A 134124-nucleotide genomic window follows, 5' to 3' on the forward strand; every position below is an offset into this window, starting at 1 on the left:
AGCCAAGATCAGCATCAGGGTGAAGAACAGCAGACATACAATTGTTGTTGTTGGGTCACAAGTCAACCCAGACAACATGATGTTTTTTTTTTTTTTTATCCAGCCACTTTGGGACCCCGCTTGAAAAATGAGGGCCCTCCAAAATCACCAGTGGCCAAAAGAATCACTGAATTCAATACAAATAGAATAATTTCTTTTTTATCCAGTATCATACTATAACGTACTATGTCAAAAGTTTCCGATCATAAATTGCGCGAGGAGGGAGGGTCGTCCCTCCACTTGTGTTCACATCAATGGAGGAGGAGATGGGAGGAGTCACTTGTTGGGGGGTCATCTTTTGCTTGAAATGGAGTGAAATGATGAGCGGCCCACCCCTTCATCTGACGCTCTCCTTTTCATTGACTCGCTCTCCTGCATCACACTGGAGACCCCGTGGAGCGGATCTTTTTGCCTCTATAAAGACGAGCACCCGCTCAGCCTCGTCAGGAGTTGATGGCGACGATTTCAAGCGGACCGCCCCTGCACGTACGTCCCACGCTGTGGAGCACCGCGACCACCTTTCGCCAGCGTGGACTTTGTTTTTGAATGCGGCGGGATTGTCCCGGTGCGGTTCTCCCGGGAGTGCGCAGGAGCCGCGCGCGTAAAAGCCTCACTTTGGTCCACTTTGCAGCCTCGCGTGGGCGTTTGCGTTACACTTGCGTGGTGGAGAAGACGCGACGCGAGGACACATGGCTGCGCTCACCATACAAAGGACTGACAACTTTTTGCATACCTTTTTGCAGGTTTGTTGCCGACACGTGACTCTGCACTTTCATGTTTCAGCGTCGAAGACAGGAGGACTTGCGTCACTTCTTTTTATAGAATAGACAATTCTTCCTGTGAACAAAAATAAAAGTGCAGTCACGCTCCGATTAGCAGCTTTATATTTAATGGATTGTGTTTGACTAACTTCGGGATGAAGTTAATTTTAGTGATGATTTGATTTCCTTACACCGTTGTAAATTGTTGGATTGATAAATTCGATTTGATATTTTGGAGTTGATTTTAACATTGACAGGATTGGAGTGGTCGTGTTGAATCAAGCAAATATTTTGTAGTAGCAGTAAGATGATACATTGTGCACATTTCACAATTTAAAATCAATTAAAGTCAAATTACTTGTTAGGTGATGGTGTGTGTGTGTTGAATTTACTCAATTTCATTTTGGCAAGTGGTTGCATGAAATAAAATAATTTATATGTATTTGGATCCGGATGCTTTTATTTCATGCGACCACTTGGCAAAATAAAATTGCGTAAATTCAACAAACTATTTTTTTCACTGAACAACAAGATCGACTGATTTTAAATGATGAGAGGTGCTCAATGAGCTACTACAATAACTACAAATAACAGAATATTTGCTTTGCGCTGACTCATAAAATTCAATTTAATCAAAGCTCAGTTTAAGTGTGCTTTTGTATTCACGGCCATTTTGGTTTTGCCCCCAAAACAGGACCGCACGCCCAGCTCGTCTCCGGAGGGCCCTCCCGGCGCCCTGTCCTTCCTGGCCACCACCTGCAGCCAGGCCTGGCAGGTGGGCAGTAGCACAGGCTCGGAAGGCTCCCAGTTCCCCTACGAGGCCAGCGTCAGCTCCGCTTCCGGCATGTTCCAGCTGTGGAGCAACGACATGGCGCCCGGCACGGCCCTCGGCACGCACCAAATGACCTTCACCGTGCCCAAGGTGCAGTTTCCGGGACACGTGCAGTCCGGCCTGAGCCACCACCCGCACCACCACCACCACCATCATCATCATCATCCGCACCACGAGCTTCCTCTCACCCCTCCGGCCGAGCCCGCTTCAGCTTACTCGTTCGAACTCTCCCCCGTTAAAGTGCAGGCCAACGGCGCCTACTACCCGCAACACAGCGGCGTGGGACAGAACTTCCCCGGCTTCCTCCAGAACTCCTCGGCCAGGCATCACGGTGAAGAAGGCCAGCAATGGTGGAGCCTTCCCCAAAGCAACGCCCCGCCCTCCAACCACCCCTTCACTCTGGGCAGGCAGCTGGTGTTGGGCCACCAGCCGCAGATCGCCGCTCTCCTCCAGGGGACCTCCAAGGGCCTGCTCAGCTCCACGCGCCGCTGCAGGCGCTGCAAGTGCCCCAACTGCCAAGCCGGCGGCGGCGGTGGTGCCGGCTTGGAGTTTGGCAAGAAGAGACTGCACATCTGCCACATTCCCGAGTGCGGTAAAGTGTACAAGAAGACCTCGCACCTGAAGGCCCACCTGCGCTGGCACGCCGGCGAGAGGCCCTTCATCTGCAACTGGCTCTTCTGCGGTAAAAGCTTCACGCGCTCCGACGAGCTGCAGCGGCACCTGCGCACGCACACCGGCGAGAAACGTTTCGGCTGCCAGCAGTGCGGCAAGAGGTTCATGAGGAGCGACCACCTCTCCAAGCACGTCAAGACCCACCAGAGCAGGAAGAGCCGCTCCGGTCAGCCGACGCACGCCGCCGACCCTCTGCTGGCCAACATCAAGAGAGAGTAACGGCCGCCGTCCGGAAGCTCCCGATCCAAACTTTGCACACCGGCCGGGGCGAGTGGCGAGCTATCCGAACGTCTTGAGCAGGCCAGCAAAAAAAAAAAAAAAAAAAACGCTTCACAGGTTCTCAATTTTAGAAAGCGGTTCTCTTGTTAGATTTCAATGAGGAACATGACCTCGCCTTTGTGCAATTAAAGGTAAGCCATACGAGAAAGCTCGGGATGAATGATGAAGAATGATGAGATGCTGAATTGAAGAATGGAGAAAAATGTTTTGGGAGAGGAACAACTTGAAAAAAATCAATCATTGACATTTATGGCAACAAAGCAAGTTTTTTTTGGGGTTGCTCCAAAACAATTTCCCGAGTTGATTTGACTTCAATCTTAAAGTCGGGCAGCAATACGAGGAATGTTTAATTTTTTTGTTGAAAATACGGGAAAGCCAAACTTCAAATATTTCCTTCAATTGCCCAACGTTAATTTTTGAAATGTTGACTTTACCCAACTTTTGTTTTTTTCCCCTTCAGTACAAATATTTTAATTTGTTTGCCTCACCTTAATATTTTAAAACACTTTCCCAAAGTGTATGCGTAACATTCCAATGTGACTGTAATTATGTATAAATGCAAACTGTTACTTGGTTAATGGCCGCATGTGAAATTTAATAAACAATTGAAACGAGGCGCACTTCTTTAATGTTACTTTCTCGCCCCTTCACAAGTGCAAATGCGCATAAAAATGGGCTGATTTATTTTATTTATTTATCTAGCTCATTCCCTAAATGGGGACCCCTCCCCTGCAGAGCTCCCAAAAGCCCTAACATTTGATGTACATGCAAATGATGATTTGATCCCCTACGGAATAATAAAGCTGCCCCGTTGTGCCGCCGGCGTGAAGGAAGCCCAAGACGGTTGTTCAAAGCACTAAATTGTCATCCCGTGGTCGCTCGCTCGCGCCTTCTGCAAGCAAGTTCACAGTCGTGTGGCCTTTTAGAGTTTGATTGAAGATTGAGTCAACAGATGCCACAGAGGGAGGGAAGGAGGGCACTGGCTAGGAATTGCCTGTGAATGGGACCCCTGTTGCCGAGACCCCCTCGCTGGTGACAGAAACTCCCTTTGATTTTGCACCCTTGTGAAAGTTAATACCCCCCCCCCCCCCCCCTCGTGAACCGTAGCCGTATATCACAGTCGTGTTACGATAGGCTCAGCTTTACGGCTCCGAATGGGCCTTTATCTCGAGAGCGGCCAACCAGATGTCTGCTCATCCAGGGGTTCCCTCTCTTTGTTTGCACCACTGTTTGAAGCTTCTTCAAGGGGGGGGGGGGGGGGGGGGGCATTGCAGAAGTCCATGTAAGGTCGTTTCGATGGCAGAAGAACTTTTTTATGGCGTTTTGCACATCATCGAGGACACAAACATTGTTAAATGTAAAAATATGGCAAATACGGTCATGTAAAAGCGATACATCCAATTGCAGCAAGAAAAATTATGTTTAAAGAATGTGATAAAAAGTCAAACGATAGCAATGGCAGATTTACTTAGGGTTAGGGATTCAAAGTTGGGTTTCATAGTAGAGACAGGTTTCAAAGCAAGTCAGGTTTTCAAAGTAGGGTCAGAGTTTCAAACTTGGGTTGGGGTTTCAAACTAGGGTCAGGGTAGGGTTTCAAAGTAGGGTTTCAAAGTAAGGGTTTCAAACTTGGGTTAGGAGTTCAAAATAAAAGATGTAAAGAGAGACTTTTTTGAATGAAAAGAAATGACCGTGTATAGTTAGGATTATTCTTTGTAAAAAAATGACCAAGTTGGGCTTTTTTTTTTTGTAAAAAAAAAAAAGGGGACAATGCATCATAAGGCTTTTTAGTAAAAAGAATAACCATATATGCAGCATTTTAAATAAATAAATAAAAAAAGACCACGTACAGTATGGCTTTTTGTTAGGAAAAAATGACCACGTGTAGTAAGGATTTTTTGTAGAAAAAAATAGCATGGAAAGCTGCGTGACTAAAGAACAGTATTGGTTGTAAGGTGAAAATACGAATTGGATCCCCCATGCAATTCATGTGCCACCCTGACGCTTAAGTCAGCGTGAGCGATAGACACGGTACTGTGGCTATGATGAGGAAGCACTCTGTCGTCCTCTACTGGTCAAAAGGCATAAAGCTTCTTGACAGAAGGGAAGCAAATGAGTTTGTTTACATCAAAAGACCAGAATTGGAGAAAATGGAATTGAGGGTACAAGAGAGCAAATAACTGATTACAAGTTTTTATTTCTTGGACATCACAGTCATGTTTCTGTCCTCTGAAATAAAAAGTCACTTTTCAGCTTTGGAAGGAAGTTTAAAATAATATTATTAATAATAATAATAGCAATAAAAAAACAACAAAGAAAAACAATCAAATACAAGATAGACCAGAGAATTTTGCGGTGCGCAAACAAACCGACAGAAAGCCTCGCAGTGTCCGACGCTTGGCGCCCTCTAGAGGTCATCTTTTGTCCTGCAAAAGCGCAATCAAAGCACTTGGTGTCTGCGGAGTATACTTGCTCAAGATGCTCCGTGCTCACTGACCCTAGAATTTGGTGTCATGTTGACCATTGACGTGTTTCCTGCGCCTCAGCAGAACATCCGCCAGGTGGACCACAGCACTTATTAGCAGAGAGGACAGGAAGAGCACGTCCATGCACATCCGTTCTCATGCAGGGAGGGGGCGGGGGAAAAAAAAGTGTCCATACATTGGTGCGTACGAACTGAAAGGCACAATCCAGTCACCTCCCCAATTAGGAATGAACATTTGATAGTCAAAACCCTTCAAAGTCGAAAGCAGGAATTGTCACCAGACGCTGATTGTCCTTGCCCGGCCGGCGGCATCCTGCGGGAATCGTCTTCATGTGCACACAAAGTGGCTCATCACCTTTTTTTTGTTTTTCAAGAAAAGTCAATTACAGGTTCCTTCAAGATTGCCCAAGTAAGTTGTGACGCAAGACCTTCTGTCGCCTTCACGCCAGGCTAGAAGATGAGAGGGAAGCCATCCGAGTTCAAAGGTCATCTTCAGCCAGCTGGGCCAAGTTGCTCGGACGTCGTCCGGTCGAGGGACCCGAAAACGAAGCCTGGCTTCCGGAATCCGCCGCTTGGGCCCTGCGGAAGCCGTTGCCTGCTCTCTGCGGCAAAACATTTGACACATCCACGGAAAGCTTTTCAGTATTATTCGAGTTAGCACGAGCGTCGCGCATGAAAATGCAATCGCTTCTGTCGACGTGTGGAAGAAAGCGATGCGGTGTTTGCAGGCTCGGCGTGAAGTTCCTCCTATTCAGCCCAGGTCGGCGCGTTTGGGAAACAATTATCTGCTTTGGATAAGCATCGCTAAGCCACTTCCTGCTTCCTGTTTGTGAGGTAGCCGGCCGCTCCAGCTTGAGTCAGAGAAGAAAACGCCGGACAAACTCCCGACACCATAAGAGACAAACTTTGCATTCGAAGAAAAAAAAAAAAACCCTTTCCCTACTTTGTATGAGTATCATGATTAAAAATTGATATTGCTCAGGCTGCTGCGAAAAGTCTCTCAAGACTCACCAGCTGCTCCAAAATTCTGTTCCCGGAGTCCTGAAGTATGTTGTTTACGTGCTACTCTCCTTTTCGCTCTCTTGACGATTACGTGTCTTTCCATCACAAGTTCCACCATGTTTATGCACGAACCCACTTTCCCCTCCGTGGCTGGCTTCAGGTAACGACTTCATTATATGGCTCTGTGGTTAGAAAAGTGCTTCAAGAAAAACACTTGTCTACACTCGCTTGGACCGTCAGGGTCAAGGTTGGCTCTTTTGAGGTAAGAACGATGTCAGACGAGAGAGATCAACGAATAATGTTAAGAATACGAGGTCCTAACCGAATCCTTCAGTTAGTCCCCGTAATTAAAAGGCAAGATCGTTAGAAAGATAACAAACCTGTGTGCTTTGCGGGGATGGTGCGTGGAGCCCGTTGGAAACGGTGCCACAGCCGGGCGAGTCAGACAAGGTCAGCTGAACGTGCGACGGAGAAACCGAGTCGGGAGGGCACGACTGCAAAAGGCGACGGCGGCGTTCAAGACCTTTCAAGAATGCGACGGCGTTCGGCGCAGGTGAGATCACCTACATCTTGCCGTAAGAAGGTCTCAGCGGCGCCTCCGGCCGGACCTTGACTTGGCAGGTGAAGGGCGGGCAGCGATATGTTGTGGGAATGAAGGGAGGGTAGCTTGTGGCGGTCGATGGAAGCCGAGGAGTGCGGTCGCAGGGCGCCGTCCGTGGACACGGGGGGTCTCATGCAGCGCCCCAAACTATTGGACTTGCTTTCCCGCCGCTGGTACTCAATGGGTGACTGCAAGGCTGACAAAAAAGACCATTTGATGATAAATCCCGAGAAGATACGTCAATGGGGGCGGAGCTAACCGTTGAGGAAGTTGCGCTGCGTCTCCAAGATGCGCAGCACGTCGTCCAGCCAAGCCCGACACGTCTCCGGGGACGAGGCCAGCAACTGGAAGCGCACCACGCTGCCGTCGGGATTGCGCGACGTCAACACAAAACGGGCGTCGTCACCTTCAGCGGGAGGCTCCACCCCCAAGCAGCTCACCTGCAATGCAGTCCAGGTGAACTCTCCATCTTGTGGTCAATTCACTTCCGCTCTTACCTTGATGTTGCTCTTGAAGATGTAGCCGGGGAGCGAGAAGCCCTTCTTCCTGTCAATGGGCTCGCTGAAGATGACCAGCTGCTCAAAGAGGAAGACCCTTCTCTCCTTGGCTCGGGACAGGAAGCCGCTATCCTGCTCGGTGACGGTGAAGGTGTCCTGCTGGAGCAGCTTCCCCTGGGCTGTGATCTTGCCCTTGTACCCGCAGCGTAAGAGAAACACAACAACAAGAGGAAGTGGCGCTGCTAAACTTAGCGCAAGGAGCCTCTGTTGGCCCTTTGCCTTGCCGTCCAAATCCTCGGGACTTACCTCAAAGCCTTGGAGTCGGCCCACGTTCATCATGTCGTTGCAACGTTTGGGCACGAAGCACATGACTTCCACCGCTTTCTGTTTGAAAAGTGAGCTGATAAATCCAAACACAAGCTCCTAACCGGTTCCTTCAGAACACCCACCTCCAATTCGTCCGTGTCCATCCCGGCTTTGATGGAATACTTCAGGAAGTCCTACGCAAATAAACACAGCGTGGCACCAGAACATTCCAGAGATCTGGACCCGTTTTCGTGGGCGCTCTGGGCACTTTGGATGTGCAAGCTCAAAAATGCTCACCTTGAGCAGCAGCTGGTATTTCATGATCCTCTGGACTGGTTTGATGAGCAGATCATTGAGCTGCAGTCTGTGACCCAACTGCTGACGCAATTCCTTGACGCAAAACAAAGAAACAAATCAAATGTGGACACGACAGCGCCAACCTTCAACGTGACACGTAAACAAAGCAGCAAATTGATTGCAAAGCGTCTCGTGTTACAAAACATAAACAAAGCGATGGAGTAAGCTCCTCACCTCAAAGTAAGTTTCGATGTACTCTGAGACAATATGCTCCGACTTGGGTTTGTTCTGACAGTACACCACGTACATGTGCAGACGTCGCTCCTGCAGGCCAAACAAAATTGGGCGAGAATATGGCACATTAATTTTTCCCCGGGACATCTACCTATCTAGCTAGCGAGCGAGCTATCTCGCTAACTATATGTATGTGCCTCAGTACTCACGTGTTTAATGAAAAGCTGACCCAGTCGCTCTGGCTCGGCCACACACTTCTCCAGCTCTCCCAGGAAGTAGCTAGAGAGGAAGAAACACAAACATACACACATGCCTGTATGCCCTAGCCATTGTTCCTTTGTCCTCCCCTGGAAAGAAAATGAGGCCTTACTCTTTATGCCAGTCAAATATTTGATGAATGTTCCCAAAAACAATCTTGTCTTTTCCCTTCATGTCCTCCGGTATGCCTTTGGAGTTCATTGTGGCCATGTAGCCCTGCAAGACAACCACGGAGGTGCTAATGGAATTTGGACAAAAAAAGAATCCATGACTCGTAAAGCTGGCTTGCGCATCACATGACTTTTTTGCAATCTTTGCATGCCCCAAAGTATTTGAAGCGATCTCAGGCACCAGCTCATAATTCCTCACATCTGTTTCAAACTGGAGACGGCACCCAAATGCCAAAATGGCACTGAGGAGGATTTGAAGTTCTTTGAGCTTTACCTCCACTATGAGGCCCAGGTCTGCTACATAATGCTTCTCCGTCTCAATAAGCTCCTTCAGTACGTACCTGAGAGACAAGAGAGACAAATGGGCAAACCATAAACTAAACTAAAATCAGACTTAAGCGGTGATCCAAACTCTTGACGAGAAGACCTACAAGCTTTTTTCAAGGGCGCTCCTCCGTTCTTCTTCGGTGTCCGCGGCCGAAGACCACTGACTGCAGGTGTCGTCCATCAGGACGGAGCCGCTGTCGTCCGGAGCGACCGAGCTGGACTGGGTGTCCAGAGTGTCCTGAGGACGCACAAGACGTGTCAATCAAAGGCGGCTGGTGCGGACCGCCATTGTGGCAAACAACGGCGATAAAGCGCAGGCGGGGACGCCGTAATGACGCAGGTTGCCGAGGTAACCGGCGCACGACAAATTCGAACGAGAAGATGATCTGACGGAGATGGGCGAACCTGACAGATCAGTCAAAGAAATGGAAGGAAGAAGATGAGGCGATAAACATGAAAAGTTTGCGGTGCCGCTGACAGACGAAGCCGCCGAGGAACCTGATTGAGTTTGGCGCCCGCAGGACGAGCAAAACGACGACAGCAGGCGGAGAAGTGGCGGGCTGATTTATGAGCTCGTCAAGGTTGTTTTCCTGTTTACCATCCGACGTTTGGAGGAGCCCACAGGCATGGCCGCCGCTCTACCTTTTCATTTCTGATGCGGCACTCACAACAAGAGGGCGCCCCCAATCCTTGAGATGCCGTTTTCCTGGAATTCACAATTTACCGGGGCCACAAAAATGATCCTATTCCTTTATTTTTAGACACTGGCTTGTTTATGTTCCTTGGACGCTCCAAAGCGAAATCTAAATCTACGGCTGTCTGTCTTTGCTCAAATCCATGTCAAGCATCACAGGTCAGGTCAAGCGGAGCCTCCCAAATTGGAACACAAAACACACACACAAACACACACCGCTCCCGCAACCAGAAATATACACCTAATCGCCGAGAAATAAATACAGACAGAAATGTGGGTGTGAGAGTGAGTGAGTGAGTGAGTGAGTGAGTGAGTGAGTGAGTGAGTGAGTGAGTGAGTGAGTGAGTGAGTGAGACAGCGACAGAGTGAGACACCGAGAGAGTGAAAAAGAGAATAGAGAGAAAGAGAAAAAGAGTGTGAGTGAGTGAGTGAGTGAGTGAGTGAGTGAGTGAGTGAGTGAGTGAGTGAGTGAGTGAGTGAGTGAAAGAGAAAGAGGGAGAGAAGGAGTGAGAGAGAGAGAGGGAGGGACAGAGAGAGAGAGAGAGACAGCGAGACAGAGAGCGAGAGACAGAAAGGGAGAGAGAGAGAAAGACAGAGGGAGACAGAGCGAGTGCGAGAGAGGGAGAGGGAGAGAGAGAGAGAGAGAGAGAGAGGGAAAGCGAGAGAGGGAGGGAGGGTGAGAGAGAGAGAGAGAGAGAGAGAGAGAGAGAGGGAATGCGAGAGAGGGAGGGAGGGAGGGAGGGCGAGAGAGAGAGAGAGAGAGAGAGAAAGAGGGTTGGAGGAGGTAGGTGCACAGCAGGAGCGAGCGAGTCTCCTCGGAGACGGCGAGACCCCTGGCTGGTTTTGCCCCTCCAGGAGAGCTTGAGCCAAGCTGCTTCCCTGATCACATCCAGATGTGCCCGCAGAAAGACGAATGGCCGTCTCCCCCGGGTCCATGTTTTATTTTTCAGCCAGCCAGCCAGCCAGCCGGCCCGTAAATAAGGAAAGCTGCATCTTGGCGAGACAAACCTTGACAACATAACTGCTGAAATGTTCCCCTGGAGTTGCGTGACCACAAAATAAGTCCAACGCCGGCTGACGGCTGTTGCTTCGATGAGTTCTTTGTTCTCTCTGTGTTTTACGACCATTTATCAAGCGTGCCGTGCGGTCTCCATGAAGTCATTCCCAAATCTTTAGTTGGGCTTGGCGGTAGCACCCATCATTTGCTTTGGAAGAGCATCGCGTGTGTTTGGCCTGCTAGTTCTCCCCGTGTCCAAAAGTGGAGAACCGAGCGCGGTTTTTGTCGTGGGTAGCCAAAAGAGAGCGCCCGACAACTTCATGGGGGGGGGCTGTTTCGATAAGAGACAACAGTGTGTCCAAAAGCGTTCTCTCCTTCTGTTCTCTTTCTTTCAAGATGGCTGACCTCAGTTTTCTTATTTGGGCCTTTTCATGATAATCATTTTTGCTTCAGATCTTTTTTTCTTTCAACTGGCAGAGTACAGGCAGGCAGGCCGGATCCGAACTAAAAGCCAAACGGAGACGCCGGTATGTTTGATGGCGACATGAAAGCATTCTTACCAAGCATCCGGTGTCCTCAGCGACGGCATCTTTCAGCCATTTTCTACTCGATGCTATCCGAGACTTTTTGTAAAATGTGAGTCTGGCTTGAGACAGGTTGCTCCCCGTGGCTCGCCGCCACAGACAATCGAAGACTGCGCGACTGACTGACGGGTTCCTTGTAACGCAAATTCTAAGAATTATTTATTTGCTTGACTGGCAATTCCACTTATTGATCTTCTTGGAAAAAAAAAAATGGACGCAGAAAGCACTTCATTGTCAGCCTCGATCGGACCCATGTCAAGGGGAGGAGGAGGAAAACGGGGGGGAGATGTTTGGAAAAAGCGGGTCAAATGTTCTGTTTGTTAACAAAACAATTGTGAGTGAGAGAGAGAGAGCGAGAGAGGGAGAGAGAGAGCGAGAGACAGACAGAGACACAGACAGACAGACAGACAGACCTGCGTGTGAGGCAGAGACGTGCAGCCAATGAGCGAGTCGGTGATGTAGGCGGGGGACTGGAGTGTGGCCGGCGACAGATCCTCGGGGCTCGCCAGTCCGTCTTTCCACTCCTGCCGTACACCAAGACAGAAAAGTAGCTTCGTTAGTCATTTCAGGTGAACTGCAGCTTCATGTTTTATTAATACCAGCTAAAATGTTGGAGATTCATTTGAATCACAAAACGAATCATGTGACCTCAATTGACCTTTTGCTAAGCGCTGCAATCAGCATTGAAATATTTCACGCAGAGACAAGCTTTTTTTTTTTTTTTTTTGGCTATTAAGCCAAATACTGCATGATTAATGATGACATCATCACCAAAGCGTTTCGGAGCAAAGTTCAGTTCATAGCTAAGGACAAGTAAATGATCGCTCAGCATAAAGCTCACCAGTTCCGTCTGCGTGACGGGCAGGATGGCGAGAGGCTCGTCGGGCCTGAGGGAGCCGCCCGGATCCTGGCTCGGACTGCGGGACGGAAAAGGAGGAGGAAGAGGAGGAGTCTTTCCCTCCAGTTTGCGGATCTGACGCTCGCCTTTGGCCCCGACGCTCAGCTTGCGAACGGGGTTGCTCAGCCATTTCTTCAGCGTGCTCACCGAGCGCTTGGAGCCCGGCGAGCTGGGCGCCGAGCTGCTGGAAGCCAGCGGAGGCAGAGATGCCACAGAGGTGGAGATGCTCCCCTCGCTGCCTGCCGCCGTCGAATACGAGTCTGCGGGAAGAGCAAAAGAGGTCAAGCGCGGCCGGGCCTCCGAGACTCCAACCACGTCACGCCGGCTTACGCTGCATGTTCCATCAACGGTGGAGCAAAAACGGCATATGTGAGCGTTTGATGAGTGCCCGCTGAAGCAAAACGGAGGGCACCACCGCAGGTTGCTCCGACGTGGAAGTGAGCGAGAAATAAAAACAAAGAGTGGATATATAAAAATAGCCACACACACACACACACACACACACACACACACACTCCCCGAAGACACAGCTGTGTGAGCTTTGTTTACAGGAAGTGCACCATTTTCACTTGGTCACGTGATGAGATGAAAGGTAGAAGAATGTGGATGAAGATGATGTCAGACGTACGAAGGAAGCTGCACTTTTGAGTTCGTCCAAAAAGAACCAGGATGTTTGCTTAGGACTGTTTTTTTTGCTTTTGTTTCTTTTGTGTCCGTCGTTACCCCCAAACCCAAGCACAATGTGTTCAAATATGCGACGCATCCAGCTGACCTCAGGTTTGACCCTGGATCGCGATGGAGAAACACTCTCCCGGCTTTTAGGATTTCTAAAAGCCGACAAAACCTTTGGCCACTATCTCCTTTTGAAAGCACCAAATATTCTTTCCAGGAATGTTATCGGGGCTGCAGTTGCGTTGGTACGCGTCTCCCAAGAAAATTGCCTTGATAAAGTTGAGCGTGGAGACATCGCGCTCCCTCAACTCAAATTCCAAGTAGAGTGAAACTTGAATGCGGGCACTGTGGCTTCAATTTGATGTGAGCGTGGATGATTGTCCTCCGAATATCACCTTGCCTGATGTAAACACGACTTTAAAATCAGACATGCTTTACGCTTCCACAAGAGGGAGAGAATTTCCTCTCTCATCTGAGCAGCGTGTTTCCAGCAGAACAATCGCTGGAAGCGGACGTGAAAAGGAAGTCTGACTGGGAACTTTGCATGCTAGAAACTCTTGGAATTGGATAGTTGAGGCTCGCAGCATTTCTGAAAGTCCCACCAAGGCCGAGAGAGCGGCTGAAACTCTTCAGCCCGCTGAATCAAGTACCGTATTTCCTGGACTATAAATCGCCCCGGAGTATAAGTGGCACCAGCCATAAAATGCATAATAAAGAAGAAAAAGAGTATAAGTCGCATTTTGGGGGGAAATTTAATAGATAAAATCCAACACCAAGAACAGACATCTTGAAAGGAAATTTAGATTAGAAATAGAATAGGCAACAACAGGCTGAATGGTGCGCTATGCTAACATGACATAAACACAAACAAGGAACTGAGAAAAAGCCTGACGTAAGTATAAGTCGCACCCCCGGGCAAACTATGAAAAAAAAAGTCCGGAAAATACGGTACACATTGATATACACAACACGCCGGATTCATCACCTCCACATCTGTCACCATGGCAACTGTGGTTTCCCAGCTGACCCGATAAAGCTCAGGAAACCTTCAACTAGGTGCCGCGGAGAGAGCTGTGGAATCTTTTAGTCACAGCAACGGGAAAGCACAAAAGGAAAAAGACGTTCAAAGCAACACGCTCCCCCGACTGACGTCCTTGCTTATTTTACATTACGCACCCACACATTCGGGGGGTGTCATCTTCCCACTCTCCCTCAACCCTGCCGTGTGCTGATCGTGCCACACGCTATTCATTGGGATAATGGAGCCTCAAAGCAAAGCTTAGCTACAGCCATTTCCTTAATGCAGCTTAACTACGGCGCTAGCTTGTGACAGTTAGGAAACATCAAACTCCTCTCCTTCTTCTCATTTGGAGATGGAGACTGCTGCTTTGCTCACTCATCACCTTCATTGCAACCAAGATTCATGGAAAAATCCAAATGCAAAGTGCACGGTTGAGATTGGGGCCATTTGTTTTTGCTAACTTTGTCGTGTTTTCAGAAAGCTCAAGGAAAACAAGTTTTCACAAGCTCAATTAATGTGGCGGAAGCAAACCCGCTAATTGTAATCAACAAACCACTTGCCCAGTCACGTAACAGGGCGACCGCCGCCATATTCTCCAGAGGCTCGTAAACCTTTGACGTTTGGCACAAAAGAGGAGAGCGGGCAAACGTGGAACGTCAACAAGAAAAATGAGCGCACGGACAGACAGCCAACCTTTTCCTTTATTATTGATCATTTTCTCTGAGAGCTGCTGAGCGGACAAATCAGGCTAAAAGCACGGGCGCTAATGGAGCATCCTTGTTCGCAGCAACTCCACTTTCTCTGTCCTTTCAACGGCACCACACACACACACACACACAAGGCAAGCAGATGCTATCAATAACGCCCCCCCCCCCCCCACGTCGCAAGTGCGGGGCTGCACAACATCACACACACAAACAACATCCCCTTTCTCGCCCGACAACTTTATTGCGCTCATCCCTGGTGGGACGGCTCGATTGCATTTCAGCTACTCAAAGGAAATGGACACTCAGCACGCAGGATGTGCAGACTGAAAGGGAGACAGCCAGCCAGGCACTTAGTATCAGACGCAATTGCGATAGACTCCATAGTTTACCAGCTGGAGAAGACATTTTCCAAAGCTCCACCTCATTGTGGCTTTTGGGAAGTTGCAATCTTTTTTTGTGACATTTTTGCGTGACTATGCGCGTTGACATTTGATTCATGCAGACCTGTGATTCATACATAGCGGCCGGTACTTGTCTCTCCCACCCTTCCTCTTTCCTCCCGCATCATCTGACCCCCCCCCCCCCCCCGAATCCTTTTTCCTGCCACTGCGTATCAGTCTGCGCTGCACTATTGCCCCTTGGATGTCAGCACACAAGAACGAGGAGGTGCAAGCGTATTTCCAAATCGACCTAAAGGCATCATTTCTTACCTATAATCATCAAATTTCCCTTTGCAGATTTTAAAAGCACGTCCCGTCTGCGTAAAAGCAACAAGGAGGCAGACGAGGGAACGGAGATTTCCTGTCCTCCTACTGACCCACTTTTGGAATCAACACACCGCCACGCTTCCAGGAGCACACGCGCGCACGCACGCGCAGTTAAGTAACAGAGGAAGAAGCCAGTCCGTGTCAAGCATCAACGAAAACTCCAGAAGAAAAAGCCTTGCCCGAGTGCCATTAGGAAATTTGGGAGAGCCGCTAAACGGCTGGCCAAATTCTGGCCGACATTGCAATTTGTTCTTGTTTTGTTAGTCTGTCCTATTTAATGTCCAATACACACAGAACAGAATCATCTGCTGAACAAATACCAGAGAAGAACTGTGTCAGATACAACCAAAAAGTCCGCTTGCGTGTTAGCAAGCAAACACATCATCACGATGATTATGACGGAAGCTGTGGGATTGACGCGACGCACTGTGAAGTTCTTGGATCGGATATTCTTTTACACCAAGTTTGGGCTGTGTTCTTATGTTACAACTCATTCTCACGCCTGCACATGAAGGACTGGAAAATAACCCAAATCAAGAAAACGTAACCGATCTAAGCAGATCGTGAACCCGCAAGTTTGTTAGCAGACTGCTAACAGCTGATTTACCGGAGAACAGCTGATTGAGCTGTCAAAGAGAGCTACGACCAACGTGAGCAATATGGGGCCGAAAAAAAACCTAACCATGTCCACGGAGGAGGTCGAGGACATAAAAAGGTCACTTGACTTCCTTTCGGAAGAAGTTTCTGCTGTAAGGATGCAGCAGAAGAACATCTTGGCACTGGTGGAAGAGGTAAAGACGCTCCGTATGCTCAATGCTGAGAAGGACAAGCGGCTTGCCTACCTTGAAAGTCGGGTAGCGGACATCGAGCAATACACAAGACTAAATGACATTGTCATCACGGGAATAGCGATCAAACCTATATCTTATGCAAGGGCAGTGACGGCAAGTAACGATGGATGTGAGCAACATGCAAGCTCAGCCGAGCAACAGGTAGCTGAGTTTCTGCAAACTAAAGGAATAACTATGGACTCCAACCAGGTCGAAGCATGTCATCCACTGCCCAGAAGAAACAGCAACGACAAGCCTGCAGTCATTCTGAAATTTGTCAACAGGAAGCACAAAGTTGCACTTCTAAAACAGGGTAAGTTGCTCAAAGGTACAGACATCTACATAAATGAACATTTGACAAAGACCAATGCGGATATTGCAAAGAAAGCACGTCACTTGAGAAGAATGAAAAAAATACAGAGTACATGGACCAGAAATTGTAAGATATACATCAAGCTTAATGGATCACCAGAAGAGGCCAAGATACTGATGGTGAGGAGTATTGAGGAACTGGAAAAGCTCGAATAAGTATCCTCAACTGGAGTGGACTTGGAACTGAATGGAGGTAACAACACAAAACACAAACATAATGTTCAGGGACACTACTCAACCTACATCAAGCAACAATGGACAGGTAACACAGTGGATACAAGAACATGAACAACTCCAACTGACGTTTGATTACAGTGAAAGCAGCACTCTGGACATAGATCAGGACATCGACCCAGACAATAATTTCTTCTCCACCACAAACAACACATGTTATTATTACAGCAATGATCAGTACAATACGGACATCTTAACAAAAGATAAGCTATCTATTATCCATTTCAATAGCCGGAGTCTATATAAAAATTTTAGTAGCATTCGGGATTACTTAAACACATTCAAACAATCATTTAATATAATAACTATTTCTGAGACCTGGATTACGACTGAGAAGGGAATGCACTTTGAGATGGAAGGCTATGAATTCATATGCAACAACAGACAGAGCAAAGCGGGGGGTGGTGTTGCAATCTATGTTGATTTGAATATGAAATTCAAGATTGTAGAGGCTATGACACAGGTGGTGGACAATCTTCTTGAATGTCTCACGATACAGATTTGTGTTGAAAAGAAAAAAGACATTATTATAAGTTGTGTCTATAGAGCTCCTGGTTCTAGCATTGATACATTCACAGAATGGATAGAAAGTGTGATTATACAAAAAGGCAATAAAAATATTTTTATTTGCGGGGATTATAACATTGATCTATTAAACCCAAATAAGCAACAAAATATTGATGATTTTTTAAATTTAATGCATAGCCTGAGTCTCTTTCCTACAATCACTAGACCCACGAGAGTAACATCACAGAGTGCTACTCTGATAGATAACATATTCACCAATATAATAGAAAACAGGACAACAAGCGGGTTATTAATTACTGATATTACTGACCACCTTCCAGTGTTTACAGTATATGACAATAATTTCAAATCTGAAATTGGGGTGTATAAACAACAAAGAAGAATTAGGACAGATGAGACAATTGCTACTCTAAAACATGAATTAATGCAACAGAACTGGGATGCAATATATGAAGAAAAAGATGTAAATAATGCATACCATAAATTGATGACTATATTCACTTCATTATATAATAAGCATTGTCCAATCAAGGAATATAATAAAAAAACTAAATATAAGGACAGTCCGTGGTTGACGAAAGGCTTAAGAAATGCCTGTAAAAAGAAGAATTTACTCTATAGGAACTTCATAAAACAGAGAACAGAAGGCGCTGAAGATAAATATAAGAGATATAAGAATAAATTAACTAATATTATAAGATTAAGTAAGAAAGAATATTATAAGAATAAATTAGAGGATAACAAAAATAATATTAAGGGGATATGGACTCTCCTAAACCACATTATTAGAGAAGGTACCGAACAACATAAATTACCTAAATATTTTGTTATAAATGATACTGAAAATTATAATATGGAAGAAGTGGCAAACAGTTTTAATCAGTTCTTTGTAAATGTTGGGCCTCAAATAGCAAAAAACATACTGATTCCAGCGCCAGATGTTGGCAACACAGATAAATTAATAGAAAAGAATCCTCACTCAATGTTTTTGAAGGCAGTTGATGAAAATGAAATCATTAACATTGTGCAACAATGTAAAAATAAAACATCTACCGACTGCAATGGGATTGATATGATGTTAGTTAAGCAAATCATTGAGGGGATTTCAAAGCCACTTGTGTACATCTGTAACTTGTCATTTTTAACTGGTACATTCCCAAAGAAGATGAAAATTGCTAAGGTCATTCCTCTTTATAAAACTGGGAGCAAACACAACTTTACAAACTACAGACCTATCTCAATATTGCCACAACTTTCAAAAATATTGGAAAAGCTTTTTAATAGTAGAATGGATGGATTTTTGGAAAAACATAAATTATTTGCAGAGAACCAATATGGTTTTAGAGTAAACAGATCAACAGCACAGGCATTAATGGAATCAATCGAGGAAATCACAGATGCAATAGACAACAAACAACATGCAGTAGGAGTTTTCATTGACCTCAAAAAAGCTTTTGACACAATTAATCATAATATACTATTCAATAAATTAGAAAAATATGGGATAAGGGGATTAGTATTAGACTGGATAAAGGATTATCTGCGAGAACGGCAACAGTATGTAAAGTTGGGTAATCACTGTTCTGGATATCTGGAAATAGCTTGTGGTGTTCCACAAGGGTCAGTTTTAGGCCCTAAATTATTTATTTTGTATATAAATGACATGAGCAAAGTCTCTAAAGAACTAAAACTCGTCAACTTTGCAGATGACACAAATATTTTTTGTTCAGGTGATGACATCCAACAAGTGGAATCAATGCTGAATGAGGAAATGAAAAAAATAAAAATGTGGTTCGACTGGAACAAATTATCATTAAATGTAAGTAAGACCAAGTTTATGGTATTTGGCAAAGCGAATATAAAGATACGAATAGAAATAGATGGAAATGAAATTGAAAGGGTGCAGGAAAACAAATTTCTTGGGGTTATAATGGATGACAGGCTTAGTTGGAAGCCACACATCAAAAACATAAAGTCTAAAATTTCAAGAAGCATGGCTGTCATATACAAAGCAAAAGAATTACTGGATTATCATTCACTTCGTACACTTTATTGTTCTCTAGTCTTGCCCTATTTGCATTACTGTGCTGAGGTTTGGGGGAATACTTATAAAACTTCACTACAGCCACTTATCATTCAGCAGAAAAGAGCAATAAGGACTATTCATAAAGTCAACTACTTGGAACACACAAATCCACTTTTCATACAATCCAAACTATTGAAATTCACTGACATAGTATCTTATCAAACAGCAATCATCATGTATAGGGCAAAAGCAAAACAACTACCAGATAATATCCAAAACTTATTTAGGCATCGGGAGGGAGGTTATAAGTTAAGAGGGAATCACAACTTCAAAATCTTAAACATAAGAACAACCTTAAAAAGTTTCTGTATAACTATAACCGGGGTCAAACTATGGAACAATCTAAGTGAGGAACTCAAGCAAAGTCCAAATATCCACCAGTTTAAAAAAATGTATAAAAATATGTTGTTTAGCGGGTACAAAGGTTAAGAGTGCCAAAGGGCTACACACAAGTAAAAATGAAACAGAACAATAAGTGTGCAAGTTTGTCTACTTGTGTTATATTGTAGAATTACAGAATAGTATGTTGAATCATTGGTTTAATGGATGAAGTCAGAAAGGAGTAGGAATCTAAAAAGCTATGCTTCCTCCTACTCCTTTTCGAGCATTCTTTATTTTTTTTATTTACTTATGTATTATTATTATTAATTAATTAATTAATTTAATGTATTTACTTCTATTTGTTGGTTTATTTTTTGTTTGTTTTGTATGGATTTATGTGGCACTTTAGAGTGTTATTTGTTTTTGTTTTTTTGTTTTTCTTTTTTGTTTTGGATGTTCGAAATAAAGATATCAATCAATCAATCAATCAATTATCCAGGCACACGCCAAAGAGAGAGAGGGGGGGGAAATGACGCACACGTTGGCAAACAAGGCTGACATTAAGTCCAGCAGGGCTGAGAACACAAAGCAAAGTGGTGGTCAGGATACGAGCCAGGTGAGATCAGAGTCCGAGCGGTACCTACGATCTCCACTTGTGTTTTTGTATCACGCTAATTTGGTGAGGCCAAGGAGCGCACAAAAGGAGCAGCTCAAAGCTTTCCAGACAAATATTGTGTCATGATTCTCGACTTCATCGCCATGGCAACCAAAGTCAAAAGAAGAAAGTGAGAGAGAGACGCACAAAATATGAGACCATGGGAAGATGAGAAAACAAAAGACTCGCCGCTTTGTATGTGTCATCATTAGCATCGATTTTTTTTTTTTTTTGGTCAATGTTTCGACCGGAGCAGCTGCGATTGTTGTTATTTGGAAAACAATACGCTTTTGCTTCTGGCCATGAGGAGGACGTCAGACCAATACACAACATTTTTCCACTCACACAACAACACACTAAACAGGACCACAGGCAAATGTGACACACACACACATGCTTTTGGCCGCAGTCTAGAATTCATATCGTTACAGTGCGCTCGCTAAGGTTTTTGCACGCCAAGTAAAAAGAATTACAAGTGACTTTGAAAAGCCACCTAAAACTTGATTTCTACAAGCAAAAGATTTTCCAACAGGTGATGTTGTCAGGAATCGGAACGGACCAGGATTGATTGGAGAACTCAAAAGACAGACTACAAGAAGCTCGACTAGGAACGAGTATAACTGGACAAAAAGACAAGAACGCCAAGCCAGACGAGAGACAAAGCACATCAATGATCCAACAGGGAGTGACACGCAGACAGGACTTAAATACGAGACAGGTAACGAGAGGCAGGTGACTGTGTTTAGTACATGGATTGTGAGTTGACACAGGAAGGGAGGGGCGAGTACACAGACGGACAGAAACCATGACAACCTACATATAATAAATAACACAACCGGGGACGAGTCGTGACAGATGTGACCTGTTTAGTATACGGCAACGACGCAGCTCTCAGACTATTTGACAGTGGTAAAAAAAAAAAAAAAGAAAAATTCTACTCTTACAATCCTAACAGACATCAGTTGCAAAACAAATCTACTCTTACAATCCTAGCAAACATCAGTTGCAAAAAAAGTCTACTCTTACAATCCTAGCAAACATCATCAGTTGTAAATAATAATAATAATAATTCTACTCTGACAATCCATCTTCAGTTCTAAAAAAAATACAATTTTACCCAAGAAAAATGAACATCTTTGCAGTTTGGTCGGATAAAAACTGCATCTGCATCTATTTGTTTCTCTTAAAATGAAAATAAAAGTTGTTGGTGTAACATCTCCCGTGTTTGAGAACTGCTTACAACAACACGTACAAAAAAAGTGGATCACAAGGTTCAAAGGGGAAAAAGTATGGTTTGAAAAAGTGGCCTCAGAAGTGGCTGCTGTGGGAGAATTCTTGCTAAACAAGGTATGGAATGCACTCCTGTCTTCCATAATTTCTTCCCTCATTCGCCTCCTTCTCACATTTACCAATGGCGCTTTGAGGAAGCCAAAAAGAGCTTGCAAGTTGGAGGAAAGCTGTGCGAAAACCCATACGTCCGGAAAAATTGAGCAAAAAAAACGCCGAGCAGAAAAGAAGAGAAACGTTGCACATCATTCATAACCGGCAGGAAGGGGAGGGGGGAGGGGTTAGATTCCAAATCATGCAACACGGGTTGCCACAGGTCACCTCGTCCTTTTCCCCCCCCTCTGTCCTCCGCCTGCATGCGCGAGGCAAGGAAAAACAAAATCATAGGTACACGGCGGAAAGGCTGGGCGCAGGGTGGGCTCGGGGGCAAAGATTAAAAATATCTCGGCCGGCACACAAGGTCGGGGCGCAGCAGTGCAGCGGCAGCATACCTTCAATTCGGCTATTTTGGTTGTTTTTTCCATAATGTCTCTAGTCTGCCTTATAAGCTGATGTGAAAAACAGGTTCTCCAGCTGAGACATAAAAAAAAAAAAAAGCCACGCTGCAATTTTCCCCCACTTTTGCCAACAGGGCTGCTCTCCGTCACAACGCAAGCCATTTGTCACAGTGAAAAGACGTCGACAAAGTGGCTTCATTTGATTTCCAAGTGCTTGTCGGAAAATGCCCAAATAGACATGGTGCTCACAAAACAAAGAGGCCAAGAATTAAACTAATTGTTTGTTTTTTTAAATCTTAAAAAAAAAAAATCTTGAATTTCTTCTTAAACATAGGCCAACAATTAAAATAAAAAATAAATCTTAAAACTAAATCATAAAACAAAGAGGCCAAGAATTAAATTTAAAAAAAAGTAAAATCTTGATAAGAACCATCAATACTTTCCGTATTGTGTGTGTTTGTGTGTGTATCTTTATGACACGGCTCAGTCAGCACACAAGCTGCGCCTTCCACTGGCTCAATCATAAAGCAGAAGCAAAACAGCGAAGGAAAGCAAACGAGCAGCCATCAAGAAGCGACCGCTGGCCCACGTTGGGGTGGAATCGTCCATTCAAAGCAAGAATTCTGTTTTGGCAAGGCAATCACAACACTCTTGCATGACTTGCTCCATGACTCAGCATTTTCCTTTTACAAAATAACTGTGGATGCAGGAGATTTCTATGGGGCTTCCAACATGACCATGTATGCATAAGGAAAGCACGTTTTGTGTTGTCACTGGGAGTCTGTGCGGCTTTTTTTATGTGAATTCCTTCTCACGTTTCCTAGTCGGGACTCTCGAGCGCTTTAGGTCCGTCTCAAAAAGCGTCTCCTCACAGCCTTTGGCTGTCAGATCTTACAAGAAGCTTTTGAAAGTGTGTTTTCCGCTAGCGCTAATGACAGCTAGCTCTCGGTATAGCCGCTGATGTAAATGATGGTGTGCCAATTCTTCTGTCGTGGGGGAGGAGCAAGACTCCAAAGGTCCGACCAAACCTGGAAGGGGGGAGGATCACGAGAACTAAAATGCACAGCAATAACCTAAATATGTCCAGTGGAATGTATTTTGAAACAACGACTTTGTTGCGGCGTGCAGATCGGTGCTAATATCATCGCACAGCTGACTTGTAGCCATTTTCCGTAATTATGGCTCCCGCTGTTGGGCATCTTCCCAATCTTTCCAACCTCCGTGCCGTCGAGTTCAGATGAATAATCCCTCCTCACTGCCATTGGATCAAGTTCCGACATTCTATTTCCCTTCATGCCAAAATTGTCAGCCGTAAAACAAAAGTAACGCAGCCCGTTTTTGGATCCATATTAAATCCAATGTGCTTCCTGCTTTGTGGCACAAAAAGAAGAGGCGGCCTACAGAGAATAAGCCGATTGAGTTGCTTGTTCTCGTAAAAGACGGCCACCGCCAGCGTACTTGAAACAAGATCGTAAATGATCAGATTAAGTGTGCCACGCTGGGTTAGGAGAGGGGAGGCAACGCAATGACCCGTGGAGCGCCAAAGAGCATGCACATTGGGACATCATGGCCGACAGACACGTCATGACGGGATGACTCACGGCCGTCATTTCGTCCGCCTCAGTGGCTTTTGAATGAATGGGATGGATGGATGAAAGGATGGATAGATGGACGGACGGAAGGAAGGACGGAAGAAAGGGAGGGAGGGAGGGAGGCCTTCGTACAAGCCATTGATGAACAGCCAAGCACATGAAAGAAAATGAAGTCGTTTATAACGGAGCCCATGCTCAAGAAATCTCTTTAGAAAACTGGCTTTTCCAAATTTCAAAATCTCTCGCCCCTCTGTGATGACAGATGGTCTTCTCCGACGCTTGCGGGAACATCTAATCCTCATCGCAAACTTTATAGATTACCTAGAGTGGCACGACGAAAAGATTCCACGGGGAAAGAAAGTTCACGCCCTGCCGCTCTCTATTCCTCAAGCAATGCGAGCGACTCTACGTGGTAACGAGCGGGCACGGGCTTCACATGACCAGTTGAACCCAGAGCCTGCTGCACACTAGGAACGGAGCCAATTCCTACTCAGACTGTAAAACAACATGGAGTGCTTTCCGCTTCCAAATGTCAACTGGAACGCCGTGACTTCTCTTCAGTCTTCCTCTTGGGTCCAACGCACGCTTCCAGAACCTGATGGCAGCGTATTTGCCGTGGGTTGGGAACTCCAGGCCATGGAAAAGTAGAATATCTATTACATAAGAGATTAAACTCAAGGAATCTCTGGTATTTAGCCAAGAACGCCAGCCAATAATATTAAAGCCTTCTTTATGAAGACCCCCGCCCCCGAGACCCCCTATATGCGCGCAGCCTCAGCTTGCTATTTTTCCCTTTCCGAGCGCCCACCGCCCGTTCTTTTATTAACTTTGTGATGCCGTGTGGCAAACGGCGACACGGACATGGCTTCCAATGAGAGCGCCGAGTCGGCGCCACCCGCTGCTTTGAATGGAGCTTCCTACTGGACTACTGCTTCATGACAACATACGGCACAGTTGGCGTGAAGGGGGGCGGCATTCCCCCTTGCGTGTTTTGATGCAGCCACGTGCCGCGCATTCCCGACTAACGCGGCAAGAGGACGCTTTGCGACTCCACCTCACGTAAACACACACTCATCCATCCAGCTTGCTTTTCATGGAAGAATGTGTGATGCACGTCCTCCTTTCCTGTTCCATCTCTGCTTGCTTTACACGAGGAAGACGCACTCTGAGGTGTGTGTGTGTCACACCTGTTGCTTTAGTGGGAGGCTTTCACTTATTAAATCAGAAGATGGATGACGAGTAGAGAAGCTAATGCGGAGGAGGGAGAGGAGAGCAACTTCAAGCGACTGTGTGACTGTGTGTGCGTGTGTGACACTGACCTCTGACCCGGGCATAGCAGCAGCCACACTTAGTCAGGACTTTTCGGAACAAGTGTTGGCAGCCACAGCAGCCTCGGTGGTGGCGATGGCGACGGTGGCCCCCTTTCATGCTGTTGGACCATGAGCAGAGGTGGGCATGACCCGCCGCTCCCCCGCCCCCACCCCCTGCCGTTAAAAGTTCCGATCCCAGCGGAAAGCAAAATCAGGTCCGTTTGGCCTCCTCCTTTAGTTGACTTCACATCCACAGTCCACAAAAGAAGACGCAAAGAAATCCAGCGAGCGGGGGATGGCCAGCCATTTTGCGCTGAGCATATCGTCTTCAGTTTTTCTTGAATGTAGTGCGCTGGCTCGCTCGCCGCTTGTGTGAACTGCCTGCTTAAAAGACAGACTGCTTCAGCCAAGAGAGACAGAGGAGGGGAGGGGAGGGCTGAGGATGGAGGGTGGAGTCTGCAAGCTCTCCTCACTGGCTATTCCAGGAGAAGGTTCCCACTCCCCTCATTTCGGCTCTTCCTGAACGCCCCCCGCCAATAAAGCACAACTCGCCTTTCCATCTCAGCTGTTTTTTTTCCTCTCTTGCACCAGCAGATGAAAAGTTGATCCCCTCCCTCCCACCCGCCGCTCATATTGTGAACGGAGGAGAAGCCATGTTAGGTCGCAGGTGTCATGCGCTGCCGTTTGCTTCAAAGTGACATGCAAGAATGTTCTTGCCTTTCCCGGCGACGTCTGTGTTCGCTCAACACGCGCAGCTTTTCTTTTCTCTTTGTAATTCCGTGGAGCGAGCCGTGGGCTCTCCAATTTCACTATGTTGCTTTGCTTTGCTTTGTGTGCGTGTGCGTGTGTGTGTGCGTCCTGACAGTTCATCTCCAAGCTCAGTGACTGGCTAATGTGTTAGGAGAGACAAACAAATCCCAGATGTCGTCTCTGCACAGAGACGAAACAAGCGAGGCGCTTGGGGATCTGCTTTCAAGGTGCACAATGTGCTGAACAAGATTCCGTATGTGACGCTTTTGTCTTTGCTCCCATTTCTCGGGAGATGAACTCAAAAAGCAAAGACCTTTTCACCCTGTCCGGCAAGATGTGGCATCTCACTGCAAGATTCTTAAATAAATATAAATAAAATTTAAAAAATTAAATAAATAAAAAATAATTAAAAAATAAATAAATTAATTAATTAATTAATAAATTCCACAAAGTCAGCTCAGTACAAAGTGATGTCTGACGTCAATTCTCGTCAACGGTAGCCCAGTACAAAGCGATGTTTGACGTCTATTCTCGTCAATGGCGGTGAAGGAATTAATCCCAGAAACGTCTCAAAGGGCTTTTAACATGGCCACAGCTGACAATTATTCTCGAGCTCATCTCAGCATCACGCAGACAATTTGACAACTTCATCTGAAGCCACTCTGTTTGGAGTGTGCGCATCATGTGGCTAAGAAGCTTATGAAAGAAAAATCCTCGAGGTGTGCTTATGAAAGAAAAATCCTCGAGGTGTGCCGCGTTATGCCTCGCTGCGACACCTTCCGTCACTCTCAAAAGTTCTCGGACGTCGTTGCATAAGAACAGCGAGATGCCTCGTAAGACTTCAACTCGAAAAGTTGATTACACGCCACATGTGCTTCAAATAAAGCAATTCAAATGAGCATCAAGGCGTTCCCGCCGTCGCTTCAAAAGTCAACAACATTCATAAATGTGAGGTTGAAATAAACTGACAAAGTGTGATAGCACAAGACGCCCAGTAGGGGGCGTTAATAGCTGTTGCATAACGGACATCGATACCGTCCGCGTGGTGTCGGCTTACTTGGTAAAAGCTCGGCACGTTTGTCGAGGAGCTGATAGGAGATTAAATCGTATCGTTCATGTCGTAAAATGGCAAAGGCGATACATGCAAAAAACTGTGCAGGAATATGGAAAATCGTGCTCATGATCTAGGGGGGGCGTGCATTAACACCCTTTTGTCTCTCTGCTTTTATCTCGCCTTGACTCCCCCCACGCATGCCCCCCCCCACACACACACAAAAACAAAAGCCCAGCGCAGCACAGAGAATTGAGCTACCGAATGGCAAGCTTATTGACGGTGAGCTGTCTCGGCGAAGCGACGCATCCAAATTCAAAGTGGCTTCAAATCAACTTACGTAACATTTGTTTGGGCAGGAGACAGTCGATCCGCATGCAAGAGACAAATTCAGGAAGGAATATGATTTGAAGAGCCCAGACGGTGAACTCAGATTTTTCTAAGTACAAGTAGAGAAATTATTATTCTAAATTTGCTTATTTTGTGGGAGTGGCTAAGACGGGCCCCGATGTCACAGAGTTTCTGACACTTCTTTTGCATCGGTCGCTGACAAAAGTTCTTTTCATTTTCGAGCAGTCCTTCTGATATATTGGGTGGGGCCAACCCAAGGGGGAAGGGCAACGCAATACTGTGGCTTTTTTGACCTGTACAAAAAGATTGTGGAATTGCACATCCACGACAGTAGATGGCAGCGGTGCTCTCATTGTCAGCTCAGCAGTGACGCATTCAGTTCTTCACCCCCTACCCATCCACCACCACTGACATTAGCCTCTCCTCAGTCCATCAGCCAGCTGAAACCCTGCCAAAATATGCTCACTTCGATTTTTTTCCCCCTCTCCTATTCCCTTGCCTATTCTCCCTCTTCCTTCGTGGCAAAGCTGAGAGCCAATTAAGGAGAAGGGGTATCCTAGACATGTCGACACGAGGGGGAGCTTTTTGGCTGCCGTCCCATCTCGAAACGGGAGCCACCGTCAGGTTAGCATCTCTCTTGTCCTGCACGACGTTCGCTTTTTTCCCCAAAGACGGAGAGGGAAACGAGTTTGGGTGGGCTGCATCTCCATCTAGCAGAAGAAAAGTCCCACTCTGTAGGATGTGATGGGGCGCATCAAAGTCAAAATGAGTCAAAATGTTTTAACCTGAGGCCCTTTCACCGCAATGCCACTCAGCTTTAGCTTTAGCTTTAGCTTCAGGTCGATCTCTGCCCATGTAAGGTCACATGCCGAGTTCCTTCCCAGGGGGCCTCCAGGATCGGCACTCTCCCAACCTCCAGCAGAACTTGATCGAAATGATTTCATGCTGCTCACGTGACCTCACACTCATTGGAGAGTGTTGGAAGATCATGTTGGACGTACGTGACAGTGTTGAAAGCGGTCACGCTAAGTAAGACGAGGACAGCTCCTCTCAAGACGCTCCTTTTGCCTTCTTGTGATTTCAAGAGGTTGTCGTCAGGTTTCGTGCCAACACTGGTCAAGATTGCAAAAAGAGATTTCAATCAAAAATTTGGATAGTTGGGTTCTGTGCTGTGATTCCTCTCAAGGCACGTGAAGGCGTCTTGAAGACGGAACAGATGGCCCTTATGGCTCTCCGGAGCATGGCAGAGCCTTCTCCTCATCCCACCCCTTCCACACACACACACACATACACACACACACAACAACACGCTGACCTCGGCGTGACAAAGCATAGCGGCGTGCAATCACACGTCCACAGTGGCTTCATCCATGTTTGATGGCCTTCCAAGAAGCGAGCTCATTCACGTACGTGCCTCAACTACATCGAAATTTACGAGCAAGAGAAAATAGTAAAAAAATAAAGTTCGCTTTTTAATGTGGAAAAATAATTTTGACTTCATACAGCAGTGAAAAAAAAATCGCCACGTTTTTTGCTTCTCAGGAAGCGGCAGTAATGTTCGTCGTTCTTCACAGAGGATAAAGAATACGCCTGTGAGTGTTTTTATAGTTGATACTTGCGTCCAAATATTTGCCGCTTAAAAGGTTATACACTGCAACACAAATGCTAATTGTTACCTTTTTTAGGGTTATTCTCATTATGCGTTAGCATTAAGCTAGGGGAAGTTGAGGTGAAGTTACGTGGTTGCTTGAAATCCATCGACCGGGAGCTTGAAACCTCATTTTCGGAAAAATTGTTCACTATCTGACTAAAAGCTGCTGTTGTGTTCCTTGTCAAGTCAAAGTGAAAAAATATCGCCTCATCTGGGTCCTATTCTCACAACACAAGGAAAGTTGAGTTATAAATGACGGCACCACTACATTTAAGAACTATCTTTACAATTTCCACGATAACTAAGCTGTTGAATTAGAAGAAAGGCTTTTTTTTAAATCAATAAATATTACGAGAATCCAATTTTCTAGCTTTTTCTGACAGGCATCTCTGTGAGCTGCGTTGCAATCCGAATTTTATCGCTTTTAGCTTTTTGTCCAACTTCCCCCTACATTGTTGGAATATTCCATACATGGCAGTGGAAAAAGTCTAACGTGAACAAGTGTGAGGTAGTCCAAGTCTGCCTCTTGTTGTTGTGGTCTGGCCGTCTTCCTGCCTTGTCTTGCCCTCATTTTCCATGCAATTTCCTATCCGGAGGAAATTTGGCCTATATGCACAGGCGGAAGAAGCAAGTTCTCTTTTGGTCACCTTGATTCGACATAACTTCTTTGTGTTTGTTTTTGGGAAAGAAAAATTGGAGCAGTTTTTCAAGCAGGCCATTTGAGATAAGCATCGCGGACAGCTTCCTGTCGCCCTCGGCGGGCCACCTCTTTGCTACACCAAGCGTTGACTTCCAGAACAGTTGCTGGCCCACTCGTATGCTCCACAGGGTAACTCACACGCTATACACACACAGCACCCAATCCAAACTCTGATCCAGAACAAAGTTCCTTTTGTTCCACTGCACTCAAGGAACAAGGAATGGCACACACATGAAGTGCCTCAAGAAGTGCCACCAACGAACGGGCAACTTACACAATTGGCCGCAAACCGAGTTCCTTCTATTGCCATTGTGAAATTTCTCCCATCACGTCCGCAAGTCAGCAGGGTAACAAATTAGAATACGTTTTGCAGTTTCAATTTTATATTTGGTTTTTGGGTGGGGGGGCAACGCATTTCGGGTGGAAAATGCTTATTCAAAGTTTAACTCCATTTTTTTGTTTCCATAATGCATTTAAAATGAACGCGAATTGTATTTGGATGTTTTGGTGACTAACCTCCGTGTGTCCACTCGACTGCAATATTACTCACTTATCGGCACTACTTAGATTAGTCCCCCTTCTAATCCATATGGTATGCAATTAGTTGGACACTCACTGAGTGATCCTGCAATTGAAAAATACACCAGATATAGAAAAAAATAATTTAAAAAAATGATGAATACTCCAGATATTAAAAAAAATAATAAAAAAATTACAAATACAAAGCGTTTAGAAAATAATATAAATTAACAACTCTCTACTAAAAACTAATTAAAAAAAACTCAAAAAATAAAAAATCTAAAGGAAATAAAAACTAGCAATAAAAACAAAAAAGGTTATAAGCCTGTTTTGAAATGCGGCAAAATTAACATTGTGTGCTAATATTTTGGTGCTCGAGTGATTGAGTGCCTCATGGCGGGTGGGGGGGTTCGTTTTACAGCCTCCACATAAAGACGGAAAATCCAGCGAGCGGGAAGCTTTTGTTGCTGGTGACTGGTTAGGTGAGGGCCAGTGTTTGGACGAGCACGGCGGGCGGAGCTTTCCGGTCCTACCTGTTCCTTCTCGGCAGCGCTCCCAATCGGGCTCCCAGCGGCCTTGGACGGGCCCCCTCTCCTCTCGGCGTGATGGGAGGTCCGCCTCGCCGCCCTCCACCAGCTGCACACACACACACACACACACACACACACACACACACACACACACAGAGCGCCTTTGTCAGAGGCAGTCCTGCTCTCCTGGAGCAAGTCTGGCTAAGAGTGATTACGCTCTCACAACCACAAAAATCTAACAGTCACGCTTGTATTTTTCCATAAGGCTTTCCCGCTTTCCTCCATCAGCAACAATTGAGTGGAAGGGCAGAGGTTTCAGTCTGCCGACGCTACTCACTGTTATGGCGTGATGGTTCCTGGCACGGGAGCTTCATTCACAGGACTCAAACAAACATTGATCAACCGAAAAAGAAGAAGGGAAGACTACCAGACAGTCTGTGGAGTAATATAATGCCAGATGCTTTCTGCTAATGATGGTGATGTCATGTTCACGTGGCTCTTTATAGGCCCCCGAAGCATATTTGGATGTGTAGGTCACAGGTCACATCGAAAGAAATGCGTGTTATAGCTTCATGAAGCTTCATGAAGCATCATTACGTACAATGTGGCTCTCGAATGCCCGGCCCGAGGCGCCACAAAATGTGGATGTTGAAAAAAAAAAAAAGCCAGAAAGCTCTTTCTGAAGGCCTCTTTTAATGACCTTTGGAAAGCTGGACTCTCAACCGTAAAATAAAAAATTTGAAAAATGATGTGTTTTTACCTCTTCAATTATTTTCTTCTGATTGTTGCAGTTACATTAAATGATGCTGTTTTATAGATGATTTTTTTTACCAACTGCAGCATTTATGATCACCCACAAGCATCGTTGCAGCCGTGACAGCTTGTCAACTGCATATGCAAGAGCGACATTGCACTCCATGCACCTCATATTACCACGTGTCAATGAGTCAATCGCCTGATCACCTGACAAGCATGCCCCGACCGTCGATGAAAGATGTCAATCATGTGCTTGCAACTCACCCAAGCTTGATTGGGCAATGCCACCGAGGTCAGCATGTCAGCCATGGCTCCCAACATCTGGTCCGTGCGTCCTTGATTCTTGGGAAGCGCCTTCATTCTTGCCTCCGAAGAGTCTCGCTTGTTCTCTTGTTCCATCCCCAAGCGCAGCTTCTAATGAAAAGCTCCTGTGCAAACACGCATGGCAGATTGATGGGGGCCTCCTCGCTCCGTCTTCCTCTGCGTCCGCCGCAGCCTCTTCTGGAAGTGTCCAACCGGTTGGCCCAGACTCGTCCGTCGCTCTCTCTGGAATCCTCCCGGCTGGTTCTTCATTGGCTGCGCAAGATCACCGCCCCCAAACTATCCTCCCTTCATCTATCATTACTTTCCCCCTCTCCGTGTCTTCATGACACGGATCCCTCAGATTAGCTTCATTTAGGCTACGCTTCTTCTTGCCTTTCTGTGACAAATCCAGATCCACCTCTTCTCAGCCAGTGACACGGGGAGAGTGTGAAGTCTCAAGCAGCAGGGGCAACCCCAAATAAGGTATGAACGCAGAGCCCCTGAAGCCCATCTATTTCTGATACCATCAGCAATTGGACCAACATCTCCACTCAAGTCCTTGAAATGACCACAATGAGCAATTCACTATTTCCCAGTGTTGCAAAATGCATCCAAAATAAAATTGGATGAAGCCCATGTGTTATCTGTTTGAAAGTTCATGCCGTGTTTAATAGTCAATCGTCACAGTTATTCTTCCAACAATGAGAGTCCATGAAGATTGCTCAAGTCTCACTGCGGTTGCCAGGAAAGTCTTTTTTCCAAAGAAGGAAGGCTTTGCATCACACTTCCAATAAATACTGAGTCTTCTTCTTTTTTAGAGATCACAGTATCAGATCAAGTTGCTGGAGAATGCAGGCAGGCAGGCAGGCAGGCCTCAAATTGCGGCTGTCTTCCAATCATATGGATCTTTGAGCTTAGCGCAAACCTCGACTTCTATGACTTTGCCTCCATTGCCCTAAATGTCCAAAATTTGCTGTTAGTTCTCCATCCATCGGATTGATTCCCGGAGGATCCAGTAGCAGACTGAAAAAGTCGGAGCTAAGTGCTGGTAACAGTCCTGGACAAAGTGCCAAGAGTCTAATATTAGCCGTGTGTGTACACAATCGCTCACCAAACAGGCTAAACTTAGCACTGGCATGGCTTGCCAAGCCGCTTGCAGACGTCTTCTACTCTCACAGCGACCTCTGCTGGCTGGAAGCGCCATTTTTAACCCGCATGGATGACGACGACCGGTTGATAAATCAACCAGATTTATTGCCCAGCAGCCTTGGCCTTAATTTTCTTGATGTTGAAGCTTTCAGGCTGGACAAGTGACGGGTACTCTACTTCCGATTTTGGTCTGTGCTCGTGCAGTCCTGATTATGCTTTCAGAATTTACCAACTCTGTCCAGTCTTTTTTTTTTTTTTCACAAGTAGTTGAGTACAAAGTACAAGTATGTACTTGTGCCTCTTCTGATAGTACGCTATGTCGTCTGAACATGTTTGACCTACCACACCAGATATGACTCAAGTGCTGCATTTCCATCTTTGACCTAAGGGAGGCAGACCTGAGCGGAAGTCTGAGCGGAAGTCTTGCGCAACCTCAGCAGGTCGCCGGCCGGGTTCATGCGTCTTTTACACTTGTGAGTCAGGACGTGATGCTTTCAATCAACTTGCTCATGTGAGGGCTCTTGTCCTCATTCAGTCCACAGTTCCCAAATGGGAGGAACCACAAGTGGGAACATCTGCAACTCTCCAGTTGCTTTCTAATGACAATTCACTTCTTCACAACGTATGCTAAAGTGCTGGCGTCACCCCTGGACCAAACAAAAACCCGCAGCGGTTTTTGGCGCAAGAAATAAGACTTGAGGCGGCTTGAGCAAAAGAAAATGTCTTTTTAAAAGCTTCGAAAGTAACATCAACTAAGTTAAAGGCTAATTAAGTGATGCTTAAAGGGAAGATATGAATGGGTGCTTTGAGAGAAGGGTTCCAAATGTTCCGTGACCACGCTTGTAACTCAAATCAATGGACTTTACGTGTGCTGATCTCATGGACGGGCACCAGCGAGGGCATATGGTTAATATTTGTGGGCATGTGAATCCCTTTCTCCGATATCAAAATCAGTTTGCCTTGACTTGAGTTATTATTCCCGTTATTCTGTTTGTCCCAGCGAATGGATTTGCATACGGGAAACAGAACTCCCAAGACCACTGCGATTCAGTCGCAGAGCTGAGCTGGCCACTGAGAACTTCGCCCTGATCACACGACAGACGGGCCGAGGTGGCTGCCGATGGAGCAACAAGTGAGAAAAATGAGAGAGACAGAGAGAGGGGGGGGTACGTGACTATCTCGAGGGGAGCAAGGGTTGCCGCTGTCTCTTTGCTCGTCTTAATCCCTCAATTTTCTTTAATCGGGATGGGAGGGAGGGAGGGAGGGAGGGAGGAGGCGTGCTGCACGGTCTATGTTGGGACCTGCAAGAAGGACAGCAGCCCTTACAAGAGGTGGAGGGAGGGGGCAGACAAGAGCAGCGGACACTTTCGGGAACCTAAGCCAAACCATTTTCTTAGAAGAGAAGCAGCAAGATGCACGCAGCTGCCAACACAAAGGGAGAAGAAGAGGACTCTCTCTGGACGGATTCTTTTAGGGTGAGGATGATGGCTCACACCTATGCCATGGTTGCTTTGAAAATAATTTACAATTGTGCATCAGTCAAGAAGGCGCACGGGTCCCATTTAGAGGGAGTTCGAGCAGTGGCGAGATGAAGCGGAAGGTACGCTCGGCAGGAAGTGGAAACCACAGAATGAGTTGAATTGAAAGAAAAAAAAATGGCTAAAACTTTTGCTTGAGTGACAGAAAAAAAAATATGAACGGTCATCGATGAAAAGGAGTTTAAAGTTTGTCTATTACCCCGCTAGAATGGCTGTCTATCAGCAGGTAGAGCGCACTTGGGTCAAAACAGCCAAGTTTCCTGAGCGTTTGGATCCTCACGTCGATGAGCGTAATCTGGCTCTCTCGCTTTATATTTAAATCATGGTCTTGATACATTTTCAACATGTTGTGCAGCTTGTCATCTTCATTGTGTGCTCCTCCAGCGCACCTTGAAGGACAAGCTTGAAGGTTTTGAGTCCCCGTGAGAATCCCAAACATCACAGCCCAGGAGGAGACACGGCAGAGCCGCCACATGTCACTTGGCAGCGGCTGACTCACAATTCCCCACCAAATCTGTTGCACAAGTTGCAGAAGCTGTCTCTTGGGTCGCTCTGAAGGAGCCCGCCTTGTCGCGCTCAATTAAAAAGCCGGACAAGAACTTATTTTGGCCACCTGCACTTCCAGATGAGAAGACGAGACGCTCGGGCGTGATCCCGGCCGAAAGGACGGCGGTGGCTCATGGCCTCCACATGTGACCACCCCCATTCGGGTGCCGGCCCGCGGGAGGATTCTGACCCGGACGGTTCTGACACCGGGAGCGTCCTCTGTGACGACTCGCTGCTTCCTAACATCGAAAGGCGTGACAAGCCTCCTCAAACGCTGTACGAGGCCTGCGCAGCCAATGACGCCGTCTCCCTGCGAAGCATCCTGGAGAAAGGTGTGAGCAAGGACCAGGCCATGCACTTGGACATCAACGGCAGGGTGAGAACCGCTGCAGTTCCATCTGCTAGACTGAGCCACAATTCCAATCCCCCCAGCTATAGTAATGAAATAAATAAACAAAAACAAAAAAATAAATAGCCATAATAAATAAATAAATAAATCGATCGATAGACTTGTATGGCAAAGTAAAGAGACAAATGCTATTTTCCCAATATAGTCTGAATTCATATTTCCGAAATATCTGACTCCTGAAATTTACAATTAGATGAGTGCTTCTCAATTATTTTCTGTTACACCCCTCAGATGAATTTGTTAGGCTATGAAATGATCTTACAAGTCATGTTTTTGCTTTAGTGTTTCACTTGTGTCCATGTCAAAACACACTTGGATTTAAAAAAAAAATATATATATATATATATATACAGTGCACTACATAAACAATGGATGGTGAGAGAGTGAATGCATGTAGGGAGGGGGGGGGGGCAGCCTGTTCCTGTTTCTAGCTTGTCTGCATTCTTGCCCGTCAGAGCGGACTCATGGTGGCTGTGAGCAAAGGCTTTGTGGACGTCGTCAGCACGCTGCACGTCTGCCCTCTCATCGACGTCAACCACCAGGACAACGACGGCAATTCCGCCCTCATGATTGCCGCCCAGGCTGGTACGTTGCACCACACACACGAACATAGGTCGGGAATCGACCCTCTGTTCACTGCGAGCTTTTCTTGGCGCAGGCTTCACCACCATTCTGAACTTCATCCTCAACTACTACTCTGGTGTGGACACTGAGCTCAGAGATCCTCGTGGCTTTACCGCCCTCATGAAGGCGGGCCTGCAGGGCCGGGAGGACTGCGTGTCGACCCTGCTCATGCACGGTAACGTTAAAGTCCGCCATTTGTGCACATAAAATAAAAGCACACATTTCAAAATAAAAGCTCTGCATAGATGACGCTCACGGTGAGAGCCCGATGGGGCACCCAGGCCGTCCTTTGGTCTGTGTTAAAAGAAAGAGCCCTTGCCGAATGGATTGAGTTCCAAAAGTGGCCACATGGTGGCGGTATTTGACTGCGCATCCTTCCATCCGTTTTCTATATTGGTACTTATGAAACGGGTCACTCGTGTGCGGAAGCCAATGCCAGCTGACTTGGGCAAAAAAAATAACAGTTCACATCCTTGGACAATTTGAACTTTGGGAAGACGCGCCGTCCAGAGAAAGTTCCCGGAAGAGCAGGTCAAGTCCACACGGGAACTGGAACCACAGAACCGCCGCCACCGTGATTTATGACCCAACTCGAGACGAGTGAACCAGCAGCCAGCCGTTAACATTTGACTCTTCGGTCACGCGCAGGTGCCGATATGAATGCAAGAGACCACGTTCAAGCCGATGCGTTGAAGGACTGGGTCTTGAAGACGGGACGATTTGAGACATTGAGCAGAATACGCCGTCTGCAAGCTCGTCCTGTGGCCGAGCAGTTTTGTGAACGCTACGCACCCGAGTGGCCGCAACTCCGAGAGCTGGTGGCCAAGGCCACCGGCAGCAAAAGCACGGGCAGAAAACTGCGCCAGATCATCAAGAAGAACTTGACTTTCAGCATCCCGCATGACCCCCAAGACAACGGGGTCATGGACCACATGGTGCGTATGACCACCGGCATCCGGAGCCCCCTGGTGGCCACCGCTTGCCATCCGCTGTGTCCCAGCAGCCCCCCGCAAATTGGCAAGCGGGATTTTGCTCTTCCCGAGCTACTTGAAGAGCACAGCAGCGCGGAGCTGGAGGAACGCAACGTGTCTCACAGCAAGGGCCCCCTCGCCTCCGCCGCCTCGGTACGCCTGAGCTCCCGCTGCCAGGAGGCGGAGCGCGGGGAGAGCGCACCACCAGGGGCCGTGAGAGGCTTTATTCCCCGCAGCGTGGCGCGTAGGAACAGCATCTTCCCCACCGGCTGCACCCCCAAAATTGAAGTGACTAAATCTGGGGAGCCTACTCCTAAAACGGAGAAGAAGAAGAAGAATCAGCAGAATGGCTACCTGGAGCTTCCCGTGTGGAGGTACAAAGAGAAGAATAAAAAGGAGACGCAAAAGGAAATGGAGCAAGAGAGAATATCCGAGGGCTCCGAAAATATAGACAAAACATGACCCAAACTGGAAGTTTCCACAGAAACAGAGAAAATGTAAAAGCTGCCGGCCGGGAAAGTGTGAAATTTTTAGCAAGAATTATTGCTGAAGTGATGCACAAGATTTGTGTCCAAGGCAAAACAGATCAAAAGAATTCATACTTCAAAAACTGAAAATTAGAATGCCTTGTTAAGAATGGGGGGGACGCATAAAGCATATTATTGTCAAGCAATTTTTGGACTAGGCTTCCCTTCTTGACTCCATGACGTATACTCTGTGCTTGTGCGCGTGCGCGTTACCTGGATTTCCTTTTTTGCACTTCCCTTAGCAAACTTTGCGCATCATCTTGAAACTCTAACTCATGAGCTTGAATGAGCTGAAATGTCAGATTTTCCACCGAGAGACGGATAACACATTTTGATCTTTTTCCCTCCACTTAATGAAATAAAACAAATCGCCCCCACAGCGCGTGATTTGTCATCTTTGAAGCACATTCCTGCAATGTGCAATGCGGACTCAGTCCACAGGGGAGCTTTAGCAACAGGAAAACCGCTATGAGAACATTCCAGGCAGAGCAGAGTTGAGCTGAGCGGGACAATGAGGGGTGGGACAAAACTGTACTGTGGCAAAAAAAAAAAAAAAATGTTATCTTGCCTTTTGATCACGGTCAAAGACATCAGCAAAAGGCATGGAACAGAACTTGTTTTAGCAGCCCTCGCAGGGTCGCTGGAGAGCAGGCTTGCTCCGGGCTGCTCGTTTTGGGTTGTGTTTGTCATCGTAGATTTGAAACGAGATCCGAGATGAGATAATCTCACACACTGCAGCGACTGCGTCCTCGATTGACGGACCATTTGGAGAAAAAACAAACAAACAGCAGTTTTCGGGGGGTTACTTTGTCCACGAACGCCGAGCAAGGATGCAAGTTATCTTTGAGTTGAATATCTTCAAGTGAGCTTTTTTCGCGGAGCTCTTTTAAACGGGAGACAAGACACTTGAAGTGGACATGGAAGACGTGCGATGTTCACACGCGTCACGTTAAAAGGAGCTCCGATAACAGGTAATGGCGTCAAAACACGGCACGGATGAATTATGTATTTATTTTTTTTATCATTTTAGTCAGGCATAAAGTGTTCCTGGAACCGAAGCGTAAGTCACTTGTGTTTTCCGAGAATCAACAGGTGTCATCAAATGTAAGAGATTTCAAGACTGCACGCATAGATTTAAAAAAACATTTAAGAAAGAAAGATAATACATCATAGTAGTAAAAGTCATATCAGTGTTTGTAAATGAAACACAAACTTGATTCTAGTATAATGATTGTCCCAGTGTACTTTTTCCTAAAAGTACTTAAATAATGTAAAGTCGAGCAATGATCATTTTCCAATACATTTTCGTGGTTCTTATGGAAAGTTTTTTCAATCCCCAAATGTTTTTACCGTACATGAAGGCATCAATGTCTACTTCAGCATCAATAATTAACCAGTAAGTATCAAAGTAAGTATATGAAATATACACGGACACAACATTTGGTACACATGCACACTGGAGAGTAATTTAAATGTGTTTTGATGGACACATACGACATCGCATATCATTTAATGCAGTTGTAGCTATAGGGCACTGCATCAGAGATTGTGTAATTGCTTGTTTGTCTGCAAGTGAGTGACGAAGAGTTTAGGGTGCAGTTGGCCTGAGCCTCAGCTGATTGAGCTGTGTTGAAAATGAATCCAGCCCACATCAGACGAGCAAAATAAATTCGAGATGAGCGCCATTCTTTGCTCAATTCTATAACATTGGTACGTGCGAGTGCACGTCTGTCAAGCTTGGCTTTATCTGCCAGATGAAGACAACGCTGAGTCATTCCAGTTTGTCGGTGTCATTTGCAGAAAGTCCCATATGCTAACTTTTGGCTTGAACAACGTGAACTTTGACCTGTCAAAGCGCTTCCCACTCAATTCACATTCACCCACTGGTGACATTAGGAGCAACTGGGGACTTCGGGGTCTCGCTTCGACGTGGGGCCGGGGATCGAACCTTCGCCGCCTGCCTCGGGAGACGAGGCACATTGTGCACGTTTGCAATTGTGCGTATTATGCTGCAGATAGTCTTCGGGTGGCTTCGGGTTACATGACCAAGTGGGTTTTATTTAGTGCGGTGAGGCGGGCTGTGCCCCCCCCCCCCATCCACGCAGTCATTCAGATGGAATGAGAGATCTGCCTCCCCGAGTTGAAGTTGTCGATGGGAGGAAGAGATGACAATGGATCTTTTCCTCTTGGGTCACAGAGGAGGAGCTTTGGATACGACGGGAACAAACGGGAGAGGGCTTGGATAGGAAGCGCGCCGGAGTCCAATGTCAGAGCGGCCCGCGATGGAACACACGATTACGATAAAGCCATCGGCAGATAAATGAAAGCCGGCTGTGCCCCTGCACTGAGTGGGTGGAGTTGTGTTTCTGCTCGTCGCACGCCAGCACTGCAGGAAGTGCTCGTGTTTGGTCAGAAATGGCTTGTGGAACAAGAGTGGAGTGCACGAAACTAAAGCAGGCCATCTTTGATTTGAGTCATTGATGCACGACAGAAACAGAAATACTCAGCGGGAAATCAGATTTACTCATCACTTTGAAACTTGCGGTAAAAGTAGGCCCAAGGAAAGAGCAGGGCAAAATGAGCACCTCACACGCTAAGGTTGTGTGGTGCACTTTCAATGTTCTCCTTAGACTTTTGGACTTCCTCTCACATTCCAGAATGATGCTTCTTAGGTTGATTGAAGGCTCAAAAATTCAGCTTGGAAAGGGCACACATTTGTGTGATACTAATAATACATCGAACGGAAGATCTCAAAATGTCTCCAAAGGCTCTTCTAGCCACCAGCGTGCTTCCACATTGGCGGGCGGCGCTACTACTTGCGTGACTCGCGGCAGCGCGACCCTAAACAATGGGCAGCCGGAGTCTGGGCGACCAGCCGGGTGGGGCCACTCAATGGCAGGAAGCATCGCCGTCAATATTTACTCTGCAAGCAGTGCAGCCGAGGAGCGGACGGGCCGGGCCGGGTCGGGCCTGCCTGGGGCCTGGCTAGCGCAGCGCCACACGCAGTCTCAGCCCACTTAGACAAACACTCTGGAGTGCCCCCTCCGCCTCCCCCTCCCCTTCCAGAGTAATTAGAACACAGGCAGACAGGCTGGGCCCACTGAGCGTTGTTTTTGACTTCAGTGCTTCCTCTGTGGCTTTAGATTCCATAAAGAGAAATATCAGGACAATCACATGTTGTCTATCTTTGACCCCTTAGCTGTGTTTATTAACTCTGTGTCCGGTCCGCAGGATGGACGGCTCTCTTGGCTTCACATTGGTACTGGTCGGCCTGTTGCTGTTGACGTCTGCTCGCCACGCAGGTGAGTTGAAGGTCCCGGAAGTGAAATTCTAATATTGAAATGAAGCCTGTCATTTACACACGCGCTCGTCTGGTGACATGTCAAACAATTGCTCAGAAACTCCATGTTATTATTTTTGGGCGAATTGTGTTCCCCGATGGCTCGATGCAGAACTTCCATCCATCTGTCAGGCCGTTTTTTTACGTTTATCCTGCTCCCCGTTCATTGAGGGGAGAACACAGTGACGTCACAACGGGCGCACGCATGTCCTTGCAAGGGCAAAACAGCTAAAGTTGGAAAAAAAAAAAAAAGAATCTCCACTTTGCAGCCTGCCCTTGAGCTCATCTTGAGCGGCTCCTCTGCCTCCTGGTGGGCAAAATATGTACAGCCGGACATAGCACGCAAGTCTTGACGGAACTTGGTCACCGTTTGCAGATTCCGAGGATGACGGGAAGCTGCTATGCATGTGCGAGAACGCCAAAGGCACATGCGTGAACGACACCTGCAGGGGTGACGTCTGCTTCTACACGTGGGTGCAAGGCCATGAAGAGAAAGGTTGCTTCTCCAACCATGACTACAGGGAGCAGTGCTTCACCTCCTTTGAGCGCTTCCACGTCTACTGCTGCCGGGAGAGCCGCTGCAACGCCGCTGCGACGCCGCCTCCAAACATCAGTCAGTAGCGAGCATGCATTCCTCCGAGCGTCTTGAACAAAATATTTGGGGGTCAAATTTCGGGAGAAACCAACAAAATTTATTATTTAAATGACATTATTTAAATTCTGGTCCCAGTAGCTCACTCAGAAACAGAACATGAGTAACAAAGAAGAGAGCAATAAAAAAAAGTGCATAACAATAGTGTTGAGTGAGAAATTAATAACAATAAATAAATAATAAAAATAAATAAGTACATAAAATACAAATAAACAAATACATTTTAAAAATCCATGCCCAAAATGTGATGTGTATGCCTGCTAACGATGACACGTGCTGGCCGCGTACGTGCGTGCAGATGGCGAGACGAGCACAGTGGCGCCGCTGCAGCCCCGCCCGGAGCTGTGGATCACGGCGGCTCTGCTACTCTTCGTCACGGCCGCGGGCTTGTGCGGCCTGCTGATCTTTTTGCGCTTGCGCCGCGCGCACGTCCGCCTCAAAAATGCGGACGAGCACGACATCAGCATGCTGAAGGTCCCCAACGGAGAAGATCCCACTTACGGGGTAAGTCATCGGATCACCGATTTCCAGAGTTGGATCACAGTGTGTTCTTTTCCAGGGTATTTATGATGAGTTCTGCACATCGGGAAGCGGGACCGGCCTGCCCTATCTGGTCCAAAGGACAATGGCCAGGCAAATCTCGCTTGTGGAATGTGTTGGTCAGTCTGAATTATCTGCCGCCGCTGCCATTTGGGTACTTAACAAATCTTTGATGGCAGGCAAAGGCCGGTACGGGGAGGTGTGGAGGGGAACTTGGATGGGGGAGAACGTCGCCGTCAAGATCTTCTCCTCCCGAGACGAGCAGTCCTGGTTCCGAGAGACGGAGATCTACAATACCGTGCAGCTTCGGCACGACAACATCTTGGGTGCTGCGCTCGATTTCATTGCGGCGCGTCGGGCCGAAAGGCCGATGCTAAAAACGAGCCGCGGTCCGTTCCCGCTTCAGGTTTCATCGCCTCCGACATGACGTCCAAGAATTCCAGCACCCAGCTGTGGCTGGTCACCCATTTTCACGAGCTGGGTTCGCTCTACGACTTCCTGCAGTACGGCAGCTTGGAGCCCGAGAGCTGCCTGAAGATGTGCCTGTCGGTGGCGTGCGGCCTGGTCCACCTCCACACCGAGATCGTCAGCTCCCAGGGCAAACCCGCCATCGCCCACCGAGATTTGAAGAGCAGAAACATCCTGGTGAAGAGAAACGGCCAGTGCTGCATCGCCGACCTGGGTGAGGACTCGCCGGCCGGTCGGTCGGCCGCTGGCGCTTTCATCGGCGCCACTCGACGAGGGCGCCGCCCTGCTTTACTCCTCTGTCAGGTCTTGCTGTGATCCACTCCCAGTCCAACGACTACTTGGATGTGGGCCACAACCCTCGCGTGGGGACCAAACGCTACATGGCACCCGAGGTGCTGGACGAGAGCATTCGAATGGACATCTTTGAGTCCTACAAGCAAACGGACATCTGGGCCCTGGCTCTGGTCTTCTGGGAAATTTCCCGCAGAACCACCGTCAACGGTAACGACACTCACGACCTTGTGGTGTGTGTTGAACGCGACCTCCAAAATCAAACCAAACATTGAATTGTCAAAACATCTTGCCATCTGATTTTTTTTTTTACCACTGAGCATTGCACGACTGGGCGGCAACTATTTCTTCTGGAGCCAAAGCAATCTCTATCCAACCGGGAGTCTGATTTGATGTAAAGAGCGAAAACAAAACATGTGTTTTATCAGACGTGTGTGGCTGGTTGGGTTGCATGTACATTAGAGGGAGGGGGGGGAGGGAGGAAGGCAGTTAGTCTCTCCCCTCCCTCGTCTCGACTATCCTCTCTCACGATTAGCGCTACAGTAATTATAAACAGTCTTATCTGGTGTCAGCACTGCCTTGTACATACACCAGACGCCCGAGTGCCAGCATGCGGATGGATGCATACACACACACACACACACACAGCACAATGTGTGTGTGTGCAGTTCCCGAAGGGAATTTCTATCTTTTCCTGTGTAATCAAATGTGTAACCCGGCTGAACAAGGACGGCTATTCCGGAGACGTTTTCCAAACGCATGCAGAGATGAAGAAAAAAAAAAAAAAGATGGCTCTAAGTTCTCATTAGGCTGAGTCTTCCAACATGGTGCATTCCACTCGGCCCAGTTTCCCACTCAGCCTCCAGGGGATGTGTTGGAATATTTCTGGGGCTACAATTTGAAAACATTCTTCATTTTTTTTCCTTTTCCCAGGGATTGTGGAAGAGTACCGTCCTCCCTTCTTTGACCTGGTGCCCTCCGATCCCAGCTTTGAAGAGATGAAGAAAGTGGTGTGCGTGGACCAGCAGAGGCCCACCTTGCACAACCGGCTGCACTCCCACCCGGTACACAAAAATGATTCAATGTTCCAGCACCTGATGATGCTGATGATGGCGCTAACCAAGAATCATCTCATCCATACATTGTTGCGCCTGTGTGCAGATCATGTCGTCCATCGTGAAGATCATGAAGGAGTGTTGGTTCCAGAACGCACCGGCCCGCCTCACAGCACTGCGTGTGAAGAAGACCCTCTCCAAACTGGACCTGCCCGCTGACTTCAGCATCAAGAAACTCAAACAGGACTTCTAGACTTGAAGAAGCTTGACGGGATTTTTTAGGCTACTTTGCTGTTGGCACGGTGGCGAATATCATTTGTGTATTTTCACTTGATGACTCACTTACTGCATTTTATTTACACAATAGCCTTTTTTTTTTTTTGCGGTAGTGTCTAGACTGTCTTGCGCCGAAGGCTATTTATCTTCCCCCTGACCAGTTTCCAAAAAAATCCAAAGAAGAGAAACAGAGAAAGACTTTTGCAATGAATAAGAATGACGACGCTTCACATAGCAGCAGCACAATGCTTGTTCTGTAAGCACTTTTTCACTTTTTTAGCTGGATGAATGTCGTTGTGAGTATACGGCATACAAAACACAAGTATTGATCCAAATTACTTTTCTCCAACAGTGTATCATTTACATCTGTTATGTATTTCGAATTAAACTTTTTTTATTCAAGCGCATCAACTCTTGAATTCATAGGCTTGAATGTGTTGTAAATCTCTTCATGTCCGCTAGAGGTCAGCAAAGTAATGTGGGGAAAGAAATGATTGGATTTTTGCGGCTTACTTCTTCAAGATGACAAGGAGGAGTGACAATTATTTAGTTATTATTTTACGGTCAACATTAACATTTTTCTCATGTTACATTTGAAAACGAATGGGAAAGTCGTTAAAAGGCTAATTTAATCAATATGCCACACCATTAATGTCAATGAATGTTTGGGGGGGCAGAATCATTTTAAAATATGCCTTAAGAATAATTATTTCTCCTACAGGATTAAATCATGTCTATTTATTTTACCTACGGTTATAATATATCTTCATTTATCTGTGTGTTTGAATACTCTCAAAGTTTAGCATTGTGTTTACATAACGAGACATTTCCTTATTTGCGCTCAATTGCATTTGGATGAAGCAAACACGGTCACGTTGGAGCATGAAGCAATTTGTCTAATGCAAAGCAAATCAGACAGCTAATAAAGAGCCAGTTGAAATTAGATTGCAACAAAACGTTCCCTCTGGTTTCCATGGCGTTGTGTGCATGATTAAGCGTGGAGTTGTTGAATCAGGTCCAGAACAATAATAGTCCCTCAAACCCCAGGCTGTCTGCTCAGTCCGATTATTTTTAACCCTGCAGGCCGTCGGTGGCTGCCGGAGAGTTCACTTTAGCTTCTCGTGCGTTGGGCTTTTCCCACGGGAGCGTGGAGGCATTTGTTGGGTCATCTCAAGACGAATCGGACACAAGGCAAAGTCCCCGAAGCGGCGCATGTTTACTTCCTTGCGCTGGTGTAGCCAATAGCAAACTCATTTTGTTCTCTTCAGCCTCTGTAAGCAAATGCAACATTATTATTTTTTTTAATTCAACCAAATCGGTTCCCCCGGAATTGGACTGCTGATGGAAGCCAGATTACACGTCTGGTACGTGGGCCAAAACCGCATAATTGGACCTAAAGTGATGACGTCTCAAGACCCGAGGCAAGCAGGCCCCATTCGAGGCCTCCCCAAACAATCCTATTCCATTCAAAAACAAAACATCTGCTACACTAAAATACGTGAGGGGAGGGGGGGGGTTAATCTTTTCCTGTTTGCAATGTTTTTTTCTTTATAAACGAGCCAATTCAAGCAAGATGAAATGATTGCATATTTTAAACAACAAAAAAATGCTGTTGAACAATTCGCAGCAAAAACTGTTTGCTTTTTTTTTTTTTCTCAAATCAAACATGCTCCTGGGGCTCAGTCTGGAGTAAATTATGAACCACTGAATAATGCATGGAAAGAATGCATTTCAAATGAAATAATGTATGATTTCAAAATAATTGGCTCTACATAGGCCACATTTGTTTTACTATTCACTCGTAGAACAAACTATAACATAAAAAACGTTTCGTGTCCTAAACGAGATCATTGGCTTTCAGCTTGCCATTTGCATTTGAGTAAAATGTTCTAAAAGAGATTAAATAAGTTTACACAAGAGAAGCACAGCGAGATCATGCAAACTTTACACAGCAATATTGAAAAACACCACAATAGAGCTGTGAGGTGTTTGCTAACAGTCCACATTCAAATGTTTTTTTAAAAGATCAAAAACAGGTTGTTTTATGGCTCGCCTTGAGACAAAGTCTGGGAACTCCTGAATTTGACATTCATTCTCTACACTGCTAAAAAGTCGAGGAGTCGCTGGAGTGGTCGCCACCCTTTAACAAGGCCCAAACAGACAAACAAGTGTGGACAGTTTTTGAGCTTTTTAAAGAAGCTTGCATATTTCGGAATTGTGCCTTGGAGAAAACACAAGCGCAAGGGCGGGGGGGGGGGGGGGGGGGGGTCGATGCAACTAGTCCATTTTGGAAGGCCGCTGGCAAGATTTCACCACACAAACCCACAGCTGTGTCTGCTATTTTTAAAATCAGCGACAAGCCATAAAATGTCGTTGCACAAAAGAAAATGGTTTGGGCTTCTGGAATTCTTGCATAACTTCACACAAATGAAAAAAAGATCGCACCTTTATCGGCACAAGTATTATTTGGAGGGTTCCTTCCCGGCCACTTTCCTCCCCCTCGCCATCCTCGGGAGGGAAAATGAGTTCAGCTGCTTTTATGCAATCTCAAATCCATGCGCGCACACACCAACCTTGTCGCAATAGCATGAACACGCTTTCCTTGTCGAGGGGGCAAAACTGTCGTGCTTTCTATGAATAAACAATGTCATTTATTTCCTGCATGTTACGCGAGCAGCGGTCGTAAAGATGCTGCTGCTGCTGCTGCTGACCTCGGAAGAGGACACGCGGACCTCCCCTTTAAACTGCCGCCGCCCCTTTAAATACGTCACGCGCCTGCCTAGCTCGCCGTGCGCTTCGGTGCATGTGTGTGCGGAGTGTGTGGCGACTGCGGTCGGACTGTGGTTGTGTTGTGTTGCAGCCAGTCGACTTTTCCCGTGTTTAGCGTGCGAAGCGATGGCAGTGTGCAAGAAATGGCTGTGAAACACACCGGCCGAGCGTTGCTAGCCCTGCTCGGGCTGCTGGCGATCGCGAACGGTAAGTTTGAGCCGAGCCCAGCACATTTTCGCCTTTTGTCTCGCTCGATCGCTCGCCGTGTGCGTGCGCGCGCGCTTGTGCCTTATCCGTGTTGTCGTTCGCTCCCTCCCCGCCATGGCGCCGCCGCTGCGCACTGGAGGGGATTTGCCTCACCGCTAGCGCTGACCCATAAATAAAGTCAAATGCAAAAAAATGCACTGGAAAAAAAATAAGGGGGAAATGAAATCACAATGAGTGCGAATGGTACTAGTTTGCCGACACCTGCCGGGTAACTCGAGGAGCCGAAGCAAAACAACCGGGTCGTGCTGCTTGTTTACGTCGGAGCGTCTCCGAGCTAATCGTGGTTTTATTTATGCGCGAGTACATGGATGGATTTGTGACGTATGGAACGAGTTGGTGTTGTGCTCATATTTGCGTTTCTTTTTTTTTCTAATTATTTATCCCATATGTGTAGTTTGTGCGTGTCGATCAGCTCCCTCCTTCAACGTGCTTGAATGTGGATGGAAAGCAGGGCTTCCACAATGGCGGCCTAACCCACTTAAGTGTCTGAAACGTGTTTGGGAGTAAACATTGAGCAATTGCACCGGTGTCCATCTTGGCAAAGGGCGCGAGCTGTGCGAATGCTGCCATGAGCGGACGACCTTCGCGTATTCACAAAGTCCAGACAGGCGTCACAGTTCAAGTCTGGCGGTATTGTGATGGAAATGTGGCAAGTGGGGGTCTGGAGGGGCGCGTCTCCGGTCCGGTTTGGCCTGGCCCGGTCTCGCCTTCTGCTGCTGCGACAGATGATAGCAGCTGCCCAGCGCGTTTTCTCGAGCAGAGATGGAAAAAGTGCTCACATGCTTTACTTAACACAAACTTGTGGTCTATCGTGAAGAACAACTTCTTTACTCGAGTCAAAAGGTGGAAATTGTTGTATTTAAGTACAGGGCCATGGGTAAAAGTTAACCAAGCACGAGAAGTTGCTTATATGGGATAACACTTTATAAACTCGTGTCTGTTTATAAACCTAATCTAAATCAACTTAATTATCTAATCTCTTAGGTAAGGTCATGGATGGGGAATATTTTTGCTTCTCTGATTCTGTTGATCCATCGTTTATGTTGTTGAAATCTGAATCGTGCGTGGGCCTCTCCGCCGTAGTGGATGTGGCAAAATCGTCGGGGATGCTTCATTCGTTTGCAGCGTGGCTATTTTGATTCTTTGGTGGTTTATTCTGTGTGTTTATCTATCGGCAAGACATAAAAAAAGTAATAAGCTAATTTCAAGGAGCATAAAGGACACATTTGTTTCCAACTGTAGGGAGTAAACAGAGTCACGTCTAGAGTATAGAAGATTCTGCCCGGTAAAAACAAGCCAGAATCTTTTCAAAGTTGGCCACACTTTGCTCCATCTCGACAAGCCGTCTCCCCTTGTTGCTACTTGCCGCAAAACCGATCAAGCTTAAGTTAACTCAAGTCAACAAGCGCCTTCATTTGTGTGCTCGAAGTGCAAAAAAGTTGACATTTTTGTTTGGAATCATCATGGTCCAAAATCAAAACTGGCTTCAAAGTAAAACAAAAAGAGTACTGTCAATCTATCTGCTCACACCCTGGTTAAATCTTCTAAGATTATCTGACAAGTTCCAGTTAAAAATAGCCACCCGTTGGGCCTGGAATTTCCACTTGGTACTGTGACACGGAATGGCCTCATCTGCCCTAAAACCGGAATTTATTTACTGTGAAGGATTTAAAACCAAATTTTTTATTTATTTTTTTTAAACCTGATTCGGGCCATATTTGGGTTTCCGCGTGCATTGACGTCAACCTGAATGGTGTCAATATTCGTGGCTGCGTGTAAATGTGGTCGTTGACGGCCAAGTGCGAGAGTGGGCTGGGGGTGGAGTTGGAACCTACGCAGACAAAAGTGGCTGAGCTTGTCACGGGAAGGGGGGGGATTGGTTTGTCCAGCTGCCGGCCGGGGTCTTTAGTGAAAGGGGGCCCTCAAATTACTGCCTCTGAAGGATTACGCAATGTAAGGCCCGAAACCAGACCAACCTGAAAATCGCTCAGTCCGAGCAGATTTCACGGCTGCGGTTGAGAGTGCCGATTTTTTTTTTTTCTTTTTCTCTCCCTCTCTTTCTTTTCCTTGACTGAATGCTTTGACAAGTCACGTGTTGTTGACTTGATTCAGATTAGGAACGAGTTATGTTTGTTGCGCGCTGGCGCACACACTTGCAATGTGATCTCGGCGCCGTGATCTGGTTGGTGAGCGGCTCGCTCCTGTTGCCACATTGCATTTTGGCGTTCAAGCGGCTAATGACCTTGACTTTGCGTTCAAAATTGGAACCCAAGTATTGTATCGTAAACCGAGCTAACATGGGGGCGGAGCAAGTTGGCAAATACCTCAATTGTGTTCACCCTGCTGAGGCATTTTTATGCTTCTCTATTTTCACTGAATGCACCTCAAAAATAAGTCATCTACATTTAGCACACGCTCAAAAATCAAAAGTACATGAAGTATATATAAGTAGATGAATTATGTATGAATTTTTGCGAGCTTCGCTGAACCTCTCGTCTTAAATCTCGTGTCGGCATTATCCTAATTCTGTTTGCAGTCAGTATTCGCCATTGGCAAGTGAGCTGCACACAGATTGAGGTCAAGTGTGAGGTGGTCTCGTGTCAATAACGACCCGGGTTGTGCCCGGAGGCTTAATTGGCGCAGCAGACGGCGTGCACTGTGACTGACCCGGCCGGCCGGCCGGCGCGGGCAGCTACTAGCGAGGGAACGCCATCACCGCAAGAGCCGCAATTTCACTCACAAGCAGCCTTGGCTGCTTCATTGAGCAGATACTGCTTGACGTCTGGCCGACGTTCCTCCGTACGGCTTTTCAATCTGTTTTCTGTTCTCGGGCTGCAGACGCGAGCGACATATTTTTCGCAACAATATCTAATTTGACAGTTTGGGTCTGAAAATCATTTGTGGCAGCAGATCGTGTGAGTTGTCTTTTGAACACGTTGTCTATCCTCGACACGGTCGCAAACTCCGAGCGCAATGACAAAGTAGTAGCCGTCGCCGTAGCGCTGCCCGGGAGCTTGCCGCCCTGGAGCTTGCCGCCCGGACTGGACTTTCCAATCGGATCGGTAATTTGACTCCGTGATGCAGACAAAGGTAATGACTTTGTGCTTTCCCGGAGCATCGATTCGGAGGCATGCTACTGCCGTTGTGTGCGTATGTGTGTGAGTGCATGCGTTGTGTGTTTGCTGTGTGTGGCGGCGGCTGTTTGTCTTGATCAACTCTGTCTGGTATCCGCGGCGATCGAATTTCAGCCGGTACATTGGGGTAATGATGCTTCGCTCTTGGCGCGCTCGCTCGCCGTTTGCCGACTTTGCTGGACGCCACGCACAAACGCACTCAAGTCAACGGTATTGTGTGTACTGTTGAAGCAAAACTGGTTTGGGCTAAGGTGCTTTTTTTTTTTAATCCCTTCCTCACAACATTTGTCATTTCCTGCCTCAGCATGCACGGAATGATAGGAACTTGACAAACACACGGCCCCATGTGTTCGCTCTCTTGTTGCTGTGACTTGCCCCCTCCCTCCACTAAGTCAAAGTCTAGACTGGGTTTTAATGACGCTCACAGCCGGTCCCTCGGGCGCACCCCGATCACCAACCGGGGGCCCCTTAAACCCCCCCCTCCCTTTTAGATTGTCCAGACCCCTCCCCTCCTCCTCCTGCCCTGTCTGGCGCTCAAATATTGGGGGTTGTCGCTGTTGGCCGTGGCGCTCCTTTCCACGGCGCCCATCCCCCCCTAGCCCTCTGCTCTTTGTTCACGCAGGGCCGCTGCAATCCCTCCTCATGTCGTCTTAATCTGGGCACAAAGCACGAGTGTTGTAAAGAGCGACAATAATGTGCGTACACGGGCACATTTCGGCCGCAGACGTTAGCGCTCGCTGCTTTTTGCTAGGTCGGCCCCAATTAGCAGAAACGTCCATGCCTGGAGTGCAGCCTTCCGCAAAACAAACTTTTGGTTGACCACAAACCATCAGTGAAGGATTTGAGGCCAGCTTTCAGCCATGTCTGCACAGGCCACTTGGAATTTTTTTTCCTCAACTTTGTTTGTCAGAGCCAAAGTGCTGCTCTTTAGTGTGCAAAGTGTCATGAGGTTGCCAAGATTGACACCTCTTCCGGATTGCGAGGTGTGGTGGAAATATTCCTGCTCGCAGTGCTCTTCTTCCTCCGTCAACAAACTTCGATTAGTCACATAGCGAAACGTGACACATTAAGAAAGAAAGAAAAAAAAAAAACTCTCCCACACAGGATGAGGCTTCAGTTGCACCAAAACGGCTTTTGTAACTTTGCTGTTGGTTGACGCAAGCACAATTTGGTTTGTGTTGCAAGATGGTCACTCCCGTGATTGGGGGGAGAAAAAAAAAAAAATAATAATCTGCTCAGCCACACTGCACATATCTGGTCAAAGGGACCCTCCGGATAAGACAGAAGATTAGAGTAAGCTTGCCACGCTTCAATCTTTTCTCTCTCTCGCTGTGCCAGACTTTGTAAGAGCTTGAACTCACCGTCACACTTCTCTGGAAGAGAAGAAAGATAAGAATTGCTCTCGTCTCCTCCTTTGTGGCCCCCGGAGGAAGTCTTCCAGCGAATGACTCGTTGTCGGTCGGTGGTGACATGTTACTCTGAGGAGGCCACACGGAGTTTTTTGATTCTGTTCTGGGAAGTCATCTCCGCGCCTGCTCGGACGTTTGCTAGCATCAAACGTTAGCAGGCGCCCGCCCGATGGTGGCCAAATGAAAACATGTGGCTCCAAAACGACTCCATTTCGCTTCGCCATCACTGTTACTGGTTAAAGTGGGCGGACCTTGTGGCTCTGACCTCACTTTTATTTTCCATTGGGTCCTCCAGAGGGGCGACGCACTTGAGCAAGTGGGCTCGGATGACCTTATGACCCTCTTGGATCACAGCCCCTTAATTTTGTACAGCACGGGGCAACTCGAATGCCCAGCTATGAACCGGGGTCAAAGGTCCAGTCAGTCTATCGTAAAAAGGACATAAAAATGGTCTTGTATTTATTGTATCTCGTAAAGATGAAATCTAAAATTACTGATGTGCGACGGGGCGGTCTGACAACAACAAACAAACAAACAGCTTGAATTGAACTTTTTTTTTTTCTTCCCCCCAGCTCTTCGTTGTAACTGCACAACGTGCGAGAAGACGGGCTACGAGTGCGAGACGGATGGCGCCTGCATGGCCTCCACGTACACCATCCAGGGAAAGGAGCAGCATATGCGCACTTGCATCAACAGGGACGACCTGGTTCCGCCCGGGCAACCCTTCTACTGCCTGAGCGCCGAGGGCCTGCTCAACACTCATTGCTGCTATGTGGACTACTGCAACAGTCTTGACTTGAAAGTCCCCGGTAAGGCTTTGTCGCGAGGAGGTGATACGACCCGCGAGGAGGCGAGACTCACGTGCCCCCCCCCTCCCTGTGCTCCCAGTGCTCACAAAGGAGGACGATTCAGGCTCGGCTGGTTCCTGGGGTCCGGTGGAGCTGGTGGCGGTCATCGCGGGGCCCGTCTTTCTGCTCTGCGTACTTCTGATGGTGGGCGTCTTCCTCTTCCAATATCATCAGAGGGCCTATGGTCACAGGCAGAGGCTGGAGGTGGAGGACCCCTCTTGCGACCATCTGTATTTGGCCAAGGACAAGACCTTGCAGGACCTCATCTATGACATGTCTACCTCCGGATCAGGCTCTGGTAATCACATGACGTTTTGGGGGCATGCTTTTTTTTCGGCTTCCAAATATGGAAGTCCATTTGAAGTCCAAAGAAGCTTTGAGGCCACCCGTGAGCAAAGTCTTATCACAATCGGAAATACGATTTGCGGTGGTCACAGCGGATTTTGCAAGACTGGAAACTTTGCGTGGCGGCAATTATTTTATCTGCGGTCCAAAGTATAATAGTATAAATACCTTGCGCAGTAAACCGCTCGGAATGTGTGCAAACAAGTCTGTGACGGGAACACGATGAGGTCATGTTGCACACCGGCAGCTGTTAAACATGCTTGACTTTTGAGCGCTCGACTGTTCCGCGGTGCCTCCCTGCCGGACCGTTTTTCATATGTCCACTACCGCCCCCTACAGGCCTGCCTCTCTTTGTGCAACGGACCGTGGCCAGGACCATCGTGCTGCAGGAAATCATAGGAAAGGGCCGTTTCGGAGAAGTCTGGCGAGGGAAGTGGCGCGGCGGCGACGTGGCGGTGAAAATCTTCTCATCCAGAGAAGAGCGCTCCTGGTTTCGAGAAGCCGAGATCTACCAGACAATCATGTTGCGCCATGAAAATATTCTGGGATTCATCGCGGCAGACAATAAAGGTCAGGCAACGAGAAGGAAAACAAGACGTTTGCTAAAAGCGGCTTGTTAAGAACGTTTTCATCGACTTTGCGTGATGTGTGTATTCCGCTTCAGACAATGGCACATGGACTCAGCTGTGGCTGGTGTCAGACTATCACGAGCACGGCTCCCTCTTCGACTACCTGAACCGCTACTCTGTCACCATCGAGGGAATGATCAAGCTGGCGCTGTCGGCCGCCAGCGGTTTGGCACATCTGCACATGGAGATCCTCGGCACTCAGGGTGAGAGGAGCTCGGCGGCGGCGGCATCTCAGCCTCGTTAAAGCCGCCCGACATTAAATTCACCGCTCGTCTTGTAGGTAAGCCCGGCATCGCGCACCGGGACCTCAAGTCCAAGAACATCCTGGTGAAGAAAAACGGCATGTGCGCCATCGCCGACCTCGGCCTGGCCGTCCGCCACGAGTCCATCACCGACACCATCGATATTGCCCCCAACCAGCGCGTGGGCACCAAAAGGTCAGCCTCGACACCATCCGGACCACTAAGCCAATCAATTGGATTCGAAATAACGTTTTTGAACAAACGTGCGCGCGCCCCGGCAGGTACATGGCCCCGGAAGTTTTGGACGAAAGCATCAACATGAAGCACTTTGATTCGTTCAAGTGCGCCGACATCTACGCTCTGGGCTTGGTGTACTGGGAGATCGCGCGCCGCTGCAACGCCGGAGGTGAGACGAGCCCGCTCGGAGCGAGCGAGCGGCGGGCTCCAAACGCTGAGCGCTGTTCCCGCTGCTCTGGCAGGTATCCACGAGGAGTACCAGCTGCCCTACTATGACCTGGTGCCCTCTGACCCCTCCATCGAGGAGATGAGGAAGGTGGTGTGCGACCAGAAGCTGCGGCCCAACGTGCCCAACTGGTGGCAGAGCTACGAGGTAAGCAACACACTAGCCTTCCGTTCTACGACAACAAAAAATTCTGCTTGGAGCCCTAAATAATAAACCATACAGCTTTTGGCATCCCAAGACTTTTGCTAAATGTATGTCCCATCCTTGTGCAGTCGCTGCGCGTGATGGGCAAAATTATGCGCGAGTGCTGGTACGCCAACGGTGCGGCGCGGCTGACGGCGCTACGCATCAAGAAGACGCTGTCGCAGCTCAGCGTGGAGGAGGACATCAAGATGTGAAAGGAGCCCTGCCAGTTTTCAAGCCAAGGCCTACCTCACCTTTTTAGCCAAAACTACTGAGACCCACCAACCCTGTCCAACGTCCTCGTGTCTCCCCCCCCACCCCGACCCGACCCTGGAACCCCTTCTCGTCGTCTTGGGCCGCAGCACTACCACTGTTAATATCATCTCACTTTTCTTTTCATCTTTCAGATGGCAGGAACTACTATTGTACAGTTTTCATGATTTTTTTTTTTTTTTTTTTAAATTCACTCTAAAGTTTTCCCATCCATGTAACAGCTGTGAATGTTTGAGGAAGGCGGAGGCCATGTTTGTAGTCCCATGTGAAAGACTACAAACACATCCTACCACCGTATCCATCGCTAACTCGAGGTAAAAAAAGAAAAACAACATAAAATGTGACCGTGCGTAGCTTCCTCTGTACAACCTGCAGGCAATCACCCGACTGGCAGGGAAAAATGTTTTTTTTTTTTTTTTTTTATTTATTTGTGACTTTTGACTTGATGTGGATGAACACTGTGAGACGGCCGGCGCGTCGCAAATCGGCGCTCGCCTGTCGTCCAAACGGCGCGGTCACACAGGTGCGTCGGGCCGAGTGGCGTATCAAATGTTTTTATTCTTTTTAATAGACATATTGTATATCTCAATATTATGCGTTTCTCATGAATTGTGTTTTCTTTTGACTTTCAACACTACTGATGATGGGTACCTTTTTTTTTGTGGTTCTTTTTAAATTAAATAACACTCCCCTTATCCGTAAGCACCAATGTGAACAGTGATGGTACTTTGGCAGTTTTTTTTTTTTTTTTTCGTCAACAAAACAAAATGAACCTGCTGGATTTTCTTTCGTTTTCATTTTTGTTTTGTTTTTTTCCCTTTCCCATCTGTTGGTACTACTGATCCCACATGTTTGCTGCATCTGATCTCCTTTTCTTTTCATGGTCGGGATTACCAGGCAAGTTTTCAAGGCTCAACTGTAATTAAAAACACCTCCTCTCACTGACACTGGAATACTTTTAGGGAGCCACCTAAACTTCTGGAACCGGTTTGAATGCAAAAGCAGAGAAGCATGATGTCAAAAGTAGTTCCTGGATTGGCTGCCAAAGTCGAGCTGCATGTTTCTCATTCATTTTGTTGGCCTAGGCCACAATCAGGAATCTGTGTGTCCATGTTTGTTTGCGTCCATTCCATGTTGGTGTCCGTCATGCATGCAGCCGGGGAGAGACGGGAGACAGATTGTACAAAATGTACAACGGCCCTGTCCATGTTTTGTTTTGTTGCCATGCATACACGGCTATTAGACATTCTGTCCATGTGTAATATTTCAAGAAAGAAAGATCATGTTGTGAAAATGTTTTCAGGATGACTGTATATAGATATACAATAAATTCCTTTTTTTTTTTTCTTAAGTGACTGGCTTCTGGAATCTTTTTGCTTCATTTTGAAAATAGCTGGCAAACTAACACACGTGTAAAAATAAAATATGTTCGGGTGAAAGGCAGACTACACCTTGAACTGGTCGCCAGCCAGTCGCAACAACCAATCACACCCACATACATCGTCACGGAGCGGGGAATATTCAAAGTAGGATCGGCACCAAATTAAAAAAAAAAAACGTTGCAAACACGTTTGATATAACAATGCACAATCGTTTGATAAAAACATGGTACTCACCAGCGATGCTTCTTTGTACACGAAGTCCATCCATCCAAGAAGTGTCGCGTGAGTGGTCAAATAAATCCTGCCTTCCATGACGTGGTTGAAACAAACCAGCCAGCTGCAAACGTCCGATTTATCCTTTCAATATCCAGGTTTTTTCTTTTTAAAGTCCGCCTTGAAAATGCTTATATCAGTCAGGTCCGTCGTCCGCGCCCGGCTTCATCCATTTGAGTAGCAGACATTTTTTGTCTTTTTTTTTCGGGGTCGTCGATTGAATCTAAAAGGAGGGTCAACTCAATATTTTTCTTAAGAGTACTTTCTTTGCGCCTCCACTAACTTATACACCGCATTCTAATTGAAACTGCGTTTGTGGCGTATCCTAAAAAAAAACCTACCTGTTTTGATTAACCTCAGGTGTTGGGGTCGGCCATTTTGCTACTTTCTGTCCACTGAAAATGACCATTACATTTCTCAGTCCCGTCATTTGCAAACTGGGCCGTGATTGGTCGTTACGTGAGCAACTGTGACGTCACTTTGACCAGAGGGGATTTTAACATTGTATTTAAAACACATAGCGCTGAACTTTATTTTTACACAAATTACTGTACACTGTACAGCAGCGCAGGCTAAAGAATGAAAGCACTCATCAAAATATGTTTTTCCAATATTAAAACTATTGCTGGAATGGAAAGAAAATGAAAAGTGCACATATTTAAAATGCATTTTTATTTCTGTTTACAAGAAACAAAAGCAGACCAATATGAGGGGGCATCAAAGGAGTGGGAAACTGTATATAAAGAAACCTCTGGCTTCCTGAAGGGGGGGAAAATCTGTACAATTCAAAAGAATATTCTTACAAAACATGCCACTTACAATAAAAATCAATATATTTATTTGTCGTCCCTAAAAGTATATCTGCTGTACAGATGCAACATCTTTTTAAAAAAAGTAGGTGAGGTTAAGAAAAAAAACAACTTCAATTTGAACAAACGTTTTAAATTATAAGATATGAAGAAAACTTAAATTAAGATTTCAGAATAGTTGAAAATGTCTAAAATCCAGTGAGAGGCGTTAGGTCTCATGATGGGCTTCCCTTGAAATAGGAACATTGGAAACACACATGTAGAATCACTGCTTGGGATACTTGATCGATATCTACCACTTGAGCAAACTTCTCCATTATATATAGATAGCTAGATAGATAGATTCATAAGAGTGCAATTCATTACCGGGTTAAGTCTGGGGTGGATTTTGGGATTATTCCACACATGAGGCCAAGTAACCATTTCACAACACATTCACTTCTAGAGGGAAGATACAAAGATAAGAAGAAAAAGCTTCCATTCGGGGGAGGGGAGTCATCCAATTGGAGGCAAAGATGGAACATGATTTGGTAAGCATAAATACAAAACAAAATTACATAAATACAAACGCGATGCACCACCCGCTGTCTTGTGTCACGTGCATTCCTTTATGTCATCGCCTCGGCTTCTCCTCTTACCGCGTTGTTTTAGATTTCGACAAACTGAGAGCTTATAGCAAAAAACACCAATAGAAAAACAGGTTGATGCAAAAAAACACTCTGGTTCATATACATAAAGATATTAGTTTGCCATTTTACATATATTTATACCTATGTACAGCTTTTGTTAAAATGATATCCAGTGGTTGATTTTTGTCTTTCTTCCATCTCTACAATTTCTTGATTACAAAGAGACTTGCTGGCTACGCAGGCCCCAAATGCATAAACCGTTATATACATTTGTACAAGTTTGCATTTTTCTTTTCATCCTGTGAGGTGTTTGGGTTTTTCTTTTTTTTTTCCTGGGGAAGGAAGGGATAACATAGCAGTGAGGGATGTTTTTAGTAAAGCTCCCTTTAAAGACTTTTTTTTTTTTTCCTTTCGACTCTCAGGTAGACGAGGAAACAAATGCCCTTTCATCCAATTAGTCTTTCCCTGCCATCGGTTGAGCCTGGAGGACAGGACCGGCGCTAGAAAAGCACACACACACACACACACACACACGCACACATGCACGTGGGAAGTAGAAACGCCGCAGGCTGCACTCAGGCAAAAGGAAGACCCACAACAGTAGAATGTTTTTTTCCGCAAAATCCGACGGAGGATGTGAGCGTGATTGATTGAAAGAGGACATTTTAGTAGTCGTGCGTGCGTCCGCCGGCGGCGGCGGACAAGAAGAAGACGAAGGGGATCGAGATGGATGATGCGTTGGCAGGCGGGATGCGATGCTGAGCTTCTGATTGCCTTTTAGTTGTAATGCTTATCAAAAACGCTTCCTCTGTATAAATAAGTCACGAATAATAATCATCATCATCAGGTGGGCTCCGTGTCGTAAATGATCATCAGCATAGAGTAGACGGAGCAAACCTGCTGCTTAAGATTCCCTGCTTGTCCAAGAACGGCCCCTCCCGACCCCACTTTCATTCCACAGTAGCAGTCAACAGTTTTGTTGTTTTTTTTTTTTCTTTTCTTTTTTTCTATACAAAGCGGTCACTTCCCCGCTTCGATCAATGAGGTAGACCGGGTCCGACGAACCTTTTCGGACTGCGCGCCGGGGCGCCTCCGGAGTCACTAACAGTTCATATTCAACCAAGATTGTCTCGCTAGCCAACGTCGGCGTCGTCTTTATTGATGATTCTATGAGGGGGCGGGGAAGGGCGGGGCAGGGCGGAGGGGCCTTTTTGTCACGGGCGGCGGTGTGATCGCAAGTGAGATTGGAAGTACTGTAGGTCCAAAGTAGAAATGCATTACGAGTTCATTTGTAGGGTTTTAAAATGGCTTCTTTGTTTTCTCATTGTTGATGCATGGCGCTTGTTGTCATGATTGTTCCCAATATTTTTTCTTAAAGGGCCAAGCAAAAACTGTGATTGGGGGGGGACAAAAAATACCCGCCCCATTGCTGTGGTGTCCACCATCAAGAGGGGAGGTGGCGGTGGTGCTGCGATGATTAATGCTCGTCAAACCTTTGGCTACATGCTCTACTGTCACTCGGAGTCGTCCCAAGATGGAGGCCAGCCTTCCTCCGCTTGGGGGAGAGCAGCTTATGCACTGGCAAAGTCAAGTTTAAAAACAAACAAACAAAAATAGGCTTTGGTGCAGAAAGGAGGCCATGCTCCTTCCTTCCTTCCTTCGTCTCAGTTCATCCACTTGCGGCAATTCCAGGCTCCGCAGTGGCACGGGATCTTGTGCTGGTCGTCCTCAAAGTCAAACTGGTAGTCGTAGGTCAGCTGCAATGCACAAACACGTCCGCTCACGCCTCGGTCGCAGTAAGGGCTTCATTGAGAAGCCGATCGCCGGCGCGTTTGCATTTACGTCATGTCGTCAAACGTGGCGGCGCTTGCTAAGCGTCGTTAACTTGCTCTTAATAAAATGAGCGCGAAACACGACAAGCGCACCAAGATGACAGGAGGAAAGCAGCGACCGAGAACATAACCTGGAACATGAAGGCCTCCTGAGTGAAAGGACGCGCAGCAAATACCTCCTCTCCTTTGGGGATTCTGCGGCTGGAGATGATGATGATCTTGTCCTCCTTGTCGAAGGTCACAACTTCAGCCACGCAGTTGGGAGCGCAGGAATGGTTGACATAGCTGCCGTGGAGAAGAAAAGGTGAAAATTAAACGGGGCGACGCAAAACGGAATGACATGATTTTGCAGCAAATTCACAGGCGCACAAGATTTGACCAGCTTTGTTCTCTGCAGTGCCACCTGTTGGATCTGTTGGGGAACTACATAGTATGGAGAATTACACGCCATACTGTTTGTATGTGTTGCTGCTCCACTTGAGCAACTTGTATTAGATGAAACTAGTTTGGTTGAAGGCTGAACATCGGAATTTAAATCACACAACTTTCCGCATTAAAATAAAAAGCCCTGTAATTGCAAACTGTCTCCGCTTTTTAAATATTCAGGCGTTTTTGTTACTACTCCTTAAAAAATTGCAACCATATTGAATAAACACTTTTTACTGATCCCTCATTGTGTTTATGTCATATAAGACAATCATACAATAATTGCTGATGGCCCTCAGATGCAAAATGTTGAGCAACCTCTCTATTTTTGCTAAGACAACTCGTCGTCAGGATTGCTTACCGAGCCGGGCCGCCGGTCAGAGTGGCGTCAATCACCTGCTCATTGTTGATGCGGAACATGTAGATGCCACGGTTCTGGGACAAAGGCAGAAGATGAGCCGAAGGGCTTTCGGGTCATTTTGTGGCGCCGCAACCTCGGGCGCACGTACCTGCAACTCGTAAATCTTCTCCCGGCGGTTGGCCACCTCATTGCGGATGACGGTGCCGATGTACTCGATGACCATGGTGTGCTTCTCCAGATCTTTGGCGGCGTACAAACCTAAGCCCTGAATGCGGGAGCGAGCCAGGTACACGTTGTTCTTCCACTCGGTCTTGAGGCGCCGGTACTGCGAGGACTTGGAGTGGACGAACTGCTTGCTGTATGGCGTGTTCATCTCGCAGGTGAAGGTGCTCTGGTAGGCCTTGGACACGCTGGTGCTGTTCAAGGTGTGCGGCCTGGGCACAGACGGCAAAGAAAAGCGCTCAGTAGCGCTACAAAAAAAACAAAAACAAAGGTCATGGCCTCTTTGACCAAAAAAGGGCCGCAACGCAGGCCAAACGTACCTTTTGCATTGTGTGGGCACTTTGGGCTCGGAGCGAGCACAACCGGTGGGATTAATCATCAGAGGGAGCTCCATCAGCGGGTGACGGCCGTATCGGAACTGGTAGTTGTGGCAGTTCTCCACGCCGGGCAACTGCGATACAAGAAAGGTGAGAAAATGGTGTTCAATGTGCTTTGGCCAACATGACCGTGCCACTGAGATTTGCACCCAGAAGCTCACAACTGTGAGATGGATGCGCTAACCACTCGGTAGCTCCAAATATTTGGCTTCTTACCGACTCGGTGATGCGCATGACGGCGTGAATGGTGAGGCCAAACATTTCTTCTCCTTTGACGTGTTCGGTGAAAAGCTTCAGCATGGAGGATTCATCTCGCAGTTTGGCAACCTTGTGAACCACCTGTTCCCAGATTCCTACCGAGAAACGGGACGAAACATTTGGTCTCCGCCACGGGGGAAGCGAGCACGGAGTGTATTTGGAGTCTTACCCTGCGGCGTCATGTCACGGTACTGCAAATCCTCCATGCCGTGTTCCAGAACACGCACCTCAAACAAGGGGCGGCCGTCGTCCTCGCCGATGCGACAACGGTAGCGACAACGCTTGTTGGGCACGCGCGTGCTCCAGTAGATACGCGTGGCCTCGTAGCCCACGGGGAAGATGGCGGTGGGCGAGTGGAAGACGGCCATTTGGGAAGGGAGCAGCTGCCCGACGGCGTGGAAAATCAGGCCGCCGACGCGGAAGAGATGGACGCGGTCCCCTCGCTGCAAGATGCTGGCGATCTGCTTGACTTCGTCACGCTCGATGTAGACCCGCCGTAAGACGGCGAAAGAGCAGAGTTCGTCTTCGCTGGGGCCCTTGAGCTTGTGCTGGGTGCACAGCATGGTTTTGTCTTTGAAGAACATGCAGCGGGCCCGGATGGCGCAGGCAAAGTGGTAGACGTTTGGGCAGCGCAGTCGGTTGCAGCTGTTGGTGGCGCCCGTTTTCTGGCAGCACGCGCACAGCGTGCGCAAGCCGCGACGCAGCGCCACCTCCACGTTGATCAGCGCGCCTCCTTGCGTCTCGTAGACTTCGGTGGACCACAGGGCGCAGTTGAGGTGCACCCACAGGTCCACGTCGATGTTGAGCAAGCGGGCCGGTCCGTCCGTGGCTCCGTCGCCCTGCTCGTGGCAGAAGCAGCACTTGCGCTTATCGCGCGGCAACCTCTCGGGTCGCAGGGTGATGCGGAGGCGCTCCATCAGCTCCAACACCTCGCGGCCGCTCTCCTTCTTGGAACCGCCCTTGCGGATGGAGATGACGATCTGCAGCCGCTTCCAGCGAATGCCCTTCCATTTTTTCACGTGGGGGACTAAGAGCTCCTCGTCGGGAGAGAGAGGCCTGCGTTGCTTCACCACCTTGAGAGAGGACTCCGACGGGCTGGCGGGATCCGCCGTGAGGGGCTCGCCGACCGCTTCCTCCTTCTTGGCGATGAGCTTTAGGGGCTCTTCTGGTGGAGCCGCGGGGTGATCGGAGGCCGTCTCTGGAGCGGCGAGTGTCGACTGCGTCGAGTCGTCGCTTTCCGGCTCCGTCTTGATCTGAACAGCGGGCGGAGAGGCGGGCGAGGGGGATGAGACTTTTACGCCCGGCTTTTTGGAAGGTTCCACCTCATTGGTCGGAAGCGGAGCTGGGGTCGAAGGACGGGGAGGGGACGGCGACGGAGGCGGGGATTCCTCCACCGGTATGATGGGAAGGTGGCGCACATCCAAGTCGTTTACGTTGGTGGTATAACAGTGCTGGACTGTTTTGTCGTCGTTGGCCGGGAATTCCTGAAAGCAAATGCGATCAGACAAAAAGTCAAACTTGCGCTAGCTGATCCAAGTGAGCTTCGACCGACCTGTTTGATCAGTGCCAGAATGTCCACTTGTTTCTTCAACGTGCAGCCAGGCAGAGACACGTCAAATTGCCGTAACCACTCGTCCTGACCGGATGAGGCGTTGTCCTTAAGACACAAGGCACCTGGAAGACACGTTGGAAAGAATCAGCTGAGCTCAATTATCAAGTATGCTGGATTTCCAAGAGGAGCCTACCTGACTGTCCGGGCCCTTTTCCAGGATCATCCACTCCAGGGTTCTGAGAAGGGAAGGTCACCTCGTATGACCCCGGCATTCTTATCTTGAGCAGCCGGGCCGTTGCCGCCATCACGTCGTTCAGTTTCTGAGAAAACTTTTCAGTCAGCGATGCGAGCGGGGACAAGATGGTCGGAACCCGGTCGTACCTTGGCTGCCATGGAGGACAACGTGAAGGTGACGGCCACCTCGTTACTTTTGGCCTTATCCCAGCGATTGGAGATGGAAACCGCTCGGCCGTCCGCCGCTTCAAATGGTTTGCTCTCCGAGAAGGCTAACGTGCGAGAAAAAGGCGTTGTCGTATTGCTGAAAGCTTCTCCATTATACTTGAAGACAAATCTTGTCTGTTTTTTTTTTTACCTGGGATGGCCGTGCGAGGAATGAGGGGAATGACGGGGGAGATGGCCCTCTCCGTCTCCTCTTCCTTTGGCTCACGCAGGCGAGGGAAGCGCGGAGTTTCTTCTCCGACGTTACTCTCCGGGGAGGACGCCGGAATGATGCTGTCTGGGGCGTCCTCATCGTCGCTTTCCATCCTGTTAGAGAAAAAAATGATCGTTTTGCTTCAGAGACATGCGAGACGACAGCAAAGAAGCCAGCCTGCTGTACCTGATGTCCTCGTTCTGGTTATGTGGCGGAGTGGGAAGCGCCGCGAGGATGTCCACGCTCTTTGTCTCCTCGCTCACCGCTTCTGCACACACAAACGAGTTGAGAAACATTTAAAAAGTGAGATTTCGGGCAACTACTCAATACAAACGTCCGGGTTTTTACCGATGTGTTTGTTTTTCAAATCTGCATTTTTCGGACCCTGAGAAAGTTCCTCCCCGGGAGTCACTCCATTCAGCAGCTTGTGCTGTACAGAAGGCGGAGGTGTCGGCGGCAGCGAGGAAGGAGGCGTCGGCGGGTTGCTGAGGTTGCTCTGTGAGGGAAGATCATCCGACCTTGTTCAACGGCCCGAGCGAAAGGACCACAAGATTTGACCTCGGCTTTACCTTGGTGACTAACTGAGAATAGTAGTCGGGGATGTTGTCGAGCATGGCGTTTCCAAAAGACCCTTTGAGTTGGGCTTTGCCATTGGCCGGGCTGCTCCCAAAAGGAGCAAACAGATCCAGGCTGGCTGTGATGGAAGGTTCCATCAGGGGCAGCAGAGAGAGACCCTGGCAAAGTAAAAGCCCGATTAGCAGCCAGTACGGAAGCAATCACTTGAGAACCGTGCGTGTACCTGTTTGAGTTGCTTTAGGAGTGCTTCGGCACTTTTGCCAACTTCTTCCTTCTTATTCTTCTTGCGTGCGTTGAAGCCCCGGTCTCCAGGTGCTTTATTCGTGCGCTTTGGCTTTTGTGCCGGAGTCCTTTTGCTAATAGACTGCAAATCCTGAGTGTCAAGAAAATAACTGTATAGTATATACTCCTCCACAGAAGAGCTCAGTGAAGAAGAAGAAAAAAAAAAGATAAGAAAACTGACCTCCATATTTCGTGGAGTCCCTTGAAGTTTCTGTTCCAGCATTGCCAGTTTGCTGTTGATGTGGCCATTGATCTCATTGTGGATGCCATCAGAGGGCCTCTGGGCAGCAAGCTGAAGGTTCTTTGTTCTCAGGAGCTTCTGGAGCAATTGTTGCCCAGTTTCAGATCTGCTGTCATCTGCATTCATGAACGCAGAGTTGCTCCCTGAAGAAACCAAGTCGCCCGTGGCTTCTCGCTTGATGGCACCAGATGCGGCTTCTCCTGCACCGTCACAGTGCACCTCCCTTGGTTCCTGTTTAATGTTTTGCAGGGTCAACTTGCACAGGTCCCCTTGCGTGGAGCCACGCAGCGGGTGAGGATCGCGGCCGTCTGCGACATGCGGCGACTGTTGTCGAGCGTACGATTCCGTCTGCGGACCGTTTGGAATGGGCGCTTCGCCGAGCGACGACATCTGCGATTCCACTTTCAGCCCTGCGCACTCAAATGGAGTCTTGGCTCCCGGTGACCTGAGTGGAGACGCCTTGACTTGACCGTACGGACTTCCCCTTCCGGCTCGGCCGTCGGCTAACGACGGCGAAGAGACGTGGGCCGGGTGCGGGGAGGTGGGGTGGGTGGGGCTCATGCCGAAAGAACCTCTCGGGGAACACGCGTGAGAAGGGGATCCCTGCGTACGGATCCCCGCTGCTGTCGTTAGTGCCTGCTGCTGGTGCTGGTTCGGGGTGGGCGGGCGCATCCCGACAACTTGGCCCAGCGGGCTTCTGAGATCGCCGGGTAGCGACTGACGTGGCGATGTGGGCCTGAACATGCGGCTGTGGTCCACAGGAGAGCGCGGCACCAGCAGCTGCCCCCTCATAACCGGATGTTGTATAGCCTGCCCCATTTGCGGTGCCATGGGTCCGGGCTGAAAGTGAGGAGGGGCGCTCTGTTGCTGAGCGCACATCGCTCCCGGCTTCCCCATGGCGCCAAACGGAACGTGTTGCCCTTCCATTCTTGGCATTTGTTTTGCAGCGTGCGGCGCCTGTCCGGGTAACGCGTGATGTCTCAACTGACCTTGGGGTCCCTGACCCATGGGCATTCGCAGCATCCCAGGTCCCTGTCTCTGGGCAAGCATGGCTTGGATGTGTTGCAGTTGTTGATTGGGCGGAAGATTGCGCAAGTGTGGATTTTGGGCAATGATAGCCTGCACCTGGAGGTTGATGGGGGTGCGTGCGGCTGCAGCCGGAAGCCCGGGCCTCTGCTGCACCATCCCGCCTGGCTGCTGAGCTCTCATCATGGCCATCATGGCCTGCTGCTTTTGCTGCTGTGCCATGAGGCTTTGCTGTTGAGGATGATTCATGAGGACAGACGGTTGCTGGATGTTGGGATCTGGGGATTGCTGCGTGACATTTGGAAGCGGTTGTAGCCGTTGCTGCTGCAGCTGCTGCTGCTGGGCTAAGAAATCCGCAGATGTCCCTTCTTGTTTAACCACCATCAAAGTGGGCTTGTCAGAACCCCCCGAATCTTGCCTCTGTAGCGCAGCGGCAGGCAGTTGATGTTGCTGAGCCACACCCGCCTGTTGATTTACCATTAAACTGCTTTGTTGATCAGGAAGTGACGGTTGTTGCTGCATGGAATACGCCTGGTCTTGGTGCTGCTGCTGCTGCTGCTGATGAGGTGCTTGTGGCCCCAAATCAGCTTGCGGATCATTCGCAGAGCCTCCCTGGCTGACGTGATTGGGGGTGGACGACCCACTATGCTGCGATGGAGTTTGGTTATCCCCGCTGAGATTGTCTCCCTCTTTCGTCTCCACCATTTGACTATCCGAAGCTCCTAAGGGCTGAGGCGTGCTCGTACCCGTTGAAGGGGATGACCCCATTTGTGGCGTGGAGGGTTGGGAAAGCCTTCCTTGCTCGTGGCCGGATTGGCTCATCAATGGCGTCGGTTGCCTTTGCTGCTGAACTTGAGCAAATGTTTTGGCGACATTCTGCTGCTGCTGCTGAGAAGAAAACACGCGTTGTGCCAGAATGTTTTGTTGTTGTTGCTGCTGTTGAGTCAGCTGAGCCTGCTGAGCCGGGGGACCCCCGAGAATAGCGTGACCCGGAGATACATTCATTCCCTGCTGACCCATCATCGGAGCCCTCTGTTGTTGCGTCACTGGCTGGGTCCCAGGCAGCAGGGGCTGGGATGCCACCATGGCTGGAGCCTGGTTATTGGGCTGGCCAGCGTTAAAGTTCTGTGGCGGTGGAGCCCCAGGTTGACCTGCACCCATTACTTGTGGAACCTGAGCTATGTTCTGCTGAGTCATCTGACCGGCTAACATCTCCTGTTGCTGCGATCCGAGTGGATTCCCCATCAAGGCCGGCTGCGTCGGGGTCATCAAGGCCGACTGTTGATTTCGGTGTTGCTGCTGGCCCATCATGGCTTGCTGTTGCTGCTGGAGCTTTGCCATGTGCATCCTATGCTGAAGCTGTCTTTCTTGGAGAAGCCTGGGGTCAGCACCTTGCATTCCAGCTGGCCCCGGTGGGAAGAATCCCGCCGGGGCGCCGGGGGGACACGCGGGCCGAGCACCGTTGGCTCCGAGAGCTACCGGAAGCTGAGGTTGGGCTCTTCCCATGAAAGGCTGACCTTGCGGCATCCGGACGGGCATTCCACCTTGGGGAACCATACCGTGGTGCTGGCTTATGACTGGACTTCCCTGTTGGCCCATCACCATCTGGCCAGGTAACTTGGGAAACATGTGAGGTGGGGTTCCCTGTGCAGAATGTCCAGGAGCTAGAAGACCTGGACCTTGTTGTTGTTGCTGCTGCTGCTGCTGTTGCTTGCTTCTATACTCAGCAATGAGATTGGTGTGCTCCTTCTGCTGTTTCCGTACCTGGAGCAAAAGAAATACTTGTTGTTGGTGGTTTTAATGATTTAAAAAAAAAAAACAGAAGCCAAAAGGGATTTGGCTCTGTTGAGAATCATAATAAAGAATAAATATGTTTTGAAATGTACTTACCTGGTCAAGCTGTTTCTGAATTTTGCTCTGCTCTTCAGTGACCAACTTGAGTTTCTCAGCGTCGGACTCAGCAAATTCTCTGCCGGCTTTCTTTGCGGTGCGTTGCTTAGCGCAAAGTGCCTTACGGGATTTCCGATGGACCCCGATTTGTTCTTCCAAAAATTTCAACTGCATCTGGAGTAACTGCTGAGTGTGGACAAGCCATTCCTCATACTGGTGCTGTTCGGAATTATCTGAAACCGGAAAAATGACCTTAGACATTTGCTCTTAAGGTAGATTACAAATAGCATAAACAATAACGCGGAACCGGCAGTGTAGTACATACTGATGATTCCTTGAACAAACGGAGGAGGGTTTGTTCTCGACTGGGTGGGATCACTGCTTTCTCCCTCCTGAAGGCAACAAGAAGGCATTCAATGGGGTCACGTCATCAAATGACAAACAAGAGTCACAGCTTACCTTTGGAGGCACGGATGGCATTTGACCTGGCTCTGTGCCTGAAGCAGATGACAGTCTTTGAGCAAGTAGAGAAACCTGTTGCCTGAAAAGAAAGTAAAACATGCAACTCAACACAATAAACAGTTGTCAGTCTAGCACAAAGCTTTTTGGGGAAATTGTGCTTCCTTCAGCCGTATTGTACAAAAACAAATGAAGACAAATAAGCAGACGTATCATTTACAGATTAAAACAAAACTCCTTTTTAATACCTGTTGATGCCCGGGGGCACAACCATGGGGTCCTGTGCCAACACTCTCTTGATACCCTTAAGGGCCACCATCTTTGCCTTGGCGATGGGATCCATGTCGTCGGCGGCAAATTTGTCTAAATCTGCAAAACGCGGCCAAAGCAATATCGGTTGATACAGTACGTCAAAAAAATCAATTATTGCAGAATCATTGCCGATAAAGGTGGTTACCTTTGTCTGGGAAGAAATTGTTGGCCAGGGGCGACTGCTTCATCACAGGTTGCTGGGGTGGATGATTGAGCCCTGCATGCATTCCTGGCTGCCCCATTTTCACCATCGCTTGTTGCTGGCTCATGGCCATGTGAGGCGACGCCGCCGCCATTGCGCTTCCCAAAAGCCGTTGTTGATGCGGCGCCATGAGCGGAGCACGCGGCGCCATGCCGGGCGGGGCCATTGCGGCTTGAGATGGCGGACGGTGGTGTTGCGGCACCATTAACGGTACGGGCGCTTGTGAGTTTGACTGCTGGCAGGGAAAATGAGGCGCCATGCCTCCCTGGTGAAGGGAGCTAAGCTGCTGCTGCTGCTGCTGTTGTTGTTGCTTCTGCTGCTCCTTCTTCTCATGTTCCAGAAGATCTTGTATCAGGAGAGGCAACTCGCCATCCAACGAGCTTTCTACCTTGGCCAAGTCGACAGCAGCAGAGTGTTGTCCTCCAACGTCGGGCAAGTCCAGCGCGTCGTCTCCCATGTCGGCATGCGCAGCCACCGCGGGAAAAGGCAAGGGTCCGTCCTGAGCTTGTAGAGCGTATGGAAGCCCCCCTAAACGAACAGAACTGAGAGAAGCTGACGGGTGCTCCTGCTGCGCTGGCAAGGCCGAAGTTGCGTTCCCACCCAGCAGTAAAGAAATTTCATCTTTAACGGCATTCTGTCCTGACAGGAGCTGAGGGGTGAGACGTTCGACTTTGACTTTGGAGTTAGCAGCTGTGTTAGGAGAAGGCGGCCTTTGGGTGGATGACCTGCCCGGCGAGGCCGGTGTCGTCGAGAGGGACCTCTGGCCAGACTCTAACTTGACTTGTTGCGCCACGGCGGACCCAGAGGCCGATGAAGGGGTTTCGCTTTCCGCTTCGACTAAACGCAGCTGGTCCGAGAAACCATCCTTGGGGTCTCCTTGGTCTAGTTCGGGGTCAGTGTAAGCCAGCAGGTCGAACTCGTCACTATTAAGCAAGTCATCGAGATGTGGATCATTAGTCTCCAGGTTGTCCAGGTTTCCCAATTCGTCATCTCCTTTGTCCGGGTCCAAGTCAAGAGCTAAATCCTCTTCATCCTCCACACCGGCCTCGCCCGGGGCAACCCCGAGGCCCTCGAGATCAGGCTCCGGTAGTGCCTCATTGTGTTCTTGGTTTTGCTCTGCGACGAGGCTCGGTTGTGAGAGCTGCCGATGTCCGGCGCCGGGAGTGCTGGGACTCGAAAGTACCGCCTGGGGCTGCTGCGCTCCCGGGCCTGCAGACTGCTGAGGTAATAATTTCAATTGGGAGTCGATACCTCCCTGAGATGGAACAGCACCGGCCAGTGCTCCGGGATGCTGCTGCTGCTGCTGAACGTAAGGCGCTGGCATGTCTTGGGGGACAAACAGACGCTGTCTGGGCTGAGGTCCACGAGGCATAAACTGAGGTCGGAGCGGCGGCCTCTGCGAGTTGTGTCTTAATTCGATAAACTGCGGCGGGGGTCCTTGGCCCATTGGTTGCATATTGTCTCCTCCACGCCCCGGTATGATGGGGTGAGGGTGACCCATAGCTTCCATCGCCTGGATGTTGACAGGAGAAGTGAGATTGTGTCTTATGGCCATAGCGTCCACACCCGGGTGGGGGAACCTCCTTGGTCCTGCAGCGGCATGCCATTGAGGAGGGAACGGTGGACGAGGAAACATGCCGTGAGGCTTGTTGGGCCCACATGGCCTGAAGGACAGAGATGTAAAAAAGTTGAGTGATATTTCTGACCAATTTTGCTAAGCTGACAGCTTAAGGGCATACCTGAGTGCACTCGGATCCATGATGGCGGGATTTCCTGTGGATGGTGGGCAAATGAGCTTGTCACCCAAGACGCTGGCATTCACGGGCATCTTTCCCAGAGCAGCGGCCTGAGCAGCCACCGTGTTTACAGCCACGCGATCCTAATTCAAGAAGACAGCAAATGTTCAACTTTGCCACCCCGCCCACTAATGTGTTCAGCTGCTGCTTCATTCAAATCGTAAATTCTTTTTATGTCCTTATTTTGCACGAATGGCATTAGAGTTACCAGACAAGTCAATTCATTAAGTCTAAAAAAAAAAGCAGTGTTAATTATAATGTTTCTTTTTGGTGACCCCAGCTTGAGACTTCCCAGCATGACAGCATTGAGATAGCGACGCTTTCACCGCACCTGCGGATAAGGCGGCGGTGCTCTGTGGATCTTATCTTGTTGAAAAGCAGCCGTCTCAGCTCCTGGCCATCCCGGAGATGCGTTGCCTGCAGCAGCTGCAGCTGCCTCCTTTTCTTGTCGCATGGTGTTGCGTTGCATTTGTTGTCTGATGAGAAATTCCCTCAATCTCTGACGCTAAACGCAAAAACACATCAATTAACAACAACAAATGGGAGGAGGACAAGAACCTTTCTTTTTTTTTTTTTTTAGTCCAATACCTGTCGGTGCTTCTCCAGCTCTGAAGGACTCAGGCCCACCAGTGCAGGGTCTTGCACCGCCGACACGTCGGACATTTCTTGAGTGCCCGGCAAGGATGGCTGATGAGGTGCATCTTGGGGGCGGACAGCCGCCACTTCTTGACATCCAGAAAGAGGTATCGGTCTGGAAGCGTAGATGTCTGCGATTGCCGTCGGCTGCGTTTGCTGGGGCTGACCCGGTGCCTGCTGTTGGGATATCTGAGTAGTCCCTGCGCTAGGACCAAACGGAGGAGGGGGCGCTGAGGGTTTGCCAGATAGGGAATCCCCGATGGGACTACCGCTGGAATGTAATTGAGGGGACTGATTTGGATTAGGTGAGCTTTTGAAACTTGCAGTTCCATCCGGTGCAGCAGACGTGGGGCGGGGGGGCGGTTTGTGGACGCTGACGAACGGGTCTCGAGACTGTGGCCTGGAAGGTGGCTGCGAAGAGTGATCCGGGGAGTGGAAACGTGGGGTTGCGGGAGACTGTGCGGAATAGGCATCGTTGGAGAGGCCTCCGGGCGTGTGGGGAGACTGACAGCTGCCCTGGGATTGCGGGCTGGAGGGAACCCTGGAGCACATTTCCTGCTGCGTTACAGGGTGTCTCTGGGCTCCGAGACAACCGGCGTCACCTGACTGCAACTTGGGAGCGAGCGAAGACTGATTGGGGTGGTCGGAGAACGGGTGAGAGGGCGACTGCCTGTAGCCTTCAGAGGGGTGGCTCGGGGAGGCTCCAGAAGGAAGCGTCGTGCCGTCCCCTTGGTGCATCCGTGGTGTCAAGGGCGCCTTAAATAGTCCATCCCCGGAGTCCAGCATCCCAGCAGGGGACCCAGCGGCGAGGTCAGGTCTTCCGACGGGAGCGGTGCGAGGAGAAGGTGCGCTCATATCCGCCTGATACTGGCTGGCGGGCGAGGAGGCGAGCGACGGTACCGGGGATGAAACGTATTCCGTCTGCAGAGTTCTTTGAGGGTCTCCGTAGTGCGTGTTATGCGGCGGCGAGAAAATGGGGGACTCGATGCCCATGCCGGCACTTCTTGAATGAGGACTCGCGAGAGCTGTGAGGGACTCTTGTGAGCCTTGCTGAGATTGCGACAAATGACCCTGTTGATGCTGTAACTGCGGTCTGAAATAGGGGTCAACCTGCTGAGCCCGTCTGGTGGCTCCTGAAGTCCCTGCTTGCATGTCAAAGGGGCCAAGACTAGCTGGCCGTCCCTGAGGAGGAGGACCCTGTGGGCCGGAAGCGGAATAACCTGAGGAGGACGCCTGTACGGGACTTGCCCCGGCATAGGATAAAGGAGTCGGCGGGTGGGAGTGACAACGTGGCGACTGAGGCGGGAGCTTGGCAAAAGGATCCGTACGGATTTCGGCCGATCCCGGCGTCTTTGTGAAACCATCTGAGAAAAAGACAGAGGAGGATCCCGAATCCGGGGGGAAAGGAAAGGGGCTTTCCGCCGAGCTCGGCTGAGACGACATGGAGGTCGATCCGGAAGGCGGGGGGATCTGCAGATGTAAACTGGGTCTTTCCCCTTTAATACGCACTGGCTCAGCCTTCACGGGTCGACACATCTGACTCTCTGCCTGCTACGAGGTCCGAAAAGTCGAAACGAGAGAGAAAAGGTTGCGATTACAATGCTTCCGACTTTCATTTGCCGCGGCTACGAGAAGCTTGAACTCACCTTCTGTGCCTTGTTGATCCTCTGAGCTGCTCGGTTGTCTTTGGCCTTTTGCTGTTGAAATAAAAGCATGCTAAATCAAATTCATTGCAGCCCAGAAAGAAATACATTTTGGCAAAACGTAATCAAATAGAACTTTTTGGTTGTTGTTAAGAAAAACGCACCAGATAAGGAACCTTGTCAGCTGCTGACACTTTTCTCCAGATCTTCATGATTTGCTTACAGCGACTCGCCCAGTCTAGGGAAAAAATACGAGACATATGTCTAACACCTTCGAGCGGAAACAACGTTCATCAAATGATGATTGTTGCCCACACGCACCCGGGTAGTCCTGTTTGAGAGTGGGAAAGTTGCTGTTAGCATAAAGCACGGGAGAAATGGTGGAGAGTTCTCCCAGCTCCTCGTCTTTCTCCCATCGCTGGAGACTGCGCTGGTTGTAGGACAGCCCGTCGCCTTCCGCCTCGGTGGGGGTCGGTGGCGAGGAAGGAGTCGCCGGGGTAGACGGGGTAGCCCAAGGACTCTCCTCACCGCCGTTTGGGCTGAACATCCCTCCTTTTTCCCTGAACACAATTCAACAGGTTGAAGATCTCCACGATTCAAAAATAATTCATGCACTGTCCGTGACTCAATAAGAAAGGTAGCTCTCCCTACCGCATATCAAAGAAGGGTGACTGAGAAAGGGCGGGGAAGGCGTCCATGACTCCAGCTGAGGGCAGAGAACCTACAAAAGATGTCAATTTCAAGTCCCAGCTTCAAATGATCACAGTTCCGATGCAAGCGCAGGTGTCCCGCTCTACACACCTGAGAGGAGAGCTTTCTGTGGTAGGGCGCCACAATTGAGTTCTCCCTTATTGCCCTCTGAGATGGGCTTCATACCCTCCAAGGTGGAGCCTTCAGACACTCCTAGCACCTTCCGGAAAAACTGCTCCGAATCCTGATTCTCTACTCCTTGTGGAAGACCTAACGTGAAGACAGGGTTTAACGCCTCTGAAATATTTGCCGGGCTCGGCGACAACGATTACCTTCACGTTTGTCCGCATCAAAGCCACGAGGGTCGGTTGACCCGAGGTCCTTGGGTGTTGAGGATGGCGCAGAGACTCCTGAAAAAGGACGGACGGGTCTTGACAATGCAGTTCCCGAGTAAGCTGCGTGTGGAAGTGTTTGGCTTCCTAACCTGCACCTTCTCCCTGAGCCAGCGGGGCCTCACGCCCCTCTTGCTTGAGATGACGCACCCTCCCATCCTTGGCCTCGGCTAGCGAGACGCAGAAAAAGGTCACACGGGAATGCTTACTCGTTTGTCGTTAAACTATGCGCTCAAGTTGTTTTCTTACTTTCCGGGGAAGTCGTTTTGCAAGCGGATGGTGGCGGTAATGGAGGTTGAAGAATGCATGTAGCTGGCCTCTGCCCGGGGCTCGTCAATACGGCCTTCTTACTCAAGTCGATAAGCGTTTTTCCAAAGAAAGCTTCCTGCAGAAAAAAAAAAAAAAAACATTGCACACATGGATTTCACGCAAGGACGAAAACCGAGACAAACCTGGAGATAAGCTGGAAACATGTCTTCGAGTTTGCTTTTCTTTCGTCCTCGACGTTTCTTCGCCTGTTCCTCCCCCTCTAATGGTTTAGGGTCCATGATGTTATCCGTGTCAGGGTGGGGTCCTACTTCAGCGACAATTAAGACATTTAAAAAAATAAATAAAAATTGATTGCATATGAGCACACTTTGACATGAAAATTCATTTTTTGTAACTGACCCTCTTCGATGGTTCTCTCTATTGGGTGCCCGTCTAACGTAGTCTCTCCAGCCAGCTGGGCAAAAAACTCTTTCTTCAAGCGTGTGTGACACTTCCTTTGTCGCACCATGAAGCCTCCGATTCCTAACGCCACAAATTCACGTCAAACGTACTCGAAACAATGTGCTAGATCTAGCTTTCAAAAAAAGAAAAAAAAAAAAGTGAGCCTACCGGGCCTGTAGGGTTTCCGTTTTCTTTTTTTGCCATCTTCTGTATCGTCTACGCCACCTTTGAGAACATCGCATTCAGCCAAGCCGTCTGCGCCTCCATCAACGCCACCTTCTCTGTCAGGGCTTCCGGGATTCTCCATCTTCGTGTCACAATCCATAGACTCCCCACAGACTGGATAGATCAAAGAAATCAATGAACAAAAAAAAAAAATGGCAGTGCATTTCTAACGCAAATACGGCTGGTCGGACGCTAATCGATAAGGCGAAAACGTTCCAACCTTTTCCCTCTTCCCCTTCGCCTTCCTCCCTCACGTCCATTCCATCAGGGCCTCCGCCTTCACAACACAAAGTGCCGAGGCGAGAGCGACGCTGCCGTCTCTTCAGCAAGGGAGACATGGAGATGGTCCGCAGCAGGGACATCCCCGATTCGGTCAGCCAAACACCCTCTAAGCGGTAGAACTGCGGCTCTGTAAAGTTCACCAGGTGAGAAACAATCGAGCGCAACATAAAAAAAAAAAAAGAATGGCCACGCATTTCGCTAACCTGGCTCTTTGATCCTTATCGAAGCCATGATGGCCGACTCAACTATGGTGGGGAGAAATAAATAAAGACAGAAAATCATGTCCACGTTTCATCCAGCAACAATGCCAGAACGTTTTGTCATTTGTGTGTGCTTCAGACTCACCCACAGGTTTGGGAACATACGGGCTGCATGACGTACACGCAAAGCCCTCATCAGACGCTTGTTCCACTTCGTCCTCGGTATATAAACTCTCGCAGACCGCATGCACCCATCTTTAAAGAGCCAAATGACATTTGGAATAAAAGCAGAAGTCATTTATGGAGGAAAACCGTATCCGAAAGACGTCATCATTATTTCATTGGGTTCGATTGACGTATTTGGTTCTCGTGAGCGCCACCCACCGGTCGCAGTGTTGACACTGCAGTAGCAGCTCCTCCTCCATAAAGTTCTCTCTGCAAACCGGACAGGTGACGAGGCTGGCGCAGGGTCCACAGTGGGTGTAGTTATTCTGCCACTCGCAGTGGAAACCCGGCGAGTTGGAACCGCATTGCACACAGCACACGCACCTTGGAAAAAAATCACAATTAATCCATGCAATAGTCCAAAAGAAAAAGTGCACCAATGAGAAGGAGTAATGATTTGTCTTTGACAACAGGAGTTAGTAAATCGCCTCTGAATAGCTAATGCAACGTCTGTTTTACATAAGATGCAAATTTCCAGGAATTCATTTCCATTTGACCTCATTCAAAGTTACAAGGATGAACAAAGCTTTCAAAGATTTTTTTTTTCTCTTTACCATTTGCATTTCCAGCCTCCCTTGGGTACTGTGTGCAGGGGCGGGTCCAAGCAGTAGGTGTGATAGCTGACGTCGCAGTCGTCGCACAGCAGCAGACGGGAAGGGTCCGAAGCCTTTCCGCATACTTCGCACACGATGCATTCCAAACAGCGCCAGCCCTTGCGCAGCATCGTCTTTGTGATCTACAAAAGAGAGAGTTTGCTTTACCTCCACTTAGAAAGCAATGGAAAAACAAATTGAAGGAGTTGGATGTACTTTGCTGTTCACACAGTAAGGATGGTAACACTGAGCACACTGCGCGCAGGCCAATAACTGCCCCTCCGCACCCTTTCCAAAGCTGCCGCACACCACACACATATCCTGAAACAAAGCAGAAAGAAAAAAGGAGATGAATTTTCAACTGTGACACAAAAATTTGAATGAATGCATTTATAATGAAGGTGCGATACCTGGAGCAGGACAAATTTGTCAGTGTTTGAAAAAAGAACCACTGTGTTCTGCATGGTGTCGTCTTCCTCGTCATCTTCCTCTTTACTTATTCCAGAGTCGGTGGTCATGCTTAGCTGAGGACAAGTAAAAAAAAACGTTAAAGTGATGTGTTTGCCATATAATTTGGGACGCAGAACTCGTCTCACCAAGAAGGCGTCGATGCAAGAGGCCATGGCTTTGAGGCGAGACCTGCCACCCCGCCCTCGCCCTCCGCCGCCTCCTCGCGGTCTGCGCTTCCCGGGAAAACTATTGCTTCGACCCTGAGAAGACCACACGGTGAGTCTCCAATGGTGTAAAACCAACACGAGGTACGCAAGAAAATCCACTGACCTGTTTGACCCTTGAGCGGCCAGGGGAGCCCCGGCGCTTCACCTTCTCGGCATGAATTCCCAGGGGTTCAAAGGGAAGCGAGTCATCCGTTTCGGAGCGGCCGAGCTCCATAGAAAGGTGAGCGTCCGCTTCCCCGGGAGAGCCCAGGAAACCACTGCTGCTCTCGTTGGACATGTCATCCAGCAGAAATTCCGGCTTCACCTCGTCTCTTCTCATTGGCTCGTCGTCGTCTTCATCATCCTCCTCCTCGTCTTCAGAGTGAGGTAGCAGCCTCTCCTCCGCGTTGCCGGTCGAGCGTCCGTCTTGCGTGTCCGACGACGCCCGGCGCGTCCGGCACGGACTCGTGTCCCGCTCGTCAGCTTTGTCGAGAGATGCCGGAGGAGGTGGCGATTCGGGCGACGTCTTACTGAATGATTGCACGCTTTGGAATCCACCGCAAGCAGTCTTTATTAATAGAGGCTTATCCGCAGAAAGAAGAGTCTCCTCTTTGTCCACCTCCATATTTTCAGCGCCCTCCAGTGTTTCTTCTTCTTCTACTTGGGGATTTGGAGAGCATCTCGCGGCAGCGGAGCTCTGGGAGGCAGCTCGGATCACACGGCCGACCGCCTCTTCTGCTGGCCTTTCATCAGTAGGTAGACAAGGGGCGCCTTGTTTGCTCGAGGACTCTTCAGCTAGGATTAAGGAATGCATGTTATTACTTGAATCACTTACAAATCTTTCATTAGCCACAGCCGGCCGGCTTTTTGTCCACGCACAAGTATGTAGGTCAACAGTTGGCCCTTCCTACCTGGAGACCACTCTGAAATGCACTCGGCTTTTTCTATCTTCAGCTTCTCCTCTGAGAATTTGTCGCCTACATCCGTTGGCCCAAGAGCATTTGCCTCTGCATCTACATAGAAGGAAAAACTGGTCAAGTTCTGTTTATTTTATTTTATAAAGACTACAGACTTTACACAAGAAACTTTTTTTCCTCTGTATACAGCAACACGTGTATTGCTGCAAATTGTCTCGGTCTGAATTGTGCGCCTGCAAAATACCGCGGTGCCCGATTGTCAAAACCAAAAGGATCCATCCGTCTTTAATGGATCATATCCTCACTAAGTGGACGGATGGGTGTGCTGGTGCCTCGCCCAGCTGAAAAAGCTGGCTAAACCCTGCAACTAGACACAGAATTTGTTTTTTCTGTGGAGCAATTTTTATATTTTCAACAAGACTGCAAATCTCAGCAGCGACAAGAATGGTTTTATATCATCGGCTAGCTAAACTGCTGTGCTAGGTTTTTATAAAAAAATAATTTCATATTTCCCAAGTCTCGTGTGAAAGTCAGACTTTGGAACTACGTAGTGACAGCACTAATTGTGATGGGCAGGGACTGACCTAGGTCCATGGGTGTCACTTCCTCCGCTGTGGCGGCGCCCGCCACGCCCACATCTGGCGTGCCCGGCGGCTGTCCTCGTATTGCGTCTGTCCGCTCCTCCGTCGTCACGTCAGCCTCCGTCTGGACGGTCATCTCCACCAACTGTAGCTGCCCCTCGGCATCTTCCGTGACCTCCGCGCTGTGAGTTTCAGCTGCGTGGGTGTCGGTGAGACGCTGATGTCGATCCTCCTTGCAAAGCAGGCAAATGCTCTTGACGTCCGGCAGCGCGCACTCTCTGTGCACCCACCTGAGAGAATAAAAGAGATTTTGACTGAAAGAAGCCACAGAGGAGCAGTGTGCGTGTAATCGCTGAACAAACCTGTGGCACAGGGCACAGCACTGAAGAGCCACGGATGGGCGCGCAGCTTTGCCGCATACGCCGCAGACGGCGCCGCGCTGGCGCCGGCAGGCCTCGCACACGGCGTAGTTGTCAAACCACTGCGCCGAGCCCGGCAACACCAGTCCACGAACGCCACACTCCATACATACGCGGCACCTCTGAAAGGGTTGACAAAGCGGAGAGAAAAACTTGATCGACGTAGCCCGAAAACTTAACTGCAAATGCTTGAAACTCGTTTTTTTTTTTTTTAAAGGAAGGGTCCACCTTTAACAGACGACAAAGATGACTTACTCTGCATTTCCACGGATCCGTGGGGAGAGAATCCATGGCGGGCTGCAGGCAGAAGGTGTGGTAGCCCTTATCACAGGCATCACATACTAACATTTTGGAGTCTTCACCTGGTTGTCTGGAGAATCAGAGCGAGGCAAATGAGTGGCGTGACATCCCAAGAAGACACGGCATGAGAAGCAAATATTGGGGTAACGCATTGACAGGCTGGAACTCACCGGCAGGTCTGGCACACTTTACACTCCGGGCATTGCCATCCCGCCCGCTGTATGGGCGTGGCCCCGATCTCTAAACAGGCCGCGTGATAATGTAGCCCGCAGCCCGTACAGAACAGCAAGTCTGCGAGCGCCCCTGCTAGGTCACACACGGCGCACCAAGACTCTTCCCCTGCTGTGAAAGTCAAAATGGAATGAACATCATGCGGCTCCAACTGGTGCGCAAACCACAACTGAAGCCTCAATTTTAAATTGACGGCATTAAGAAAGATGCTTCTTACCCAACTCTTGGGCTTGGTCTATGTGCTGCGGACAGAGAAGGGCCAGCTGCTTCATGGATTGGAAGGACCCACTAGCCGCTGCACAGGGGAAGTGGTAAAAGGTTGAACAGCCCTCGGCGTGGCATCGAATGGTTGCGCCCAGCCTTTTGCAGTATTCACAAAGCTGAAAGAAAAACCGTCGTCCACAGGTGTGACATGGAAACTTTTGTTCTCATCGTTTGACACTGAATCCACTTTATGGACTTACCCGCTGCGTCCCTGAGATAACAGCCTTGTCGACGTTCACCAAGCTGCCGCCGTCGTCCGTTCGCTGCACTCCTTCTGACCACACCGCACACCAGTGATGAACCCAACAAGCCCCTGCGTTCCAAACAGCATCATTAGGTCATCATCAACAGACATCTGGAAATTTGAGGGAGCAACTGTTGTCTGGAAATTAACCTGAGTCATCAAATAGTGACGCCAGGGAGGGGGTGTCCGAAAATCCAATGGAAGACAATTCATCATTTCCGGGCGGTGGCGGCCGAGAAGCAGACGGTCGGAGGGTTGGCGCTTCTGAAGTCGACTCAAAGTGTCGGAGTTCCCGTTGTCCGTGAAGGCTGCGCTCCACGCAATTGCAAAGCGCACAAGCCCTCACGCTCTCCCTACTCAAAACACGAGCAAAGACGTGTTCAATATTGTCAACGGGAAGCGGCGCCGGCGAGCAAAGCGAAGAAGGACCATACTCGGGTGGACTTGAAGATGCGGCGGTCGGAGCCGGCACATCCTCAGCAGCGGGGAGAGCTTGGGGCTCTCCTTCAGAGGAGACGACTTGTCGAGCGGGAGCGTTGTCATCAGCTGAAAAATGCATTCAAACACTGACCGTCATGATAACACATTTTTTAAGGCCAGGACAACACATTTTCCAAAAACGAGCACAATAGGGGGATATGATCATTATTTCTTTTATTGCCACTGAATTGAGGTGAACCCTTTTTGAGGACAATTAACTTTTAATTCTCAAGAACATCGCATAGCGGCTATTCGTGGGCAATAGGAAACAAAACAAAAATAAATGGCTGAATGCTGGTGACATACGTGTAAATGACAATTTATTCTCTCTTGATTCATTGTACAATAATTTTTATGATTGTGTAGTAATTACCATGACAGTCGCAGAGGTGAACGCATCATTTCACAGTGCAAAATATTGCAGATGTGATTCTAAGAAATTCAGACTGAAGGAATTCTGAAGAAATTACCTGCTGGCTCAGAGTCGCTTTCGTCGCAGTTTGACTTCTGCTCGTCCATCCCCCAAACTGACTTTGACCTCCTTGACAGAGATCTGCGGTGTCACAATACAGATGTCTTAAAATAGTGCAATACCACTACTATTAAGTAGAATAACAACCTCCTGAAATCATATTACTATGACATGCGCAACATGTCTATCAACAAAAGGGACAGCTAGATAATGAGACAATAATTAAAATGGATGACTTCCCATCCATACAGCAAGAACATGCAGATTCTCCCTTATTTAAATGCAAATGTTTATTACAATCCATGTTAAATCAACACAGAAAATAATTACTCCGTACCAACCACCTTATACATAAATGCATCCAGTTTTGTCCTAAAGTAATGTGGCTTGGCGTGAGTCATTGACCAACACGGGCACTAATGCAATCGAGTGTGCTTGAAAATTGAGCAAATGAGCGCGAGTGATGCAGGAAGTTGATACACCGGAATTAACACAAAGTGCTTATTCACCCAGCAATGCATATTGCAAACCGGTTAGATGCCAACACAAACTGAACATAATATGTCGTAACATCTAATTGGGGCGTTTCAGATATGCCTCCACCTTCCAAAAAAAAGATTGCCTATATTGAAGATACACAAAGAAAAGACAACTTCCGCGTTACAAGCTTCCTGTTGCAGCGCTCTCGTTGTCGTGCGGAAACAGAGTCGCTCACACTAAGGTTCCGCTTGGAGCTTCACGCCATCGACTTGGAACAGTACAGTAAATCAAACGACGGCCTCGCCATTGTTTCTGCAACACGACAAATAACACGGAACCGTAGCGTGGGTCGTGTTTAGCCAGCGATCTTGCGTTCTACGAACCGTCAATGTCGATGGAAAGCGACTTTTTGCACGCAGCCCCGTCTCAGCCGAATAATAACATGGCAGAGTCCCCAATGTGTGCTCGCATGATGATAGTCTTCCAATGGCAGGGGGGGAAAAACAACAAATGAACGTGCGCGGCGCCAGCAGTGTGATATAGTGTGTGCTGCAACTATGCTAAGTTACAGAACAAATAGTTTCCAAGTAAATATTCATCATGTGCTGCCATTTACACACACCGCATTTTGGAGAAAAAAAACTCGACTGGTGGACGGACGAATGTCTTTCACGTGTTTGTCATGCATCGGAGATATAAACATTATTGAATGCGAGAAGAATATCACGTGTATACACAACACTGCACATGTCAGCAGCATATTTTAAAAACAAAACACCACCTTGGGCTTAACTTTGATGAACGCTATTTGGTTGGTCCAAAAATCAAAAGGTGAACAATAGAGTAAATTTGGCGGAAGAGCGGAGAGAGGCGACATCGAATAAAATGTGACAAGTCGAAACACTCCGCGATAACGACAGAACATGGTGGGGAATTGAAAAGCTAGTTAATTGGTAAGCTTTGGATTCGAAAATGCATTCGGTAGTGTCTCGCGAAAGTGGTGAGTGATGGCAAAACAGCAACCTGGGTTGACACTGAAAGTAATAACAAATTAACTTTCGTGGTGATCGTATTGTGCTGGTAATCGCAAAGAACATCGTAAACAATATCTTGCAGAGAAAACATAACACGGCTGGATGGTAACAGCCATATGAATCATTACTCAATGTAAACACCGATTTGAGGGCTTCGTACGGGTCCAGCAAATAGCCTAGTCCACATCCCTAGCGACGGACTGAAACGGAAAATCGAACAACTAGCGATGGTGACGTAGCAGCTAAGTGTCCCGAAGAGTCAAAACTGCGAGAACTACGCTTAGTCGCATGCATAACCGCATTCACTTCTGGAATTGACACCTGCTAACTTCAACTAAAACACTCCGAACGCCGTCACCAAGGAACATAAACCAAGCCGAAGTTAGCGCCCAGGTAACACGGCTACTTCCCCAGCAAGTAGACCGCGTCATCTGCTACAAGCTAACAGCTAAATGCTACCGAGAGCGGAGCCAACATTACCCGGTCTAAGGTCAGGGTTAGTGTGTCTCGATTTACGCTTGCCACGGCAAGTTGGGGAAAGTCCCAATTGACGCCACTGACCTTACAAAAACAAAAGCGTCTCCTCATACATCAGCAAAATCCAAAGAGCCCCACGGCAGCTTCCCGTAATGCTTCTGGTCGCTTCATTTTATATAGCGGACTAACGCTGCGGCTAGCCGGCTGGAGCGAGTGAGAGGGAGAGAGAAGGTGGGGGAAGTGCACACGGGCGGAAGGCTGCCGTCGAGCTCGCTCACTCACTCGGTCGGTCCTTACTCAGTACACTTTACTCAAGTGCGCCGAGAAGGCTACCTGAGCGAGCTCACCGCCGCTTCGGCTTGCTGCAAGACACAGACAGCAATCGCGAGGCACCGTTACGTCTCGTAGTACCACGACAGTCCCCATAAGTGTTTTTTTTTCTGCGAACACTCGACCGAGCTTGTGGATGTAGCTTCAATGCTAACAACTAGCCACTTGTGTTGTGGAATCCTTCTGGCGAGGTCGCACTTTTGCACTGCAAAAACACGCATTTGACGTCGTGTTTGACTTGGCAACATATTGTTACTTATGTCTTAACTTTGCATCAACCCTTTTCTTTTAGCTACATTCCAGTTCACACTTGACCAAACTGCGCCAAAAGAACATTTACCAGCGCTCTAAAAATCAGCCAATTGTGCGATACGCGGTGTGTCAACGTTCGGGCATCTAAAATTAAAACTGTTTTGCATTGTTTATCTTTTCCTGCACATGAGTTGTGCTAGTTGGCAGGCACAGCGCGGAAACATGGAGGATATTAACACTCGATCGTACTGGAGGTCAATTCACTTTCCAAAGCATGGGAGCCATTTTCATTAGGTTGTTCTAACTGCAGGCGCTTCGTGCGACGGACGCATGCAGCGCTCTGTTGTCGTGGATGACCCGACCCGGTGGCGCTGATTTTGATTTGATTTGGTTAAGCATTCAAGCAGATTATTTTGATCCTGATTTATTTTGCCACGATTCTGCTGCGTTTGACTGGAATCATAAACAACATATGAAACGGTAGTATGTTGCTTAACAGTCAAATGAATGCCCTCCAACTTCGATACTAGTTTGGATTGACGACCTTAATCATAATACTGACAATTGATATTGTCACTGCACTGTTGCTTGTATGTGGAGACCTTTGTATGACCCCAAATTCTCAACACTTCTTACCAGAATTGAAATCCACACAACCTGTAAAGGAAGACCCTTGAAGTTCAATATCAAAGAATTGTACTTTAACAAAAGTGTCAAACTGGTCTATTTCGTCCTGCCTATTCAAGCGGAATAATACATACACAAGTGCAGGTTTTCATTTTGAAAATAGGTTGTTACTAGGCCTTTGCAGAGGATTAGTTACCTCCCCATTCAGATTTAGCAAGATTGGATTAGATTTTTTTAGGGGGCGGGGGGCGAGACTGCTTGGAGGACAGGCCGATTGGCCAATGGCTGTAAATCGAGGGTGGTATTAGGGGCACCCGATTGCTCCCATTCGCCGGCAGCAAAGCAGAGTGACTCCCTTCCCATCTGCCTCCCTACATCTCAAGGATAATCCCTCAGATGACACACACGGTGTTTACAACAGAGCATGAATCAGGTAACCGGACAAGAGCCAGATTGATACGCAAATCACTCGACCTAATATCGATCTGGGAGCGCTCCACTGTGGTCTGCTCGGGGAAGTAGGGACAATTAGGTACAATATTTCAAGCTGATTGGGCCATGTGTTAAAGTAAAAAAAAATATATACTCAAATACAGATACCTGAAAAATGTGCTTAAGTACAGCAATTACTTCATATTTTAGGAATTCTAAGAATCCACTTTAAAATGTAGTGTACAGCAAGAAATAAACGGGGCATGAGCAAAATTTGAGACGCGAGTGCACTTAAGAGAACCACCGCTAGATGGCAGCATACACCCCTTCAACTCACATTGCTTGCCTTGCAATGGAAGGACACTATCAGTAGGTGGCGTTACTGCGCCAGTAAGGTCGTTCACTAACTGCCAATAGACTCCACAGAAGAAGAAGAAAAAGGAAAAGAGTATTTTGTGATTAAAACAGAAAACATTATTGTCTCGTTAAATCACATTTTAATGTTTGATGACAAAAGGTGAAAACATACAATACATATGGTGCATTTATTAAAATATGAAATATATATTACGTTTCAGATGGTAGAAAAATATAAAATCTATTGATTTGGCAAAATTCTAATAATGCATGTGAAAAATATTCCAAAGAATAATTACAAACGACCCAGTGCACAGACAGAGTGAGGTTTAGTTACCATACGGTGGAAGAGTACAAAAAAGAAGAACGCTATACCTTTAAGGATGAAAAGAATTTGAGTCTAAAACCATACATCCCAAACTGTACAAAAGTCGAGCATACCAGTGCACGTTTGATGCCTGACGCTGGATTGGCATTCTCCGAGCTCCATCCTGACATCTGGGAAGAGAAGTGTTCACGTCAAAAGCTCCATTACGACGGAGCCAGGTTGTGTTGGTGCCAGTCGTCTCTTCTCCCCAAAATAGGCGCTGGACTGAGGAGATAAATCGCAGAGGTCCAAAGGCCCAGTGCGCCAGCGGCTGCCCTTCCACTAGCGCGTAGCTGGACACCAGCACGCCGTCCACAAACAAAGTTCCGTCTTCTGTCAAGGGCGCGTATGCCCCCGTGCTCTCTTCCACGGAAAGCGAACGGATTCGAGACGGCCCTATCTGCCCGTCTGCCCGCCGGATCAGAACGCAGTGCTCGGCTCTGGCTCTGCTGGCGAATCGCGCTTGGTACTTGCTATCGTCAAGCGCGCAGCCCGGGTCCAAGAAGAGCAGGTGGTGCGGCGTGATGGCCAATCGATGGCCGTCTTCCGTCTCCAGAGACAGAAAGGTCACCCGGGCCGCCCGGTCCCAGTGTAGAAAGAGCAGAACCGAGCTGAATACGAGTTGACCCGAGGTCGACGCGGCCATCACTTTGTCCCCGGGGGTGAGTGAGGACATGCTTTTCTGCTTTCCTCCAGCAACAGTCACCCGGGCCCAGCCTGGGAAACAGCCTCCTTTTTCCACCGCCACCGAGTGATCTGCAGAAAGAGACCAGACAACAATCCCCAAAAAATCAGGAAACCGATTAAATGTCATATCTCCACAAATGAGTACAGCCATCTTTGCACATGACCTTCAATGACCTTCAACCATGCAAGTTCGGGACATGAATTCTCTTTTGCAGAGTGATCTTACCGGCTTTGACAGAGCAATGGATGTGATATTTGGATTCGTAGTGGACCCAGTCGAAGCCCGCCTCCACAGCCAGCTGGGCCAGCAGCCCGTATTTGTCCGTGTCTCTGTCGTCGGTCGTGATGTCCACGGCCCGACCTTCGTAGTGCAGGGATCCGGCAGGGTGGTGGCCGTCCTCATCCCAGGCCTCCGTCACTCGCAGGTGCACCCCTGGCCACTGGTTCATCACGGCGATCGCCAGCCTGTTCAAACATTCCTTACAGCGCTACGAGAAGCAAATACAAAAGGGGAGGGGGGGGTCAGTGTCAAATTAAGCCATCAGCATGTGATAAGAAAAACACCAACACAGTAAATTTTAGACAAGGTCATCAAGAGTTCACTATTTGGTCTTTTTTGGTTGTCTAAAAGGAAAATGGGTGCCTTGGCAAGGTTGGGAAACACTGCAAAGAGTAAATTGTGCCGAAGAGACTCGCTGCCGAAATAGGTGCATTCCTCCTTTTGTGCACTAGAGGGCGCTATGAGGTTTTTCAACTGTGACTGAAGCTGCTGTGAAATTTAGGACAGGATTAAATTGGACTGTACTGGTGCTGATGTTTTCTTCTATGGAGAGTGAAGCTAGTCTGGAACAACAAATCTAAATATTTGTATTTTTTTGTATTTTATATTTACATTCCTTCAAAACAAAATCCAAATATGTATTAGCTACTTATTAGTTATTTATTTTGGTGGGAGGTGCTTTTACAATACTGAACCATACTAGAACAGTCAAAATGTTGAATGACATTTTGGTTGCACTCCTACGCACACAACCAAACCCAATCCAGCTTTACAGGCATCTTTCTGACATTCTTCTCATAGAAACAATTCTCAAAACGAGTTCCGGTTGTGCCCACGAGCTCCGCACTCCAGCAGATTTTACTCAAACGCCAAAGATGGATAAGCAATATGGCTTTTGAATTGGACTTTGCAAAATTTTCCAGAGTGAACGCCTTAATTTTCCTCTTCGATAGCTCAACATTTTGCGACAGAAAATCGGACACAGGTGTTTGCTTTTGCGGCCCACATAAAATGATGTGGTGGGCCATATTTGGCCCAAAGCGCAGATTGCTTTGCATTTGTTTCAACTCCTATGAACCAATTGTGCTTGTTTGAAGGCCACTCAAGCACAAATGTTGTTATCATTTATTAACAGGGTGAGCGCAATATGCGAGTCCAGCGCTTCCAAGCGTGACCATGGAGAATTGGACTCCCTCTGACTTTTTCAACACGTTCTCCCTCATGTTTTAATTGCTTGTCTACTGGCACAAAAATTCCTCCTCCACGAGAATGTAAGAAAAAGTCTACGACTCGCCCGCCGCATTCCTTTGCCTTTTTTGACAGGGTGACAGAATAATCAAGGCCTTTCTCTGTCTTTGCCAGCTGCGCCAAGCGTGAGACTCGAGATCAGAGCGGCGACTCCTCGGCCTCCCGTGGGCCGGCGTCGGTGAAGAAAGCGATGTCATCGGTCGGGCTTTCGGGCCTTTGAGCGAGCGAACGGCATTTGCCGAGAAGCTGTGGGAGAAGGCGGATCTGAGCGGCGCTAGGAAATATGCGCGAGGCCGCTGGGAAATTGTATTGGCGTGCGCGTTGGAATGTGACAGCAAAGGGTGAGAAAGAGGCACAGAAAGCAAACGTCGTTGAAGAGAGAGAGGCGTTTCATTGTCACAACTACAATAGTGGCTTTTCCAACGGTGCCATTACTTCAGCAGGCGGGAATTTCGTATAGGCGACCTTTCTCCAAGTGGTGCACAAAGAACCGCTTTCACATTTGGGCAAACCAGCCAAAACGGCCAAAAGTGGGCATGAGAAGGGCACGCATCACAAGCGCCGATATTCATGGGCCACATTTAGTGCCTAAAAAAGCAAACCGAGCCGCAAATCACGCTTGGGCTCACAAATTGCTCCAATCCAGACGCAAAGTGCCTTGAAAATATTATTTTAAAAAAAGGAATTTTTCAGGGTGCACCTGTCCTAACAGTCTGCAAGGTGTTTGGTTAAATATTAAAAGGAGCTGCTCGCTGGGCCTCCTAAGGGGGAGTGCTGATTTTTTCCCTTCTTTATTCTTATCTTAAAAGAAGGGAGGCGGAAATTTGTTTGTGCCAGGAGCAAGGTCAAATGGCAAACAATGAATGAAGGTGAAAAAAGCTACCTTAGTCATGAAGCGATCCGCGTTGGTGTTCTCCTCATCTTTGAAGACAACATCCGGGTTGTAGTTGCACACCAGCTCGTTGAAACGCTCCGAGTTCCTGGTGATCTTGCCCTCCGCTCTCCCGCTGGCTCCCAGGTTGTTCTCGGAGAAGTTAGGGAAGAACTGCTTGTAGCGCATGGCCGTGAGTTTCCTAGGCCTGGAGCGGACGCCGTAGCCCGGGCCCGGCCCGCATCCCTCGGCCAGGCACAGGCAGGTCCACAGGGCGAGCAGGCCCAGCCGGGAGCTCCGGGCCCAGCGGGGCTGCTTCATTTGGGAGGCTTGATGCTTCAGGTGGGGGGGATGCTCAAATCTCGCTCCATTCCAAAACGCTGCTAGCTTGAGCATCAAAACTCAGGGTTCGGACATCCCTTCGGCTTGAAATGGAAGCGGAAAGTACTAGTTCATCAGCACCTACAACACATTTCCGTATGAGGTCTTGAAGTTTGACCACGTGCATATGAGCTGGTTGGAAGCCACCTGAGCACCGAAAGTCATCTTCATCTTGTATACCTGTCACGTCGCTCAAGTCCCGCCCGGTGCGTCGTGCGTGGTGGCGCGCGCCTTGAAATCGGAGCGAGTGTCACGCCGTCATCCTCTTGTGCGCGCTTTTTCAAGTCGGAGCGAGCCTCACTCCGTCATCCTCTTCTGCGCGTCCTTCTGCGCTCTTGTTGACTTGCCGCGCTGCTGGCCACCTTGCAGCAGCCATTTGGGTCTTATTAGAGTCGGCGGCAGCAGATTGCCCTCCCTTCCTCCCACCGCGCCAGGACAGCACACGCCTCCTCCAATCCAACCTTTGAAAGGACACATGATTAGTCAGTCCGCTTGTGTTAACACAATGACACCACTCCACCCCCCCGTCATCAACATCTCGGATGTTCGTTCGGGCCACTTTCCTTGTATCCAAGACAAATGAGGGGAGACAGTTGAAATGCACTTTTGGCTCATTAATCAATAACCAGGAAAAACAGGTCAAATATTTAGACGGTTAGGAAAAAATAAATAAAGTGTGTTATTAATAGATGGACTTGAAAGTGAAGGTCATGCAGCGAAAAACAAGTGTCCAGCCTTGACACCCCTAAAAGTCCGCCTTACTTCCCGTGTTTGAGGAACCAAGCTGGTGCCCCCAAGACCTTTCGCTCAGAAACACTCGAAAACATCTTTATTTTTATCCGCCTTGGAACAATAGAGACATGAAATGCGTCTGATAATAATGCTATGAAGGGGGAGGGCGCAATTGTTAGCAGTCCTAAGACTAATAGTGACACCTTGACGTATTCAAGTTTAGTTTGTTCCGTCACCATATACTCGTACTCCATCAAATCATTTCTCCAGCCTCCACCACAAAAAACAACAAAAATCCTAATCCGTCTCATAATATTTAATATTAGTAATAATAATGATTTTATAATAATAATAATATTAAAGGAGGACTGTTACATTGAATTTTATAAAACATTCAATAATGACACACTTCAATAACTTTGCCCCACCTTTTTTTTTTCTTCAATTTAATGGAGATTGCCCTTCTCCTTCTGCTGTGCACATATTGGCCACTTGGGGGCAGTATAATATGGCCTACACATGAAGACGGTCACGGTAACCTGCATTAAGAGGAGTCTTTCTTTCCAGAAGACAAAAGAAAATATGAAAAATAAGATGGTTGTCTGTCTACATGTGTTGCTCCATCACTTGCGTTCAACCAGCGAAATAAGATCAGCATTGGCTGCAACGTTCTTGTAAAGGTCACCAAAGGTTGCATCCCAAGCATCCGAGCTGGGAGGTTCCAGAAGATCCCGGATGTTGTAGGGAGGGGTGTCAGAGTGAAACAGCATTTTCCTGTCCTAATGAATAAACAAAAGACAGCACAAGTCTGGCATAAGCAGCACAGATGAGAGATGTCGGCTTCCATGACAAACGCAGGGCATGACTCAGACAAAAAAAAAAAACGTTTACATCTTCACCATGTCGACACGTTTCATCAAAGCAATTTGAGAATGTAACATGAAAGGGGGGGGAAAGGAAGGAAGCGAGCCAGCGTCTGTGGGATGGAGATGGATAAAAAGTTGTGCTTATTGGTTTTGTTTTGTCTTATTTTGGCGGCCAATCCTTGGGCCTCCCCCTTGTTGCTTCTTGTGAACTTTTTAACTCCCCCGTCCGATTCAGGATGGGAGTACATGCGCTTGAGCTTCCTGCAAAGCCACACCAATGCAAATGACATCTCTCCTCCCTCCTTCCCCAGGTCAGCACCTCATCTTATTCTCCAAAAAGGGTTTTGTTCAGGGGGGGGGGGGGGGGGACAGAGCTGCAGTCAGATGGCGGCTTTGACATCTCACGTGTTTGTCTTGTCCGAGAAACGCTGTGCAGGTTCCACTTCCTCAGATGGAGGCCGCTCGAAGGGTCTTTCCCTCTGCACGGCGGCGGTGGCGGCATCTCTCACTTCGTTATCGGCGCAGGAAGAGGCAGGGTGGGGCATTTTCGTGCACTTGCAGGCTCACCACCATATTGCATCCAACTTTGCCTAAAGTTAAGCAACAAAATTTGAAGGAGGCCAAGGAGACCTTGAGGTGGAGAAGACAAAAAGGGTGGAACTTCCTGAACCCAAACAAGCACCTCAATATGATGCACTTACAACTTTGTTTTCTTTTAACATTCAGCAACGTGGCCCCCAAAAGTAGCAAAATAATCATTTAAAAGTGGAGGAGGACTTCCCGTGTGAAGCAAGCGTGGCGCGAGCGTGCACGCAGGATGCCGGCCGGGCAGAGAGCGCGAGTGGCGTTATCAGCTGATTAGCCGGCGAGTCTCGCCTTTTTCCTGTGAGTGCTTCGCTCACTTGCGAGCACACAAACGAGGGCCGGCCGGCCGGCGCAACGGCGTCTAATTCATTTTGGCATCCAGTTCAAACGACCCACTGTCAGGAAAGCTAATCTGTCTCCCCCTCCCTCCCTCCCTTCATTCTTATGTTTTGACAATAAAGATAGCCTATCTCACCCCATTACGAGCAGCCTTGTCCGAGATACGGCCGGCAACCCGTCTACGTGTGTCACCCGAGTGGGTGACATGAGAAGCATTCTTGCTTGGAATAAATCTTGTCCTGTCCCTCAGGTGCTGCTCCTGTGCTACCTCAGGTTAGAGGTCAACGCAACACCAACAAAATGCTCCAATGTGGGTTTCAATGAAATATAAGCAGATTTGGGCTATTGTGGAAAAAAGGGGGGTGACCATATGGCAACCACGACAGCCTGTTTGTTGGCAAATGCATGAAAATTAGACGGAGTAAAAGTGCACGTGTCAGTCTGTCAACAAAAGCTCTATCTGGAACTTCCTCAGACCTCAACGAGCCTCCAGATGTGCACAAACGCAACGTCCACGTCTGAGTTCATTTCCTTTTTGCAGAGGAAACGCAATGCAAAACAAACCCTTAAGAAAATAAGCGTGATTAAGACATCCAACCAAACAAAACAAGAAACGCAAACAAGAAAAAAAAAAATATTAAGCCAAAGAAATTAATCAAGAGTCGGCCTTCTCTTGAACTGCCTTCAGAAAAAATGGGATGAGGAAATGGACAATGGGCAGGGAAGAGTGACGGAAGAAAGGCGGCGAGCCGACTGTGGCGGAGACGTGAAGGAGAGAATGTCAGTCCTGACAATTTTTTTTTTTTAATCAGGCACTTGCAAGGAAAAAGGGAAAGCGTGGGCTCCACCGCAAAAGTGTGGTTGGACCCTGCTGAAAGACAAACCAAAATACAGCATTCTTCTCAAGCTGATTAAAAGAAATGTAACCAGACGGGTGGAGGTCATCAGGATCCATCAGCCCAATGCTTTTGTTGCAGAATCAGCAAAAGGAAACAAAATAAATAAAAATACATTTTTTATTAATTTTCCTGTTAAAATGACAACAGTGTTTTAAAGTAAACAATGAGAACTATTTGGCAATCTTTGAGACGTACTCTAAAGATTCGGTATTACGTTCGACAATTTAACATGCGTAAAAACCCGTGATGTAAAGCTCCTCGCATGTGAAATAAGTAAATATTATGTTCCAGCTGATTCAAAAAGACAAAAAGTGAGAGGACAATCCTCAGAGTGATCATACAATGTGGTGGTCAAATGTTTTTGTTTTTTTTAATATAAAAAGGCCAGTAAAGACCGCACAGAAAACACAGATTGATAAATTTGAGATAGACTGCCCCCTGCTGGTCACAGCGACGTCGACAGAGCAGAGGAAGGCAAACTGACCAGTTTGGCCCTCTCGGCCTATCAAGACGTAACGCAAGTTACCGCAAAATTGAAAGCGACTAAACAAGAGGCAGCTGAGACGAGCACATTAAAAAAAAAAAAAAAAAAAAAAAAATCACTCTTAAATGTTACGTATTGCACTTGCCCATAAAATGGCATCATGGTCATCATTCACAGTATGGTTGGTCCACGTCACACGTCGCCCCCAAGGGCCATCAATGCATAAGACAAAGCTTTTGTTTTGAGCATCTTTGTAAGTCACACTGTTTGACTTTGTAAACTTGCTCATCTACAAAAGGAAGAAAAAAAAAAAAAAACTTTCTCCAAAGGAACTGGAAACCTTATGGTGCCATTTTGTCTGTGCTGCTTTGCCGAGCGACCGAGCGTGCAGCGGTCCAGGCCGCACCAGATGGAAATCAGATTCCAACTCTTAAAAGCGTGGTGCGCCCTTTGAGAGAGAAGAAAGTGCGGGCGAGTCACAAAGAAAACCAGCGTGAGCGCTCACTCAACCCAGAGCCGGAAGAGGAAACGACCTCACTTGAAAATAGCTTTGCTGACTTGCACTTTTCACAAGTCGCCATCACCTATGTAATATGGCTTTGGTCCTCAGAACCGCATCTCAGGTTGCACCTGTTGGGGCCATCTCCAAGCCCAACAAGGAACGAGCCTTGAGGTTTTGTTCATCTACTGCAACATCTGAGCGGAGCACCCGCCGCACACGGTCAGGCGGTCTCATCCTTCTTTACTCAGTGCAGGCCACGTCGCCAATGACGACAAGATGTGTATTTGGCTCAAGCCTTTAAAAAATAAAAAGCGACGACAAGGTCTCAGTCACTGGATTTTGGACAATCCGCTGGCCAGGAGGAGTCTGAAGGGTACGGTCGAGCGTGAGACGGTTAAGGGTAGTCGGTGGAGACCTGCAAAAAGGTAGAGAATGGGATTACACAATCGCAGGGTGGGGTGCTAAAAACAGGGAAAAGAGGGGCCGAGGTGAAAGCAGACTCAATTCATCATGGAACAAAAGTGAGCTGGGAGGCAAAGGGAAAGAATAAGTCAGGTGGCCTTAGCGCAGAGATGCTATCTGAACTGTACGGAAGGGCCACTGTGTGTGTTTGTGTTGGGCGGAGACTCCGTGTGTGTGCGCTGCAAAGGGGTCGAGGGCGGCGGGTCCCCCCGAGGGGATCTGAATCTCCTCCTGTCCTTTTACACTTTCCTGTACAAATTGTATTCTTTCTATCTGAGGAAAAGCGGCCAGCCCACAGGGAAATGGGGCCCATGCTGGGAAAGGCTTGACGGCCATCCAAGTGCACTCAATTTCAGTTCAAAACGTTCAACGCCGTAAGGCCACTTTGGAGAAATAAGAAAAAAAAAAAAAAAAGAGGAAGACCCACCAAACGCCCGGATGAGTTCCCTCTGCACCGCCCAGGTGACCGTCTTGATCAGGGAGGCGGAGGTGAGGCCGGCAAACAGCATGTTGTAGAGAAACACGGCGTAGAAATTCCCAAGCCAGTTGTAGCGGCCGAAATCTCCCAGCAGATCGAAGCGCGTGATCCCTAAAAGCAAGAGAGAAGTGCAACACTCGAGTTTGGCTTCACAAAGGCTCCTGGCGCCCTCGTGTGGCTGTTATTAAAACTACAAGTGCAAAAAAAAAAAAGCTGACCGTGCTTGCCTGCTTCTTTCTACTTACCGAGTGTACGTGAAAAGAGTGGAAGTGCCGAGCTCAGGATGAGAAGAGAAACACAGTTGGCAATCATCTAAAGGGGACCAAAGGAAAAAATGCAGTTTATGAACAGAAGCACAAGAGAAATAAGAGATTTTATTTACAACATACTTTATATTTTGGGCAACAAACCTCAAAGTGAACAAACAAGCAATATATTAGAAAAGATGGAGCAGCAAAATAAATAAATAAATAAATATAAAAATCACAAAATATTTTAAAACACGAGTGATTCGATGAAAATTTTGTTTTATTTTGAAGTCACTGCGACAGAAATGTCACTGATGGAATGTCAAATGATAAAAAACAAAACACTGCCAGAAAGTAAGTAAAATGGGACTTCAGAATGGTGGTCTCCTTTTAATTCTTTTATTTTACCTAAAGAAATCAAAAATCTAATTTCCAAGAGTGTCCTGGCCAATTGCGAAATAGCTAGCAAGCTAACTTACAGGTGACAAGCGCGCCGGATAACAATTGATTGCGCAACATTTCTTATATTGTGGGAGCAGGTGCATCATCTCATTTTAGACAAAAAGACCACACAAACAAAAATACAAGGAATCGGGTACCTGTGTGAGGTTTGTGTTCCTTGCACGAGGCACCAAGCCAGTGAAGAGAGGAGAACTGTAGAAGCCAACAACGGACGACACCATCAGGTAGCTGCCGGCCACCGTTGAGGACAAATGTTTTAAAAACCATCAGCAAACACAAAATAGCCGACTCTCTTCAAAGGATACAGAATGAGGACCACTTGAACCGCTGCACCCAATGAGCCAAACATGGAGAAGGAGGCCATCCCAAGGTGGGGGTCCTGAATGCACACAAAGCAGCTGTCACTCGGATACACACAAGGCAGCAGCTCCCAGCAAATCCTTACTTCCATCCCTCTGGGCATCGCCGTCTCATCCAGGAGCAATTCCAGCACGTTGAAACACACCATCAGTACACACAACACCTGAAGATGCAAAAACGTTAGCACGGCTGCCGGGAAATTTCAGTCGGCCCGCGAGAACATGCTTACGGTGAGGGCGAGGAGCAGAAGCATGGCCAGCGGGTAGCCCAAGTTTCTCTGCCAGACCGAAGCTTTCCTTCGCGTCTCTGAAAAGGCCGAAAGGAGTTAAGGACGCAAGCGCCAGGCGTGGCCGACGGCGAGGCGAAACGCACCCAAGGCCGTGCGCTTTGTTCGGAGCGCTTGCTGCTCTTTCTTCATAGCCTCGACGTTCAGCTTGACCCAGCAGGACTCAGATCGGCCACCTTCACCCGAGCAAACCGTCAGACTTCACGAGCAAGGGCGGAAGCAAGAAGGGCAACTCACGCTTTAATTTCCGGGAGAGCGAGTCCTCCTCCAACGTGGTGCAGCTGAGGGCCTCGTCCACATCTTCGAGGAGCTGCGGACGAGTCGGAAAAGTTCACCTTCAAAGCTGCTATTTTTAAACACGTGTGAGCTGTATGAATAAATTTAATAAAATAATGTCACTCACCCGAGGTTTGACCAGCAGGCTGCCGGTGACGCTGAACATCCGAGACAAGCCGAAAGGCGTGCACACTGAGGAGAGACAAAAAAAATAAAAATCAGCCGCCATGTGGTAACCGTGCAAAACTTTCCGAGCGAGACCTACGCAGCAGCAGCAGCACTCCGAAGAGGGAGATGCCCGAGTACAAGTAGGGAAGGTAGTACTCCCACATGTCTGCAAACACACACACATGAGAAGACCCAAAGTTGTCAAGGGGTGGCGGAGACGGCGACTCACCGTAGAGGCTCTTCCTGGCCACGTTGTGGTGGAGAAGTGCCGAGGCCACCCACACCATGCCCAACACCAGCAGGGCCAGGAGCAGCAGCAGAACCACCGCCTCGTATACTCTCGCCATAACGCCCTAGGCGTGAGCCCGACGTTAGCTCTCCAGTCGCTCTTTGTCCAAAAGCGGGGCACCCTTACCTTCTTGGAGCCTACGAAGCCTTCAGACTCGGTGAAGAAGTACGCGAATGGCATGAGGAAGACCAGGGACAAGTTGGAGAAAAGGAAAACCAGGTTCCACAACCCTGACAAAAGACAAGGAGGTCATTTTTCTGGTACTTTGTGGAATGCAGCCAAGATGCAAATGTACCGTGGATGAGCGAGCCGTTGAGCCATCGCACGTAGTAGCTGTGCGGGAAGGCGAGCAGCACCTCGTTGGACACAATGGAGATGGGCAGGAGCAGCACGGCGCAGGCGGCCACCGACAGCGTGAACGTGCACAGCCACAGCCTGGGAGGGGAAGGGGAAGGGGAGGGGGGGAGCACACTCAAACCAGCAGTCACCTTTGCATTGTTTGTTTGTTTGCTTTTGCACAGGGGCAAAGTCTAAGATGAGTCGCCGAGGTAAGACGACAGTGCCAGCGTGTCGGGGCAAAGGGACAACCACACTCCACCGGGTAATAAACGGACGATTCACTCACACGGACGGCAATCAACGCGAGACGATTAATGATTAGCGTGACACTTACGCAATTTTGTTGACCGTGGCATCCTCAATATCATCTGAAAGAGAGCACAGCACAGCGTTCAGGGTTTTGTTTTTGTGAATAATATTGTTTCTGATTTTAAGGAGGTCATTTTTTTGGACACGTGCTCGTGGAGCAGAGGTGAAGGCCAAGCCATACAGAAATGAAAAGTTGTCACTGGCCTCATAGGGAGGATTTTTGGAATGTACGATCAGAGGTATGAATGAAATTTTATTTTGAGCTTAAGAACAGGAAAAGATATCAGTAAAATGTAAAAGGGAAAAAAAAAAAACAGGACAATAATAAAATGTCCTAAGTAAGTCATAAATAACTTAAACAACAATAATTAGGACAGCTCGAAAAGGTATAAATGAACAACAAAAAAACTGTCAGTGGGAATGTCAACTTTCTTGTTAGCTTCAAAGGCATCCATGAAGAAGAAGAAAAAAAAAATTAATAAAAAAAAAGTTTTGGGCTCCTCTTAACAATACGGAAGAGAATTAGGGCCAGTGAAGAAAAAAAAAAAAAAGAAGAAAAAAAAAGGAGAGGGTCCGGATGCTAACTTTTTTCCCCCTCATAATTCTGACTTTTTATCCTCAGAATTCTCACTTTAAAGTCAGAATTCAGAGGAAAAAAAGTCAGAATCCCGTCACCCTCCTTTATTTTCTCTTCACTGTCCCTAATCCTCTTGCGATTCATTGTTGACGCGCTGCTGTTATTTAACGCATGGCGGACCTGGCGCGGCAACAGATGCAAAGCCACTTGGCCTGTTGGAACATCTGCTCTCAATAAAGCCAAGATATTGAATGGCTTACATAACCGCCGTAAGCGCAAAGAAATGTGAAGAGGATTCCGCCCCACTTTTTTTTGACAACAAAACCAAACATGCAAGCACGACATTCTCGTCAATCAACGGGTATGCTCCAGTCGCACACATAAACGTGCACAAAAGCAAAAAATGATACAACAGGACCTCAAATGCAAAACTTTATAGGGAATTTAAAACCCACCCAAATTAATCCTCAAAAAACGTTTGTGTTGAAAACATGTCAGGATGTTTGTGTCAGCAGAAAAAGAGCCTGAAGCACCGAGCCCAAAGTACAAGGCGCTGTTTATCTTGGAACGAGATTCTCGGGCAGCCCCTCCTCGTCTTGATCCGGCCCGGGGGGGGGGCGTAGATGCCAAACACGCCTTCTGCACCTTTAGCCACTTTCGGGCCACGTGACAGACATTCGCGCAAACGTTGCAACGGCTTATAAATACGAGGAACCACATTTACGCTTGTTTGTGCTTTTCGAAGCGATGAATAAATATTTGAAGATTTGGTGGTCTGCTCAAAAAGTCACACCAACGTTCTTGCACAAGCATCCAGAACCTTCGGCCCAAACCGCTTTTTTTTTTTCTAAGGTGGACGAGCCTCCAAACAAAACGTTTGGACTCACCTGTGACAAACTCGGCAGTCTTCTTGAAGCGTGCCAGGATGAGGTAGGACACCATGTAGAGGCACGAAAACAGCAGCACGCAGATCTGCACACACAATTCACATTTGAGGCTAAACAGGTCCAAGTTGAACAAAAAAAAAAAAGAGGCGCAAAGAGGATAAATGGATGAGACACGCCGACAGATGGAGGCATTAGCTCATTCAAACAAAGACTTCCAAATGGGTGACAGTGATGCAAAGAAGAGATTAAGGGTCTCCAAATGAGAGTAAATATCTGCTGTCCAAGATGTGGGTCAACGCTATTGCTCACGCTCCGTTGGATGACGGAAAGAGCTCGTGCCGGATGTCATATTTTCAAATCCGAACTGGAAGGACAACAAATTTGCAAACTCTCAAGAAGAGGTGGTGTGGAAAAAAAGGAGTGACTCACGGTAATTAATTTTACAACGTCAAGACAATGCGGTGAGATTTGCCTGCAGAAATGGCATCGTGACAACTTCGGCATGGTGAGAACGCTTTGGGTGCTAAGCAGAAAGGAGAAATTGATTTTTTTTTTTTGCAGAAAGGATGCAATGAAGACATGAATGAATGTGTACGCTGCAACGTTGTTTTGGGGGTTGGACGTCCGCCCCCCTCGATTCTGAGGGGCAGGACGGCGGGTGACCTACTTTGGAAAAGGGGCAAAGGGACAAAAGAAAAAAAACATCTATGAAATGGAGCGCTCGGAAACATTGTGGATTTTCAAGTCGGGATGGGAATTAAAAAAAACATTAAATTTAATGACAAAAAAATAAATAAAATGAATACTTTTTTTTTTTTTTTTTTAAATCAAAATGAATTTTTTTTTTTTAATTTAATGAAAAAATTTGCATTCAAATTCAATACATCCATTCCTTACAATCTCATTTGTTAAATTTATATAGGCAATTTTATATCCTGATAAAGATATTTAATCCCAATATAGTATTTTCCCTGAAATGATTGGCAAATTCTCTCCATCTTTTCAGACATTTGATCTGGAAATAGATACCGGAAAAAAAATATCTGGCAGCACAAGCAGCCTACAGATTTGAATGTCATCGCGGTATTTACAAGTTTACAAATTTAAAAGTATTTACACGTGATGCTGTAGCGTTGCCGTGGTTACGTTAATTAACCTCCAATCCTAGCTGACGTACGATCAAATGGTGCACAAAACGCTATTGCACACGTCATTTACCCGCATGACATCCTTCTTGGGCCTTCTCCAGGTACCGGGTGTGGCTCCGGAATTCTTACATAGTCTTTGGAACGTTAAGTCCCTCCGCCAAAGAGCTCCAGTTCTTGATGGTTTCTTATTTCTGTTTGCGCGTTGCTAACAAGATGCAAAACAACTTGATCACATCTCGCAACAAAAAGAAATTCACTCCAGGGATCAACGACCGAGTTTTGACTAGTTTGAATTTGCCGTACTCAAGTACGAAGGGACGAGACGAGCTTTGGCATCAAAGTCTGGTTCGAACACAAATTGTACGCTCAGCAAAAGTTTGACAATCTCCTCAAGCGTTCAAGCAGTCAGCAAGTATCCTTGCCGCAACTGTTGACGCTAATATTTGAAAATAGGCTAATGACAAAATTAGCACTTGTCAGTCAGGAATGTGGAAAACATGCAAAAATGGCAGATGAAGATTCACAGCGCAGAGCTCGTCTGCAATCTATTCACATCGTGGGTTAAGAAAAAAAAAATCACTTCCTGGAATAAGTCCTCCAATTATCAGCCGTGACTCACAACATTGGTGTTTTCTTTTGAGCAAAAGAATTTGGAAGCAGCAGAAAACACTCAAAAGATCACTTGAACTTTTCTCACGTCACTCTGGTTGGGCCGAGCGAGTGTCGAGAAGTCGAGTAAAGTGCAACCTTGTAGATATGGTATCTCCAAATTGAACTATGTTTTGGCTATTTGAAGAATTAAAAGCAAACCTCTTCAGTGCTGCAAACTAAACGCATCCTTTTGACCTCACCATCATTTTAAGGTATTTGAAGAAGCCAAGTCAAAATGTTGCTATTGTGACAAACAACCATGCTAGAAAACGTAAATGCTATATTCGTTTACGAATTCAATTAGATTTATATACTGTAGCACTTTTCAGAGAGGACGCAAAGTGCTTCACGTGAAATGCATTTCGTAATTCATGTGTAAAGTACAGATTGATAACATTTGACATCTTAGGCGAGAAAACAAAATCAAATCAGAAAAAAACATCTAATCTTACTGGAATGCCTTTTTAGTCAGCTCTTTGAAAGCTCCAAAGGAAATGAAATGTACAGTTGGGGGCAAACTGACTGTTTGAAAAAATAAAATAAAAGTCAGCAGGCCACAGTGACCTAACAGAACAATCATGCAACAAAACAAATAAGTTCAATGCTGCAAATAAATGTATTTTCCTGACCACAATTCAAGAAGGTATGATTTATTCTAAAGTATGGCAGCAGGTGAAATGCATCTCCTGCTATCTGATGCAAACACATTTCTTTTTATTTCTGTCTTGAGTAACATTGTAGTTGTAGCTAGTGTAGATCAATTGGAAGTGGAAACATAAAAAAAAAAGGAAAAGAAAAAGAGACAAGAATGTATTGTCGAAAGCAAGGGGTGATGAGGCCACTCCACTTCCCCTCTCTACCAGCTGCATCCGTGCATTTAAAAAAAAAAAAAAAAAAAAAAAAGAATAAAAAGTAACGTAGCGTTGACATCGATTCAAAAAGGCTCCCCAGCAGCGGACGTCACTTCACGTGCGCTTTTGCATTGTTTGTTTATCATTTGGAGAATGAAAAGCGAACGCACGCACACTTACGATGGTCTCCCGGACACGGTTGTGGAAAAGTTGCTCCCTCAACGACACGTCGTCCGTTTCCATCCTCCGGCACCATAACAGAGGAAATATCGGCTTCACGAGCCAAACACTTTTGCTCGTCCGAATGCTACAAGTCGGCGCATCTCGTCAACATTGCCGCAGATGGAAAGTGAGTGGAGCAGCTCGGTTCGGGTTGAGTGTGCTACGATTAGCACCGTGCTACTCGACTCGGTTAAGAAGCTAGGGGGCGGGACCGAGGGGCGGGGCTAAATACAGGAGTCTGCCACAGGTAGCCAGCCGTCAATCATCTGACGTCTCATCATAATCACAAAATAACGCAGATATGTTGACGTCATACTAAGCAATACAGAAAAAGCAATGTACTTCAATTTTCAAGTAGCTGTGGTTGTACTTCAATTCCCCTTCCGAATATGACTTATTTGAACCCGAGCTCCCAGTCGCTCATCTGAAGTTCCTTGGCATTTGGAACCAAAATGTCACGGTTGAAAGATGAAACACATCGCTTTGGGCCAAATGTAGAAATGCCAAATAGGTTTCTCTCTGACGTCTCTCCTTGCCTGTGTCCTTAGGTTATGTGTGTGAACATTAAATTACATTTATTTATTTATTTATTCATTGTTTGTGCCTTCTTGTTTTTATTTTTTGTGTTGTTTACTTGTATGTATATTGTGTACTATGTCTTGTCACCGTGGGATAGTGGGAACGTAATTTCGATTTCTTTGTGTGTCTTGGCATGTGAAGAAATTGACAATAAAGCAGACTTTGACTTTTGACTTTGACTTTGAATTATATGTTTAAAGGCACTGCATGGACTCTTTTTTCAAAATAGGCTTGCAACTTTTTTCACTGTCCACGCACGCACACGCTTGCACGTCAAAAATGACATTGTGGGGGAAAAGAAGTCCACCTCCCATTCCGTATGAAAGTCTTTGTCTACTTACGTGGTCCAATTCCTCCTACTTATTTTGATTACCAAAACTATAGTTAAAAAGAAAAGAGCGGAAAAAAACCTCACTGCCTGACATTTAATGCACGTTTGCGCATGCGCAGTGACCTAAACGTCAAACGCAGCACACTGAGGGATTTAACAGAGCGAATTTAAACATCAGTTTCCGACCCGAATCCTTCCGAGTAAATATGTAAGTAATGATGTCATGCGAGCTACCATTACGATTTTGGGCAATGAGCACCTAGAGTGATCAAGGTCCATAAATGTTGACGTGTATCACGTGCTGATTGTCACCGACAAAGTCCAAACGGTTGCAACAACTTCAATCGGCGAAAGACTGCAGAAGATTGATCATCTCAAGGATTTCCAACATTCAAAACGAAATTGGCAAGTAAACATAACGCTTGGCCGGCATGAGTATGTTGATGTTATCAACATATTTTGATTACTTTATTTTTGTGATGCAAGATCTTTCCGCTGTATTAAGAGTATTGAAAGATTTAATTTGCAAAACTACAACATGCGGCTCACCATTTATCGTGGTGCCTTGTGGTACGTGATCTGACTTACGGGTTTTTCAAAATATGAGCTGTCTTTTGGTTTATTTTTTATTTATTTTTTTGCTGCCTTCCTTTAAAAAAGTCAAGACTTGTTGATGACGCCACAGCGTAAATAAACGTGCCATCGCTTACTATTAGCTGTGAAAGTCTTCTTCTTGTCTGCATTATACCGCCCCCAGGTGGCCAAGGAGGAGCAGTACAATGTTTATTGAATGCAAGATAAAAAAAGAAAATTTATGACTTTGATGAAGCTAACGACTGTCAAATTGTAACGAAACTTGAAAATGAAACTCGTGTATCTCCTCCCCACAGGGCATACCAAACTATCATCACCTGCAGGGGGCGTCACAAGATGGTGAAACGCGTCACGGCCGCCTACGCCCTGTGGGCGCTCGGTGGTCCTTTTGGCCTTCACCATTTCTATTTGGGGCGGGACAGCCACGGCCTGTTATGGCTCCTAACCCTGGGAGGTTTCGGTTTCGGCTGGATCCGAGACCTGATACGTATTCCGGCGTACGTGTGTGAAGCCAACCGAGACGCCAAGACGCAGAATCGAATGTACTACAACGCGCTCCCTCCCCCAGTAAACCCAGTTCGCTTTGTCGGCCAGGTGTGTGTTGGGATCTACTTTGGCTTGGTGGCGCTGATTGGGCTGCGCTCCCTGGCTTTCTTCCACTTGATTGTTCTGCCTTTGTGTGTGGGCGCAGGGGTGCACCTGGTGTCCACCGTGGGCCAGCAAACCTCCGATCTCCCCAAAACGCTCACAGCTAGTCTCATAACTGCCCCGATATTCTATGGCAGCACTCTCGCCCCTCTGCCCATTAGCTTGGCGGCTAGTGTCACGGCCGCACAGTACCGCAGGTACAAGAGAGCGAGGAGCGCCCAGCCACTCGGTAGGACCAAAAAGCGTCCGGCTTCAATCTCGACTATCCTTGACCTTTGGGGTACTTTTCAGGTTTGCGGCTTTGCATGCTGAGTCTGGCTTGGCTGGCCTTCTCGGCTCCGTTGGCATATTGCGTCCTCCATAACACCACGGCCACGTTGTATTACCTGTCGGACTGCGTGACGGCGCTGCTGGATATGTTCTGGTTCTTCCCTTGGCTCCGAGGCGCTTTGGAGTACATTCTTTTAATGCCGTATCGCTTCCTGTGCGTCGTGACTGGAGGAGACTATTATGAAGAGGCCTGGAAGAAGATGCTGGAAATATTACTGCTCAAAGACTACACGGAAGAGGAAAAAAAGGCGCTGAAGGTGAGTCATTGCATATTGGAGCACATTGCGTGCGTTGTATTTTGTTGATTTTATTTATTGTCATGTACTGCAGGTTTTATCGCTGGAAGCACAAGCATCTCTTGAGGAGATAACACGTGGTTATAGGGAGCTTGCCAAGACTTGGCACCCGGATCACAACCCCAGCAAGGATGCCGAAGCCACGTTTATCAAGATCCACAAGGCGTATCGGGTTCTTCTACGGCGCCACAGGCCCTTCAGATAGTTGCTGAGAATAAGTTGGCACAGGCACACGCGACTGTCATTTTTCATTATCATCTGGGGGAAAACAAATTAGCCAACTTGCCACTTTTGGCTGACTTGAGCTGGAAAGAAAATTCAGTCCATTCAAACAGCTTTATTCAGACACTCGAGAGCTACGCATCGGTAAACAAAATACTGAAACATCTTAAAAGCAACAAGGTTCAAATTCATACATTGATAGGATAAGGGCTGCAAATCCTGACTTCAAAACAGAAGACAGTACTTTGCTGCCCTCTAGTGGCGCATTATTAACATCATCCATGAACTGTTTTATTCCACCCATAATCAGGAGTAGTGAATGTTGTACGCTACTTTACATAACCGTATACTTTGTCTTGTTTGTAATTTATTGTTACCGCGCTTTTTTGTTTTTTAAAGTTTGAATGAATGTTATTTAATGAATGACTGAATGACGTATGTAAAGTCCAACTAATAAAAAAAAAAACACAGCGATTAGCAGTAAACTAATTTAGTTTATTTTGAACGAAAGGCTGACTAATCAATTTTCATCTTTATGCGAATCGATGCATTCGACAGTCTGCAGGCCGGAAGTTGTTTAGGGGCTCTCAGGTAAAAAAAAAAAAAGAGAAAAAATTCGAGCGATGCTGCCTGAGCGTTGAAAACAAAGCTCAATCCAGACACTTACGAGGAAGGAAAGAACGAGCGGTGGGTGAGCAGGTAAGAAGGCGCTTTATGAACGCTCGCGAACCCTAAAAACAGCCACCATTTGCAAGCCTTTATTTTTTCCGCGAGAGTTGAACGCGGGTGAATGCCATTCGTCGTGTGCGCTGCTGCCATAGCAACGGGGCGCGAGAAACATTGAAACATTGCATGGCAGCGCCGACAGTTGAATGTGCTCGATGCTGGGGTGTCCGTGCGTGCGTGGATGCGGCTGTCATCCGCCTGTCATTGGTGACACGCCGTTTTTAGCCGTGACAAGGAAACGCGCCGAGCGGCTCAAACAAGTGGCCAAATGTGTGTGGAGGCCAGCTTTGCAAAATAATCACCGCACGGTCGCCCTCCTGCAGAGATGAACGATTGTCAGTCAAGAGTCGGCGCTAGAGTACGCGCCGCCCCCCCCTCCCCTCCCCACCCCCACCCAGCCGTGCCCTGGTGTGACTGGCGCGTCTGCATCCGCGCCTGTTGCTCTCCAAGCGGCCGGAAGTAGGCAGGCAGGCAGGCAGGCAGCATATCAACGTTCCCTTGTACCGCAGCTCTGCATTTGTTCGTGCATACGCTGCGACGTGTTCCGTCGTGACATAATTTAGAGAGACCTCCACAAAGGCTGAAAAAGGAATGATCGGGTAGAAAGGAGTTGAATGGTACGGTATGTTTGATTAAGTTTGTTATTCTCAGCGTTTGGGTCATCTTGGTTCATACATGGCAGATTCTGACCCAGCAAGAAATTTCTGTCAAATCCGATCAAATTCGACACTTGGGAGTCTCTTAAGGAACTGGGAGGCCTTGACCCAAGATCACGTAGAGCTTTGGAGACCAACAGTAAGTTTTTATAATCTATTAGTTTGTCGCATTCTTGACCTGTTGAAGCTGTCAGATTGATTTTTGTTTGTTAGAAACTGACATTTTTTTTACAATTATCCCTGAAAATGTAAAAAGCTTTTCTGTACTTGTTAGGAGAAATAAATACGAAGAGCACTAGGTAGCAAAAGCTACAACTATGCACCTGTTGCCATTGCCACAACACAATTGGAGCACTTTTGTGTTCAATGAATCAAGTTTTTTTTTGTATATTGAGATCATTGCAACCCCGCAACTTGCGGGTTTGTCTTGTCAAGTTTGGCCTTGTCTTGCAAGCAAATTGTGAAAGTGCAGGTACTTGTCGAGCTCGTTGCCACTCCCAGTTCAGTTTAAAAATCAGCCTCAAAGTCTTTCAGAATTTTTTATAGAATTGTATTTAATTCTTATTTAATGTTGTTCACTTTTTTAATTGACATTTTATTGATATTTGTTTTATTGATTTACTAATAGTATTTCTTTTCTTAATTTTTTTCCATCAACAAAGCATTGTTGTGACTGTAATATCATTTTTTCAGCCCATTTTTGTGCGTGTGCGCTAAATATCCGTGCAGGGCGTCCCTAACGTCTCAACGTCCTTCTATTTATCCACAGGCCGCAAGATGAACGCGCATCCAACAGCGCAGGCCGAACCCTGACCTGAGATGCACATTTGCGACAAGTTCGCAATATATCGCAAGCGTTTCAAATGGTCAGTACACTCCACATCGGGGATGTCTCGGTGCGTGCCGACGCTTTTCATCTTGGGTTTGGCAGATGCAGGCATCTGGCGAAAGCATGAATGCTGACGACTGCAACGGATGCGCTCACTCGTCAGGCAACGAGCCCGAGCCGTCGACGGACAGCACAAACGGTCAACGGACCTTGACTCGTCGCTCCCACGCGGGTTCGCTTTCTACTTTCCGCCACGGGCTCTCGGTGTCATCTGCTCGTGTAAGGTCCGTTTGATTTTGCCTTTCCAGAAAAGCCCGTCGAGGTGGAGCCGCGCGCTGAAGAAAAATCGCCGCCGTCACCCAACCGAGCGGAGCCGACGGAGGACGGCGGCGCCAGGCACACGGGGCTCGGGGCGGGGAATCTTTACGGGGAGTCGGCCGCTTCCAAAAGCGCTTCGCCCGGACCCGTCCGACTTCCCAACGGAAAGTTCCAATGCGACGTGTGCGGGATTATTTGCATCGGACCCAATGTGCTGATGGTGCACAAGCGAAGCCATACAGGTGAGCGGATCCGGGCCGATGAGTTGATAAAAAGGAAAGTTCCCGAGGGTTTTTGGTGTTTGTTGTCAGGCGAGAGGCCTTTCCAATGTAACCAGTGCGGCGCTTCCTTCACCCAGAAGGGCAACTTGTTACGTCACATCAAGTTGCATTCCGGAGAGAAACCCTTCAAGTGCCCCATTTGCAACTACGCTTGCCGGAGGAGGGACGCCCTCGCCGGACATCTGCGCACACATGCAGGTCAACATTTTATTTAATTTTTTCCCCCCCCCCATCCATTGTGAGGCTTCAATGTGACATTTTGACCCCAATTGCAGTTTCTTCGCCACTTGGGGGAAAGCCTTTCAAGTGCATCTACTGTAGTCGCAGCTACAAACAGCAGAGCACATTGGAGGACCATTTCGACCGCTGCCACACTTTTCTCAAGAACCAGGACCATAAGGCAGCGGTCAACTCCAAGAGACTACAGCAAGGTCCGTGGAAGTTGATGCACGAGAACAAAAAATGGTAAAATGGTCATGGATGGATTTTGGTTGCAGATGATCAGTCTCTGAATTTGGAGACGATGGCTGAACGCACATTGGACACGTCCAGCGGGAAAGCCCAGTTTGCGGATAGATTAGCAGTTAGCATCACCAAGCGCAAGAGGTCAACGCCACAGAAGTTTCTGGGTAAGTCGTTGTTTTTGCCAAATGAAACACGTTCCAGCCGTTGTCTGAACCGCTTCTCCTCACGAGGGTCGGATCCAGTATGTCATGCAATTTGATTTGGAATAATTCCAGTTCCACCGCTGATATTAATTTTTCAGGCAAGATGATTTTTGCAGAGACTCTGAGAGGTTTCGCCGTTGTCATATTTCTGAATGAAATACCATCACGCACCAAAGGTCATCCACTGACCTTCACTGCTGTTTGGGATTCCCAGCTGACAAGCGCATCCATCTCGAAGTCCCGTGTGACTTGTCGTCCGGTTCCGAGAGGGAAGGGGAGCAACCGAAGCCCCAAGACGTCGCGTTTGATCCCGCCTTCTCGTGTGAGCTGCGCGCCATCCTGGGCTCCGCTAACAGAAAGGTGCCGCCTCAAGGAGCCCCGGGCGGACTCTCGCTGCCGCCTCTCGGCCCGCCCTCTCAAGAAGCAGGCGAAGGCTGCGACGGTCTGCCTTCGCTTCACAGCCACGCGACCTCACCCGACGGATGTCCCGACTCGACAGATACGGAGAGCACAGCGGAAGACCTCAGCGCCAGGGCTGCGGTCCAAACACGTACCTCGAACAACAACCAGCACCTCCACTACCAGAGCCTGGCGCTGCCCTACGGCCTTTCCGGCCTCGGCCCGGAATGGGAGCGAGTGTGCCCTTCCCCTCCCGCCTCGGCCAAGAGGGGCGTGGGCGCACCGCTCCCGTCCGGCGAGAAATTGCGGGTGTTGGACAGGGACGGACGCCCCGTGCGCTGCTTCCACTGCCGCCACTGCCGCATCCTCTTCCTGGATCACGTCATGTTCACCATCCACATGGGTTGCCACGGCTTCCGCCGGCCCTTCGAGTGCAACATCTGCGGCCACTGCAGCCGGGACCGCTACGAGTTTTCCTCGCACATGAGTCGAGGAGAGCACCGGCTGGCCTGAGGTGAGCGCCAAGAAAAGCGTCCGGGGCTCATCTTTGCTCCGCAACACATCATGCTTGAAATCCCCGGTGCAAAAGTCGTCCTTTTGTTAGCTACGGTACTGTTTTGTCTTTCCCGTTGAAGATCTCTGGTCAAGCGTTTCCACGTGACGCAATCTATTCCGATCCGCTCTTTACATACCCATCACAATTTCACCCGTTTTAAGATGCGTGATCAATGTCATGTATCAAGATTGATCTTAGTCATCGTTTTAACGTAATAGTTGTGCTCGTTTTTGTCAAGCTCCCCCGCCGCAGAGCAGCTCTGCTCGGAGGGCGGCAATAGATCGATAAATGACAACGTCACCGTACGTTTATGTCAAACGCCACTTCTGATGGAATTGGGAAAGAGAATAGTTTGCCCTCGTGAATCCGAGTTCCATTCCATTCGAATCGGGCCTGTTTATTCCGATTGAGGCGTTTATATGGAGCGTTTCCTTTCTCTTTGGGTTTTCAATGTCTTTCGGATCGGATTGCAAGACTCCATGTAAACCCAGTTTATAAGAAAAAAAAAAATCATGATGCATTAGACTTAAATCGCGCACAGTAGATGCATCATTGGCGCCCTCTGCTGGCCGCAGCAGCCGGTGCCGGCTGACGGTTAGCGGACGGCCGCTCCACCTCAGAGCCACGGCCGGGCCTGGTTTTATTCAAATGAAGCAAAAACGGGTGAAGAATCTTCCGAGAGCAGCATTTGTTTATTGCGGCAAATTATGGAATGATAGATTGCACTCTTATTGAATCATCGGGCAAAATATGATTTTGCTTGAAAAGTGCCTTCTTGGGGGATTTCTCCCAAACTAAAAAAAAAAAAAAAAGGAAGGGAACAGGTGCTGGGAAATGTTGACTAGCCATCTTCCCCTTGACTTCAATTACTCCATGAAATGGTTGCGTGCACAAGCAGAACGGAAGGCACCGTGTTTACATTGAAGAAATTGTGGACTTTAGTGACGTCAGTGAGGTGTCTGAGCCTCATTTGCACTTGAGAGGTTTGTACCTCTGGGACCGGAAAGGGGGCGGGGCTTTCGTCATAGGCTCCAAATTGAAAAGGACTGCCTTAATTATAACTTGTTTACAGTGTTGGAAACTCTGTGCAGAACCAGAACTATGGAAATTCCGTGAAAGTAGAGTAGCTTACCTCGCATGTGGCGTGTTGGAGTGAGCCTTTCGGGAGATGGTCAGCGCTTGAGCCATCAAGTTTACACAGGAAGACCCTGGCCAAGATGGCGCCGGCACGCATCCACGTGCGTCTCTGCCCGAGCACTTGGTGGGCTTAATTTAGTCGTGCTCGTTCTTCTGCCCCGAACTAACGATTGAATCAATCTCTCACAACGAAAGTCATATCATTTGCCTTTCTCAGACTCCCATCACGTTGCACAATTTATAGGACTGACTCACTTTGCTCGTGGCACTTGGAAGTTAATTGGCGTCATCGTTTAGCAAGTCTAACTTGAATTATGTTGCGTTTCACTGGCGGTAGTCTATTTCTTAGTGTCGCTTGTTTCAACCTGGGTGTATTTAATCAGCTATATTCCAAATCTTCTCCGGCGTGTTCCTCAAGCGGACGAGAGATGTTACCTCCTGCTTCTTTCTAGCACCCAACAACCTTATTGCTACAGTACAGTGACGTTTCTGTCCATGTCGATTTTGGGAACACGAATGAGACCAATCTCAGTATTTTTGACTTGTTATTGTGGGTTTGCTGCTTTAAGATGTGATTTTTTTTTAAAACACAGAATGTAATGAGGTAGTTTGACCAAAAAAAATAATAATTAAGAACCTCAAATGGAGGAACGTGCGTGACTGGACGACAGCATGTGTGCTTGTCACCACCCTGCTTTCACCTGAATTGTCAATTTATTATTATTTTTCTGCATATGTGAAGTTCAGTGAAAAACGAGGCATGGGGTTGTGTCTCCTTGTGTGTATTTTGTTGTGTTCTTTTGTGAGATGCTATTATATGACAGAAACAATTTACCTCAAAGTTGAACTGCCTCATCACTTCAAAATGTCCTGTTGCTTTCTGAGATGTTTTCTGCAATTACAAATGCGTTGCCCTCGATATTCTGCAAACTTTTTACTGTTATTAAAGTTCGGGTTATTGTTAAAATGATTATTGCTTTCTTTTTATGGAATACATTTTCTTCCAAGGTATGTCTAAAACGTTTGTCTTTGCGTCATTCAACAAAATGGCATAGCTTGTGACGTCATACGTATGTATCTTTCAAGCAAATGACATCACGTAATTAATCAAAGTTTAATTAGCAAATCTAGCCACATTGCTTCAAACTGGGTACGATGGCGCATGCCACTGTCCTGGGTCCTGATTCCGATTTTGCAGTGTCCCACGTGCAATTGTGACGTCACTAATAAATGTGTGCGTGTGGGGGGGGGATTGATGGAGCAAAGACACCACGCAGCAGTTGGCGCAAGTTCCAGTGTACTTTTTTTTTTTTTTCTTGAGCAATGTTAGAATGTGTAGTGCCAAGGTTTGACCACTAGAGGGCAATCAAATCAAGATTACGCAGCTCGTTTAACGGAATAATTTTTTTCATTTTCAGTGGTTTGCGACTAAAAGGTGCGAGATATTCAACATAAATACAATGATAATAAAATAAGAAAAGTGCAATCTTCCCTTTTAAGTACAGTCACAAACTATACTTTTTAAGTGGGGTCTCTATGCTGCTTCAATTCTATTTGGTCTCATGAAATCATGAATCACACTTTGGCACCTGCTGTGAAGCTAAAACGCATTCGTTTGATGAGTAACTTAATTCTAAAAAAAAAGAAAAACTATAAGAATGGAGCCCACAGCAACAACTCATGTATAAATTGTGTTTTTATAGAATGAACTTTTTCTTTTCTTTTTTAAGGGTGCAGTCGCGTGTTTTGAAACACAGCTGGCGTCGCTTTGAATTTGTCATGTCTCGTCCCCAGTTCTGTGTCTGTGTGCTCGCCCCTCCCTTCCTGTGTGCCCTTGATTTGTGTGATCACACGCACTTGCCTCTCATTACCTGTGTTGTATTTTTAAGTTCTGTTTGCGTGTCACTCTATGTCGGAGCATTGCATGAGATGTGTGGACAATGCATGTGTCACTGCCACGAGGTTGTTTGGTTCCTGTCTTTTGAGTTTGCTTCAATAAACCCTGGTCCAAGCTGCATTTGGTCATCCTGCTCCATTTCTACACTCCGTTCGTGACAGAATTTCTCTAGCTCTGGAAGCCATTAGCGATAAAAGCTTGCGTGTGTCTCATAAACGCAGGTGGCATGTTTTTTTATTTAACAATGTGACACCCACAATGTTTTGTAGCAATGGAGAGAATGCAAAACTGCCGTAGTTGTGTTATGCAAGCCATTCCCGGCACTCGGGCAAATGTGTGGCTCTTGTGGTTGCCTGGCTGTCCCCTGTCACTCCATGGCCTCAAAGAGGACTTGTCTTCTTGCCAGATGGGCTGGACCGTGAATGGCAGCAGGAAGCGTGCGGGCAGCCACATGCAGACATGTACGGCTTGGCTCAAGGATGCTCATGTTGTTGATGTGGGACATGGCGCTGTGTGACATACATGGAAAGCAGCGTCCTGGGTTTTGTTGTTCTTCCATCCATCCATCCCATATTATTAATGTCGGGCACACAATGTTTCAGCGGCCCGCTTCGTCCTTCTCGCTTGGCCCGCCAACACTTGTTGAGGGCTGCACGGAATGTGGCGTGTCGCTGATGAAGCCGGAGCACAATGAAAGCAGCTCTCGCTTGCGGCAGGTCGGCGGATGATGAAGTGACGGAGGAGGCCACGGCCATTGTGATGCTGCGTGGCTCTCGCTCTGGAACTGCCATCTGCCCCAAAGGTCACTTGCCCTTCTCCTCCTGAGCTGGCTCTGCCTTGCAGCTGCCGCCTGCAATCACACACACACACACACACACACACACACACACACACACACACACACACACACACACACACACACACACACACACACACACACACACACACACACACACACACACACACCATCCGCTCCAGCCAGCGGGCAAAGAGGCTTCCGACATTCAGAGAGGAATTTGTACGTGAAGCTGCTCATCACCTTTCAGTCAGTCGCAGTCCCACCTATTTTCCAAGCTTCGTTCAAAGCAATTTCGGGGCTGGTTTCATTTCTCGCCTTTCTCGGCGGCCCGCGCTTCCCCTCTGGTCGTCCGGCGACAGTATTGTTGTTTTGGACGCCGGGCAGGTCGCCACGCCTGCCCGCTCGCCGCCTGGCGGGCCCGTGTGTCAAAGGTGGCCGCGGCAGAACAGACTGTGGGAACAGCCGGTTAGCCTCGGCCCGGTCCCCCGCTCCCCGACCGGAGGGGCGGCCATCAATCCAGCTCTCCCCCTGCCCGGCACAAACACACACAAATGCCCGACCAAACACACACCCGCACACAAAGCCGACATGGCTCACGCCCTCTCCCAATAATCCTCGGAAGCAATTTCATCTCGACTCGGGTGGCGGCCCATTGTCGCCGGCCCCTTCAATCTTTCCTTATTAACTCTCGCTTTGTCCCGCATCCGAGCTTCTGGACTCATCTCTCCTACATTCCGATCGGCGCTGCTCCCGGCGCTCCCGGGCAACCTCCGTGGGCTAATCCCGCCGCCTCCCCCGCCCCGAGGGGCTCTCACTGTTTTGTTTTGTCCCCCGCCCCGAACCTGCCGATCACCTACTCACACACTAAGGTGGGGCATAAAGTGCCCGGGCTTTTCCGAGGGCCGGGGTGGCTCAAGTAGGAGGCGGCCACAAAGTGACTCCGGCCCAGACAATTAGAACAATGAGCCGGGCCGGCGGGGTGCTAACTCGCTGCGTCACGCCTGGACGCTGGGCTATTTTGTCACTTTAATGAATTGTCCATCAGGCCAGGGCCACATCGCAGGCTGCGCACGGAGAGGCCAGCGGGGACCCAGACACTAAGTCGGTATTTATTACACTGCCTTTGTCACTAATTGAGCTAATTATCACTGACTCCTCAGCACTCCCACAGGCACGGACCCCCTCGCCCCCCCCCCCTCCCACGCCGCCTCACCCACCTCGCTCTCATGCCTGCCATTTGAACCCCACCTGCTCTACTCCCCGCTTCCCTCAAAGTCCTCCATCTTTGTTTTTACAATATGGAAGAAACAAATTCAGCCCATCTTTTTTTGACATTGGATGTCGAGCGATAGCCAATCAATTTCTATCGACCCTGCGCCCGCCGACCCTGCGCCTGCTCCTCGCCGCCAAGCAAGTTTTCATTTCTTCATGAAAAAAATAAGAAGACTAGTTTAGATGGCGCCGTGCGAGGTGAAGGTGTCTGTGTCTGCATAAGCTGCCTTTGTCAATGGAGAGCCCAGATGCAAAGATGTCTTGTGAGCTTTGCTGCTGATAATAGGATTAAGCTCAGGACACCCAGGGATAGATGCTCACTTGGTTGAGCATTTAAAAAAAAACACCAAAACGTGGACAGATTGAAAAATATAAACTTTATTGTTCTATCATACAATGGCGCCTACATCACTCGTCTTCCCTAAAGAGCTCGCTGGCATCTTACTAGCGTCGTATGAAATATTTTTAGATTCACACTGACAAAAGCAAGTGTGTATTCAGTGCATGGCAAAACACACCAAGTGGTCATTCCAGGAGATCATCCTACAAAACAAATAAAGACATTCGACGGCTCATCCAGCAATGACTTTGTTATATAAATATTTGGATCTGTACAACATTTTGGTCCTCTTAGCTGATTAAGTCTCTGTGGTTTGAATCAGGTCTGGTCCGCTATTTGGAAACATGCTGAGAAGATGCCACTGGTGCTGGCGAAGCCTCCCCAACTTACCTGTGCCAGTTAGCTTTAGCTTTTGGAGCAGGCTTGAGAAGCGTCTCCATAAGAAATCAAAATGTGCTGGAGGATTCTTTTTTTTTTTTTTTTTTGCTATTGGGCCGCAACCAATGGATTGCTGTCAAAGAATTGGAAGATCTGCAAGAGAATGAAGTCTCTTCTTCTTTATGAGTACAAGCTATCAAGTTTTCTTTTCACAACACTTTTGAGTATTAAATATAAGCAAGCGTGAACTTTTATACCCTGTTGATACGTTTGTGCTTTTATCCACTGATTGGAATTTGGGCTTGATAAAGTTCCCTGTCTGGTTCACCCTCGCAATTGCCCATGTGCAGTACTTGTGACTTTCTCTGAGCGACTTTTGCTTCTCATGGGCCCGGAACCCCGCCGCCGCCAGGTTATCATAGACACTGGTGTACTGTTCGAGTACTGGTGCAGTTCAGGCAGCTGACGTGACAGCACCAGTGGAAGGTGCAATGGCAGCGCTCGGTGACGCTCTCGGCCCGGGTCTGGAAGCCGCGTCCGCAGCAGAGCAGCTCGCATCCGTCCAGACCCGGAGAAGAGTTGTTGCAAGTTCGACCCCAAGTTCCCAAAGTGCCGCTTTTGCCGTTGTAGGAGCAAAAGTTTGGCGATTTCTCAAAATAGACCAGGTCCACGACGGAGGGGGGTTTGTGAGCCGGGTTTTCCGGTTGCAGGTGGCGAGGGCCCGCTCGGTGGGAGGCGCGGTTGCTGCCCTTGTTGGCGTACACCACTCGGGAAGCGCCGTCGAAACGCTCCTTGAGGACGTCGCCCACGGCGCGGAAGCTCGGGAGGCGCATCCAACAGGTACGCACCGCGCACGAGCCCGACATGCCGTGACACTTGCACTCCTGACGCATCTCCGACGACACCGTCTGTAATGACAGGAGAGCAAAGTCAAACTCGGTGGCCCGCTCGCTCGCCCGCCCCGACCCCGGCGTCCTTCCCCACCATTCTGCCGGCCTCGTTATTGTGCAGGTTGGTGAGGTAGCGCAGATCTCGCCCTCTCTCGCTGGAGTCGGCGAATTCCCGACTGAACATCCTGCCAAAATCCACGTTGTCGCTGCAGCCGCCCCAGTGCCAGTCGGGGCCCCCGGGGCCTCTGCGCCGGTAGTCGCACGTGCACGATTCGATGGCCCCTTCCGAACACGAGCGGGCCACGGCGTGCGTCACCCCCGCGCTGGTGATGGCGAACACGAAGGCCGTCTCTCTGCAGCCTGCGAAACCACACCCAAACTTCTCATGAGAAGCCGGACTTGATCTGGTAGCCGAACAGATGGCCGTCCCGCCTCCCCCAAAGTCTTCCAAGGACGACCCGCAGGGAAAGACAAGAGAGACTAACCCCGATTGACAATTTTGCCAAATATGGCCGGGCTGTGGGTGGTCGGGCAATTCCAGCGGCGGTTACGGAACTGCCACTTGCATTCCTTCAAGGCCGTGTGCAGTCCTGCCGTGATGGCGTGCAAGATGCCAGGATTCTGCCGAATCAGTCGACGCTGCCGGCGACTCAGTAGGGCCAGGCTCGGGTCCAGCGCCAACGGCACATTCTTGGAGTTGGTCAGAAGGTTGGACGAGGAGGCTACGTTGACGATGCCCCTGGCGCAAGCACAAGGACGAGTCAAAGTGAGAGTCAGACTGGGCCGAAAAAAGTCTCTGTTTGTAAGAAGAAAACATGAGAAAAAAATGAGAAATAAATTAGAAAAAGATTAGAAAAAATTTGAAAAAAATGAGAAAGAAATGAGAAAAAAATGAGAAATAAATGAAAAAAAAAGGTTGAAAAAAAATGAGAAAAAAGGTCTCTGTTCATAAGAAGAAAAAAAAGAGTAAAATAAAGAAAATCCAAAGTCAGACTTAATGTGCTTTGTGGCTTTTCAATCGAGTTGGGCTAAAAATTGCGATTTTGACTGGCGGTCCAAACAAGGGCAAAAAGCTGTTTGAATAGCAAATCAAAGTGAACCAGGCCCGGATCAAGCACACGTTGCCAATGTTGACATTCTGTCACGTGTCGATTTTGGTTTTGATTTGAGTTTTGCCCCGTATTCTTTGTGTCCATAACGAGGCAGTCGCTACGTTCTCTCGTTGACCTGTGCCCCTTAATTGTGTATCCAATCAGCTCCGTCAGCCACTTGTGTCTTGTCCAGGTGTCTCATCACTTGCTCCGATTAAAGTTTCCAGGTCTCTTTCGGTCCAAGCTGTTAGCGGTCTCTGGCAAACTCAAATCAATGCCAGTCAAGGATTTTGCCACTTTGTTATTTTGGACGTCTTTGTGTTTTTGATGAATCCGAGTAATTTTTCATTTTTTTATATTTTTGGAGAGCACCTCTGCCCGACCTTTCCGCTTCTCTGCATTTGGATCCACCTTTTTGCCACCACCATGAATGACTTCGGGCAGCTCTGACACATTCAGCTTCTTGCAAGGTGCGCAAAATTGAAGGCAACGTGTATTTTAGGTTCAACCTGAAATTCATTTTAATTTATCTTCTCAAGACGTTTTTGGCAAGTCTACCTTTCTGAAATCAGCGCTAGCGCCTCAATATTCTTAGAATATATTTTTTTCACTTCGACTCATTCACCTCATACAATGACCCACTTCTGCTTTGAAAATGAGTGCTAATAATTTGACTTTTATTTCAAGGGTTTGTTTTAGCCTCGCAAGCTTCTGGAATGTCAGCTGTCAATTGATTAAAAACAGCAAAGACTCTTCCAAAATGCTTGAAATCTTTTGTCCAAAGTGCCCAAACCACAATTAACAAACATTTGAACAAGCTCATAAAAACAATGCAGCGAAAACAAAAACCTAACCTCAAAGCAAGTAATGTCTCCCTTGTGTCCAAATATTATTTAATGAGTCTTCTTGTTGGATTCTATTCGACAGTTAATTAATTTTACATAAACGAATTTTTTGTTCGGGGGTAGGGGGTGGGGGGGCATCGCAAATGCATTTATGATATAATAATTCTAAGAAAGAACAATAAATGCACTGGCAGTTTGGAAGCAGAAGAGCTCGTGCGGTAGAATTTAGTGAGCGATGCCATAACACAATATCTGATATCGGAGCGTGAAAAAAAAAAAAAAACTCCATGCACGCACGCACAGAGAGCTGAGTTGGCCCAATTGGCCTTGCACTCACCACCAGCGGCCGCTGTTGTTGACCGCCCCGGTACCGGAGAGCGACGACACCAGCAGGATGCAGGCGGCTTTGACTCCCAGCAGAAGCGCCAAACTCCGCATCGCGCTCTCGCTCACCTCCAAAAAAAAAAAAAAAACACATTAAATATAATAAATAATAAAGCACGATGCGATTTGAAGAGAAACGTCGCTTCTTGTGCAAGGTGCATCAACTCACCAGTCGGAGTTAATTGAGCGCGGGACTGCTGTCGACGTGAGACAGATCGCAGGCTTGAAGTCAAAGAGTCGTGCACGCATGCGAGGAAGCTGCGTGCGTGCATGCGCTCCTCCTCACTGTGTCCCTCCGAGTGATGCTCTGCGCGGTGCATGGAGCGCGTGGGACGGTCCCGCCGACTTGATCCCTTCGGCGGTGACAGCAGATAGGCAACACATTCTTCTCTTATTGAGTGCTACGAGGGGGGAATAAAAAAGGGATTTGCTGCTCACGTCTCCCTCTGTGTTTTTTTCCCCCCTCACTCTTCCTCGGAGCCTTTTCAATAGGATTGGAGGGAGGGATGGTTAATGCTCTTCATAGGGGCGCACAATGAATAAGGAAACACAACTGTGCAGAAAAGACAGATGAGAGGGGGTGGGGGGGTGATGGTGGGGCAATCCGTGGCGTTGCGCATTTGTGGAATCTTATGATCCAATCCGCACTGGAATTTTTTTTTTCTCCGTGTGTTGTTCCGCGCAGGCAGAAGGTGGCGTCCGCTAGGCTGTCACGGTGCAGACAGTCATTGTGGGGGCGGCTGCATGGGAATGCCCTTTCGCCAACTCTCTATCTCCTCCTCTCTGAAAGCTCGCTCTCGTTTTGGACCGAGTTTACGCAACCACGCCTTGCTTGCATGTGTGATTCGGTTGGATATGATTTGACGCGCGCGGTGCCGCAAAATGAGTGCGCATCCTGCTCGAACTTTTTCTATATGAATAAGCCATTCCAACATCTGGCCCGCAGACCTCCCTCGGTGTGAGCCCATTTCTTCAGTCATCTCAATGTCCCCAAAGTGCATCACAGTGCGTGCGCGCGCCCGCCGCGCTTATCTGCCAATTTGCATACTTCCATATTAGAGAGGTGGAAGAATAATCTTTGTGATGACAGTAAAAAGGAAATGGGCTTTTGTAAAGCGGCTTTGACGACATTTGGAATCGCGCGAAGCTCGGTGCCCAAACGGGGCTTCCTGAAGCAGTCATGCGACACCGAGCAGATTAGCTCCAATCCGGATCAAGGGGGAGCCTTTTATATACAAATCAACTTCAAATCACTTTTTAAGCCACTTAGATATACACGCCAAAGCAGAATGCTAATGCACTTTTCATTGCTGCGGCTTAGGGAATGGAAGGAGATTAGATGAATTGGTGTCACTATGCGAGTCGTGTTCAGGGGGGGGGGACTCAGCGTCTATTCTGTTTCTGTTTTTGTTCAATTCCGCATCGAACTTTTAACATGTGCGTGCTGATATAAAGAGCTGGCTCACTTTAGAGAATTCGCACCTCAGGCCAATACATCCAGACAACTGTTGGTTTTGAAATCGTCCAGCCACATTTGAACGGATCACTCGGAACTTCATGACTCCCCTGAAGAGGTTGAGATGACAAAGTGAAGTTGTCGCTCTGATGGAGGTGGTTGGTTGGGGGTGCATGCGATTGAGGAGGGGTGTATTGTCTGTGAGGTGCCGCCTGCCTGCTGCTGCTTCTGCTGCCTCCGCCGTACAGTGCCACTGGCCCCGCCCCCTTCCCTCTCCTTCGTCCCACATCCATCAATGACTCTTCCCCACTCTTCCGTGGACAAAGTATGTCCACATGCATTCTTGCCGGAGGTTTTATTGTTCTAGTTTTCAATGACCTTAGAGCAAGTGCGTGCGCACTGATGCTTGGGAAGCGAGGCTTGTGCGTAAAGGTGCATGGAGCAACTTTTACGCACGGACGCAAATAACCAAAATAAAAGAAATACGGAGATAATAAAATCAAATAATTCTGGCGTTGCAGATTGAAAACTGTTTCAATTGACTAATTTATGCACCGCAGAACCAATTACCAAAAAAGGATGACAAAACCTTTACCCTTGGTTTGCTGATGGTCGCACATTGCTGTTACTCTCCCTTCACCTTCAAAGTAAATTCGGTAAAGTTTTAATTTAAGATTATTGAAAGAGTACGACATTGTTAATCCAATTTTTCTTTTTTTTTTTATGCACAAAAAAGCATCTCACCATTTTGAGTATATTATCATATCATGTTTTTAGTTGTTATTTATTTATTTAGTTAGTTGCTTTTTGTTTGTTTATTTAATTATTTGTTTATTTAATTTTTGCTGAATAAGTGGTTTATGCTCCAAAAATGCAAGTTGGTCTTAAATTGTTGAGTTGGCGTCAGCAATGGCATGAAAATGTGTCGGTTCCTCATTTGACTCTGCGCTTATGGACATTGTTTCATATCCTTAAAATTTTATTTTAGAGAGCATGTTATGACCTAATAAGATGACAGTCCAACTTCAATGGTGGCCAATATTTTGCAAACAGCCGCCTGTGGGGCCTCCTCTTTACCCCCCCACGCCCCCACCCCATCCTGCTCCAGTGATCTCCAGCTTTCCTCGCCTCCCCTCTTCGTCTTCACTCTCCCTCCTCGTTTGGGGCCGCTGTATTGAAAATAAATCCTTATCTCTTGAAACAATTGTCTTTTTAAACACGGGACAACTTCACCAGAGGTTTAATGTCACGGCGCGACAGAAAATGGAACTACCACATAAACTCCGCTTGGACCGGTGCCCGATTTTGGCGGCAGCATTGTTATTACTACCTGCGTTGACGTAAGTGGACTTGAGAACTTGAACACATATTTTCATTCACGTGTGGGGGTTTCAAGCGTATTCCAAGTATTCTTCATGGCAATTGAAGTTTTTATCAAAAACCTCGCATGAAATTCGTGACGTAAACACACACGCGCGCGCGCGCACGCACGCACACACACGCACGTAACACTGACACACGCACGCACGCATGCACGCACACTTCTTATATACGTAAACTTGAATTAAATGTACTGTAAATCAATATTTTCATTTCTCCATCCATCCATGCATCCATCCATCCATGCATCCATCCATCCATCCATCCATCCATCCATCCATCCATCCATCCATCCATCCATCCATCCATCCATCCATCCATCCATCCATCCATCCATCCATCCATCCATCCATCCATCCATCCATTCCTGCTTGGAATCGATGTGAAGCGCTCAGTTTGGAAGGACTTTCTACACACTCACTGTCTTGTCGTCTCCGCGGCGCGGCTTTGCGCGTGGCTCCGGCAACCAGTTGACTGTCCACTCCCGTGCGTGTATGCATGCGCTGGTGTGGGCGGCGTGGCAGGGTGCTGTGTAATGACATCCTCAGCCTGAAGGTGGCAGGAGAGCCAGTCCTAACCCCCAACTCGGTGTGCCTGCGCCTGGCCGGCCTGAGTAAGCGTCAGCTGAGGATGTGCGTGCGACGACCCGACGTGACGGCCTCGGCCCTGCAGGGCATCCAGGTGGCCATCCACGAGTGTCAGCACCAGCTGCGGGACCAGCGGTGGAACTGCTCGTCCCTTGAGGCCCTCGGCAAGCTGCTGCACCACAGCGTCATCCTCAACAGAGGTGAGACACGAAGCCAACTTTTCCCCTTGAAATTAAAGCAAACCAACCAACATTTCTGCAAAGTGCTTAAATGAGGAAAATGCTGTATTTCATTTTGAAAAAAATTAGAATGCAAAGAATGAAACAGCTTGTGCGACTTGGCCACCAGGGGGCACAAAGAAGAGTTTCAAAACTACTAGAAGTGACTCGGCAAGTTGAAATAATATGAACTGCTTTTTGCACGGATAAGTCCTGCAATGTATTATTGTGAGTCATGTCAAATGGACTGTTTGTGTTGCTGCCCCATTTGTGTGCAAAAGCTATGGCGTTTCCCAATATGTGTTAGCACAAAGTTAGCAGACGCAATGTGCAATTCTGCACTCGGTCAGGTCTTAAATTGTGTCCTGTGTGTGTTCCCACGAGGTTTTCGTGAAAGCGCCTTCTCACTGGCCTTGTTAGCGGCGGGCGTGGCGCACTCGGTGGCCTCGGCCTGCAGCCTGGGCAAGCTGGGGGGATGCGGCTGCGATGGCAAGCGTCGGCGGGACGACGACGAGCTCATGCGGTCCAAACTGACGCGGCTGCAGCTGCAGATGCTGCAGAAGGCCGGCCTGCCCACGTCCGCCCGCCTGGATCCGACCTCCGCCCAGCGCCTCAAGCCTTTTCCCCACGAGCTCAGCTCCATGCAGGAGACTTGGGAGTGGAGCGGCTGCAATCATGACTTACGTTTTGGGGAACGCTTCTCCAGGGAGTGGCTGGACTCCCTGGGGTCCCCGAGAGACATCCACGCTCGTATGAGGATACACAACAAGCGAGTGGGACGGCAGGTGAGTCTTGTGACTTTGGCCCTCAAGGTCTTATGGGCTCATCTTCAAATTTATTCCAGAAGAAGTCCACATTTTTTTCCACGCTATTCTCTATGCGCCCCCACTAGTCCAAATATGGAATTGCATTAGTGGCGTATGAATTAAGCAGAGCAAGCCACCCGTTTGGAGACCATCTGAAGGGGTGGCCATTTTGGGCTCAGCTTGCAAATGTCACATGACCAAATCCAGAAAACAGGAGAGCCATGATGGTGTTTTTTTGACTAGACTTCCCATTGAGTCAATCGAGCAAGTGTTAGTTGACACTTTTAGCATCATGCTTGACTAGAGCGACAAAAATAATTGACCCTGACCCATATCCACGTGTGTGTGTGACCTGCCAGATCGTCGCCGACAACATGAAGAGGAGGTGCAAGTGTCACGGCACATCAGGGAGCTGCCAGTTCAAGACCTGCTGGCACGTTTCTCCCGAGTTCCGGCTGGTGGGTTCAATACTCAAGGAGAAATTACTCTCGGCCGTCCTGGTCAATTCCCAGAACAAGAACAGCGGCGTTTTCAATCCACGAATCGGCAACGTGGGCCGCAGGAGGACCGGGAGCTCCAGAGGAGGTCGCGGCGGCGGCGGCTTGTCCAGAGAGTTGGTGTACTTTGAGAAGTCACCCGATTTTTGCGAGCGTGACGCGGCCGCCGACTCTCTGGGCACGCACGGGCGCGTTTGCAACAAAAGCAGCCCGGGCACGGAGGGCTGCAGCTCGCTGTGCTGCGGCCGAGGACACAACATCCTAAAGCAAAGCCGCGGCCGGCGCTGCAACTGCACCTTTCACTGGTGCTGCTACGTTCTGTGTGACGAGTGCCGAGTCACCGAATGGCTCAGCGTCTGCAAGTAGACCAAGTGGTATGATTGGACGCTTTCTTTTCAGTCGACACGCACTGTACATTTATAAATCTATTTTTATTAATATTATTACTGTGCTGTCGCTGTGCTGGTGGACAGAACAGCTTGGTTGTGATTGTCTTCTCTTCTAATGCTCTTTCATTTTTGCTCCATGTGGACCTTGTGGTTTTAGAACTTTTTTTCCCGTTTTGTTTTCCGTATTTTTGCGAACTGAGGATCCGTTTGACTTTTCACAGATATTGAAGGACTTTGCTGATGTACTTGAGCAATGGCGTCTTGGCAGATGTGGCTCGTGACAACAGTAGGGGACTAAATCCCGAGCGAGCTCTTGTTACTTTGTATAAGAATCACCAGAAAAGCAAGAGGACATTTTTTTGCTGTATCGGGAGGATCACGCAAGGTGTTGCTAAGACGGTTGCCGATTGGCAACATCCATCTGTCCGCTTTCGAAATCTGAAATCACATCATTTTCACCAGATGAGATTGGCCATCACTCAAAAACTGTTTTTCTTTATATTTGTAATGTCTTTGTGATATCCAAACACATATTTCACACAAGAAAAATAGCAACTATGATGAAGAAAAAATAAAAATAAAATGGTGCAAACTTGGGGAAACTCGTTTTGGCCTCCTGAGGAATGTCACTGAATTGGCAACATTGCCAGCTTGGTTTTTAGTGACACTAAATGCTATGGAATGATAAAGATCTGGATTTCTGGTTTGTGCTGAATCCCATGTCACCGTTTCTCCACGCACGTGTCAGACGCACTGCAATTGCTTTCTCCCCTTGCCAATGTCTCCCTCAATGCTACAAAGCCAAACACATTGATAGCAAGCCAATAACGACAACCAGACTGGCTTGAAAATTAAAGAGAGGCAAGCAGAGAGGAAGTTGGGAGAGAAAAAAAGTCCGCCGCACAGATTGACATCTTGATTATAGGTGTCAAGTGAGGCGATGGAGTGTGAGCTGGATGCAGAGATACGTAGTGAGAGCAGATCCATGCTGCAAGGAAGGAGAAATGGGGGCTTCGGGGAAGGGATGAATAGCGTGCATGCGCCCGCGCTGTCTAAATACAAGGCTCCCGACATCTGCTTCTCAACTCCCCTTTGGGTTTTTGATGTGGGACGAGAGCGGCAGAGAAAACACAAGGACGCAGCTACCCAGAACATCAAAGCCCCTGCCCTCAACTTGCAGGCCCTCATTAGTTCAGCTAGCAGAAGCCACCAGACTTGTGATTGTGTTTGCTGGGGTGCGCGCTGGCAGCGACTTCAGAGGAGAGCTTCCTATAAGTCATAACTAGCCGGCCCACCTCCGCTGCCGCCCCGGCCCGGCCCGCCGTAACCCCCGCGTAACCCTCACCAAAACTCTGGGCTCACACAAACCCCGCCATGAGTCTGCTCCACCCCCAAATCTGGCGTGCAGCTGCAAACATCTGCTCGCCACTTTATTCCCGTCCTTTATTCGTGATAAACACATCATGTGAGCGAGCGCTGAAAACTGTCACAGAATTTTAATCTTCCTGCTTAGTATTTGTTGGAGCACATTCCAGATTGACTCAAAGCGTTTGTGTTTTGTTGCGCAGCCTTCCTGTTGTCGCCATTCACACACAGCTGTGGGACAAATTAGAATTTACGCAACGTGCTAAAATGCAACATTGTGTATTCACCAACCTCGTTGTATCTGCTTTTACAACGACAATAAATAGTTTTCAAGGGTTGTCACGTTGATGTTTTGTTCCCGTCATGCTTGCTGAGTGTTTGAAAAAAATCATTTTGAGCTGCACAAGTGGTGAGAGATTGTGTTGGGGTCAAAAAAGGTCATGGAACAAATGGAGCTAAGGGGGGTGCCATATTTTTGTCGTTAAAATATTTCATTTCGGCCAAGTACTGTATGCTTATACACTTGTCGAGCTAATTATGTGGCAAGAGGAGTCACAAAGCCTCCAATTACACTTTACTTATTTATTAAGACGATCTTAGTGTTAATTATTCAAACACTTTAGATTCTTACTTTGTGTCACAATGGTTCGGTTCAGCTCACATGAGCAGTCCTTGGTAAAACTGAAGAAATTAGTAAAACGCAAAAACAAAACAAAACAAAACAAAACAAAACAAAACAAAACAAAACGGCCGTTTTAGGAGAAGACATTAAACAGCATGATCGTTGTACTGTTGCGCTCATCTATCCAAATCCCGCGAGACTACGCAGGCGTGTCATCGCGGGATTTGCGACGAACCTGACTCTCTCCTTCATCCAGCTGGCAGCCTCCCGTTGACGGTAAGTGCAAACGAATTGCGCCATCGTTTCGACGAGGAGACGTGACAATTGTGCTCACGTTAATGTGACATACCCTAAGCCTTTTCCCTAACAAATATTACTCAATTAGCGCTCTTTAATCGACCACATTAAGGCGAGCGGAGTGCTAGTCGTGACTATGCGACGATTGCCGCACACACGCACGCACACACACTCAAGGGGCGAATAATATGGCTTTAATTGATTTAGCAAAGATGGACTTTTAATGCTTGTCATTTGAACACTGCATCGTTATCGTAATAATAATCATCATCAATGTCTGGATGTCTCGCGAGCTAATCGATTCGGTCCACGCGGCTGAAGCGACTGCAGCATACTGCAGCATGCAGTCTGGTTCTCGGCCAGCATACTCGATGCTAATTCATGATTTGTTTTGGAATTTGTCTCTTTCGAGATCGCGTGGAGTTTTGTTTCATAACAATTGCACCTACCTCTACTGCACTGCCCCGAGGTAGTGAATATTATTTACCTGTACAGCCGACTGTGTCAGTGCTGATCATGATTAACTTTGGTTTGAACTTTCACCAGCCTCCAGCTTTTGTATGTGTTTCATTTCTTCTGAGAGGTGAAGGCATTACAAATGTGCCGCGTGGTTTTCAAGAGTTCCGCTTCATAGTTCTGTTGCAGCTGAGGAGCGGGCCGCTGGTCATCATGGGCAACATCTTTGGAAACCTGTTGAAGAGCCTGATTGGGAAAAAGGAGATGCGGATTCTCATGGTGGGGTTGGACGCGGCGGGGAAAACCACCATCCTGTACAAGCTGAAGCTGGGCGAGATCGTCACCACCATTCCCACAATTGGTGTGTGAGGCGAGAACCACCAAAAAAAAAAAAAATCCAGCTTGTGCGACTCCTTTGTCATTTCCTATTGCTCAGGTTTCAACGTTGAGACGGTGGAGTACAAGAACATCAGCTTCACTGTTTGGGACGTGGGCGGCCAGGATAAGATTCGTCCCCTGTGGAGGCACTACTTCCAAAACACTCAGGGTAAGTGGCCACCCATGCTGATGTCAGCAGAATCAGATTTTACAGGAGGTCAACTTAGCATATTCGCCGTCATCCCACCTGCGCAGGCTTGATCTTTGTGGTGGACAGCAACGACCGCGAGCGCGTCAACGAAGCTCGAGAGGAACTCATGAGGATGCTGGCCGAGGACGAGCTGCGGGACGCCGTCCTTCTCGTCTTCGCCAACAAGCAGGTGCGGACCCGCTCGGACGTGCCCGGGCGCGCGTGACGCAACGACCGCTGTTGTTGTTTTTTCAGGACCTGCCCAATGCTATGAATGCGGCGGAGATCACCGACAAGCTGGGCCTGCACTCCCTTCGCCACCGCAACTGGTACATTCAGGCCACCTGCGCCACCAGCGGCGACGGCCTTTACGAGGGCCTGGACTGGCTGGCCAATCAGCTGAAGAACAAAAAGTGAAGGGCCAGCTCCATCCAGGTCCGGACGCATCGAGTTGACACGGAGAGGCGGTGCCGAGAAGTCCCTGACTCGGCGGCCTTTCCCCCCAAAACAAACATCTCTGTTGTTCTTTGACTTGATTATTTATTTGATTGATTGGTTTGTTTGGATCTTCTGTGAGAGTTTTTTATTATTATTATTATGTGTGTGATTTCAATGCGTTGCTTTCTCCACACTGGATCCGTACATCGGGATGTACGACGGGAATATGTTTCGGAACTGCCACGTGTATTTTCCCTCCTTTGGCGTCTGATTTTGTCCAGGTCTACACTTGTGCTGCAGGTGGAGTAATAATATGTTACCTAATTGTACTTGATGTAAATGATATATTAGTATTGTGGGACTAGCAAGATGTTGTCGTCAAAAGCTCAACATTGTTTGCAACAGAGTCAAAGGCATATTTGACTTTATTGAAATACATATATTTCCTTTTTTTTTCTCTTTTAGATTACATGCATTTATTTACCCCAATAATGCACTTAATAATTATATTTCAGCAGGATTTATTTATTGTAAAGCAGATTTGAAGTGTTCAATACTGTATATCACTTCTTTGCGAGTGGAAGCAGTGAAAGAAGAAAATGAAAAGAATGCGATTGTTTCCCATGCTGCATGTGAAGACAGACAAATCGGGCTTGCGGGCGGCGCGACTGGCTGTCAACTGCTGTAAATAAATACCGACGCTCGCTCCCAATGGCGTCTGTCTATTCATGTGTGAGTTTTTTAATTTTTTTATCACACATTCACACCGTCATATGCGGGAATCGAACTCACAAGACAGTCAAGTGTTCCACCATCAGCGACCCCCTCATGTGTAAAGTGTAGCCGTCCTGACGCAAGTGTGACGTCACAACAAGGGGGTGGAGCCAGTGACGACTCGCTTCTATCGCCGCCGACGGACATTGATTGAATGTTTTGCTTTTCAGCTGTGTTCTGGAAGCAACTGCTCTATATATTTATATGCCAGAAAAACTGTTCCAAAACATTTAGGTGAATGTGGAGTTGCGGTTGTATTGCTTTTACTTGGCACAAGAGTAGCGCTGTGTGTCTCCAGGGATGTGACAGCAGTATGTGAGTCCGAGTTGCTCCACTTGGCTCCCGGGGCCACCAGCTCTGCGGCCCCCTGCAGGACAGCTACAATAGTCGCCCCAGGGTAGATGCCATAGCTGGGATTCCCACCCGTAACCGGGACGCCTTCGCCCAGGGCACAGACACACCGGCAGCAGCTCCACAATCGATTCATCAATCTTTGAAGGGAGACATAACTGCAAAAGGCCACAGCAGTCACCCTCCCGCAGTTCGCCTTAATTGGGAGGGGCCACATCGGAGACTGCATGGCTGACACCAAACTCATCGAGGACGCTCGACAACAACCAAGGAGGAGGAGGAGAGTTGATTTCTATTGTCTTGAAAAACAAACGGACAATGATTCGCTTCTCTTGCTCTCTCACTTTTTTTTTCATTTTCTGCATCTCATTAAGTCGTGCTGCTTTGCAGACATTTTGGCTGCGATCATTTTCTCAGGTCAGAGCAGGGCAGGGGCTGGAGCAAGTGAAGGGCTTTCAACTTCAACCTGAAGCTCTGTCGCCTCCTGCTGGACAACAGAGGCATGGACCATAACCTCACATAGGTTTTTATTTTGTAATTTTAAAGCGGCGTTATCATAAGCATTTTTTTAAATATAACAAACTAAAAACATAACAAGAGGTATCAATTATTAAAGTTAGAGCACAAAAGCTGACAAACGCCATCTGGACAAAACAGAACATTTGACATCTCTCTTCAAGCACATGATTTTGTAGCCAATTAGTATTTTCATTTTTATACATTAATTTGGGGATTCAACTGTTTTCCATTCATTATGTTTTTTCTAATATGCTTTCATATTGTGTTTGAGTATGCTCCAAAGACAAGGTAGAACAACATTGAAGGATGACACCAATCACGAGCCAAGTTTTTCCTCCATTCATTGACTGCCAATGTGATTGCAGATTATGTCAATGAATATTTGCAGTGCGTCTTTTGAGGGTGAATAATCATATTTCTCGTCCTCTACAATTCATTGCTCAACATTCATCAAATTTGTGTTTGTGTAAAAAATATAAAAAATAATATAATAATATAAAAACATTTTTTTAAAAAGTCAACATTTTTTATATGCATATTTACTTCGGTCTCATTTCCATCTCAATACGCTCTCGTTTCGGTAATGTCTTAGTCTTGACTACAACATTGCTAAAAAAAATTTTTAAATCACTTAAAGATGGGCAGGCTCGATAACAACAACACTATTTTTGTGATGCCTCCAAATTAGAAGCCATGCATTTTTTTTCCCCCACTTTCCAGGAACTTTAAATGTAGCATCCATGAGTCACATTTTATCAGTAAAAGTTGCTCATGCTTGCCAGGCAGTGAGTTGTTTCGCTGTCTGAGGAATCTTGCCGACTTTGAGGCCTTTTGCACAAATTAAGCTTGTTATGGGGCTGAGTAGTGACTCGACCATTTGACAATGCTCACATTGTGGCCGGCTGCTCCATGTGCATCAAAGAGGTGATTAAGAAGCAGGCTGCACGAGGGGGGGGGGGACAATACTGCTTTTTACACAACCAACAGAGTCGCCTCTGATGTTACTCGGACCGCCATGAGACGCATCTGTGCTTCCTTTTGAGGGACGCGTAACGTTCAGAGCGCTTAACATGTGGCAATCCATTTGTTGTATAGCAGATCGGAAAAAGCAGTCTAAAAAAAAGCCACCGACCCTTTTTTTTTTTTTTTACAACAAAATACAAAGAGTACAACCAAAGTTATTATTAAGGCAAATTATTTTCTGTTGAATCATTCTACACATCCTACGTATTCAGTGACAACAACAAAAACAAAACGACGGACCGAGCTGGGATAGGTGGAAGAAGCCCGCCCGGCCGCATGTCCCTGGCCAATCACAGCAGCCGCTCAGGGAGGGAAGTTCTTGCTCAAAACAAAATGCCACTTGTTGCCTCTTTTCATCAACTCATCAGGCGCCTTCATCTGCTCTTTTTACACAAAAAGGACGACGAGACGGAGCTAAGGAAGGCCGGATGAAGTCAAGACTGGTGTGATATGGTCATACTTGAGAAAATATGAAGCAGTGGCTCGTCATTTGCGTGTCCGTGGCATTGCTGTGGAGTCGGCAAGCGACTTTGACTCCAACGCATGATGGTAAGTGAGCAACCTTCATTCATATTCACTTTCTTTGTGCTTGAATCAAGCAAACTGCCACTGATGAACGGAAGCAATCGAACTTTTTCACCAGGCAATTTGGCAAAGATGGTGAAAACCAGACGTTATCAGTTGACGTCTTCTCTGTTGAGAAGCACGGATTTCCAAACGGAATCCATACAGAAGACGTTGCTTTAATTGACCGATGCCATTTTGTTTGCGCAGAAATGTTGACATGATATTTCCCTTCCCAGTGCCAGAAGAAACGACGACTCACACACCAGCCATTGTCTCAGCAGCGCAACCTCTGCCACACATATATGTACTGTAGTGAACCCCAAGATGCACACACACACTAAAGTACTGTCACTGCAGAGAGAGAGAGAGAGAGCCAGAGAGAGAGAGAGAGAGACTGTCCACATTTGTAGCTTCATCACAATAAGAACTTTGTATGAGAGAAGCCCTTTCTCTTCGACCCCAAGTCGTCAATTCCGTCAGCCTGGGGCTCTGTGTGTCCAAGTGATGAACTGTCGACAGTTTTGCTCTTCTGCACATTTTTCATCCAGCTGCAGAACTGACAAGCAGGAACTCACTAGTGCACTCATACGCCCATTTGTTCGACATGGAAAGATTGTTTGGATGTAAATGTGCAGCATGGAGCTTAAAGGAAACTACTGATATGAGTATTATACGGTATTTTATGAAGGCCGAAAGAAGCAATTTGAGTGATTTGCATCTGGCTCAGTGGCAGCAATTAATAGAAAACAGAAGGGGATGCGAAATTGAGCCTTGCGGGACACCAAAGAGTGTGTTTGCATATTTGTTTGAGAGTGTGTTTTACCGCATTGATGTGTGTCTTCCTCTCCTGTGTGTTAGCGGTGTGTCTTGGCACCCAGAATGGACTGAGCTCCACAGGCTCTCAGGAGAATCAATACAACCTGATCAAGGAGCGCTATGACGGCTGCGAAATCATCATGGGAAACCTGGAAGTCACGCAGATTGAGAGCAATTGGGATTTCTCTTTCCTTAAGGTAAAAGAAACACAACAACGTGCACCACCAGCGGCTTGGTAAGCGTCTTCTTGCGTGCAGACAATCCGCGAGGTGACAGGCTACGTGCTCATCGCCATGAATCACTTTGGGGAAATTCCCCTGGAGCAATTGCGGGTCATCAGAGGAAGCAGCCTTTACGAACGACGCTTTGCTCTCTCCGTTTACCTCAACTATCCCAAGGACGGATCGCACGGCCTGCGGCGGCTCGGCCTCACCAATCTGACAGGTGACAACGTTGTTTGCTTGCTTTAAATAGACGATTCTCAGCTTGGAGCAAGTTTTGGATTTCACAATCCTGTTTGCCAAACTGGTGCTGTCAAGTGTCGATGAGCTGGAGGTATCAAGTTTGCACTCACAGGTCAAAGAAAAAAAAAAAAAAACATACCCATTATTTATTTTAACCTGAAATAATTTAGTGATAATGTTGAATTTATTTGTGATTTTTTTTATTTGACTGATATTTATTTAGATTCTATTATTATTATTATTATTATTTTATATTCTATTGTAGACATTATATTCTACACTCTTTCTTTAAAAAAAAAAAAAATCAATTAACACCACCAGTGAGATGAATAAAATCATCAAAATGTACTTTCCTGAAAGTTAACCAGTCCACTCTTTCCTTGCAGAAATCTTGGAGGGAGGAGTACAGATCATTAATAATAAATACTTGAGTTATAGTCCGTGGGTTTTCTGGCAAGATATCATCAGGGACTCCAACGCTCCTATTGACATCTACTACAATGGCGACAGAGGTTGGAGCAGCTGAAAAAGAAATGAACTGCTTTTACTGGTGCGCATTGTGATTTTTCCTTGATTGTCTCAGGGCCTTGCCACAAATCCTGTGGACATTATTGCTGGGGGCCAAGTGAGAAGCACTGTCAGATCTGTGAGTGCACAATTGCTCCCATTCTCCGCTGCATTCAAGAGCGGACGGAATGTAAAACTTGTGTCGCTTGTGTGCCTTTCAGTGACAAAGACGCTGTGCGCTCCGCAGTGTAACGGTCGTTGTTTTGGGACCAGCCCCAGGGATTGCTGTCATATCGAGTGTGCGGCGGGATGCACGGGCCCTCTGGATGTCCACTGTTTTGTAAGTGCTGCAATTAGTTTACGTTATTTATAGACATTGTTTATTTAGTTATTTATTTGTTAGTTAGTTAGTTAGTTAGTTAGTTAGTTAGTTAGTTAGTTAGTTAGTTAGTTAGTTAGTTTGTTTGTTAGTTCGTTTGTTTATTTATTTACTTTTTTATTTATTTATTTTTATTTGTTTGTTTGTTTGTTTGTTTGTTTATTTATTTTTATTTGTTTGTTTGTTTGTTTGTTTGTTTATTTATTTATTATCTATCTATCTATCTATCTGTCTGTCTGTCTGTCTGTCTGTCTGTCTGTCTGTCTGTCTGTCTATCTATCTATCTATCTATCTATCTATCTATCTATCTATCTATCTATCTATCTATCTATCTATCTATCTATCTATCTAGCTCTATCCTTTTCTTTTTCTCTCTTTCTCCCTTTCTCTTTCTCTTTCTCTTTCTCTTTCTCTTTCTCTCTCTCTCTTTCTCTCTCTTTCTCTCTCTCGCTCTCTCTATCACCTATCACCTAAATAAATCCCTGTCTTTCCATCCTGCCGCGTCGCTAAAACGGAAAGCGGTCCGTCACAAATACCTCCGTAGGACTAGAAGAAGAAAACGTGCAAAGCTGACAATCGAAGTCTCTGCTCCATTTGTGTGCGTGTAGGCATGTCGTCATTTCAACGACTCGGGAGCATGCGTGCCTCAGTGTCCGCAAGCTCTCATCTACAACAAGCAGACGTTCCAGATGGAGAGCAACCCCAACGCTAAATATCAATACGGATCCATTTGTGTCTCTCAGTGCCCCGGTGAGTGCGCCAATTAAGTCGCTGTTTTTTTTTTTCTCCTTCTTCTTCGGCCTCACTTCCTTTCTGGCTTTTCCTCCTAGCTCATTTCGTGGTGGACGGCAGCTCCTGCGTGAGCGTCTGTCCTCCAGGCAAGATGGAGGTGGAGCGAGAAGGCCACAGACGTTGCGAGCCCTGCGTTGGACTCTGCCCCAAAGGTTTAACTCGGAGAAATTCTCAAATTGGGCGGAAAGTGGAATCCTCTAATCCTCTTTTTTGACAGTGTGTGAAGGCACGGGGGCGGAACACAGGCAGACTGTGGACTCCAGCAATATTGACAGCTTCATCAACTGTACCAAAATCCAAGGAAGTCTTCATTTCTTGGTCACGGGCATTCTTGGGTATGCGCAGGATGTTAAAATAACAATTGAGTCGCTAGCTTGTATCGCTAAATTGGGGCTGGTGTGCCCTTTAACCTTTGCCTTCCTCAGAGATGACTTCAAGAAGATCCCACCTCTGGATGCTAAGAAGCTAGAAGTGTTCCGCACCGTTCGAGAGATAACCGGTACGATGTCTGCTCCACTTTGTCGTCATGTCGAGTTGAGCAGCTGATTTGACTGTGTCGCACGAGCAGACATCCTCAACATCCAGTCGTGGCCAAAAGAGCTCAGCGATTTATCCGTCTTTTCCAGTCTCACCACCATTCAAGGAAGATCACTTCACAGGTAAGTCCTGATGAGCCCATCTGCTTTTTCTGGCCCGTTTTTGACCAACGCTGTCAATCACAGGCGCTTTTCCCTGATGGTGATGTGCATTTCCACGCTCACCTCGCTGGGTCTACGTTCCCTCCGCGAGATCAGCGACGGAAGCGTGTACATCAGCCAGAACCCCGAGCTCTGCTACCACCACGCCGTCAACTGGGCTAAGCTGTTCCGAGGGGGGCGGCTCCGAGTCAACAGCATCAACAGCAACAAGCCGCTGGACCAATGCGGTGAGCTGGGACCTTGGGAAAAATGTCAGCGCATTTGTGATTCTTGGATTTGATTGCTGCAGTCGCTGAAGGTCACGTGTGCGACCTGATGTGTTCGAGCTCGGGTTGCTGGGGCCCGGGACCGCACCAGTGTCTCTCCTGTCGCAACTACAGCCGAAATGGCACTTGTGTGGACAGCTGCCATTTTTATACTGGGTCCGTATCAGCAAAAGAATGAATGAAGATGTGATGGAAGCTAACATGGCGTCTACTTTTATAGGTCCCTGAGAGAATTTGCAAGGGCTGATGGAGAATGTGTCGCCTGTCACTCCGAGTGCAAACGTCTGCACGGGGAGGTCAGCTGCACGGGGCCGGTAGGAACATTTTTTCTTATTTAAAAATCAAAAGCAGGTTCGCCTTCATAAAATTGGATGGCCATCTTTTGAGTCGAATTAATTGTTACTGTACTGTAGTATAAGTTACGCACAAATTAGAAGAAAGTCACCTGACGCAGAGGGATAGTGTCACCTACTGGCGTTTTAGGGGTACTACTGCTATTTAATGGGTTATTGGTCTGTTATTTATTCATCGCTCATTTTATTTTATTTAGTATTTATGGTTTGTGCCTTCTTGTTTTTGTTTTGTGTCGCCTACTTGTATGTCTCGTCACCGTGGGATGGAGGAAACGGAATTTCGGTTTTCTTTGTGTGTCTTGACATATGAAGGGATTGACAATAAAGCTGACTTTGACTTTGACTTGACTACAACGAGTAAATTGTGTCTATTTGGTTTGTAACGTTTTATCAACATCAAAAGAAATCCAAATTTAGGTTCCCAAGAACATGTCGTTTAATAAATCCAACCAGCAACAACTTTCTTCGTTTCCAATCCCGCGAGATCTAATTGCAAAAACAAAACGCCGAGAGTTAAGTGTTTACTTCAGGGACCATAGGAATTTCTATACATTACGGGGTTTGTTGACGTTAGTAAGTTCTCTGTAAGGGAAATAATAGTGTCCAATGAATTGAATTATAATCATATTGTGCGAACAACCACAGCCTTTCTTCATATTTTATGATGCTTTTGATCATTGCATAAAAAAACCGACAAAAAAAAAAAGATGATGGATTAACACGGATTTTATTGCCGTGCAT

General features: G+C 47.7%; 14 protein-coding genes and 1 long non-coding RNA gene across 26 annotated transcripts in view; 10 read left to right on the forward strand and 5 right to left on the reverse strand.

Annotated features, from left to right (window-relative positions):
• Positions 1–378: 378 nt before the first annotated feature.
• sp5l (Sp5 transcription factor-like) lies at positions 379–3199 on the forward strand. The gene is made up of 2 exons (XM_037268561.1): positions 379–782; positions 1495–3199. The coding sequence occupies exons 1-2, from the start codon at positions 729–731 to the stop codon at positions 2521–2523; spliced, it is 1083 nt and encodes a 360-aa protein (XP_037124456.1). The 5' UTR covers positions 379–728; the 3' UTR covers positions 2524–3199.
• Positions 3200–4757: 1558 nt separating this feature from the next.
• On the reverse strand, positions 4758–32480 carry arhgef25a (Rho guanine nucleotide exchange factor (GEF) 25a). 4 transcript variants are annotated; one of them, XM_037268478.1, is made up of 17 exons: positions 31382–32480; positions 30365–30467; positions 11874–12190; positions 11446–11556; positions 8862–8995; positions 8705–8771; positions 8373–8476; positions 8212–8281; positions 8003–8092; positions 7769–7861; positions 7615–7665; positions 7472–7549; positions 7166–7357; positions 6928–7108; positions 6635–6864; positions 6448–6561; positions 4758–5667 (listed from the first exon to the last, which is right to left on the reverse strand). In XM_037268478.1, exons 1-17 carry the CDS (start codon positions 31514–31516, stop codon positions 5545–5547), a joined length of 2193 nt encoding a protein of 730 aa, XP_037124373.1. In that variant the 5' UTR covers positions 31517–32480; the 3' UTR covers positions 4758–5544. The 4 variants fall into 4 exon arrangements, with proteins under 4 accessions (XP_037124373.1, XP_037124398.1, XP_037124379.1 ...); XM_037268503.1 differs by lacking the exons at positions 30365–30467; positions 31382–32480 and adding an exon at positions 24819–25361 and having other exon boundaries at positions 11874–11949; positions 12078–12190; XM_037268484.1 differs by lacking the exons at positions 30365–30467; positions 31382–32480 and adding an exon at positions 24819–25366.
• Positions 32481–33919: 1439 nt separating this feature from the next.
• ankrd33aa (ankyrin repeat domain 33Aa) lies at positions 33920–37159 on the forward strand. Its single transcript, XM_037245835.1, has 5 exons — positions 33920–34044; positions 34733–35029; positions 35518–35647; positions 35721–35861; positions 36335–37159. The coding sequence occupies exons 2-5, from the start codon at positions 34787–34789 to the stop codon at positions 37117–37119; spliced, it is 1299 nt and encodes a 432-aa protein (XP_037101730.1). The 5' UTR covers positions 33920–34044; positions 34733–34786; the 3' UTR covers positions 37120–37159.
• Positions 37160–37713: 554 nt separating this feature from the next.
• Positions 37714–44208, forward strand: acvrl1 (activin A receptor like type 1). Its single transcript, XM_037241451.1, has 10 exons — positions 37714–38155; positions 40416–40486; positions 40901–41137; positions 41475–41680; positions 41736–41835; positions 41896–42042; positions 42123–42398; positions 42488–42685; positions 43409–43539; positions 43637–44208. Exons 2-10 carry the CDS (start codon positions 40417–40419, stop codon positions 43781–43783), a joined length of 1512 nt encoding a protein of 503 aa, XP_037097346.1. The 5' UTR covers positions 37714–38155; position 40416; the 3' UTR covers positions 43784–44208.
• A 2381-nt stretch (positions 44209–46589) lies between these two features.
• acvr1ba (activin A receptor type 1Ba) lies at positions 46590–55716 on the forward strand. Its single transcript, XM_037239049.1, has 9 exons — positions 46590–46782; positions 51958–52194; positions 52274–52531; positions 52918–53148; positions 53243–53410; positions 53488–53644; positions 53731–53855; positions 53929–54059; positions 54185–55716. The coding sequence occupies exons 1-9, from the start codon at positions 46719–46721 to the stop codon at positions 54308–54310; spliced, it is 1497 nt and encodes a 498-aa protein (XP_037094944.1). The 5' UTR covers positions 46590–46718; the 3' UTR covers positions 54311–55716.
• A 962-nt stretch (positions 55717–56678) lies between these two features.
• On the reverse strand, positions 56679–82311 carry kmt2d (lysine (K)-specific methyltransferase 2D). 5 transcript variants are annotated; one of them, XM_037246389.1, is made up of 55 exons: positions 82162–82311; positions 80085–80167; positions 79569–79680; positions 79285–79487; positions 79091–79203; positions 78844–79006; positions 78566–78737; positions 78351–78465; positions 78039–78217; positions 77680–77966; positions 77090–77191; positions 76303–76973; positions 76119–76232; positions 75933–76046; positions 75739–75843; positions 75484–75665; positions 75089–75253; positions 74850–74959; positions 74708–74749; positions 74443–74631; positions 74166–74336; positions 73956–74078; positions 73739–73863; positions 73536–73671; positions 73379–73456; positions 73227–73304; positions 73006–73164; positions 72856–72925; positions 72526–72764; positions 72369–72442; positions 72208–72258; positions 70514–72112; positions 70257–70430; positions 69869–70008; positions 68073–69793; positions 67864–67984; positions 67616–67697; positions 67482–67548; positions 67157–67389; positions 64181–67030; positions 63941–64090; positions 63711–63875; positions 63490–63637; positions 63328–63409; positions 63082–63254; positions 62871–62995; positions 62683–62809; positions 62490–62611; positions 61107–62421; positions 60896–61032; positions 60623–60753; positions 60229–60514; positions 60081–60154; positions 59470–59578; positions 56679–59218 (listed from the first exon to the last, which is right to left on the reverse strand). In XM_037246389.1, the coding sequence occupies exons 2-55, from the start codon at positions 80131–80133 to the stop codon at positions 59126–59128; spliced, it is 14715 nt and encodes a 4904-aa protein (XP_037102284.1). In that variant the 5' UTR covers positions 80134–80167; positions 82162–82311; the 3' UTR covers positions 56679–59125. The 5 variants fall into 5 exon arrangements, with proteins under 5 accessions (XP_037102284.1, XP_037102283.1, XP_037102285.1 ...); XM_037246388.1 differs by having other exon boundaries at positions 60229–60550; XM_037246390.1 differs by having other exon boundaries at positions 73739–73860; positions 82162–82310.
• A 1894-nt stretch (positions 82312–84205) lies between these two features.
• On the reverse strand, positions 84206–88347 carry dhh (desert hedgehog signaling molecule). 2 transcript variants are annotated; one of them, XM_037278591.1, is made up of 4 exons: positions 88090–88347; positions 87541–87990; positions 85356–85617; positions 84206–85198 (listed from the first exon to the last, which is right to left on the reverse strand). In XM_037278591.1, the coding sequence occupies exons 2-4, from the start codon at positions 87922–87924 to the stop codon at positions 84453–84455; spliced, it is 1392 nt and encodes a 463-aa protein (XP_037134486.1). In that variant the 5' UTR covers positions 87925–87990; positions 88090–88347; the 3' UTR covers positions 84206–84452. The 2 variants fall into 2 exon arrangements, with proteins under 2 accessions (XP_037134486.1, XP_037134477.1); XM_037278582.1 differs by having other exon boundaries at positions 87541–88347.
• Positions 88348–91436: 3089 nt separating this feature from the next.
• lmbr1l (limb development membrane protein 1-like) lies at positions 91437–100510 on the reverse strand. Its single transcript, XM_037278568.1, has 17 exons — positions 100288–100510; positions 97458–97542; positions 96019–96052; positions 95641–95780; positions 95472–95575; positions 95286–95409; positions 95154–95222; positions 95016–95080; positions 94850–94922; positions 94699–94788; positions 94556–94632; positions 94412–94489; positions 94272–94345; positions 94104–94194; positions 93502–93568; positions 93206–93367; positions 91437–92731 (listed from the first exon to the last, which is right to left on the reverse strand). The coding sequence occupies exons 1-17, from the start codon at positions 100348–100350 to the stop codon at positions 92646–92648; spliced, it is 1482 nt and encodes a 493-aa protein (XP_037134463.1). The 5' UTR covers positions 100351–100510; the 3' UTR covers positions 91437–92645.
• Positions 100511–100873: 363 nt separating this feature from the next.
• Positions 100874–110774, forward strand: LOC119138515. The gene is made up of 3 exons (XR_005101162.1): positions 100874–100886; positions 109571–109575; positions 110694–110774. It is a non-coding gene; the product is annotated as an uncharacterized LOC119138515 (long non-coding RNA).
• Positions 101382–103784, forward strand: dnajc22 (DnaJ (Hsp40) homolog, subfamily C, member 22). 2 transcript variants are annotated; one of them, XM_037278607.1, is made up of 4 exons: positions 101382–101644; positions 102130–102710; positions 102773–103068; positions 103142–103784. In XM_037278607.1, the coding sequence occupies exons 2-4, from the start codon at positions 102170–102172 to the stop codon at positions 103310–103312; spliced, it is 1008 nt and encodes a 335-aa protein (XP_037134502.1). In that variant the 5' UTR covers positions 101382–101644; positions 102130–102169; the 3' UTR covers positions 103313–103784. The 2 variants fall into 2 exon arrangements, with proteins under 2 accessions (XP_037134502.1, XP_037134513.1); XM_037278618.1 differs by having other exon boundaries at positions 102140–102710.
• On the forward strand, positions 103933–109869 carry ikzf4 (IKAROS family zinc finger 4). 3 transcript variants are annotated; one of them, XM_037278545.1, is made up of 8 exons: positions 103933–104028; positions 105481–105577; positions 105643–105772; positions 105849–106100; positions 106170–106337; positions 106415–106570; positions 106637–106768; positions 107022–109869. In XM_037278545.1, the coding sequence occupies exons 2-8, from the start codon at positions 105575–105577 to the stop codon at positions 107717–107719; spliced, it is 1539 nt and encodes a 512-aa protein (XP_037134440.1). In that variant the 5' UTR covers positions 103933–104028; positions 105481–105574; the 3' UTR covers positions 107720–109869. The 3 variants fall into 3 exon arrangements, with proteins under 3 accessions (XP_037134440.1, XP_037134449.1, XP_037134451.1); XM_037278554.1 differs by lacking the exon at positions 103933–104028 and adding an exon at positions 104514–104850; XM_037278556.1 differs by lacking the exon at positions 103933–104028 and adding an exon at positions 104514–104677.
• Positions 110775–113225: 2451 nt separating the features above from the next.
• wnt1 (wingless-type MMTV integration site family, member 1) lies at positions 113226–116934 on the reverse strand. Its single transcript, XM_037245371.1, has 4 exons — positions 116749–116934; positions 114961–115214; positions 114570–114835; positions 113226–114493 (listed from the first exon to the last, which is right to left on the reverse strand). Exons 1-4 carry the CDS (start codon positions 116847–116849, stop codon positions 114002–114004), a joined length of 1113 nt encoding a protein of 370 aa, XP_037101266.1. The 5' UTR covers positions 116850–116934; the 3' UTR covers positions 113226–114001.
• A 2374-nt stretch (positions 116935–119308) lies between these two features.
• On the forward strand, positions 119309–123830 carry wnt10b (wingless-type MMTV integration site family, member 10b). The gene is made up of 4 exons (XM_037245386.1): positions 119309–119591; positions 120156–120418; positions 120821–121221; positions 121602–123830. Exons 1-4 carry the CDS (start codon positions 119515–119517, stop codon positions 122103–122105), a joined length of 1245 nt encoding a protein of 414 aa, XP_037101281.1. The 5' UTR covers positions 119309–119514; the 3' UTR covers positions 122106–123830.
• A 488-nt stretch (positions 123831–124318) lies between these two features.
• arf3a (ADP-ribosylation factor 3a) lies at positions 124319–126583 on the forward strand. The gene is made up of 5 exons (XM_037245194.1): positions 124319–124391; positions 125047–125229; positions 125305–125415; positions 125502–125626; positions 125692–126583. Exons 2-5 carry the CDS (start codon positions 125082–125084, stop codon positions 125851–125853), a joined length of 546 nt encoding a protein of 181 aa, XP_037101089.1. The 5' UTR covers positions 124319–124391; positions 125047–125081; the 3' UTR covers positions 125854–126583.
• A 2284-nt stretch (positions 126584–128867) lies between these two features.
• Positions 128868–134124, forward strand: part of erbb3b (erb-b2 receptor tyrosine kinase 3b) — a 10141-nt gene continuing 4884 nt past the window's right edge. Inside the window, exons 1-14 of the mRNA XM_037269266.1 lie at positions 128868–129090; positions 129967–130121; positions 130182–130368; positions 130775–130900; positions 130972–131034; positions 131117–131235; positions 131883–132024; positions 132105–132218; positions 132284–132401; positions 132492–132565; positions 132635–132725; positions 132789–132991; positions 133054–133186; positions 133251–133344. Coding sequence (XP_037125161.1) covers positions 129012–129090; positions 129967–130121; positions 130182–130368; positions 130775–130900; positions 130972–131034; positions 131117–131235; positions 131883–132024; positions 132105–132218; positions 132284–132401; positions 132492–132565; positions 132635–132725; positions 132789–132991; positions 133054–133186; positions 133251–133344 — 1698 coding nt within the window. The 5' untranslated portion in view covers positions 128868–129011. The remainder of the gene's footprint in view (positions 129091–129966; positions 130122–130181; positions 130369–130774; positions 130901–130971; positions 131035–131116; positions 131236–131882; positions 132025–132104; positions 132219–132283; positions 132402–132491; positions 132566–132634; positions 132726–132788; positions 132992–133053; positions 133187–133250; positions 133345–134124) is intronic.

Source organism: Syngnathus acus, chromosome 2 (genome assembly GCF_901709675.1).
Source record: "Syngnathus acus chromosome 2, fSynAcu1.2, whole genome shotgun sequence".
Taxonomy (NCBI): Eukaryota; Metazoa; Chordata; class Actinopteri; order Syngnathiformes; family Syngnathidae; genus Syngnathus; species Syngnathus acus.

What these genes read in the sequence shown, in the direction of transcription:
- dnajc22 (XM_037278607.1), top strand. Translation starts at nt 102,170, where the DNA reads ATGGTGAAACGCGTCACGGCCGCCTACGCCCTGTGGGCGCTCGGTGGT. An exon ending in GAGGAGCGCCCAGCCACTCG is followed by an intron (nt 102,711 to 102,772) that starts GTAGGACCAAAA and finishes GGTACTTTTCAG; the next exon opens with GTTTGCGGCTTTGCATGCTG. An exon ending in AGGAAAAAAAGGCGCTGAAG is followed by an intron (nt 103,069 to 103,141) that starts GTGAGTCATTGC and finishes CATGTACTGCAG; the next exon opens with GTTTTATCGCTGGAAGCACA.
- arf3a (XM_037245194.1), top strand. Translation starts at nt 125,082, where the DNA reads ATGGGCAACATCTTTGGAAACCTGTTGAAGAGCCTGATTGGGAAAAAG. An exon ending in CACCACCATTCCCACAATTG is followed by an intron (nt 125,230 to 125,304) that starts GTGTGTGAGGCG and finishes CCTATTGCTCAG; the next exon opens with GTTTCAACGTTGAGACGGTG. An exon ending in TCGTCTTCGCCAACAAGCAG is followed by an intron (nt 125,627 to 125,691) that starts GTGCGGACCCGC and finishes TTGTTTTTTCAG; the next exon opens with GACCTGCCCAATGCTATGAA.
- ikzf4 (XM_037278545.1), top strand. An exon ending in CTCCAAGAGACTACAGCAAG is followed by an intron (nt 106,571 to 106,636) that starts GTCCGTGGAAGT and finishes TTTTGGTTGCAG; the next exon opens with ATGATCAGTCTCTGAATTTG. An exon ending in AACGCCACAGAAGTTTCTGG is followed by an intron (nt 106,769 to 107,021) that starts GTAAGTCGTTGT and finishes TGGGATTCCCAG; the next exon opens with CTGACAAGCGCATCCATCTC.
- acvrl1 (XM_037241451.1), top strand. Translation starts at nt 40,417, where the DNA reads ATGGACGGCTCTCTTGGCTTCACATTGGTACTGGTCGGCCTGTTGCTG. An exon ending in CTCGCTTGTGGAATGTGTTG is followed by an intron (nt 41,836 to 41,895) that starts GTCAGTCTGAAT and finishes CTTTGATGGCAG; the next exon opens with GCAAAGGCCGGTACGGGGAG. An exon ending in ACCGGCTGCACTCCCACCCG is followed by an intron (nt 43,540 to 43,636) that starts GTACACAAAAAT and finishes GCCTGTGTGCAG; the next exon opens with ATCATGTCGTCCATCGTGAA.
- lmbr1l (XM_037278568.1), bottom strand. Translation starts at nt 100,350, where the DNA reads ATGGAAACGGACGACGTGTCGTTGAGGGAGCAACTTTTCCACAACCGT. An exon ending in GCTTCGTAGGCTCCAAGAAG is followed by an intron (nt 95,410 to 95,471) that starts GTAAGGGTGCCC and finishes GCTCACGCCTAG; the next exon opens with GGCGTTATGGCGAGAGTATA. An exon ending in GTTCAAGTGGTCCTCATTCT is followed by an intron (nt 94,195 to 94,271) that starts GTATCCTTTGAA and finishes GGTGGCCGGCAG; the next exon opens with CTACCTGATGGTGTCGTCCG.
- wnt1 (XM_037245371.1), bottom strand. Translation starts at nt 116,849, where the DNA reads ATGCGGAGTTTGGCGCTTCTGCTGGGAGTCAAAGCCGCCTGCATCCTG. An exon ending in TGGCAAAATTGTCAATCGGG is followed by an intron (nt 114,836 to 114,960) that starts GTTAGTCTCTCT and finishes GTGGTTTCGCAG; the next exon opens with GCTGCAGAGAGACGGCCTTC. An exon ending in ATAACGAGGCCGGCAGAATG is followed by an intron (nt 114,494 to 114,569) that starts GTGGGGAAGGAC and finishes CTGTCATTACAG; the next exon opens with ACGGTGTCGTCGGAGATGCG.
- kmt2d (XM_037246385.1), bottom strand. Translation starts at nt 80,133, where the DNA reads ATGGACGAGCAGAAGTCAAACTGCGACGAAAGCGACTCTGAGCCAGCA. An exon ending in TTTGAAAAACAAACACATCG is followed by an intron (nt 63,410 to 63,489) that starts GTAAAAACCCGG and finishes TTGTGTGTGCAG; the next exon opens with AAGCGGTGAGCGAGGAGACA. An exon ending in GAATCCCCAAAGGAGAGGAG is followed by an intron (nt 59,219 to 59,469) that starts GTATTTGCTGCG and finishes TGTGCATTGCAG; the next exon opens with CTGACCTACGACTACCAGTT.
- arhgef25a (XM_037268478.1), bottom strand. Translation starts at nt 31,516, where the DNA reads ATGGAACAAGAGAACAAGCGAGACTCTTCGGAGGCAAGAATGAAGGCG. An exon ending in GCAGCGCAACTTCCTCAACG is followed by an intron (nt 6,865 to 6,927) that starts GTTAGCTCCGCC and finishes CTTTTTTGTCAG; the next exon opens with CCTTGCAGTCACCCATTGAG. An exon ending in CATCCCCGCAAAGCACACAG is followed by an intron (nt 5,668 to 6,447) that starts GTTTGTTATCTT and finishes GTTTTGCCGCAG; the next exon opens with AGAGCAGGCAACGGCTTCCG.
- wnt10b (XM_037245386.1), top strand. Translation starts at nt 119,515, where the DNA reads ATGGAACTACCACATAAACTCCGCTTGGACCGGTGCCCGATTTTGGCG. An exon ending in TTATTACTACCTGCGTTGAC is followed by an intron (nt 119,592 to 120,155) that starts GTAAGTGGACTT and finishes GCGGCGTGGCAG; the next exon opens with GGTGCTGTGTAATGACATCC. An exon ending in ACAAGCGAGTGGGACGGCAG is followed by an intron (nt 121,222 to 121,601) that starts GTGAGTCTTGTG and finishes GTGACCTGCCAG; the next exon opens with ATCGTCGCCGACAACATGAA.
- ankrd33aa (XM_037245835.1), top strand. Translation starts at nt 34,787, where the DNA reads ATGGCCTCCACATGTGACCACCCCCATTCGGGTGCCGGCCCGCGGGAG. An exon ending in ACTTGGACATCAACGGCAGG is followed by an intron (nt 35,030 to 35,517) that starts GTGAGAACCGCT and finishes CTTGCCCGTCAG; the next exon opens with AGCGGACTCATGGTGGCTGT. An exon ending in CATGATTGCCGCCCAGGCTG is followed by an intron (nt 35,648 to 35,720) that starts GTACGTTGCACC and finishes TTCTTGGCGCAG; the next exon opens with GCTTCACCACCATTCTGAAC.
- sp5l (XM_037268561.1), top strand. Translation starts at nt 729, where the DNA reads ATGGCTGCGCTCACCATACAAAGGACTGACAACTTTTTGCATACCTTT. An exon ending in TTTTGCATACCTTTTTGCAG is followed by an intron (nt 783 to 1,494) that starts GTTTGTTGCCGA and finishes CCCCCAAAACAG; the next exon opens with GACCGCACGCCCAGCTCGTC.
- dhh (XM_037278591.1), bottom strand. Translation starts at nt 87,924, where the DNA reads ATGCTCAAGCTAGCAGCGTTTTGGAATGGAGCGAGATTTGAGCATCCC. An exon ending in CGGATCGCTTCATGACTAAG is followed by an intron (nt 85,618 to 87,540) that starts GTAGCTTTTTTC and finishes TGCTTCTCGTAG; the next exon opens with CGCTGTAAGGAATGTTTGAA. An exon ending in CCATTGCTCTGTCAAAGCCG is followed by an intron (nt 85,199 to 85,355) that starts GTAAGATCACTC and finishes CTCTTTCTGCAG; the next exon opens with ATCACTCGGTGGCGGTGGAA.
- acvr1ba (XM_037239049.1), top strand. Translation starts at nt 46,719, where the DNA reads ATGGCTGTGAAACACACCGGCCGAGCGTTGCTAGCCCTGCTCGGGCTG. An exon ending in GCTGCTGGCGATCGCGAACG is followed by an intron (nt 46,783 to 51,957) that starts GTAAGTTTGAGC and finishes TCTTCCCCCCAG; the next exon opens with CTCTTCGTTGTAACTGCACA. An exon ending in GCGCCGCTGCAACGCCGGAG is followed by an intron (nt 53,856 to 53,928) that starts GTGAGACGAGCC and finishes CTGCTCTGGCAG; the next exon opens with GTATCCACGAGGAGTACCAG.